This window comes from Leucopleurus acutus (assembly GCF_964270905.1).
Source record: "Leucopleurus acutus genome assembly, chromosome: 18".
Taxonomy (NCBI): Eukaryota; Metazoa; Chordata; class Mammalia; order Artiodactyla; family Delphinidae; genus Leucopleurus; species Leucopleurus acutus.
The window spans coordinates 17752275-17861842 of NC_139160.1; the positions used below are offsets into that span (position 1 = coordinate 17752275).

A 109568-nucleotide genomic window follows, 5' to 3' on the forward strand; every position below is an offset into this window, starting at 1 on the left:
TAGTTATCTGCAGATATAATTCCTGGAGCTATGGCAGCCATCTTGTGACCATGAGGGACAACTCTGAGGGTTAAAAATCTACCTGCTGTGGATGGCAAAGGGAAAAGGCAGAAAGCACCTGGGTTGGGTGGTTGATGACATTGTTGTGCCTCTGAATTAACCAAACCTGGAAATGATACCTCCAGCAATAATAAACCTTATTGTTTAAGCGATATTTAAATTACATATTCTGTTACCTGTTACTTTATTATACTTTATTAATATATTACTATATATATTATATTACTTTATTATACTTTATTATATTTATTTTTATTATATTTTATTTTTTATTTTCTATTTTATTTATTTTTATCTTATATTTTATTATATTTATTATATTTATATACTTTATTATATTTATTTATTATACTTTACTATATATATTATATTACTTTATTATACTTTATTAATATATTACTATATATTATATTACTTTATTAATATATATTTTATATATATTAAATTGAGGTGGCTGAGCCTTAGAAGTGGGAGAAAAAGGAGACCTGCTGGTAGCACAGCAGAAGAGGTGGTCAGAGAAAAGCCAGTTCTGTTGAGGATTTTGACTTCTATTGGATGTGCAGTGTAGAACTCTGTTCCACTCCTTTAGGGACGCATCAGTAAATTTCACATTGCTTGCGAATACTTTTGGTGCTAATGGATTGTATGAGGGACTTGAAGAAGGGTTGAAATCTACATCAAGAATGGTGCTTGATGAGGAATTCCCTGACAGTCCAGGGGTTAAGACTTGGCACTTTCATTGCTGGGGCCCTGGGTTTGAGGGAACTAGGATCCTGCAGGCCCAGCGGCACAGCCAAAAAAAAAAAAAAAAAATGTGCCTGATGAAAACAGAGACACACCTGGAAATAGCAATACTTCTAGGTTATGTAAGAATTAGAGATCCTATCTGTCAGACATCTAGAATGATGCCTAGAATTTAGGACATATGCAATAAGTTATAGGTGCTATTATTACCTTGTATTACCAGTAATTTTTTTTTTTGGTCTCACCTTGCGGCTTGTGGGATCTTAGTTCCCTGACCAGGGATTGAACCCAGGCCCTTGACAGTGAAAGCGGGAGTCCTAACCACTGGACCACCAGGGAATTCCCACCAGTATTATTATCTCAGCTCCTGATTTGCATCCAGAAAGGAGGAAGAAATTAGATGCTCATGGGTGGGGCTGTACTTGGGGGCAGACCCAGCAGTAGGCTTTGAGAAGAAGCTCTGTGACAAAGACTGTATGAAGACAAAAAGGAGCCAAGCATTGCTGGCAGGAGCCCTGGCAGGTGGGCAGGGAAGTCCAGCTGAGCTACTGTGACCCTACAGATGGGGCAAAAGGCTGGATCCAGAGGCTGGAGGGAGAGGGAAATGGGGAGTTATTGCTCAAAGGGTATAAAGTTTCAGTTATGCAAGACGAAGAAGTTTGGGAGACCTGTTCACAGCAAGGGCATATAACACTACCGTACTGTAAACTTAAAAATGGTTAAGATGATAAATTTCGTGTTTCTTACTACAGTTAAAAAAATAGGGAGGATCCCAGTTACTAGAACTAAGGCCTACAGTCAGAACAGGCTCAACAGAAGCCTGAGAATTGTTTGGACAGAGGCTTCCTGAATTTCCCTTGATTAGAAAATTACTGGAGATAGCCTCATCCACCAGACGGCAGACAGCAGAAGGAAGAAGAACTACAATTCTGCAGCCTGTGGAAGGAAAACCACATTCACAAAAAAAGAGACAAAATGAAAAGGCAGAGAACTTTGTACCAGATGAAGGAACAAGATAAAACCCCAGAAAAAACAACTAAATGAAGTGGAGATAGGCAACCTTCCAGAAAAAGGATTCAGAATAATGATAGTGAAGATGACCCAGGACCTCAGGAAAAGAATGGAGGTAAAGATCGAGAAGATGCAAGAAATGTTTAACAGAGACCTAGAAGAATAAAAGAACAAACAGAGATGAACAATACAATAACTGAAATGAAAAATACGCTAGAAGGAATCAATAGCAGAATAACTGAGGCAGAAGAATGGATAAGTGACCTGGAAGACAGAATGGTGGAATTCACTGCCATGGAACAGAATTTTAAAAAAATGGAAAGAAATGAAGACAGCCTAAGAGACCTCTGGGACAACATTAAACACACCAACATTCACATTATAGGGGTCCCAGAAGAAGAGAGAGAGAAAGACCCAGGAAAATATTTGAAGAGATTATAGTCAAAAACTTCCCTAACATGGGAAAGGAAATATCCACCCAAGTCCAGGAAGTGCAGAGAGTCCCAGGCAGGATAAACCCAAGGAGAAACACGCCAAGACAAATGGTAATCAAATTGACAAAAGTTAAAGACAAAGAAAAGTTATTGAAAGCAGCAAGGGAAAAAAGACAAATAACATACAAGGGAACTCCCATAAGGTTAACAGCTGACTTCTCAGCAGAAACTCTACAAGCCAGAAGGGAGTGGCATGATATATTTAAAGTGATGAAAGGGAAGAACCTACAACCAAGATTACTCTACCTGGAAAGGATCTCATTCAGATTTGACGGAGAAATCAAAAGCTTTACAGACAAGCAAAAACTAAGAGAATTCAGCACCACCAAACCAGCTCTACAACAAATGCTAAAGGAACTTCTCTAAGTGAGAAACACAAAAGAAGAAAAGGGCCTACAAAAACAAACCCATAACAATTAAGAAAATGGTAATAGGAACATGCATATCAATAATTACCTTAAACGTGAATGGATTAAATGCTCCAACCAAAAGACACAGGCTCGCTGAATGGATACAAAAACAAGACCCATCTCTATGCTATCTACAAGAGACCCACTTCAGACCTAGGGACACATACAGACTGAAAGTGAGGGAATGGAAAAAGATATTCCATGCAAATAGAAATCAAAAGAAAGCTGGAGTAGCAATACTCATATCAGATAAAATAGACTTTAAAATAAAGAATGTTACAAGAGACAAGGAAGGACACTACATAATGTTCAAGGGATCAATCCAAGAAGAAGATATAACAATTATAAATATATATGCACCCAACATAGGAGCACCTCAATACATAAGGCAACTGCTAACAATTGTAAAAGAGGAAATCGACAGTAACACAATAATAGTGGGGGACTTTAACACCTCACTTACACCAATGGACAGATCATCCAGACAGAAAATTAATAAGGCAACATAAGCTTTAAATGACAGCACAGACCAGATAGATTTAATTGATATTTATAGGACATTCCATCCAAAAACAGCAGATTACACTTTCCTCTCAAGTGCACATGGAACATTCTCCAGGATAGATCACATCTTGGGTCACAAATCAAGCCTCAGTAAATTTAAGAAAATTGAAAGCATATCAAGGATCTTTTCCGACCACAATGCTGTGAGATTAGATATCAATTACAGGGAAAAAAATGTAAAAAACACAAACACATGGAGGCTAAACAATACGTTACTAAACAACCAAGAGATCACTGAAGAAATCAAAGTGGAAATAAAAAAATACCTAGAGACAAATTACAATGAAAACACGATGATCCAAAAGCTATGGGATGCAGCAAAAGCAGTTCTAAGAGGGAGTTTATAGCAATACAAGCCTACCTCAAGAAACAAGAAAAATCTCAAACAATCTAAACTTACACCTAAAAGAACTAGAGAAAGAAGAACAAACAAAACCCAGAGTTAGTAGAAGGAAGAAGTCATAAAGATCAGAGCAGAAATAAATGAAACAGAAACAAAGAAAACAGTAGCAAAGATCAATAAAACTAAAAGCTAGTTCTTTGAGAAGATGAACAAAATTGATAAACCATTAGCCAGACTTATCAAGAAAGAGAGGGAGAGGACTCAAATTAATAAAATTAGAAATGAAAAAGGAGAACTTACAACGGACACCACAGAAATACAAAGCATCATTAGAGACTACTACAAGCAACTCTATGCCAATAAAATGGACAACCTGGAAGAAATGGACAAATTCTTAGAAAGGTATAACCTTCCAAGACTGAACCAGGAAGAAATAGAAAATATGAACAGACCAATCGCAAGTAATAAAATCGAAACTGTGATTAAAAATCTTCCAACAAACAAAAGTCCAGGACTAGATGGCTTCACAGGTGAATTCTATCAAACATTAAAGAAGAGCTAACACCTATCCTTCTCAAACTCTTCCAAAAAATTGCAGAGGAAGGAGCACTCCCAAACTCATTCTATGAGGCCACCATCACCCTGATACCAAAACCAGACAAAGATACTACAAAAATAGAAAATTACAGACCAGTATCACTGATGAATATAGATGCAAAAATTCTCAACAAAATACTATCAAACAGAATCCAGCAACACATTAAAAGGATCATACACCATGATCAAGTGGGATTTATCCCAGGGATGTAAGGATTCTTCAGTATATGCAAATCAATCAATGTGATGCACCATATAAACAAACTGAAGAATAAAAACCATATGATCATCTCAATAGATGCAGAAAAAGCTTTTGACAAAATTCAACACCGATTTAGGATAAAATCTCTCCAGAAAGTGGGCATAGAGGGAACCTACCTCAACACAGTAAAGGCCATATATGACAAACCCACAGCAAACATCATTCTCAATGGTGAAAAACTGAAAGCATTTCCTCTAAGATCAGGGACAAGACAAGGAGGTCCACTCTCGCCACTATTATTCAACATAGTATTGGAAGTCCTAGCCACGGCAATCAGAGAAGAAAAGAAAACAAAAGGAATACAAATAGGGAAAGAAGAAGTAAAACTGTCACTGTTTGCAGATGACATGATACTATACACAGAGAATCCTAAAGTTGTCACCAGAAAACTACTAGAGCTAATCAATGAATGTGGTAAAGTTTCAGGATACAAAATTAATGCACAGAAATCTCTTGCATTCCTATACACTAACAATGAAAGGTCAGAAAGAGAAATTAAGGAAACAAACCCATTCACCATTGCAACAAAAAGAATAAAATACCTAGCAATAAACCTACCTAAGGACGTAAAAGACCTGTATGCAGAAAACTATAAGACACTGATGAAAGAAATCAAAGATGACAAAAACAGATGGAGAGATATACAGTGTTTGTGGATTGGAAGAATCAATATTGTGAAAATTACTATACTACCCAAAGCAATCTACAGATTCAGTGCAATCCCTATCAAATTACCAGTGGCATTTTTTACAGAACTAGAACAAAAAAATCTTACAATTTGTGTGGAGACAGAAAAGACTCCGAATAGCCAAAGCAGTCCTGAGGGGAAAAAAAAGGAGCTGGAGGAATCAGACTCCCTGACTTCAGATTATGCTACAAAGCTACAGTAATCAAGATAGTATGGTACTGGCACAAAAGGAGAAATTTAGATCAATGGAACAGGATAGAAAGCCCAGAGATAAACCCACACACCTATGGTCAGTTAATCTATGACAAAGGAGGCAAGGATATACAATGGAGAAAACACAGTCTCTTCAATAAGTGGTGCTGGGAAAACTGGACAGCTACATGTAAAAGAATGAAATTAGAAGACTCCCTAACACCACACACAAAAATAAACTCAAGAAGGATTAGAGACCTAAATGTAAGACTGGACACTATAAAACTCTTAGAGGAAAACATAGGAAGAACACTCTTTGACATAAATCACAGCAAGATCTTTTTTGATCCACCTCCTAGAGTAATGGAAATAAAAACAAAAATAAACAAATGGGACCTAATGAAAATTAAAAGCTTTTGCACAGCAAAGGAAACTACAAACAAGACAAAAAGACAACCCTCAAATGGGAGAAAATATTTGCAGACGAATCAGTGGACAAAGGATTAATCTCCAAAATATATAAACAACTAATGCAGCTCAATATTAAAAAAACAAACAACCCAATCCAAAAATGGGTAGAAGACATAAATAGACATTTCTCCAAAGAAGACATACGCATGGCCAGGAAGCACATGAAAAGCTGCTCAACATCACTAATTATTAGAAATATGCAAATCAAAACTACAGTGAGGTATCACCTCACACTGGTTAAAATGGGCATCATCAGAAAATCTACAAATAACAAATGCTGGAGAGGGTGTGGAGAAAAGGGAACCCTCTTGCACTGTTGGTGGGAATGTCAATTGATACAGCCACTATGGAGAACAGTATGGAGGTTCCTTAAAAAACTAAAAATAGAATTACCATATGACCCAGCAATCCCACTATTGGGCATATACCCAGAGAAAACCATAATTCAGAAAGACATATGCACCCCAATGTTCATTGCAGCTCTATTTACAATAGCCACGTCATGGAAGCAACCTAAATGCCCATTGACAGATGAATGGATAAATATGTGGTACATACATACAGTGGAATATTACTCAGCCATAAAAAGGAACAAAATTGGGTCATTTGTAGAGATATGGATGGATCTAGAGACTGTCATAGAGTGTGAAGTAAGTCAGAAAGAGAAAAACAAATGTCATATATTAACACATATATGTGGAACCTAGAAAAATGGTATAGATGAACCAGTTTGCAGGGCAGAAATAGAGACACAGATGTAGAGAACAAACGTATGGACACCAAGGGGGGAAAGTGGCGGGGCAGGGGTGGTGGTGGTGTGATGAATTGGGAGATTGGGATTGACATATATACACTGATATGTATAAAATAGATAACTAATAAGAACCTGATGTATAAAAAATAAATAAAGTTCAAAAATTCAAAAAAAAATAAAGAAAATTACTGGTTCCAGAGCTCAAGTTGAGGCTTACCCTCAACCTGCCATGTAGAAGTCAAGTTGCTTCAAGAGTGGTATAATACTTTTAAGATTCCGTGCTTCCACTGTAGGGGATGTGGGTTCCATTGCTGGTCGAGGAGCTAAGTTCCCGCGTGCTGCGTGATGAGGCCAAAAAAATAAAAAAGAAAGAGTGGTATAATACTATGTGTGTGTGTGTGTGTGTGTGTGTGGGTATGTATACATATAAAATTTCCTCCTCTCTGTGCTTGTATGTGTGCAAGTATGTATCTCCTTACCTTACTTAACCTCTCAGAAGGGCCTTGGGTGTCAACCTAATTTATCCTGACGGCTATGAGGAGCCTTCAAAGCAAGGCACTTGCTTTGGTCAATGGGGTGTGAAAGGACATAGCACAGACACCATTTGAACTGAGGCTTTAAAGGCTATTGTGTATGTTTCCACCTATTTTCTTGCTCTTTGCTGTTCTGGCACAGGAATGGCATGTCTCAAATAAGAGCTACTCCTGCAGCTTTGGTTCCAGAATGTGAAAACACACGGAGCAGAAGCACAGCCTTCACCAATATGGCAGCAGACGTGATAGCAGAATAAGGAGGACTGGTTGTTGCGAGCCCCTGGGAGTCAGGGAGTCATTTGTTAGTTTGCTAAAGCTAATACATCTGGAGAATCAGCTATTGCCAACACACAGAAGCAGGAAAAATAATAAATCGTTTTCAGCCACTGCATTTTAGGATCCTTGTAAGGCAAAAATAGATAACTGGAGCATCCTGTAAAGAAGTGATGCCAGCTTAATCCCAGGCAGGGTAGAAAGAGAGAAGATAAATTTGAGAAATATTAAAAGGGTGTATTTGAACTCTTTCAATCACTAATGATAGAATTCAAGCAAAAAATGGAATCTATTGGCTAAAGGCATTGAAAATGATTGAGGACTCAAATGATGTCCTTGTTGTTTCTCTCCATCTCTTGACTCTACCTTCCCTTGCTTGGGTTGGTACCCTGGACTCAGAACAGTGGATTCCAGCAACCTTGAGTACAGCATTTCCAGGCTCATGTCTTTCAAGGTTCAAGTTCAGTTTTATACTGAGCTTCTTTTCTGGTCCTGCCCACAAAAGCTTGAGATCCACTCTGAATAGACTGGCTGAGGTCATAGCCCACCCCTGAGACAACCCCTACGGCAGGGGGGAGATGGCAGTGGCTGCAGAAGAGGATATGTATTGGTTATTGGGTCTTTCTTTTTTTTCTTCTTTTGGCCGCATTTAAAGGCTTGTGGGATCTTAGTTTCCCGACCAGGGATTGAACCCGGGCTCTCAGCAGTGAGAGCACAGATCCTAACCACTGGACCACCAGGGAATTCCCAGTTATGGGTCTTTCTGTTGAAACTCAACCAGGTTTTTTGAAAGGAAAATTTATTCAGTTATATAACTTTAAAAAAAATAGAAATTTTCATGAACTATTCCAACTTCAGGTGCAGTTTGATTTAGAGCCAAAACAATGTGACTAGGATTCACCTCTTGACTTTTAAAAATTACTGCCAGCTGAGATACTCTTCCTACTGAGGATTTTGAAAACCAAGGAGAATTGCGTTTGGTGAATAGACTACAATCAAGCGTTTGGGGTTTGGGGCTTCCCTGGTGGCACAGTGGTTAAGAATCTGCCTGCCAGTGCAGGGGACACAGGTTCGAGCCCTAGTCTGGGAAGATCCCACATGCTGTGGAATAACTAAGCCCAGTGCACCACAACTACCGAGCCTGTGCTCTAGAGCCCACAAGCCACAACTACTGAGCCCACGTGTCACAACTACTGAAGTCCGTGTGCTCTAGGGCCCGTGCTCTGCAACAAGAGAAGCCACGGCAATGAGAAGCCCACACGCTGCAATGAAGAGTAGCCCCTGCTCGCCGCAACTAGAGAAAGCCCATGTGCAGCAACAAAGACCCAACGCAGCCAAAAAAAAAAAAAATGTTTTGGGTTCTTCTTTTTAATTGGTTTCTGCAAACATCCATAGCTGTAAGATATCAGTTTTTTGTTTGTTTTTGCGGTACGTGGGCCTCTCACTGTTGTGGCCTCTCCCGTTGCGGAGCACAGGCTCCGGACGCGCAGGCTCAGCGGCCATGGCTTATGGGCCTAGCCGCTCTGCGGCATGTGGGATCTTCCCGGACGGGGACACGAACCCGTGTCCTCTGCGTCGGCAGGCGGACTCTCAACCACTGCGCCACCAGGGAAGCCCCAAGATATCAGTCTTGATGTATGATCATAGGTTTGTGAGTAGTAAGGAATTGTTCTTTGTTTAAGTTCATTATTGTTCCAGCTGCCCACAGAGGTAAGAGTGTGAAATGAATCCAGATCACCCAAGCTTAGATCCTGGCTGTCACACTGATTAACTGTGTGACCTAGGGCAAGTCATTTTAACTACTCTGTGCCTCAGTGAATCCATCTGTAAAATAGGAAATGGTATTATCTACCTACCTTGTAGGGTTGTTGTTAATAAGTGTGAATCACTTAGAACAGTGCTTAGAACATGTTAAGTAATTAATTATTCTCATTTCTACAGTAAACAAATGGCTACTAATGAAGACAGGTTTTCAGAATTATGGCTATTTCAAATGGCAGGGCGTGGCTTGGTTCGGGTTTTGCTTTGGCAGTTAGTGACTGGAACTGTATTTGCTCATACTGTGGGTCAGAAAACATTCTTATGGTATTTTTCTATGTATTTTCAATGTATTCATTTGTCCCAGCCATGTTCCCATCAGTCACTGTGCTATAATCTTCTAAGAGAGATGACTCCCTTTATTGGGCTTCTTTGATATGAAAGAAAACCTGAGCAAAGCTCAACTAAATTCTAAGGAGAAACAAACTAAAGTTTTCTTTAATTAGAATATTTTGCAATCCAGCTTTGAATAGTAAGGACAGAGTATTGTCCTCTATCTTTTTATGATCTCATTGCATAATCTTGCTTCTCCATTTTATTTTTCTTTGAGAAGCTTAGAAAAACCAAAATTTCCAAATGAGTGTGACGTTAGCAGTTCATATCATGATGAGTTGTAAGTTACCCATAGCTTCTCCTGGTTATTTTTGTTTGGGTTGTTTTGTGATTCATTGAACAATTGTCCTATGAGTCTGGAATCTGGCTGATCGCATTCCTAGCTGTAATGTGTCCCTCTGTGAGAAGGCAGGGATTAAGCTCTGTGGGCACATTATCCACAGCTCACTCTTTCAGTTTGGGATGCTGTTATACAAGGCTCCAGATTGATCTGGAAGTGGGGAGGGTGGGAGGGGCTGGAGAGATGCTTAGATAAGTTGAAGTACTTTCAAAAGTCCTGAAGCGGGGCTTCCCTGGTGGCCCAGTGGTTGAGAGTCCGCCTGCCGATGCAGGGAACACGGGTTCGTGCCCTGGTCTGGGAAGATCCCCCATGCCGCGGAGCGGCTGGGCACATGAGCCATGGCCGCTGAGCCTGCGCGTCCGGAGCCTGTGCTCCACAACGGGAGAGGCCACAACAGTGAGAGGCCCACGTATCACACACACACACACAAAGTCCTGGAGTGTGCAACTAGCATGGGTTTTATCTCCAAGCTAAAGGGTGGTGGGGAGGGGGGAGTGTGAATTTTGCCTCACTGCTCTGCAAGCCAGGCTTAGATCACCAACAGACATCCTGTTCAAATGCAGACATTTGCTGGACATGTTCCTGAATTAAATTTTAGGGATGGTTTGGGAATCAGAAATCTCCTGGGTCAATTTATGGGTTTAAACAGCTACCCACACCTTAGGTTTCTCCAGGGCAATTCAACTTGTTGTTTTCCTATAAAAGTTTGATGTCATAAATGAAGAAACAAACATACGTGTATCCGGGGACTTCCATGGCAGTCCAGTGGTTAAGACTCCACGCTTCCAGTGTAGGGGACACCGCAGGTTCCATTCCTGGTCTGGGAAGTAAGATCTGGCATGCCGTGTGGCACAGCCAAAACTTTAAAAAAAAACAGACAAATAAACAAAAGTATCCTATGATGTTTTTAATTTTTTAAATCTTTGTGAGTGGCCAGCAAGATTTATTGAGTACTCATGGTATGAAGAAAATATTGGTGTCGAATATTTGAGTCTCAAAAGCTTGAATTTTTGATCCCTAAGCATTAATAATAATAATAGCTTTATTAAGCAATTAAAATGTGCTGGGCATTAACTGACTACTTTACAGGTGTAGGTATTTCTAGCTGTACTTTATAATGTAAATAACTGAAGCTTTGAAAGTTTAAGAACTTCCTGTGGTCACAAATCTAGTAAAAGATGGGAATTAAACACAGGCCTGTCAGTTGCTAAATCTGTGTTCTTTCTAAGGCAGTGCTGTCTCATGGAACTTTCTGTGATAATGTTCTATATCTCTGTGGTCCAATATGGTAGACGCAGTATTGGTGGCTAATGAACACTTGAAATGAGACTTGTGTGACTGAGGAAATCAGTTTTAAATTTTATTTAATTTTAATTAAATTTAATAGCCGCATGTGGCTAATGGTTGCACAGCTGTAGGACATCACATTGCCTGGTCTATAAACACTCAGGCTACCGTGAGTTCATGCATAGTGGATCTGGATATCGAAGAGAGCAAATGTGAACAAGTAGTTGGAGAAAAAGATAACCTTTTATCCGAATCAAAGTCATTTAAATTACAGATTTTAAAGGAAGGTAGACCTCAAAAGGCTCACAAAATTTAGGTAGGGAGAACTTCTTTTGGCAAGCTTCTATTGTATATTTTACTTAGGGATTATTAATATATCGACGATGTTGATTATAAGGGACATAGCAACTTGAAAACAGGAAAAAAGTTGTGCCTAGAACTGTAGTCTTACTGCAAGATTCAGTTCTCTAGGCGTTTTCCAATCTAGGAAATCACGAATAACCCAAGTAGTAAGGACAGAGGAGTGTGTTTACAATCAAACTAATTAACCAAGCTTTTTTGATTTCTATTTTCAGGAGTCTCCTGCCTCCAGTTATCCTGTTTTCCGTGAATGGTTTAGAGCTGAATATTTACAAACTGGAGCCTTTACTGCTCAATATTAATAAACAGACTAGGTCTCCTACGAAGGGTGATATGCAAATGAAACATAGGTGCCTACTTAATAGAAGTCTACATGATAGCCCCTTTTTTGTCTGACCTCTGGATTTACGGTTTGTCTGGATAGGTTCCAGCTCTGCTGACTTGATTGTAAAATCTCTTTTCACTAGAGACTAACTTTTCACACTTCTTTAATTCTTTCCTTGGTAACCAGTCTACCTAGACTTTTTTTTTTTTTCTAACAATTGACTATAACTTCAGTGTCCTGTGGAAACCCTTTCATTTATACTCGATGAAGGCAGTGTCTCCATGTGTTGTGGGCCAGAACAAGGCACATGGCTCTCAGAGGCAAGGGTCCTGCAGGAGACGGGTAAGCTGGCCAGACCCTGCAGATGCCCCAGCTCCAGGCTGTGGAACTGCTCCTGTCCCCACCTCTCTGTGCATCTACACTCAGAAAAACAAATTACCAATATGGGCCCTGGAATCAAATTGCCTAGACCCTGTTTCCTCGTGACCATGAAAGAGTTACTTGACATTTTTTGATCTGACCATGGGGAAGGAGTCCATTCATTCACTTGTTAATTCATTTATTCATTCAGAAAATGCATGAGATCCAGTTATTCTCGGCTGGAGAACACAAATATGTACAAGCCATTTTAAGGGTTTCCAGGTGAGTGAGAGAGACAAGACACAACACAAGTTGCAGCAATATGGAACAGTAGGTAAGCTCTTCTGAGGATCAGAGAAAGATATGGGTCCTGGTTGGAAAGAGAAATAACTAGGATGAACATAGCAATTTCAAAGCACTTCTGCATGCATTTTAGAACTTCTTACGAAAACCGACGATTCAGAATCCTCATTTGTAGATGAGAAGATGATTCAGGGAAGGTAAAGTGACTTGCCTGGCTTGCTCTGGTAGGTAGTCTGCCCTACGGTCTGAGTTTTCAGATTCTGAAGTTCTCTCCACTGTACCATGCTGGGAAAGCTTCAGGGAGAAGTGACCTCTTAGGCTGAGTCTTTAAAGAGGGACCAAATTTGACAGGCAGAGATAGGCCAGGGCCTTCTAGGTAAGTGAAAAAGCAAAGATGTGAAAGCTTGAAAGATTAAGACATACTTGGGAAAGGGTGAGTAGAACATGTTAGCTGAAGCATAAGCTATGTGTACGGGAGTCAGAAGAGAGAAAAGTATACTGCAGTATGACTGCATCACACATGGTCTTAACCACTAGACTGAGGAGTTGAGCAATGATTTGACAGTCACAGAGGGAGTGGACTGTACTGAATACTGGGAGAAGAGGTAAAATCAGGAAGATCTGGCAAGTGAGTCAGACTGTTGTGGAGAGGATGGGGGAGGCAGGGGAACCTGTTAGGAGGTATTGGGGGAGGAAGAGCTGGATTCAAGAAGTATTGAATGGTGAACTGACATGGTGACTAGGTGAGGGAGTTGAAAAAGGCAGGGAGTAAAGATGGTTAGCTTTGAGTGGAGTCCCTGAAAGAATGTTTATGCCATGAGCAGAGTTGGTGGATTTGCAGAAGGAGTTGCCCTAGGGGGAGAATCTTGAGCTCCTTCTTGGATCTGTTGTGTTTGTGTTGCCTTCTGTGGATTGTCACCTGACTGTCCACTGGGAAGGTGGGTAGTGAGTCAGAGGAAGAAGAAAAGTTTGACTGACTACCCAGGCAGAGGGGCCTTCCTTCCTGTCTCTGCTCTGCTCCCCACCCCCCTGCTCTTTAATGTAAGTGCCTGATGAATACAATGTTTGGTAGATGGTGGACACTCAAAGTATGTTTGGAAAAGAAATCCATTTGAAAGAAGAGTTGTCAGAAGTTTTGGGACAAAGGCAAAGACTAGAGTGAGGGAAAAGAGGAGATGGTGGCTAACGGTGACAAGCCCCAAATTTGAGTCACTGGAGACAGTCATTTCCAAGAGATGAAGGACTTCGGAAGGCCTGGTGGGGTTTCAAGTGGTAGAAACCTGGTCTAGTTAAGAATGTGGAGGGACTCTGGGGTCAGGGTACTAAATGTGTGGATGTTGAAGTCACCAGGAATAATGGCAAAGAGTAAAATTGACTAAGTTAGACTTGGGCAAGAAGGGACCCTGCTCTGGACCCTGCCCTTTCTTTTTTTTTTTCCTGTGCTGCACAGCTTGTGGGATCTAGTTCCCCAACCAGGGATTGAACGCAGGCCCTTGGCAATGAAAGCTTGGAGTCCTAACCATTGGACCGCCAAGGAATTCACGACCCTGCCCTTTAGAGGACCTGACTCTGGCTCTCTTCTGCTGCACTCCTCCCCATGGGAAGTCCATGGAGCCAAGGGGTCATGCTCACTGGAACCTGTGCTCCTAGACCCAGCTCTGGGTACCAGGGCTCTGGGATTCCCTGTTCAAATGGCCAAGCCTGCTTCCAGGGCTTCTTCCCAGGCTTCTTTTCTGGGTCTGTTTTCCTGGGGGCACATGACGCCACAGTTTTGCACACTTTAGGCCTGAGCAATGGCCAAAGGGCATCTCTTGAGGAGGGTAGGGGGATGTGAATAGAGCTTTGGGGGTGAATGGGTCGGTGCCAGGACAGGGAAGAGAAGGGGAACAAGAAGTGGGCTGGGGGCTGGCTTCCATCCTTCTTTGCACGGTCACATTCTGAAGCAGAAGTCCAAGAAGTCAAGAAATTTAAATTCAAACCCAGACTTCCAGGTTGTAAAGGAAGCGCATTTGTCAATATCAAAGGTTAGAAGATATTTTGAGTTTGTAAGCTTGATTTATAACTTTTAAATTTTAGATATGTGACATGTAGAACTCTATTTGGAATCTTGCCCTCACACATTAGGAATCAGCAGGTTATAAGGATCTTCATGCTGTGAGCCTTGACACCCATAACACGTTTGGGGTGATAACTTGTTTTATTGTCTGTCTACTCTGATAGATATGAAGTTGTGTGGAAGCAGGATACCAGGCTGCCTTGTTTACAAATATATCCCAGTGTTAGTACGACTAGCCCATGGTAAGTGCTCACTAAATATGTCTAAAATTCTAAGATGGTAACTTACATGATTGGTGATAGCAAGTGGGTGAAGAGAAGAGGTACAAAAGGGTAAAATAATCTGAAAAGGGAAGTTCTTGTTAAATTGTAATGGAGATTGAGCAACAGTCTGGAAGTTTCTCTTCAGTCAGTCAGGAGGAGTGGCAAACATGCAACTTCTATCGCCTTAAGAACTAGAGTTGAAGTAATCTATTTATTCATTCTAACCTTTAGGTGTTTTTTCTCCCCATCAACTGAGTGTTTGGACCAGGATCACACAATGTGAGGGCCTGGAGTTCTTAAGTGACTGATTCCCTAAAGTCCAGTAAAAAATATAAATCAACATTTTTAAATGAAGAAAAAAGAACCCAGCTTTTTGGTTTCCCTTGAAAAATGGGACCTTTGTCAAGACCGGCCCACGGTCCAATATGGCAACAATGGTCTGAAGCCTTTAAATGAGCCTGTGTTTATCAACAAGCCACCACTCACAAAAGTGGCCCAGACATAGTCAGGCCAGCAAAGGCCTCTTAATTCATGACCCCTGGACCTCGGGCTCTCTAAGTCCCCTTTGCTTTGAAAGAATATCTTCTTCAATCTCTTCATGGTTATATTTCTCCCAACCTTTGAATGACCTCAGTGTCATTTGAACTGTACTATAAGATCACTTGTATCTGCCAGAGATTCTGAAACTAAATTATTTCACATACATTCAGAGAAGCCCACCTGCTCCAGAAAGCAACTATTAGCGTTATGGATCCAAATTTCCCGTGATCATTCCTACGATGACCCTAAAAGGAGATGCTAGACTGGAGAGTCTGCGGATCAGGGCTTGACTACTTCCTGAAGGCTGAGAAGATTATGTGTGGTGGCAGAACGGAGGTATTGAGGGTACATAAATGCAGGAACTGCCAGAGTGGAGGCTGCAGAACGGGGCTTGGGAGGATGATGAAGAAACAGACCCTAGAGCGCTAATCTGTTCAGGTATTTATTGATTATTCACGACGTGCCAGGCACTGTATTAACAGAGGGTTTCAGCAATAGACCTACCAATGTCCCTACTTTAACTGAGCTAATTCCGATGCAGTAAGCCAGGTAACACACATAAACACATATATCACATACATACATATGTACATGTCAGGTGGAAATAAATGCTAATTATAAAACCAAAGCAGAGCAAGGGAACAGCGAATGAGGGTGGCTGCTATTTCAGGAGACTACCCCCACCCCACCACCCCCACCCCCACCTCGACCCAAAGAAGCAAGGGAACAAAGCACGAACCATGGATTCGTTTCTAATTTTCTAGGCTACGGGGAGAGAGGTGCGCCTCCCAGGAAGCCCCGCCCCCTCCTTGTCAATGGGGCGCAAAGTACCAACTCCGGGGAAGCTCCTCCCACCCCACCCCGCCCAGAGGCGGCCTTGGGGGCGGAGTCTCGCGCCCAGGCGCTCAAAGCGCAGCGCGCAGAAAGCCGCGCGCTTAGGGTTCCCGACATTCTCCTGGTTCGGGAGAGTTATCCCCGCCGAAGAATGGCATGCTGGGAACTGTAGTTTCCTGCCGCAGCTCCGCGTCTCGGGGGCAGTAAAAGCGGGTAAGTCTGGCTCCATTGCTGGCACATGACTTGCAGCTCCGAGGGGTTGTGGGGAGTCCTTGCTGGGGGGGCGGGCGTTGGCGGGGGTCATCCCGAGAACCATCGGGCACATCCAGCCGGCTAGCATCCAGGCCGGAGGACGCCTGCGTCACGTGACTCAAGGCTCTGCAGGCGCCCGCGGTTCCTCAGCGCTGTTCCCGCCCCGCCCCTCCCGTCTGTCCGCCTGAGCCTCCCCCGGCGCTGCTGCCACCTCGCGCTCGGAGGCGTCACGGAACGTGCTCTCCTCTCCCCCTCCCCCTCCCTTCCCTCCGGCCCTCCCCCACCTCCCCCTCCCGCGCCGAGACTCGCCGCCGCAGCCGCCGGAGTAGCCGCCGCCGGAGCAGCGCGCAGCCATGGCCGAGAACCCCGGCTTAGAGAACCACCGCATCAAGAGCTTTAAGAATAAGGGCCGAGATGTAGAGGTGAGTGTGCTTCCGCGGCTGGGGCCCGCCCGGCTCGCCCGCCTGGCCGCGCCGGCCCCGAGGCGGCAGGGAGGGGCGGGGGGCCGGCGCCGGGCTGGTTCTTGCCGGCTCGCGGTGGGTCGGAGTTGGCCGCCGCCTCTCGTCATCGCGGCTAGGGGCTGGGCGGAGCGGGCGGCGGGACGCGGGCCGGGCTGCAGCCGCCCCCCGGAGCTGCCGGCGCAGAGACCTGGAAATACCGGGGTTTTCGGCCCCGTCACGCGGGCGCGGCCTGCTGTCGGCGAGGAAGAGGTGTGGAGCTGAGGCGGGGTCCGCGGGCCGGGGCCTCGCGGGCCGGGGATGCTGCCGCCCGGATCTGTCGACCGCCCCACCGAGGGGGCGGCCGCGGCTCACGCCCGCTCCCCATGCAGCCTTCCGCTCGGCGCAGCCCCCTCAGTGCCTCCCGCGCTGCCGCACATGGAGCCTCGACTCTGCCGGTCCCCGCGCCTACCTTCTGCGAGCCGGGCCCAGGCGGGCGGTGGCGGCCCGCAGAGGGGGGTGGGGACCAGCCGGGTAACTGACTTGTCGGAGGGTGGTGGATGGGGGAGGGTAGGATGCGCCAGGACCGTTTTCTAATATTCCGGTGCGGTTCTCTGGAGCAGTCGTGCTGAGCTTTTCCAGCTCATACTGTCCTTACTGCTGGCATTTGGAGAAAGCTGAAGGTGGACAATAGTTTACCATCTATTGTGTGGAGGCTTTGGAAGAGACGTTGTTCCGACCTCCGCGCACAGGACCTGTTTTCTGAGCCTTTTCTTGTAGTGGGGGTGTGCATAGGGTGATCATTTCTTTGACACGTTTTACTGAAATAAATTGGATACGTACGTTCATACGGCCTTGTATATATTTCTTGCTCCAAACTGGTAGAATTTCCAAATGATTGCAAAACATTGTAAACATTCATCGTGGTCACTCTGTTGCTACTCAGCATGTTGCCATTGTCTCATTAAGGTGACATTAGCAGGTACTATTTGCAAACTCGGCTTATCCAGGCAGCGCTAGAGGTCTCTGCAGCTACCAAAAGCAGTGTAGTTTAATGCACAAACTTCACTGGGACTCTCACCTCTGGATATGTTAGGGGGAAAGTGTTTCAAGTCCACAGCCTCCTTTTCTAATACTAGGTGACATGATTTGCAGTTTTGTCATTCTTGCTAAGGGGCCATTGTGACTAAGAAGTGTGCATTTTATCCTGTCCTAAAGAGAGAAGGTGGTGAGGGAAAATAATGCCAGTCAGCGTTCTGTTTTGTAGAAAAATAGAGAAAACACAGGCCATTTTTTGGAGCTATAAAATTACATACCAATTAGGAAATACTATGGAATTCCCATTTGATTGAGACAAAGTTCATCTATCTCTGTCCTGGTCATGGCTAAATTTCTTTTGTGAGAAATATTGATACTTACAAGCAAAAGTGAAACCTAGGAATAGCAACAAGAAATTTTGTAACTGCCTCTTGTTTTTGGTCCACTTGATGATAGGAGTTAAGTTTGAATTTTGCCCATCAGTATTTGTTCTTGAAGCTAACTCCTATTATAAAACAAAAGTTAATGTAGTTTGAAAAAATACGTGTATTGTTTGTACAGAAAAACTAATTAACAGTCTTTCCTCTCTTGGATACTGGTACAAGTTTTTGTCTTATTTTTTGCCCCTATTGTTTCCGGCAGCTCAGTGATACATAGTAAGGACTTCTGCACATAATAGGCACACAGTAAATATCTGCTGATAATCAGAATGTAACCAGTGACTTCTGGATGCATGCTTGCTAAGCCTTTCAGCCTGAAAATATTGGTGACATTACAATTCCCAGGATTCAGGAGGGTAACTAAGGCATGAAATAGCAGACATTCAAATGGTAGTTCCATGTGTCAGACACTATACTAAGAGCTTCATGATACCTCTTTTAATCCTGTGACAACTTTATGAGCTAGGTGTAGCATTATCCACACTTTACAGGAGGAAAGTACTTTAGATGAGGAAACTCAAGACTGTGTGTACAGCGTGCACAAGGTCATGGAGTGGGTATGAGCATTCATTCATTAATTGTCTATTGGGTATCTAACATTGTTCAGTCTGTATCTCAAGGAGTTTACCTTTACAGTTCTGTAGGAGTGTAGGAAAGTAAACTGATAATTACAATGCAATACATCAGTAAGTGTATTCTGAGAATGTGTGAGAAAATCCTGACTTGGAGCTGAGCAGTCAGGGGAGATGTTCTGGTTGATTCCTAGTGGATGAATGGGAGTGAGCTGATCCTGGATGAAAGAAAGTTGGCCTGGGAGAGGGAGAGAGCAAGGAAGGGGCATTCCAGACATCAGGGAGTGGTAATTGAAGAGTCCTGAGAATGTAGGACTCTTCAGTTACTGCTGTAGTAGGACTGCTGAGAGAGGGATGCTAGAAATGTGACTAAAGGATGAACTGGGGTCAAATCTGATCAAGTGACTTTATTGTAGAATTTGGTATAACTGAGACTAGACACCATATCTAGTTTAGTCTTACCCATTTTAGAAACTATATTACACTAGAAACTTATGTTGCAGCTTAGCTCTGTGACTAAATAGCAGTGATTATCAGGCTATTTCAAAAACAGTGAGATGTACTTTGATGAGGTAGCATTCCTACTTTTTCACACATAGGATAGATAAAAGATATAAATTATACAGCCAGCTGATACACAAATAAGATGCTAGGCGCAAGAATAAAATACATATTTTCTAAAAATAAAAGTGTGGGGTTATGCTAGGGAATTGTGAGTAGGGAGAGGGTTCAGGAAGAAAGTAGTTTCATAGTCATTCAGTTGGGAATAGCTTCATAGAAGAAAGGTTGGTGAATTTTATAGAAAGTATGGACTAAACTTGAACAGGGCACGTGAGAAATTAGTGAATAAAGATCCAGGTGAAAAAGAAGAGATTAGATTAAGGAGTGAAGAGATGAGACTTCCAGGTGGCTTGTGGTGGTCTGAGAATATTTTTGTGGCAAAGAGTTGCTTGGAAACTTCTTGATATAGAGATCTGAAGGAATTTTTTCTAGAGTAGAGTTAGGAGGTGTAGCATGATTACAGGAATGGAAAAAAGGTGACTGGCAGTAATATCTAGAATTAATTCTGGAGGAATGGTACTGTTATCCCATATGTAAGGAGGAATTTTCCCAAAAATTGAGATCGGGGATGGTCCTAACATGGAATGAGGATTTGAACCTTCTCCTCTTCCCTTGTTCTCTTCCTCTTCTGTGTGAAGCTCACAGGAGAGAAAAGGGATAACGCTTATCCTGAGGTTTATAGATGGAGGTAAGGGAGGGAGTAATTATCATGGACAGCAGTTCAAAGCTTGGGTAGGGTGAATGGATTTTGTAGCTACAACTAGGAAATACATAGTGCCATTTAGTAAATACTTAAAAATCAAACATGCAGGTAACTGCCATCCAGGTCAAGTTTTTCTTGCTCCTGTACACTTCAAAGATATGAAATTTTCATCAGTGACAACTAATAATTATTTGAAAATTCTTAACACTTACTGAATGTTTACAGTCAACCGGTACCAAGTACTTTATATGGATTATTTATCTAGTCTTCACAGTTCTATAAAGTATGTATGTATTATTATCCACATTTACTTGCAAGGGAACTTGAAGCCTGCGGTTCTGAACTTACTAGCCCCAAGTCCTAGGTGGTTTAAGTGGCAGAGCCGAGACTTAAAGTGCAGCAGCATGACACTAAAGCCAGAACTCGTGCTCACTGTGCTTTACTGTCTCTTCACTGAGTGGAGCCTAAGACTTGGCTTGTATGGATGCACATCTGAAGGTTAATTAATGGGGAAAATATTTAATAAATCTTGACTATATCAGGGAAATTCCTATTTTGATATTTTAAAACCTTGCAAATAAAAACTTTTGTCATCCTATTTATCATTTGATTTATTTACCTTCTACTTTTTCACTTTTGCAAAGTTTTCTTATTAGTAAGAAGCCAGTTCATTGGTTTCACTGAAAAATAAGAACCCATATCTTTGGCCTTAACACTTAAACTTTAGGCTTCAATTTCTAATACTAGGGATAAATAAATATCTTCTCATTTGTAAATTCATCTAGCACTACCAAACTTGCTTCTCTCTTTGGAACCTTTGTTGGTAAGAAATACTACCTAACTGTTCAAGCTTCAAACCTTATCCTTGACTTTGACTCCCTTCTTCCCTTCCTTCACTTTTCTGTGTTAGTCATCTGATGAGCCCTCATATTTTTACCTTTGTTACCAACCTTACCACCCTGCCCTAGTTTAGGCCCCTATCACTGTCTCCTATACAGGTGTGATAGTGCACCTGGTTTCCCTGTATCTTCCCTCCCCAGTGAACTTATGGATTGATCTTTCTGAAACCTTTTTGTGTTACTTCCCTGGCAAATCATCCCATTGCATTCAGGATGAAATTAAAGGTCCTTAGCATGCCTCACATAATTTCATAAAAAGGTTTGCCTTGGGCTTCCCTTATGGCGCAGTGGTTGAGAGTCCGCCTGCCGATGCAGGAGACACGGGTTCGTGCCCTGGTCCGGGAGGATCCCACATGTTGTGGAGCGGGTGGGCCCGTGCGTCATGGCCGCTGAGCCTGCATGTCCGGAGCCTGTGCTCCGCAACGGGAGAGGCCACAACAGTGAGAGGCCCGCGTACAGCTAAAAAAAAAAAAAGAAAAAAAAGGTCTGCCTTTTCTACCTCACCTACTGCTTTTCTTATATTTCCTATATATTTTGTATTGCTATCCATGATAAAGTACTTGAGATGGGGCTGTAACCAATACGTTTCCTTCCCATGCCTTTATATATGCTGTTCTCCTGAATGCCTTCTTTTGCTATCTGTTTGGTGGGGCTCACTCTGGCAAACTCTTTCTTCACTCATACTCCTTCATATATCTCTGGAACACCAAGATTGCAGTTCTGCCATACCATGTCATTATAGTTCAAAAAAACCTTCAGAGGCTTCCCTGGTGGTGCAGTGGTTGAGAGTCCGCCTGCCGATGCAGGGGACACGGGTTCGTGCCCCGGTCTGGGAAGATCCCACATGCCGCGGAGCGGCTGGGCCCGTGAGCCATGGCCGCTGAGCCTGTGCACCCGGAGCCTGTGCTCTGCAACGGGAGGGGCCCCAGCAGTGAGAGGCCCGCGTACCGCAAAAAAAAAAAAAAACACCTTCAGAAATTCTCCACAGGGCCTTTCCTGACGAATAACATACTACAATCAGTCCCTATTTTTTCCCTTCTCTCTGTTTTTTTCTAAGTGAGTTTTCCTTTACCTCTTTGGGATAGGTTGCTGTGATGTACAACACATTCTGTGTGTGTATTGCACTTGTTAAAGTATGTGGTCTGTCAAGAAGCCCACTCATGGTAGGGACCTTGGGTCATTTAGTGACCAGTATATAAAATTTAATAAATACTCTTTAAAAGAGACTAGATAATGTACTTGGGAGTGAAAGGTACAGTATTATTCTAAAATATTAATAATTTCTTTTGTTATTGACTTTATGGCATTGATACTGTTGCCTACAACCCTCCTTTGACAATCTCTTCTGCTATAATGTATTTATGTAACATAAACTCATTCTTGCTTGAATGATAAAGAGGAATGATGTTAGTTCATGCAGAATTCATGTTGGTTGATATTTGATTTTTACCAGCACATTAACTATTTAGCCCTCCCAAGTAGCAGCAGTTGAACACAAGTAGTTGAAGTACAGAAACAGTTGAAAATAGCAAGCCCAGGAGTATGCCTCTTGGCTCCAATTAACCATATGTTCTGTCTTAAAGGTGCTGATTGCTCCAACCGTCTTGATATATTTCCCTCTTTCTTCCTAATTTTGCAGAACATGAAGTTTTCAGGAATCTATACGTCATATAGCAGGTACACTTATAATTATCTTTTCTCAAATTCACTATCTGGACATACAATCTTTCCTGGTCCTTCTACCTCATTGATTACTCTTCTTTGGTTGGCTTTGCTGGTTCTTCTTTCTTCCCATTGATTATAGGCATGCCTTGGGATTCTGTCCACAACTCACTTCTCTACTGGCTTTTTCTTACCCACATTAGCAGTTCCCTTAGTTTGAACGGTCACTTCAGTGTGGGGAACATAAATCTGTTTTAATCATCTGCTGGAAATTAATCACATGAGCATCACATCAGCTTCTCAAGCTCAAAGTGTTTAAAGCCTTTGTTTTTTCTTTTTTCTGTTTATGGCATCATCACTCTCACTGTGACCTGAACTTGAAATTTGAGAGGTTTCTTGGACTCCTTCCTCATCTTCCACATTCAGTCAGATGCCAGTCATGTAGCTTGAATCTCTGTGCTGTCTCTGGATTTGGGCCCTGCCTCTCTATTCCACTGCCTCCAGCCTACTTTCAGCCTTATTACTTATCATCTAGCAGTTTAAAAGTTGCCTCCAAAGTGGTGTTCTTCCTCCAGTTCATGAGATGTTTTAGTGAGCCTGATACCTGGTTATTTTTCAAGGTTCTGTGTCCGTCCCCCACCCCCCATCCCCACACCTTTAAGCTCTAGCAACACTGAACTTCTTATATGCTTATACATAATCTGGAATCCGGCCCTCCCCTGCTTGCCAATTCTGTTTCTATTCTCAGGGTTATCCTGCTGACTGGAATATCCTTCCCTCCCTCCTGTTGCCTGGTTAATTCCTACCCCTCTTAAATACTCACCTCTGGATTTAGCTCTTCTGAGAAATCTTTCTGAATCTCCCCTCACCCCCCCAGGTTGTTAGGAAACTTTCTTCCCTCACTGTGGTTAGATAATATATTTTTATTATGTTTTATCTGTTTCTCCTATATGTACCTCCATTACCTAGTTCTTAGTACAGTGGCAGAGCAAAATAAGCACTAAAATATTTCTTAAATAAGTACCTTCATTGTAAGTACCACCAGCACAATAATTTTCCTAAAATATGCTTTTTAACTGAAACTTCTACTCTTTCAGTGCCTTTTTTTTTTTTTAACTGCTTCCCAAATCAAGTCCAGACTTTTTATTGTGATAGGTAAAATATTGGGAGATTAAGACACATTTATAGAGAAATAATTTTTAAAATTTTCTTATATGTCAGTCATGACAATTTACTCCTGAAGATTTACATACTTCTCTAAAAAATAAGAGTGCATTCTTAAATAAATACCACATCACCCTGACACAATTAATCATTTCCTAATAACAGCTAATGTAATCTACATTTAAATTTCCCCAGTTGTCCTTTAACTTTTTTTTTTTAACTTTTGGTTGTTAGAACCATAATTACACAAGATCTGATCACATTTGGTTATGTTTCTTAAATCTCCTTTAAGAGACTCCTCCCACCATGGTTTTTTTTTTAACATCTTTATTGGAGAATAATTGCTTTACATTGTTGTGTTAGTTTCTGCTGTATAACAGAGTGAATCAGCTGTATGTATACATATATCCCCATATCCCCTCCCTCTTGCGTCTCCCTCCCACCCTCTCTATCACACCCCTCTAGGTGGTCACAAAGCATCGAGCTGATCTCTGTGTGCTATGCAGCTGCTTCCCACTAGCTATCTATTTTACCTTTGGTGGTATTTATAAGTCCATGACACTCTCTCACTTTGTCCCAGCTTACCCTTGCCCCTCCCTGTGTCCTCAAGTCCATTTTCTACGTCGGTGTCTTTATTCCTGTCCTGCCCCTAGGTTCATGAGAACCTTTTTTTTTTTTTTTTTTTTTTTAGATTCCATATATATGTGTTAGCATACAGTATTTTTCTCTTTTCTGACTTTCTTCACTCTGTATGACAGACTCTAGGTCCATCCACCTCACTACAAGTAACTCAATTTCGTTTCTTTTTATGGCTGAGTAATATTCCATTGTATATATGTGCCACATCTTCTTTATCCATTCATCTGTCGATGGGCACCTAGGTTGCTTCCATGTCCTAGCTATTGTAAATAGTGCTGCAGTGAACATTGTGGTACATGACTCTTTTTGAATTATGGTTTTCTCAGGATACATGCCCAGTAGTGGGATTGCTGGGTCATATGGTAGTTGTTTTTAGTTTTTTAAGGAACCTCCCTACTGTTCTCTATAGTGGCTGTATCAGTTTACATTCCCACTAAAAGTGCAACAGGGTTCCCTTTTTTCCACACCCTCTTCAGCATTTATTGTTTGTAGATTTTTTTTTTGAATTTTATTTATTTTTTTATACAGCAGGTTCTTATTAGTTATCTATTTTATACATATTAGTGCATACATGACAATCCCAATCTCCCAGTTCATCCCACCACCACCGCCACCCCAATCCCTGCCACTTTCCCCTCTTGGTGTCCATATGTTTGTTCTCTACATCTGTGTCTCTATTTCTGCCCTGCAAACTGGTTCATCTGTACCATTTTCTAGGTTGTTTGTAGATTTTTTGATGATCGCCATTCTGACCGGTGTGGGGTGATTGTAGTTTTGATTTGCATTTCTCTAATGATAAGTGATGTTGAGCATCCTTTCATGTGTTTGTTGGCCATCTGTATATCTTCTTTGGAGAAATGTCTATTTAGATTTTCTGCCCATTTTTGTATTGGGTTTTTTGTTTTTTTGATATTGAGCTGCATGAGCTGCTTGTATGTTTTGCAGATTAATCCTTTGTCGGTTGCTTTGTTTGCAAATATTTTCTCCCATTCTGAGGGTTGTCTTTTCATCTTGTTTATGGTTTCCTTTGCTGTACAAAAGCTTTTAAGTTTCATTAGGTTCCATTTGTTTATTTTTGTTTTTATCTCCATTTCTCTAGGACCACCATGTTTTTTATTGTGGTAAAGTATACATAATATAAAATGTACCATTTTAACCTTTTAAGTGTACCATTCTGTGGCATTAAACACATGCACATCATTGTGTAACCATTCCCACTATCTCTCTCCAGAACTTTTTCATCTTCCCCAACTGAAACTCTGTCTCCATTAAACTAACTACATTTCCACTCTCCCCAGCCCCTGGCAACCTCTCTTCTTTCTGTCCTTATGAATTTGACTCTTCTAGGAAGAGTAAGTAGAATCATACAATGTTTCTCCTTTTGTGACTGACTTATTTCACTTAGCATAATATCTTCAAGGTTCATCCATGTTGCAGTGTGTGTCAAATTTTCCTTCCTTTTTATGACTGAATAATATTCCATTGTATGGATATACCACATTTGCTTATCCATTTGTCCACTGATGGATCCTTGGGTTGCTTCCACCTTTCTGCTGTTTTTCCCCACCATTTAAAAAATGCTGTTAATTTTGTGAAGAAGAAATCAGGTAAGTTTCATGTGTGTGTGTGTGTATATATATATATATATATATATATTTTTTTTTTTTTTTTTTTTTTTCTGTACGCGGGCCTCTCACTGTTGTGGCCTTTCCCTTTGTGGAGCAGAGGCTGCGGACACACAGGCTTAGCGGCCGTGGCTCACGGGCCCAGCTGCTCCACGGCATGTGGGATCTTCCTGGACCGGGGCACGAACCTGTGTCCCCTGCATTGGCAGGCGGACTCTCAACCACTGCGCCACCAGGGAAGCCCCAGTTTCCTTATATTAAGTCAAGCCACATGAAATTGCCATTTTTGAGGTTCAAAACAGCCAAATATCAGCAGTTTCATATGGTTCAACCTATCAGACTGTCCTAATTACTGGATATGTCTTTCTCTTTGTGGTGTTGCTTAACTTGTTCCTCCTATTTCTTACGACCCTCTGAATTTTCTGTAAACTGGAGGTTAGTTTGAAAGGCTTAATTATCTTTAGTTTAAGTATTTTTGATTTAAATAAACCTTCAATTGGTGATGCTGTGTGCTTCAGAATATATCCCAATATTGATGTTAGACTGATCAGGCGGTTCAGATGATAAAGAGTAGTTTAATGTCATGATGTCAGAGTTACCATATTTGGTGAAATGAATTTTAGTTGTTTGGGTGAAATATGATAAAGACTTGAATAACATTTGAAGTGAAAAAGTCACCTGACTTCTTGCTATCCAGTAAAGGAGTTAGAAAGTGTATCTAGAAAATCCTTAACTTCAAAGTCAGTGATATTCTCTTTCCATGACTGATAGCATTCCTGAGTTGACTTTGTTTTCTTAGCATAAGGTTTGGCTATATTCTCATTTCCAAGTCTCTATTCCTTTACCTTCAAAGTAGAGCAGTATTAAATATGTAAGGAGGATGTAGCTATACTTTGTCATTTTGCCATTAAGAAAAAATTTGCCACAGCTTAGGATATGAACATTAACAATTAAAACATGGTAAAATGAATCATGACTATATTAACTTGGAATTAATCATTCTGAACTGTTGAGTTTTCTGGGTTATAAGTTTATTTGTTTACATACCAAATTTTCTTTTATTTTGAAATGCCAGTGTTTCTAAAAATGTCCTATGCATGTCTCTGCCTTCTTAAGTAGAATATAATTTAGTTATTTTCTTGGTTCTTGAGAATCATCGTTATGCATATGGCTATTACTTTTTGCTCTTATGTAAGTGATGCCTTCGAGTTCTTAGGTTTGTCAGAATTTTGGCCTTAATTTCTGTGCTTATGGAGTTTTTGCTCTTCATAATTTTTTTTGCCTGTCATTCCCTTGCTCTTAGTCTGTCAGCTTTTTCTTTGATATTGTCAGCATGTTTACCTGTAGTAGCTCCTTTCTTTCCTTTTAGTTTGTTGCTTCATGTAGTTTTTATCCTAGTGACTTAGGTAACAGATTTATTAAACACTTATGTAGCATTTGCTATGTGCCAGGGAGGCATTGTTAATTCCGAAGACTGTAAATACGAATAATGCTGTCCTTGCTCTAGGGAAGTTCAGTTTGGTGGGAGAGACCGATATCTAAGCATATGCTTAATGTGCAGTATGATAGTTCTGTGATATAGGTACATAATTTGCAAAGTACTATGAGAGCATGTAGAAAGGGAGTGACTATATCTGGGGGAATTGAGTAAGGTTACGCAGAAGATCACCCTTGAGCTAGGTCTTGAAGGAGGAGTTTGCCAAGACAGAAAGAAAAATAACATGAATAACAGTGACTAAAGTCATGGAGTGTTGAAAGCATAGCATGTTCAAGCAACAGTTGATGTGGTGATCTTTTATCTGTTCCCCTTTCTTTTGGAAACAGCATTCTCATTTCGCCTTTGGAAGCTACTCTTCTTCCATTGGATACCTCTTGGTGGAATTTTTCATCTAAATGCTCCTGCTTTTTTTGGTTAATTAAAGTGCTTCACTTTTTCTGGATAGTACAAAATAGGCCCATCAGATGCTGTCCCCTGGCATTTAAATCTTGAGTGAGCTGATACTGGGACCTAAGTGATTCATCCTGGCAGAAGTACTGTGAAGAAATCTTCCATTAATTTCTGCCACCTAGATCTTTGGAGTTGCTTTCATCCTGATTTTTTCATAGATCTGATTCTTTAACTTTTCCTTTGGTTCTTTGAATTGTGCTGTATTTTTCCAGTAATTCTCCTGTCTCCCTGCTTCCCGTTGTATCTTAAATTAACTCAAATCTGTTTTTTATTGTTTGCAACATATCTCTAATTTAAGGTGAAGACTGTCCTGGTTTGGTTAGGACTGAGGGAATTCTCAGGACACAGGACTTTTCAGTGTTCAGACCAGGAAAGTCCTGGGCAAACCTTAACAGATTGGGTACTCTAACTGAAACAGTTCGGAGTAAGGATAAAAAGTTTTGGGAGCCAAACGTTGTTCAAATGGAAATATTCAGTATGCAGCTGAAAATAACGTGTGCAGAAATAGCTTGCTCCAGTTATTTTACTCAGAAGTTATCTGAATTCTGAACTAAGTGTGGGGGATAAAACAATGAAAATAATGATAATCAATGCTTATCGATATCAATAATCAATGACTGTTGAGCACTTACTATGTACAAGGTACTCTGCTTATAAGAATAATCTTAAATAATCCTTACAAAATTGTCATTATACAGATGAAGAAAATGAGTTAAGTAATTTGCTTAACAATTTATTGACTGGAGATGTATTAACACGTCTTTTGTTATCCTAACTTTATCAACTGGAGATGTACCAATACCTTTTTAGAGAGTGATACAATTAACATCACCATGCAAAGTTTTTAGAACTTAAAATTGATCAAGGGTTCATTATACAACTTAATGATTGTTGTTATTCACATTTTGCTCCGTTAGGTTTTTGTTCCAACCTTGTGTATATTATAAATGCAATTTTCAAAAATGATGCATCGTGAAATTTTGAGTGAAGAAGAATTTTTCAGGTGAATTTTATGCAGGTACTTTCTCTGATTGTCTGAGCAACATATATACTGGTGTCTCAGAAGATGATAGTTCTTCAGAATATAGTTCTGATTCAGACAATGTGAATATTAGATGAAAAAAAGACAAAAAAACCTTAGTGATTGATTCTGATATGGAAAGTGAAAATGAAACTCATGGTGCTGGAGAATGCTCCTTTGTTTCTACAGAAGAGTGGATTGAAGACGACATTTCACGAAAATTAGAAGACTTTAATAGGCGTGTCAGGTATAGCTTTTTTTTTTTTTTTTTTTTTTTTTGCGGTACGTGGACCTCTCACTGTTGTGGCCTCTCCCGTTGCGGAGCACAGGCTCCGGATGCGCAGGCTCAGTGACCATGGCTCACGGGCCCAGGCGCTCCGCGGCATGTGGGATCTTCCCGGACCGGGGCACGAACCTGTGTCCCCTGCATCGGCAGGCGGACTCTCAACCACTACACCACCTGGGAAGCCCCTAGGTGTAGCTATTGAATGTAATAACCCTCAAAGTGTTAGTGAAATAGCAGAATTAATTTTTGGTAATGACTTTGTTGAGTTGGTCACTTCCCAAACAAACGTGTATCACCAACAGAATGAAAAATCATATAAAAAGTATGATAAGGCTTTACAATGAACTGATGTAACCAATAGTGAAATGAAGAAGTTTCTTGGATTAATAATTTTGATGGGACAGATAAAGTCACACTGGAAAGAATATCCCGACTGATCCCTTACTTGAAACACCTATCTTTCCAAAGATTATGACAAGAAGAAGGTTCAGACAAATAATGACATTTCTTCACTTTAATGATAACTTGGAAACTCCACTTCTGCAGGCAGAATTTCAAAAGTTAAGCCTCTTCTGGATTATTTTCTACCAAAATTTCAATCAATTTATATACCCAAACAAGAGCTATCACTTGAGGAGGCAATGATAAAGTGGAGAGGATGACTCAGATTCAAAGCCTGTAATACGGGATAACTTACAAAATGTGGAATTTTGGTCAGGATGGTTAGCAAAAGTGAAACTGGATATATATGCAACCTTGAGATTTACACAATTGAAGGAAAGAAACTGCAAGAAACAGTATTATCAGTCCTACAATCTTATCTTGGTTTGTGGCACCATATTTACCAAGACAGTTATTACAATAGTATGTACACATCTGAAATATTGTTGAAAAATAAAATCAGTGTTTGTAGACTATAAAAGAGAATTGTGGTCTACAAAACCAGTTAAAGGAGAAATCTAAAAATCTACAGAGGGGAGAAATGACATTCTTACGGAAGGGAGAAGTGATTCTTCTTATATGGAAAGATGAGGCTAGTCCGCATGGTGACAACTATTCCTGAAGCCTCCGTAGCATCTACAGGAAAGGAAGACAGGAGGACTGGCCATCAGATAACTAAGCCCACTTCTGTATTAGGGTGTAATAAATGTATGAAAAGAGTTGATCAATCTGATCAACATCTGGCAAACTTCAATATCCTCCAGAAAACTCGAAAATGGTATAAGAAAGTGGGTTTCTATCTGAGCAATTGTGGTTTATTCAATGCGTTTAAAATTTATTGTAGCCTTAATGCACAGAATAAAGTGACTTACAAGCAATTTTTGTTAGCAATAGCTAGAGAATGGGTAACTGACTGTTCTGGTGAATGTAGTGGTAGTTCCGCACCTGGTCCTTCTTGTGGCATTTCCAAAAGAACCCCCCACTGGGACTTCCCCGATGGTGCAGTGGATGGGACTCCTGCTCCCAATGCAGGGGACCTGGGTTCGATCCCTGGTCAGGGAACTAGATCCCACATGCATGCTGCAACTAAGTTCGCATGCCACAACTAAGGAGCCCTGGAGCCACAACTAAGGAGCCCACGTGCTGCGACTAAGGAGCCAGCGCAACCAAATAAATACATAAGTAAATATTTAAAAATAAATAAAGAAATAAATACAAAAGAGCCCCCTACAAAGATCCACCTTGTCGACTATCAGGTAAAATAAAAGAACATATTTTAGAGGAAATAATATCCACAGGACTAAAAAAAAAAAATGCCGTCAGAAAGTGTAGAGTCTGTTCTTCCGGGGGAAAGTGCAGTGAAACACGGTATGTTGTAATAGATGTTCTGTTCCCCTGCACAGAGGTGCCTGCTATCACACTCTAACGAAGTATTAGGTGCCTGCCTATCACACTCTAACGAAGTATTAGAATGCTTTAGTAAGACATGGACAAAGTTGTTGCAAAAAGTTGTTTGCAAAGTTGCAAAAAAAGTTGTTGATATTTACTCAAACATGGGTGTTTCAGTATTCACTTACAGAACAAATCGCTGGCCGCAGGAGTTAGTTTCTGCAAAAATACCCTGGTCGGTAATTTGTTAAGAACGTATAGGCGAAACTGGCATTCAGTCCTAGATTTCCTACTTTAAAATCCTGTGCCCTGAATAACCATTCTCCTACTTTGCCTCAGGGTCCCTGCTCAAGGAAGACTAGTCTGGAAATGATGTAAAAGCAAACAAATAATTACTATAATGGAATTATGTAGAGGGTACAGTGGGCACATAGGGAAAGAGCGTGGGTGAGTCAGAAAAGGCTTCATGGAGATGATTGTGCCTAAGCTGAAGCTAGAAAAATGTGTAGTTATTTCTTTGGTAGTAAACCTTGGGTGGGCCTGGAAGTAAGAGACAGCATCATATGCTCTGGGGAACTAAATTCATTCAGTATTTCTTACAGGTGGAGTGATTAGAAAGTTGGAAAAGATAGGCTGGGGCCAGATTGTGAACAAGCTTTACTGTGGGGAAAATTTTAAATTGGGAAGTGGGTTTTGTGCATTGAGAACTATTGCTTTGGTTGTACTGTAGGAGATAGACTGGTGAGGGTGGGAAGAGAGCTTGGGAGGAACAGTTAGAAAACTCTCAGGGGTCTTAGAGATGGATGGTCTGACTAATAGCACTGGCATTGGGAGCCAAAGGCAGGAAGTTATCAGAACTATTTACTTGGTATGTTTTACCTTCTAGAACAGAGGTTAGCAAACTTCCTCTGTAAAGAGACATAATATTTTAGGCCTTGAGGGCTGTACAGTTTATGTTACAACTGTTCAACTCTGCTGTGAGCATGAAAGCAGCAAACACAATAGGGAAACAAAGCTTATTTAAAAAATCAGGTGGAGGGCTGGATTTGGCTCACAGGCCCTATTTTGCCTACCCCTGTTCTAGGATGATGTGACCAATGGTGAAGGTTTGGAAAATAGTTTAAACAGAGATTAGAGCGTTTAAGAGAATATAGATAAGGGCTCGTAGGGGTAAGAAGAAAAGAGGACTAGGAGGAAAGAACCCCAGGAACCACATCATTTTAGAGGACTAGTGAGTGCCACTGAAGAATGAGTCTGTAGGAAGCTTACAGCAAAGAGTCGCATCAGAACTTTAGGGGAGGAACTTCCCTGGTGGTGCTGTGGTTGGGAGTCCGCCTGCCAATGCAGGGGACACGGGTTCCATCCCTGGTCCGGGAAGATCCCACATGCTGCGGAGCAACTAAGCCCGGCACCACGACGACTGAGCCAGCGCGCCTAGAGCCTGTGCTCCGCAACAAGAGAAGCCATCACAGTGAGAAGCCTGCGCACCACAACGAAGAGTAGCCCCCCACTCGCGGCAACTAGAGAAAGCCCACGCGCAGCAATGAAGACCCAATGCAGCCAAAAAATAATAATAATAATTAAATTAAATTGAAAAAAGAACTTTAGGGGAGAAGAGTTTCCTGAAAAAGGGTTAACAGTTGCAGCATTAAATGCTGCAGAGGAGAGGTATGATGAGGACCTGAAATAAGCCGTTCATTGTGGTTGGGGGCTGGTGATTAAATGGAAAGCTCAGAGAGTGGTGGAGGCTGGGAGCTAGGTTATAATAGGGTGAGGAGTGAGTCAGAGTTGAGGTAGTAGATGGAACCAGTCAGTAGAAACTCAGTTTAAAAATTTGGTACTCATGGGAAGGAGAGACCACAGGTTAGCTTGAGGAGGAAGTATGCTTAAAAGAATTATTTTTGTTGTTTCTCGGTCGTTGAGAAGTATGGGATTGACTGCTGTTTGTGAAGAAACTGGAGCAAAACAGACTTAAGGACCTGGCTAGAAAAGGAATAAATGATTGAGCCTGGAATACTGGGGAGCTGTTACAGATGTGAAGTAAGAGATATATGTTGTGGTTAGGTTTTGAAGGGGCCTCAGTTGGAAAGGACTTGGAAGAAATAGAGATAGAAGTAAGGATGGGCTGCAGTAGGGTATGGAAACTGGAACAGATTATGCCTGATGGCTTCTGTTTTCTCTGACAAAGTTATCTCCAGAGAATAAAGAGTCTAAGAGAGGTAATACTTGAAGAAAAGGTGTTTGGGGGAATGCGAAATATCTAGGAATGAAGGCCAAGCTGAGATAAGTACAGTCATCCCTTGGTATTGGTTGGGAATTGGTTCTAGGAGCCCCCTTGGATACCAAAATCTGTGGATGCTCAAGTCCCTTTAAAAATGGTGTATGGGGCTTCCCTGGTGGCGCAGTGGTTGAGAGTCCGCCTGCCGATGCAGGGGACACGGGTTCGTGCCCCGGTCCGGGAAGATCCCACATGCCGCGGAACGGCTGGGCCCGTGAGCCATGGCCACTGAGCCTGCGTGTCCGGAGCCTGTGCTCCGCAACGGGAAAGGCCACAACAGTGAGAGGCCCACGTACCGCGCAAAAAAAAAAAAAAAAAAAAGTGTATGTAATACAGTGAATACAGTTGGCCCTTAGAATCCAAGCAGACTGACAGTACTATAGTGTTATTTTGGTAATGGCTTTGAACAGTTTTCAGTTCATTGCATCAAATTTAGCTATGAAAGCATCATGGATTATAGTTAGAATTGTTAAGCCAAATATAAAGTGTAGAAATCATACTCACTTGAATCATTAAAAGATTGAACTAGCAAGATGCAGAACTTTAGTCCAAACCCTTTTTCTCACAGATGGTGGAAACTGAAGGCGTAGAGAAATAATGAATATTGTCCACTCACCTAGTTGATAACCAGGTTTTCTGATTCTAGTACTTGGGTAACACAGCACACTTAAAAAGAAAAGCAATATTTTAGAAAACTTTGAAACATACAGTGGTAGAATAATACATGGAACTTCTGTATACCATTTTAAAATAGTTATAATTTTTGGCCAGTCTTGTTTCATTTCTTTTACTACCCACTATTACCCTTCCCTGGAATATTTGAAGCAAATTCCAGATATCCTGTTTTATATATCAATATTTTAACATGTATGTCTAAAAGGTAAGTCTGATTCTGACAACAATTCCAGTGTGTGGATTTTTTTCCCCATACCAAGCAGTTCTCCGACACCAGCTGGGTTTCCTACAGTTCAGCTAAATTCTGATGCCACCTACCTGGAAATAGCGTCAGATTCCATGGGTTAAGGGTTCAGTCCTACAAGACTGCTCCCCACCCCCACCCCTGCCTGCCTTTGATCAACTGGCCATAAACCTCCTTGTGTTGGGTTACTTTGGCTCACAGACCCCGGGGAAACATTTTGCTTACTAGATTATCAGTTTATTATGAAAAGATACAACTCAGAAACAGCCAAATGGAAGAGGTGCATAGGGCAAGGTATGGGGGAAAGGAGCAGACCTTTCATGTTCTCTCAGAGTGCACCAGTCTCCAGCATCTCAGCGTGTTCACCAACCTGGAAGCTGTCCAGACCCTCACCTTCTGAGTTTTTATGGAGGCATGATTGATTAAATCGTGGGCCATTGGTGGTGGAACTCAATCTCTAGCCTCTCTACCCTCCCCCGAGTTTGGGGGGTGGGGCTAAAAGTTCCAACCCTCTCATAACAGGTCTGGCATCCAGCTCCCAACCTTAGGTTACCTGAGGTGATCCCAAAGTTGCCTCATTAACATAACAAAAGACACCTTCACTGTGCTCTACACTTAGGAAATCCCAAGAGTTTTAGGAGCTCTGTACCAGGAACAGTGGACAAATACCAACTGTATATTTCATATTATAAATCACAATATTGAGGTCAGACATATGATATTATTATACTTAAACAAAAACCCAGACCAGTAATTGTCATGTCATTAAATACCCAGTTAAAAACACACTTTTGATATGAAATTTCAAAGTAAAAATACCCACTATTATACTGCACATTTATAGACCAAAAGGAACCTTCTCGGTCAGTTGTTTGGGGTTGGGATGTGACATAGGAAATTAATATTTTAAATAATTTTTTCCTCTCTCCAACTAAGAAGAGAAGTAAAAGAATAATCCTGTCTCTCTCAAAATAGTTGATGATAACAGGTAGTTAATTTGTAACTTCCAAAGATGGTATACAAATTATTATAGAATGAGGAGACTTTATGAAACGAAAGCCTTTTTGAAATGAAGATGACTCTAATAAATGCTATACTTTGTAAGAAAGATGTTAAAACACTTTGTATCTCTGAAACAGCTTGATGTATTCCAGTTTATTATACCTTGACTAAAAAAACACACAACAAAAAGTTTTCTTATTAAATGTAGAAGCGTTAAATTACAGAGAGACAAAGTGGGACACCAGTGAATTTGTGTTATAGACGCTTCCTTTGTTGAAATAGTGTATACTCTTTCTTTGCATTCCCTATCTTAGAATTGCGAAGGTAAATATCCAGTTTTCCAAACATCTTTGTGATGTTTTCAGAGGGTATTCAGGTAGACACTGTAGTCATTTTTCTTTATTTAAGATAACAGTAGAGAGACAGAGGTAGAAAGCTGAACAGAGAGAGTATGGAGGAAGGTAGCTGGACAGACATGGAAATAATTACATTGTGTAGTACATCTACATGTTCCTCTCAAAATTCAAATGTGCAAGAAAAAAGTAGGTAGCATAAAAAGGATGATCATGTTAACTAAGTATTGGCTATATATATAGACGATAGAGATGCATACATAGATGATAAACAACCTAGCAGCTAGATGTTACACGGTATTAATCTGTGTAGCAGAGTATCTTTGTAAATTTGAACTAATTTTGTTAATTTGAATCTAGTTCCATGAATATCATATATATGTATCTTGGTTTTGGAATAATGTATAATTAGGGACATTTATTGAGGCTTTTTTCCTTTTTAAACTTTGTAAAAATTTTTCATAACTTTAGCAACTGGTGTTTTAAACAAAAACATAGGCAGTAGATAGAATATTTGGGGAATGGTGCTGCATGACATTAATTTGTATACTAATTCATATTAGTTAATTATTCACTTCTTAGTTATACTTCTATTTATTCTACTTACTATTAAAAATTAAATATTTTAAAGGGGAAGAGAAGATGAAAATACAAATCATGATTCTAAATAAGAAAATTTTAACATTCAGATACATTCACAAATTTGGGGGAGAAAGGTTATAAACTGGTAATTCCCAGTTAAGGCCCTCATACTGTTTAATGATAAAATGAAGATTTATTCTTGTATGAGAATAAATTCTCGTTGCCTAAAATCCTTCGATAGGGGTGACAGTGATTTAAAATGCTTCCTTAATCCCCTTGGACAATTTAAAGTTACTGTTATGGACTGTGGCTGGTAGCAGCAGTGTTTTCAGTTTTGTGCTGAATTCTGGGAACATTGTTTTTGATTGGAATAAAGGAATTGATACTTGGATGTTAGAGTTCTATAATGGCTGGACATTTTCTTTTGTTTTCTAAGTTTTGTGAACGTGGGGCTAATGCAAACTAACATTTTTGTGTATCCTTTGAAACATTGGGAAAGTGGAATATTTGAGAGTGTTGAGCTAAATCAAATTTTGGAATAGAGAGGGAGAAAGTACATGGTCTGTACAATGATTATGGTAAAGTTCAAACAGCATTGTCGGTGAACATGACAACGCAACTTTAGATTTAACATGAGCTGTTCAAACTACCTTTTTTTTGTTATTGTGGAGTAGAGGGAAATAAAAATGAATGAAACAAGATCTCTGCCTTCAAGGGGTATTTAATCTAACAAATAAATACAGCTATAGGTAACTATAAGAGAGATTGTGATTGTTTAATAAAAGTAAAGGTGGTTTGGGAACATAGAGGAGGGACTGGCCTTAAAGATTTGACAGAGCTTTATAGTGGAGATTACATGAACTGGGAATGTTTCATGGTTTGAACAAGAATTGTAGGTTTGATATATGTATAGCAGAAACAATTTTTTTATTAAGCTCATTTCTTGATGACAGTGTATCGATGACCTTCCCTCTGGTTTGCTGCAGTGACCCAGAGCATTAGCACGAGGGTCTGTTAGATCAGTGTTTCTCATCTCATGTGTTGCCCTAGGGGTGGCCAGCCAGGGATCTGAGTGGTGGAGCCCTTGCGGTCTTGTCCCTTAATCTCAGTCTGCTGTACAAATATTTGTGTGTGTGTGTGTGTGTGTGTGTGTGTGTATGTGCATGCGCTATGATGTGAAAGAGGCTGGGAAGCGCTATTTCAGATTACTTCACACTTCTCTTGTGGTAATAAGTTCTTTAGTATATTGTTTAGCTTTTGTGAAAAACAGCTAGAATATTTTCATAATAAGAACACATTCTGGATAAATTGTATTAGGTACCAGTGCAGACAGAATCTTCTAGTAAACTAGACATTAGCTCCATGCAGTGATTAGGGGGCCCTACCAGGTTTTTTAATTCTCAGATTTGTATTTGTGAACATGATGGCATTAAGTGAGGATATGATGTTTGTGGTCATGACTACACTTTAAATATAATGTGACCAAAATATTCCTCTGTATGCTTTTCTTCTGGTAAACATAGTAGGTACTGGACCTATTTCTGAGAAAACTATACTCCTCTCAGCAGAACAGGTTCTTGGGAGGAAGGGAAGTTGGGCAAATTTGCTTACAGTAGGAACAGCCTTGAAAGGAAGTCCAAAGGCCCCTCCCAGCAAGAGGCAGAAAAGGGAGAAGCAGAAGACAAACTTAGTTTGTAAGTTCTGAGTTTATAACGCAGAAGAAACCAGGCATCTGGACACCCAGGCCTAGGTGTTACAGGAGTGCCCTAGTTGTGAATGCTGCCAACTGTTGAATTCAGGATATAGCTGTAGATTTGGGGGGCTAGTATGGCTTGAAATACCCTCCTCCCACCTCCCCCCCACCCCCGTTGTACTGAAGAGGAGAAATAGGAATCCCAGCTTTCTTCTTAGTGAAGGGAACTAAGATGGTGGTAGCAAAGGGATAGTTTTGGTGCTACAGACTTTCGGAATATGGTTACTTTTTGTTTGTTTGTTGTGGTTTTTGTTAGTGAAGTAGAAGATATCTGGTGTCTTGGTATTATAGGATCTGAAGAAGGACTCAGCACCTTCCTACACTTCTTTTTCAGTTCCTCTGCCTAGTAAACTTCAATAATGTCATTTTGGCTATATAACAGTACTGTAAATAAAATCACTTTATATAAAATAAATAAGCATAGCATTAAGTGTCATATAAACATTATTGTATGTTTTATTTATTTATAACACTGTTGTGGGTTAGTTATTGACGGCTTATAAATTTTTTGAATTACAGGGAATATTTATCAACTGCTACAGTGGTGATAAGAAACAGATCCAGTGCACAATATAGTATTACTAGGAGAAAAAAATTAGACTGTTATTGGTAATTATATGTTATAGAAAAGTAAATCTTTGAGGCAATTTAATTTAGGAAGGGTTTTAAATAATTTGAGTACTTCTCAGTAATGAACTGATTTTAAATTACAGGGGTAATACACATATTGATAATATAAATTCAAAGGAGAAAATGACACATGTCACCCACACCTGCCACCTCTCTTCCTGCAAGTAACAACTGCTTTTAATAAACTTTGCTTAGGTATATTTATCCATTTTAAGTGTTTAGCTTGATGAGTTTTGACAAATAATTACTCCCTTGTAAGCACCATCACAATCAAGATGCAGAATATTTCTCTCCCCCTCAAAAGTTCCCCCATGTCCCTTTTTTAAAAAAAATCAGTTAATTAATTTTTGGCTGTTTTGGGTCTTCATTGCTGCACGCCGGCTTTCTCTAGTTGCGTCGAGCAGGGGCCATCCTTCGTTCTGGTGCTCAGGCTTCTCATCGCGGTAGCTTGTTGCAGAGCATGGGCTGTAGGCGTGCGGGCTTCAGTAGTTGTGGCGCACGAGCTCAGTTGCCCTGCGGCATGTGGGATCTTCCCAGACCAGGGCTTGAACCCGTGTCTCCTGCATTGGCAGGTGGATTCCTAAACCACTGTGCCACCAGGGAAGCCCCCCCCGCCATGTCCCTTTGCAGTCAGTCCTCCTTTTCCCCCAGCTGCAGGCAAAAACTAGTGTGCTTTCTGACATTATAGACTAGTTTGCCTTTGCAACAGTTTCATATAATGTAATCACAATACATATTCCTTTGTGTCTGGCTTTTTTGTTTGTTTAATATAACATTAATATCATTTTGTAAATCAAACTTCTTCTCAAGTGTGACTTAATACTGAGATATTGGGCTGGCCAAAAAGTTCGTTCGTTTTTTCCTGTCCACTGTTACAGAAAAACCTGAACGAACTTTTTGGCCAACCCAACATATTTATATTCCAAAATGCTAAAGGATGGTTTTCCTTCATTTCACACAACACTCCCCAATTCTTCTCTTAACGTCTCTGCCAGATGATCATCAAGTTTCTCCCATCAATGAGGGTCTCACAACCACAAGAGGCACTCATTTTGACAGTTCCAAATGATTTATAGTCCCTTTATGGATAAAACTGATACACAGTCTATTTGACATAAAATTCCTTCCCCACAACTTCCTCCTGGCATTTCCAAATACTGTACTCTGGATTTTCACATCATGAATCGGTTTTAATATCTACAAGGCAATTCCAAAAGCACCTTTAAAAAATAAAAATAAATCAAGCGGTTAATTTAAAAAAAACAAAAAAACCCCAGAACTAACAAACAAAAAAATGTTGGTTTATTTACTTGGAGTTAATTCTTTTAAATTGCCGACCCATATTCCATTGTATGAATATATCACAATTTGTTTATCCATTCACTTGTTATTGGATATTTGGGTTCTTTCCAGTTTTGCACACTTATGAGTAAAACTGCTATGATATTTGTTTACAAGGCTGTGTGTGTGTGTTTCCTTTGGATAAAGACCTGGGAGTAAAATGGCTTGGTTATATGGTAAGTATGTCTTTAAATTTATAGGAAACTTTGAAACTCATTTCCAAAGTGGTTGTAGTATTTTACATTCATATCAGCAGTATGTGAGTTCCAGTTGCTCCACATCCTCACCAGTATTGGCAGTCCTTTAAATTGTTGTCATTTTAGTGAGTGTATAGTGGTGTCTTGTTATGGTTTTAATTTACATTTTTCTCCTGTGTTTCCTTCTGAAATTTGTTAGTTTCACCTGTTACATTTAGGTTTATAATTCATTTTGAATTAATATTTCATATACTCTTAGATAGGGGTTGATGTTTTTCCAGCATTCATTGAATAACTTTGGTACTTTTGTTGAAAATCAGTTGATCGTATAGGTATGGATCTATTTCTGAACTCCATTCAGTTTTATTGATCTGTGTGTCTATCCTTATGCCATTACCTCACTGTCTATTACTGGAACTTTATAGTAAGTCTTGAAATCAGCTGATGTAAATCTTCTAACTTTGTTCCTCCTTTCAGGATTGTTTTGGCTACATAACAGACATCTGTATATCATTCATGCAACAGCAGCAGAATACACAGTCTTCTCAAGTTCACATGGAATATTCTACAGGATAGATCATGTTACATTAGGCCATAAAAGAAGTCTCAATAAATTAAAAAAATATATTAAAATCATACTAAATATGTTCTCTGACCACAGTGGAATACAATTAGAAATCAATAACAAAGAAACTTGGAAAATTCACAAATAATGTGGAAATTGAATAACACATTCTGAATAACCAGTGGGTCAAATAAATTGCAAGGGAATTAGAAAACACTTTGAGATGAATGAAAATGAAAACACAACATATCAAAATTTACTGGATGAAGCTAAAACAGTATTCAGGAAAATTTATAGCTGTAAATACTTACATTAAAATAAAAAGTATAGGGACTTTTCTCGTGGCACAGTGGTTAAGAATCTGCCTGCCAATGCAGGGGACCACGGGTTTGATCCCTGGTTTGGGAAGATCCCATACATGCCGCGGAGCAACTAAACCCGTGTGCCACAACTACTGAGCCTGTGCGCCTAGAGCCTGTGCTCCACAACAAGCCACTGCAATGAGAAGCCCACACACAGCAGCGAAGAGTAGCCCCCACTCGCCGCAACTAGAGAAAGCCCGTGCACAGAGACGCAGACCCAACGCAGCCAAACATAAATAATAAATGAATAAATAAAAATAATAAATAAAAAGAAGTATAACTGAAATGAAATAGAAGAGAAAAACAATAGAGAAAATCAATGAAACCAAACGTTGTTTCTTTGAAAGTATCAACAAAATTCACAAACCTTTAGCTAGACTGATGAAAAAATTACCTTACAGAAATAAAACAGATACTAAGAATACTGTGAACAATTATAAGCCAGCAAACTACATAACCTAGATGAAATGGAAAAATATCTAGAAAGACACGTACTACCAAACTGACTCAAGGAAATAGAAAATCGGAATAGACTTTGTAGCAAGTAAAGAGATTCCATTCATAATCATAAAACTTCCCACAAAGAAAAGCCCAAGACCAGAAGGCTTCACTGGTGAATTCTACTAAATGTGGTATATCCATTCAATGGAATATTATTCAGCAGCAAAAACAAGTACTGACATATGCTACAACATGGATGAATCTCAAAATCATTATGCTAAGTAAAGAAGCCAAACCAACAGAAGGCCCACATATTATGATTCCATTTATATGAAATGGCCAGGCAGTCAGATTCATAGATACAGAAAGTAGATTTGTGATTGCCAAGGGATATAGAGTAGGTGTATGGGGAATGAATGATAAAGGGTATGTGGTTTTTTTTTGTGGTAGGAAAATGTTGATGGTTGCACAACTCTAAATATATTGAAACCCACTGAACTTACATTTCAAAGGTGAATTTTATGATATGTGAATTATATCTGAATAAAGCTATTACTAAAGAAAAAGGCAAATTATGCCTAATACTAGCACAAATTACCTTGCTTAATGAAGGCATTCAGAATGGAAAACTGCATGTAGTAATAAGAGTAACATGGCGTTCTGTCTTCCAGTAATGCTGCAGTACCTTAGAGTTATTGAGCAACTATAAAGTCTGGACAAAATATATATATATATATATATATTTATTTATTTATTTATTTTTGCAGTACACAGTTCTCTCACTGTTGTGGCCTCTCCCATTGCGGAGCACAGGCTCTGGATGCACAGGCTCAGCGGCCATGGCTCACGGGCCCAGCCGCTCCGCGGCGTGTGGGATCTTTCCGGACTGGGGTACGAACCCGTGTCCCCTGCATCGGCAGGCGGACTCTCAACCACTGTGCCACCAGGGAAGCCCCCTGGACAAAATATATTAAAATTTTCACTTAAAGGTACTGGAGAGTGATCAAAAGCAGGCAGAAACTGGAGGCAAGCCGATTCTTAAAACATAACCATCTGATGAAATTTGTGAGTTAGTGGGTTTTAGTAAGAGGGTCACTCTATAATCGTCCCACTTCTTGGTGCAGAATACTACAGCCTTAGTGGCTCAAAGTATAAGAGTACAGAGTTCCAGGCTGACAAAACAGCCAGAAATCCTGGAAGATCAGGAGCTATAAAGAGAGTGAGTCCTAAAATTTGATTGTAAGATCTGCCCAAATGCTTGGCAATCTGCTGTATTATGCATGCACATGTGGTGTGCACACGTGCACACACACACACACACATGCACAAATGCTGGGCCATTAAGTTTAAGTTGAGTAGTAGAACATTAATTCTATATAGATTGTTTAAAGTTAAAGATTCAAATTGTAATCCCTAGTGAGAAAACTAATAAAAAAATAAAAAGGCAAACCTAAAAGGCTAGTAGAGCAATCAAACAGAATACTAAAAAAAATTGATTAACCTAAAAGAAGGCAGGCAAGTGGGAATAGAGAAACAGACAAAAAATAGATGAGACAATAGAAAACAAAAATAGGACAACAAATGCCTAATTTCAGCCCCATCAGTAATTACATTAAATATAAATGAACTAAAGTACTCTAATTAAAAGGCAGAAATTGTCAGACTGGATTAAGAAGCAAGACCCAACTATATACTGCCCACAATAGCTGCATTTTATTTTTATTTATTTTTTGGCTGTGTTAAGTCTTCGTTGCTGTGTGTGGGCTTTCTCTAGTTGCAGTGAGCGAGGGCTACTATTTGTTGCTCATTGTGGTGGCTTCTCTTGTTGTGGAGCAGGGCTCTAGGCGCGCGGGCTTCAGTAGTTGTGGCTTGTGGGCTCTAGAGCACAGGCTCAGTAATTGTGGCTTGCGGGCTTAGTTGCTCCGTGGCGTGTGGGATCTTCCCGGACCAGGGCTCGACCTCATGTCCCCTGCATGGGCAGGTGGATTCTTAACCACTGTGCCACCAGGGAAGTCCCAATAGCTGCATTTTAAATATAAAGATACAAGTAGCTTGAAAGTAGAAAGATGAAAAATGATAATAGAGGTATGTACATTTTGGACCTTGATTTAGGTTATATATAAGGTAGATATGTTTGCTTTTAGTACTCACATTGATATTTGATGAGTTACTAAAGCATAAGTTTGAATGAATGGCTTATATATGTACACCTACTTTGTAGAGTAAATAACAAATCGTATTTCGTAGACATCATGAAGGACCATTTACTGCAAATACTTTCACTGTACTGTCCCAGGGAGATAGATCATGGTATCTTCATTTCTTAAATAAGGAATCTGGAGTTCAGAGAGGTTAAGTAATGTGCTCAAGATCACATAACTAGTGGCACAACCATTCAGGTACTCTTTCCATTGCATCACTCTTGTAGCTTTAATACCTTAAAAAGGTACATAGAAATATGGTTTTTTAATAGTTTGAGTCATATTCACTAAGGCTTATTTTTTTAAAAGCAGCTCTTTGAGGTATAATTAACATACAATAAACCGCACATATTTAAAGTACACGTTTGATAAGCTTTGACATGTATATTCTCATGAACCCATCACCACAGTTAAGATATTGAATATATTCGTGATGTGTAACAATTCTCCTTTCTCTATTTTGGGTAGCATTCTTGCATTAAATTATTTCCTGGTATTGCTCTAAAATATAAAACTCTTTGAAACATAAAGACCTATCGTCTAGTCCTATCTTTCCAGCCCTCTTGTGTTAATCAGGAGAACTTATGTTTTAAAGGAATCCCATTGCAAAGTTATCTGTAAAGTGAAAAATTTGCTCAGTTTTTTAAAATGCTAGCTGAGTACTGGCACAAAAACAGAAATATAGATCAGTGGAACAAGATAGAAAGTCCAGAGATAAACCCACGCATATATGGTCACCTTATACTTTGATAAAGGAGGCAAGAATATACAATGGAGAAAAGACAGCCTCTTCAATGAGTGGTGCACAGCTACATGTAAAAGAATGAAATTAGAACACTCCCTAACACCATACACAAAAATAAACTCAAAATGGAGTAAAGACCTAAATGTAAAGATAGACACTATAAAACTCTTAGAGGAAAACATAGAATACTCTATGACATAAATCACAGCAAGATCCTTTTTGACCCACCTCCTAGAGAAATGGAAATAAAAACAAAAATAAACAAATGGGACCTAATGAAAATTAAAAGCTTTTGCACAGCAAAGGAAGCCATAAACAAGACAGAAAGACAACACTCAGAATGGGAGAAAATATTTTCAAACAAAGCAACTGACAAAGGATTAATCTCCAAAATATACAAGCAGCTCATGCAGCTCAATATCAAAAAAACAAACAACCCAATCCGAAAATGGGCAGAAGACCTAAATAGACATTTCTCCAAAGAAGATATACAGACTGCCAACAAACACATGAAAGGATGCTCAACATCACTAATCATTAGAGAAATGCAAATCAAAACTACAATGAGGTATCACCTCACAGTGGTCAGAATGGCCGTCATCAAAAAATCTACAAACAGGGGCTTCCCTGGTGGTGCAGTGGTTGAGAGTCCGCCTGCTGATGCAGGGGACACGGGTTCGTACCCCAGTCCGGAAAGATCCCACATGCCGCGGAGCGGCTGGGCCCGTGAGCCATGGCCACTGAGCCTGCGTGTCCGGAGCCTGTGCTCTGCAACGGGAAAGGCCCCAACAGTGAGAGGCCCGCGTACCACAAAAAAACAAAACAAAACAAAAAACCCAAAAACTCTATTATAGGTCATGTGCAGATACCAAAAGTATAGTCTTAAGTCTCCTAAGAAATTCAGTAATAGAGATATCAGAGAGTGACTATAAAATAAATATTTAATTTAATTTAATTTATTTAAAAAAATAAATTTGTTTTATTTATTTTTGGCTGTGTTGGGTCTTTGTTGTGCACAGGCTTTCTCTAGTTGCGGCAAGCAGGGGCTACTCTTCGCTGCACGGGCTTCTTATTGTGGTGGCTTCTCTCGTTGTGGAGCGCGGGCTCTAGGCACGTGGGCTTCAGTAGTTGCGGCACACGGGCTCAGTAGTTGTGGCTCATGGACTCTAGAGCACAGGCTCAGTAGTTGTGGCGCACAGGCTTAGTTGCTCCGCGGATATGGGATCTTCCCGGACCAGGGATTGAACCTGTGTCCCCTGCATTGGCAGACAGATTCTCAACCACTGCGCCACCAGGGAAGCCCTAAAATAAATATTGTAAAATGATTGAACCATTGAAGGAGGAATCAGAAGCATTAGGGAAAAAACCAAGATACTACCAAAGTAGATTAGGAGTATTTGAAAAGGAATTTCAGCTAGAAATGAGAAATAAATCATTGACATTAAATACTCAGTGGACAGGAGAAGTGGTAGGATTAAAATTGGAAATGCTGATTACAACCTGTAGAAAAGGGAAATGAACATAGATGACTATACTTTGTGATACAAACTGTGCCAAGTTCTTTTGTAAGTATTCATTTTATCTAATTCTCAGAACCACTTTTTGAGTTTGTTTAATATCCCACTTTAAAAGAGTACTGTTGTCTACAGGTAGGGTAAAAACAGTAGGTGAAGCAAGATCAGTGAGGAAAATGATGAACTCAGTTTTGAATATGTTAAGGAACTTGTGGGATGTTTTGGGAAGTGATCCAGAAGACACTGCAGCTCAGGAGAGAGATCTGGGCTTAAAGTTTTAAGGTGCTTAAATTCCGAAAGTTGTTGGACTAGCAGAATATATCAAAATTTGTGTATTTACAAATACAGTGGTTTATTTAAAGGATGCTGGCTAAAGGGAACTACAGTTGAAGGGATGATTCAAACCTGACATCTGGAATTTACTGTCCATGTTGGCTGCCTTTTCATCTCAGAAATTAAGCCTCCTTACAGAGTTCCTCCCTGTCCTCATCACACATTTTATTCATTTCTCATGAGTAGCGGCTTAAAAAAAATTTAGTTTTAATATAAACTATCATAAACTGGTAGGGATAATTCCTTTAACTTCATTTTAAACTAATTTGATATTTTCTTGGGGGATTATCCTTGAATGAGGTCTTCACATATGATTAGTAGTACTGTTTTAACAGTTTATCAGTCAAAAGTAATGGTTCGTTAATCAAGACTGTGTGGTACTGGTGTAAGGAAAGGCGTATAAATCAATGGAATATAATTAAGAATCCAGCAATGAACTTACATTTACAGTAAATTGATTTTTCAACAAGGGTGCCAGAGCAGTTCACCAGGGGGAAAAAAATAGTCTTTTCAACAAAAGGTGTTGGGACAACTGAGCTGGACATCCTCATGTAAAGGAATGAAGTTAGGCCTCTACCTCACACTTAACTCAAATGGATCAAAGACCTAAATGTAAGATCTAACATATTAAAAACTGTAGAAGAAAAAAAGTAGGTGTAAATCTTTGTGACCTTGGACCAGGCATTAGTTTCTTAGGGACAACATCAAAAGCACAGGCAATCACATAAAAAATAGATAAACTGTACTTCATTAAAGTAAATATTTGTGCTTCAAGGGAGGTCATCAAGAAAGGGAAAGAGATCATCAAGAAAAGAAACCCACAGGGCTTCCCTGGTGGCGCGGTGGTTGAGAGTCCGCCTGCTGATGCAGGGGACACGGGTTTGTGCCCCGGTCCAGGAAGATCCCACATGCCGCGGAGCGGCTGGGCCTGTGAGCCATAGCCGCTGAGCCTGCGCGTCTGGAGCCTGTGCTCCGCAACAAGAGAGGCCACAGCGTGAGAGGCCCGCGTACCGCAAAGAAAAGAAAAGAAAAGAAAGGAAACCCACAGAACGCAGGAAAGTATTTGCAAATTATGTCTGATAAGGGACTTGTATCTAAAGTATATAAAGGACTCTTAAAACTCAATAGTAAAAGGCCAACCCAATTCAGAAATGGGCAATAGACTTGGATAGACATTTCTCCAAAAAAAATATACAGATGGCCAATAAGCTCATGAAAAGATGGTAAATATCATTGGTCACAATGAGATGCCGCTTCACGAAACCTACTAGGATGGCTAAAATAATAACAGATAATTACAGATGTTGGTGAGAATGTGGCAAAATGAAAACCCTCATCATTGTTGGTGGGATTGTAAAAATGGTGTAACCTCTTTGGAAAACAGTTTGGCAGCTTCAGAAGGTTAAACATTGAGTTACAATATGATGCAGCAATTCCATTCCCAGTTGTGTACCCCAAAGAAATAAAAACATTTCTCCACAAAACTTATTCATAATAGTAAAAAAGTAGAAATAATCCAAATGTCTGTCAGCTAACGAGTGGATAAATGTGGTATATCCTTACAGTGGAGTATTATTCAGCAACAAAAGGAATGTAGTACTGATAAAAGGTAACAACATGAATGAACCTTGAAAACGTTATGCTAAGTGGAGAAACCAGTTACAAAAAAAATATAATGTATGATTCTATTTATATGACTGTCCAGAAGAGGCAAATCTTTAGAGACAAAAAGTAGATAAATGTTGCATAGGACTGAGGTGGGAGTTGGGTAGAATGGGGAGGTGACTGCTAAAGGAAATGAGGTTTCTTTTTGTAGTGATGAAAATACTCTAGGGACTTGCCTGGTGGTCCAGTGGTTAAGACTCCCCGCTTCCATTGCAGGGGGCAGGTGTTCGATCCCTGGCCTGGGAACTAAGATCTCGCGTGCCGTGCAGAGTGGCCAAAAATTTTTTTTTAAAAAGAAAAGAAAAAGAAAAAATACTCAAATTGATTTTGGTGGTGGTTGCACACTCTGTGAGTATACTAAAAACCATTGAATTTGTCCACTTTAAATGGCGCAGTTGTGTGGTTTGTGAATTTGTATCTCAAAGCTGTTGTAACAACAGCAAGCAAAAGGAGCAATGGTTCCACTGTGATATATTGACTAATTGCAACCTAGACTCTACATAGGTAGGCAGAACACTATACTGTTTTAAACACCAGATAAAAATATTTCCCTATATTTAAAGATTAACTAAATGTTTCCTAATACATATGTTTATAACCTTACTGAAAAGTTACACATCATTACGTTTCAGAATTCATCAGTAAACAAACCCAGATGATTCAATTATTAGTATGTAGTTGATAAGTGAAGCCATGGAAATATAATATTCTAGACAGAGTTTGTAGAGTGAGTAGATGAATGGCCTACAGGGTTATAGACAGAACATAAGGGAAGAACATCATGCATGGATGAAGAAGGCGGCCAAAGAGGATGGTATTATGGAAGTCAAGGAGGTAAGAATGAATGGTTAACAGTGTTCTCCTGCATAGATGCCACATAAGGACTGTGTTTCATGAATAGAAGATTGCTGATGATGTTAGCAAAAGCAGTGTAAATGGAATTTTATGGGAGCTGGCTAAGTGAATGGAAGTGAAGAAGTGGAAAATAGTGTAGACTATTCTTTAAAGAATTTTGGTTAAGGAAGACAGTAGTCAGAAGAAAATGTAGGTTGAGGAAGAGGTTTTTTTTTTCTTTCTTTTTTAAAAAATATGAAAGAGACTTGAGTTGACTCATGATGTTGAGAAATAGAGGTTGAAAAATGGGAGAGGGGATATTTGATGAAGAAAGACCCTGTCGGGCTTCCCTGGTGGCGCAGTGGTTGAGAGTCCGCCTGCTGATGCAGGGGACACGGGTTCGTGCCCCAGTCCGGGAAGATCCCACATGCCGCGGAGCGCCTGGGCCCGTGAGCCATGGCCACTGAGCCTGCGCGTCCGGAGCCTGTACTCCGCAACGGGAGAGGCCACAACAGTGAGAGGCCCCGTGTACCGCAAAAAAAAAAAAAAGAAAGATAGACCCTGTCACTGTGTTAGAATGAAAGGAAAGAAGGATGTTTGAAGATGCAGTTTATTGGGGATGGGATTGAGGAGGAAATGTGGAGGTGCAGTGCATGAAATGAAGTTGAGGGAATTGCTACTATCTAATGGTTTCTTTTTTCTTAATAAATAGAAGACCTGACAAAAACAGAAATATTGATTAATAGAATAGGATGGAAAGCCCAGAGATAAACCCACACACCTTTGGTCAACTAGGAGGCAAGGATATACAATGGAGAAAAGACAGTCTGTTCAAGAAGTGGTGCTGGGAAAACTGGACAGCTACACGTAAAAGAATGAAATTAGAACAGTCCCTAACACCATACATTAAAATAAACTCAAAATGGATTAAAGACCTAAATGTAAGACCAGACACTATAAAAGTCTTAGAGGAAAACAGGAAGAGCGCACTTCCACATAAATCACAGCAAGATCTTTTTTGACCAACCTCCTAGAGTAATGGAAATAAATAAAATAATAAGTAAACAACTGGGACCTAATGAAACTTAAAGGCTTTTGCACAGCAAAGGAAACTATAAACAAAGCCAAAAGACAACTGTCAGAATGGGAGAAAATATTTGCAAACGAATCAATGGACAAAGGATTAATATCCGAAATATATAAACAGCTCATACAGCTCAATATTAAAAAAACAAACAATCCAATCAAAAAATAGGCAGAAGACCTAAATGGACATTTCTCCAAAGAGGACATACAGATGGCCAAGAGGCACATGAAAAGCTGCTCAACATCACTAATTATCAGAGACATGCAAATGAAAACTACAGTGAGGTATCACCTCACACCGGTCAGAATGGCCATCATCATAAAATTTACAAACAATAAATTCTGGAGAAGGTGTGGAGAAAAGGGAACCCTCTTACACTGTTGGTGGGAATGTAAACTGATACAGCCACTATGGAGAACAGTATGGAGCTTCCTTAACAAACTAATAGAACTACTGTGTATGACCCAGCAATCCCACCACTGGGCATGTACCCTGAGAAAACTATAGTTCAAAATGGCACATGTACCCCAGTGTTCATTTGCAGCACTATTTACAATAGCCAGGACATGGCAACAACCTAAATGTCCAACAACAGGTGAATGGATAAAGATGTGGTACATATATACAGTGGAATATCACTCAGCCATAAAAAGGAACGAAATTGGGGAATATCACTCAGCCATAAAAAGGAACAAAAATGGGTCATTTGTAGAGCTGTGGATAGACCTAGAGTCTGTTATACAGCGTGAAGTAAGTCAGAAAGAGAAAAACAAATATCGTATATTAACGCATATATATGTGGAATCTAGAAAAATGGTACAGATGAACCTATTTCTAGGGCAGGAATAGAGACGCAGACATAGAAAACAGACATGTGGATGCCAGGGGTGGTGGGGGAGGGAACGAATTGGGAGATTAGGATTGACATATATACACTGCCAAGTGTAAAATAGCTAGTTAGAACCTGCTGTATAGTATCGGGAGCTCAGCTTGGTGCTCTGTGATGACCTAGATGGGTGGGATTGGGGGGTGGGTGGGAGGGAGGGGGTATGTGTGTACATATAGCTGATTCACTTAATTGTACAGCAGAAACTAACACAACATTGTAAAGCAGTTATACTCCAATAAAAATAAACAAACAGAAGGCCTGGTTTTCTGCAGAGAGGAAGGAGGGTATGGAAAAGGGGGCTTGAGAGCAGTAGCTTTTTGTACAAAACCTACCTAGGGAAGGCTGGAAAGATTTCCAAACAGCAAGCATTGAGAGTTTAATTGAGATTGGAGACCTATAGTTGATAATACCCATATTGGAGGTTGAGGTTTGTTTTTGTTTTCTCTTGCAACATTTAGCAGCCCAGCTTTTGCAGTGAGACTTGAAGTGACCCAAGGTTAGCTTTTTGCCAGGGCAACAAGATTGAAATACAAGGGGCAAAGGTGTTGAAGTATGAGGACTATGTGAGAATGAAGCAAAAACAGGAAGGGGTTAATAAATGGGGAGAAAGTCAAGGAGCTAAGAGACTAAAGTAATCTTTGTGGATCTAGATCAGTCTGTCAAATGGCTAATTAATGGGAAATTGTTTAATGGCTTAATTGGATGTAGGGAGAGTTTTGCCACTAGGGTCAGAGATTCTTCAAATTAGAGAACATTGTACATAGTGTTTAAGGGAAAGTCTACCCATTTCATATTAAAATGTTGACCGTTCCAGAGTTTTTGAATGAAATGTAAAACATCCAAAATTTATCCTGATTGGCCTGGCAGATCTCTGGCTGGTTCTTGATGAAAGGATTGCTGGAAACTTAGAAAAAAAGAACCTGTACCTGTCCAGCCTGTTGAACTGGGCTGTTTGAAGTGTTGCTGAAGACACCAGGGATGTGGTCAGAACTTGGTTTGGAGAGGAAAACTAAGCCAGCTGCTAGTCGTTAGTGATTATAAGGGCACTGGTGACAGAAATGAGAATGGGCACAAGGTGATATGGTTAAATGGTATAAACCTTTTCCACAGCTGGGTAGAAGCAGTGGTCTTGAAGTGGTATGGAGATAGATGCAACATTGATGCTGACACATGAGGAATATGGAAGCATCATTAATGGTGATGAAGATAGCTAATATTCTTTGAGGGCTTTCTATGCCACGCACTGTTCCCATTATAAACATTTAACATGAATTTGACTCATTTGTTGCAATAATCCTATGAGGCACTGTTATTATTTCATAGAGAAAGAAGCTGAGGTAGAGAGACCAGTAACATTCCCAGAGTGTCATCAGCTTTGCGCGTGGGAGAGCCAGAATTTAACCCTAGACCGCTGACTCCAGAGCAAACGTTTCTAACCACTGTATTGTGCCATTGTAGGATAGTGCACTCATGTAATTTGTACAATATGTATTCAGTGTGTGTTGAATAATTTACATTAAACCTTAGAGGAAAATTGTTCAGTATAATTTTGGATACCTTCTAATTTAATGATAATTTTGTTGGATATTTTATGGAAGAAAATAAAACCTAGAGCAGTGATTAAGAGTGTGGTTCCTTGGGCCAGCAGCATCAACATCAGCATCGTCTGGGATCATTTTTATTTTATTTATTGATTGATTGATTTTTGGCTGCGTTGGGTCTTCATTGCTATGCGCAGGCTTTCTCTAGTTGAGGCGAGCGGGAGCTACTCTTTGTTGCGGTACGCGGGCTTCTCATTGTGGTGGCTTCTCTTGTTGCGAAACACGGGCTCTAGTCACGTGGGCTTCAGTAGTTGTGGCGCACGGGCTCAGTAGTTGTGGTGCACGAGCTTAGTTGCTCCACAGCATGTGGGATCTTCCCAGACCAGGGCTCGAGTCCGAATCCCCTGCATTGGCAGGTGGATTCTTAACCACTGCACCACCAGGGAAGTCCTCATCTGGGATCTTGTTTGAAACAAATTCTTAACCCTTACCCCAGACCTGTTGCTGAGAAATCTGGGAATGGAGCCCAGCAGTGTGTGTTTTAACAAAGCCAGTTTATTCTGATGCAGGCTAAAAATTTGAGAACTACTAACCCAGAGCAAAGTGTAGTATGAGAAGGTGAATGAGAGTTTGAATTAGACTAGAGTGATACTGAGATTGTCAGTGTTTTCTGGATCACATTCTTAGGACTGAAATCTGATGGGGAATTATTAGTATTAGTTTACACTCTGCATGACTCCAGTTTGGTGTGTTGATGCTACTGGTCACAAGTGAGATGGGAGGCAAAATGTCAATGGATCACAACTATTGACAACTCAAACGCATGGTTGTATATCAGTAGTGCTATTTTCTTTCCTTTAAACATTAAAAAAATTTTGTAACATTTGATATACAAAAATAGATAATGTAGATATAAGTTTTGAAGCAAAAATAAAAGAGATATCCATGAATCCAGTACTCAATTTAAGAACTAGAACAAAAGCTATGTCTCTGATTCCCATCCCTAGCTTCCTACCAGAAGTAATCCACGCCTAAGTAGTGACATTCTTGTTCAATTCTCCTGTCGCTGTACTGGCCATGGCAGGGCTGGGGGACTTGTACCCTGGGGGTTGGGCCTCTGTGTTGTAGTGAAATTGCATGTGTGACTCCAGAGCCAGAGCATGTGTGATTTAATTCCACATATAAAAGAAAAAAAAAAAAGTAAGCCACTGTCATAAATATGTGTAAATCATTACTTTGCTTTTCCAGATTTACCATATATGTCTGTATCCTGAAATAACATAGCATTTAATTTTGCTTGCTTGTTTTTTTATATGAAATATTCATACTGTATTTGTAACAGGAAAAGATAAAAAAATTTTTTTAACATTTCTGGATTCATTTGTGTAGCTGTAGTTCATTCATCCTCATTGCTGAGTAATTATTGTCTCACAATTCATTTGTTTTCTTTTTAATGAGCATTTGAGTTGTTTTCAAAATTTTTTGCCATTACAAACCAATGATGCCAGAAACCACTTATATATATCTCATGATGAGTATATGTAAGAATTTCTGTAGGATTTATATACCTTGGAGTAGAATTGTTGTGTACTTGGGTATTTTTCATCTTTACTATATTTTGCCAAATTTTCTCCCCAAAATGGTTGTACCAACTGACATCTCACCAGTTGCTCTACATCTTCATGAACACTCGGTGATGTTATACCTACTAATGTTTTGGCAATCTTGAGTGCAAAATGGTGTCTCACTGTGCTCTTAATTTGTATCTTCCTGAGTAATGAGGTTGACCACCTTTTCATGTTGGCATTATTGTTTTATCTTCTTTGAAATGCCTTTTCTTGTCTTTCTCCTGTCTTCCCAGTGATGTATGAGTACTTTGTATATTCTGGGTATTTATTAATTATTGTTCATGCTTCAAGTATTCTTCTGGTTTGGTTTCTTTTTTCACTTTCTGTGTGGCATCTTTCAAAGAACAGAAATTCTAAATTTTAATGAAATTATTCTTCTGGTTTTAGCATTTTTGTATTCTGCTTTTAAGAAATCTTTCTCCACTTAGGGATTGTAAAGATATTTTTCTTTAAAAACTCACTGTTGCTTTTATAAATTTTCAAACCATCTGGAGTTGACTTTTCTGTATGGTGGTATAGTAGGTATCTAGTTTCTTTTTTTCCCCCACATGGATAATTATTTGGCTCAGGACCATTTATTGAATGGCCTTTTTCCCAGTTGTCTGCAATGCCATCTCTATCATATCGAGTGTCCATGTATGTCTGGGTTTATTTGAGGGATATCTTCTATTGGTGAATTTATTTTCTACTCTAATCTGTATATACTTTATAATATATCTTTAAAAGTTAGTAATTTTTAAAATTACAGCTAAACATAATTAATAGTAGTAACTTAGTATTAAATATCCAGTGTTCAGATTTCCCCAGCTGTCTTTTATATATAACACACACGAACACGTGCTAATGTATGTATAAATCACATTATAGTTTGTTTGGATCAGTATCCAGATAAGGTCCATGTATTGTGATTGGTTGATATGTCTTTTAAATCTCTGTCAATCTATAGGTTCCTACTCCATTTCCCAAGCCACTCCCCCTTCCCCTTTTGCCTTGTTGCTTGTTGTTGTTAGAGAAATGGGGTTGTTTATCCTGAATTTTGCTGATTGCAACCTCTTGATGTTTAGTATGTCCTGTTCTTTTTATTTCCTGTAAATTGGTTGTTAAATTTAAAGGCTTTGTACCCTTCCTTCCTTCCTTCCTTCCTTCTTTCTTTCTTTCGTTCGTTCTTTCTTTCTTTCTTTCTTTCTTTCTTTCTTTCTTTCTTTCTTTCTTTTTCTTTCCTTCCTTCCTCCCTCCCTCCCTCCCTCCTTCCCTCCCTTCCTTCCTTCCTTCCTTTCTTCCTCGCTCCCTCCCTTCCCCAAGTCTGATTTGTATGTGGTATTATATACTATAAAAAAAAACAAACATTTTGAGATATAATTCACATACATTTTCATATCTGCTCAGTATGCTTATTTTTAGCATATTCATACTAAATATGAGTTGTGCAACTATCACCATATCCAATTTTAGAATATTTTCATTACCACAAAAAGGAATGTTACGTCCTTTAGGATTCATTCCCCATTCCCTCCTCCCCCCCGACTAATCTTCCTCCCTTCCTTCCTCCCTCCCTTCCTTTCCGTGCAGCTAGGCATGTGGAATCAGGGATCAATACCTGTGACCCCTGCAGTGGAAGCGTGGAGCCCTAACCATTGGACCACCAGGGAATTCCTTAATCTACTTTCTATCTCTATAGATTTGTCTATTCAGGACATTTATATAAATGGAATCATATAATATGTAGCCTTTTGTGACTGACTTCTTTCATTTAGCATAATGTTTTCAAGGTTCTTGCATGTTATTAGTATACGTTAGTACTTCATTCCTTTGTATTGCCGAATGAGTTTCCATTGTATGGATATACCACATTATATGTATGTATTCATCTGTTGATGGACATTTATTTCCACTTTTTGGCTATTGTGGATAGAGTTGCTATGAACATTCATGTACAAGTTTTTGTACAGGCATGTTTTCATGTCTCTTGGGTATATACTAGGAGTAGAGTTGCTAAATCATGTCATGACTCAATGTTTTTAACCTTTTGAGGAACACCCAGACTGTTTTTCAGTGGCTACACCATTTTGCAATCCCACCAGCAGTGTATGAGAGTTTCCAGTTTCTCCACATTCTCACCAGTACTTAGCTGTCTTCTTTATTTTATCCATTTTAATGTGTGTCTCGTGATTTTGATTTCTGTTTCTCTGATTGCTAATTATGTTGAACATCTTTTCATGTGCTTATTGACTATTTGTTTATCTTCTTTGGAGAACTGTCCATTCAGATCCTTTGTTCATTTTAAAATTGTATTGTCTTATTATTGAATGGTAAGGGTCCATTTATGTCGTCTAGATACAAGTCCCTTATCAGATGTATGATTTGCAAATCTTTTCTCATTCCATGGGTTGGCTTTTCACTTTCATGGGTAACATATAATTTTTATTAGGTGGTACATAATGTTGGGTTCTTTCTTTTTGTGATATTAGCAACCATTGATGAACATTGCCTAGATCCATTAATTTGTTAACTGTTGTAAAGTGGTGGTATTTAAATTCTACCACTCCTTCTTTGTAAGAATTCTGAGTTTGAAGTTAATGTTCCTTCAGCACATTGAAGACTATCATTTCACTGCCCTGGGGCTTCCATTGCTTTTCAGAAGTCAGCTTTGTCATAAATACCTTGAAACATGAATGAACCAGTTGGTGGCAAATTTAGTTTTTATTGTCCCAGAGCTATTGTTTTCTAACTGTATCACCACTTGACAGGCCAATTTTATATCCTTATATAGCTTTCTACCTCCTTCTCCCCAAGTAAAATTTTTACATTTGCTTCAATTAGTGTATTTAGAAAAACAGACTGGGTAGTCCAAGGAACAAGTATATAAATATCTGTATTGTAGAGAATTTTAAAAACAGGGTTATTTAGGTATAGTTTATATATAGTATAATTTGCTCATTGTTAGTATAAAGTTTGAATTTTAGTAAATTTTTCAGTTGTGCAGCCATCACCAAAATCCAGTTTTAGAATACTTCCATCACCCCAAAAAGTTCCTTCCTGTCCTTTTGTGAAATTATTTATTTATTTTTGTTATAGAGAGTCTTAACCTGGAGTTGATAGAGGCTTTCTGATGGCTCTAAAACCACATGAAATTATACGTAAACAATATGTTCTATAGGGCCTGTGTTTTTTGTTGGTTTTTTTTTGCGGTATGCGGGCCTCTCACTGTTGTGGCCTCTCCCGTTGTGGAGCACAGCCTCCGGACGCGCAGGCTCAGCGGCCATGGCTCACGGGCCCAGCCGCTCCGTGGCATGTGGGATCTTCCTGGACCGGGACACGAACCCACTTCCCCTGCATCGGCAGGCGGACTCTCAACCACTGCGCCACCAGGGAAACCCAGGGCCTGTGTTTTGAAAAGGGCAAAATTTTAATAAAGTGTCAATTATACAAATGCAGGCTTCTCTTGTCTTTAGGGTTGACTGGGGATATACAGATTACTGTGTTGAAAAGTTACATAGGATAGTATGACTATGCTACCAACTGGATGCACATTTAGGTTCATAAATTTTTTAAAATTTTTATGGATTGCTTTTTCTTAAAGTTTAATTTTGTCATACACATATATAATTCATTTTCGTACGGTTCTAAAGTCAAATGTAGCCTAGTTTCCTTGAGCTCTCTACCTTATTTCCTCCCTATTCCCATATATTTATGTGTAAAATAGTTCTATGCAATCTATTTTATGTATTTCTTTCAGTTTTTTTTTTTTTTTTAGAGAAAGCTTTGGGTCTTTTTTTTTTTCCTTAATTTATTTTTGGCTGCATTGGGTCTTTGTTGCCCCACGCGGGCTTTCTCTAGTTGTGGCAAGCGGGGGCTACTCTTCATTGCAGCACATGGCCTTCTCATTGCGGTGGCTTCTCTTGTTGTGGAGCATGCGCTCTAGGCGCATGGGCTCTAGGCGCGTGGGCTTCAGTACTTGTGGCACGTGGGCTCAGTAGTTGTGGCTCGTGGGCTCTAGAGCACAGGCTCAGTAGTTGTGGCACATGGGCTTAGTTGCTCTACCACATGTGGGATCTTCCCAGGCTAGGGCTTGAACCCGTGTCCCCTGCATTGGCAGGCAGATTCTAAACCTCTCCGCCACCAGGGGAAGCCCTTTCAGTGTGTTTTTTGATATTTTAGAAGGTTTATATTTTTGTTATGGTGGTTAGTTAGCTTTATTTAGTCCCTTCTCTTTTAGTTATTATCTACTGCTTCCCTTTTTTGTGCATTTTGGAAATTGGTAGTGACCTCTTCTTCCCCTCCTCCTCAGCATCTGATGTAAAATATACCCTTTTTTTAGAAAGGTTTTTTTAAAAAAAGGTTTGCTTGTTTATTTATTTATTTTTGTGGCTGTGCTGTGCAGCTTGTGGGACCAGGGATTGAACCGTGCCCTCGGCAGTGAAAGCACTGAGTCCTAAACCACTGGACCACCAGGGAGTTCCCTTTAAAAGTTTCTAAAAATTGACCTTTATTTTGAGATAATTGTAGAATCGCCTGCAATTGTAAAACACAATACAGAGAGACCCTTTACTCAGTTCCCCCAATGATAACGTCTTGCAGCTCTATGGTAAAATATTGATATTTACACAGTCAAGATATAAAACATTTCCATCACCACAGGGATCTCTCATGTTGCCATTTTGTAGCCATGCTCACTTCCTCCCATCCTGCCCCCTCCTCAGTCCCTGGCAACCACTAATCTCTTCTTCATTTCTATAATTTTGTTACTCCAAGAATGTTATATAAATGGAATCATATGATATATAACCTTTTGGCATTGGCTTGTTTTCTCTTAGCATAATTCCCTGGAGATTCATCCAAGCTGCCGCTTGTATCAATAGTTTATTCCTTTTTATTGTTGGATAGCATTCCGTGGTATGGATGTACCACAGTTTCTTTAAACTGCGAAGAATCTCTGGGTTCCAGGTTTGGGTTATTATGCATAAAGCTTCTATAAACACTTGTGTACAGGTTTCTTGTGAACCTAAGTTTTCATTTCTCTGGAAAATAGTTGCTAAGTCCAATGTATTTGCATGTTTAGTTTTTTAAGAAATGATTTTCCGGGGGCTTCCCTGATGGTGCAGTGGTTGGGAGTCCGCCTGCTGATGCAGGGGACACGGGTTTGTGCCCCAGTCTGGGAGGATCCGACATGCCGCGGAGCGGCTGGGCCCATGAGCCATGGCCGCTGAGCCTGCACGTCCAGAGCCTGTGCTCCGCAACGGGAGAGGCCACAGCTGTGAGAGACCCGCGTACCACAAAAAAAAAAAAAAAAAAAAAAAAAGGTTTTCCATGTATCGTTTTACATTCCCACCAGCAATGTAGGAGTTTCTCCACATCTTCCCCAGCATTTGTGTTGTCTCAGTTATTTAATTTAGCTGTTCTGATAGGTGTGTAGTAATAACTCATTTTGGTTTTAATTTGCATTTCCCTAATGGCTAATAACATTGAACATCTTTTCATATACTTATTTGCCATCTGTATATCCTCTGATGAAATGTCTCTTCATTTCTTTGGCCTGTTTTCTAATTTAATTGATTGTGTATTCTAATTTTGAGTAAGAGTTCTCTGTATATTCCAGATACCAGTCCTTTATCATATATATGTGGTTTGCAGATTTTTTTTTCTGTCTCTAGCTTGTGTTTTCATCCTCTCCACATGGAAGCTTTCTCAGAGCAAAATGTTAACATTTTGATGAGGTCCAGTTTACCAGTTATTCCTTTTGTGGATCATGCTTTTAGGGTCAAGTCTGAGAACTCTTTGCCTAGTTCTAGATCCTAAAGTTTCTTTCTTAATTTTCTTCTAAAAAATTAGTTTATAGTTTTACTTTTAAGCATGATTCATTTTGTTTTATTTTCTGTGTAAGGTATGAGTCTTAAGTTGAGGTTCATATATTTGTCTATCAATATCTACCTGAACAGCATCATTTGTTGAAGAGTCTAACTTTCCTCCATTGAATTGCTTTCATACCTTTGTCAAAAGTCAGCTGAGCATACTTGTGTAGGTCTGTTTTGTGTTCTCTGTTCTATTCCATTGATCAGTGTATGTATTTCTTCACCAGTATCACACAAGTGTTTATTACTATAGCTATATAATAGATCTTGAAGTTAGATAGACTGATCCTCCCACTTTTTTTTCCTCAAAATTATTTTAGCTATTCTAATTACTTTGGCTTTCTGTATAAACTTTAGTATTACTGGGATTTGAAAGCAATTATGCTAAGTCTATATATCATTGTGAGGAGAATTGACATCAAATTGAGCCTACCAATCCATGAACACAGTGTGTCTCTCCATTTTTTTTTTAGATTCTTGAATTCCTTCATCAGTGTTGTATCATTTTCAACATCTATATCTTGTACATGTATTGTTAGGTTCGTACCTAAGTATTTATTTTTTTGAGAGATTATTAATGATATTGTTTGTATTTTTAATTTTGATGCCCATGTGTTCATTGCTAGTATATTGCTGGAGGAATCAGACTCTTTGCCTTCAGACTATACTACAAAGCTAAAGTAATCAAAACGGTATGGTACTGGCACAAAAATAGAAATACAGATCAATGAACAGGATAAAAAGCCCAGAAATGAACCCACACACCTATGGTCAATTAATCTATGACAAAGGAGGCAAAAATATACAATGGAGTAAAGACAGTCTCTTCAATAACTGATGCTAGGACTTCCCTGGTGGTCCTGTGGGTAAGTCTCCACTCTCCCAATGCAGAGGCCCGGGTTTGATCCCTGGTCAGGGAACTAGATCCCTCATGCACGCCGCAACTAAGAGTCTGCATGCCGCAACTAAGAAGTCCGCATGCCACAACTAAAGATTCTGCACGCCACAACGAAGATGCTGTGTGCTGCAGCTAAGACTCAACACAGCCTAAATAAATAAATAAATTTTTAAAAAAATAAGTGGTGCTGGGAAAACTGGACAGCTACATATAAAAGAATGAAATTAGAATATTCTCTGTATTTTTAATTTTGATGCCCATGTGTTCATTGCTAGTATATAGACATACAAATAGATTTTTATATTTTTATCTTGTATCCTGTGACCTTGTTGGACTCACTTATCAGATCTACCATATGTGTGTGTGTATACATATCTGACATCCAGAGGCATCTGTCTTGTCTTTTCTCTTCTCTTTTCTTTCTTTTTTTTGAAATCCATTAGTCTTTCTAATATATCATGGTATTGGTTTTTCTGGGTTGATTTCCCAGGTACATTGTGTGCTTTTTCAGTATTTTATTTCAAGTCTTTTAGTTTCAGGATATTTTTCCCTTTAATTATTATCTTTATTGTCACTTTAATTCTAATAATTTTCACCTTCATTTCTTTTTTATTAAAATTTTAGTTCTTTGCACATTCTGTATCTCTTAAGCATTACCTGTTGTGTTATTGTTCTTGGTTAGGTTTCCTTTCTGAAATATTTTTTTCTTTTATTTCAAATTCTTTCCTGATTTCTAGTACCTCATTACTGAGTGTTTCTAATTCTGATTATAATGTTCTTTCACATCTTCTATCATTCTCTAGGATATAATTTTTACATGTTTTGTTGGTACAGCTTTTTGGTAGTCTTTTATTGCATCATTCTGCTCCTTGTGTCTTATGGCATAGAATTTGACCCCAATCCTTTTATATTGTACACTTTATAATAGGTTTTCCTGAACTCTTTGGAGTGAGTGGGGGGGGTCAGAATAGCTTTTCTAGCTTTACCACTCTAGACCCCCTTCTTCTGTTTTTTTTTTTAAGTGATTAAATAAAAAATATATATATATATTTATTTATTTATATATCTTCCTATTTTCTGAGATCTGGCTCTTGTTTCACTAACCCACTTTGATCTGGATCCTCTCTTTACTTTGCCCCAATTGAGCATGTCTTGATCACTTGGAATTCTTTTTTTGTTTGTTTGTTTATAAATTTATTTATTCATTTATTTAATTTTTGGCTGCATTGGGTCTTCGCTGCTGCATGCGGGTTATCTCTAGTTGCTGAGAGCGGGGGCTACTCTTTGTTGCGGTGAGCGGGCTTTTCTTTGCGGCGGCTTCTCTTGTTGCGGAGCACGGGCTCTAGGTGCGCAGGCTTCAGTAGTTGTGGCTCGTGGGTGCTACAGCGCAGGCTCAGTAGTTGTGGCGCACGGGCTTACTTGCTCCGCGGCATGTGGGATCTTCCAGGACCAGGGCTCGAACCCGTGTGCCCTGCATTGGCAGGCAGATTCTTAACCCTTGCGCCACCAGGGAAGCCCAGATCACTTGGAATTCTTTTCCTGGAAATTTATTTTCAGTTATAGGGCTTTTTCCAGGTAGGGGGACTTCAGCCCCTTGTTTTTGAGTCTACTCTCGTCATATTTTACAACGTTAGCATGTGCAGGAGATCCCTTCCATTTGCAGCTATTCTCAAATTGCCTTTCTAAACTCTAACGATTCATGATTTGGGGTTCTCCTCCCCTCAAGTCCTTCAGTTACCCAGTAACTTCTGCTCTTGTGTTTCCTTCTGCAGATATGCTGAGCCCATGTGAGTCCTATAGTTGGTGATTTAACCAGATCCTTCTTGTATTTGAGAATTCGTGGGGTTACCTTGTCACCCAATCTTGTAGATTTTATCCATGGGGTTTTGGTTTGGCTGTCTTGGTAACTTTTTTTCGGCCGTGTGGCATGTGGGATCTTATTTCCCCTACCAGGGGTTGAACCTGCACTCCCTGCATTGGAAGCACAGAGTCTTAACCGCTAGACCGCCAGGGAAGTCCCATCGAGAGGTTTTATTCAAGAGAATGGCAACACAGGTTTGCATTAAAAAAAAGAATGATCTGGCTGCATTGTGGAAAACTGATTCAGTGCGTAGAAGGAGACTAGTTAGGAGACTAGTAGTGATCCGGGTGACATGTGACATGATGGTGGCTTAGTCTAGGATAGTGGCAATAAAGCTAGAAGGTTTGAATCCTATTTTGGTGACTCCATTGGATGTCAGAGAATGAGAGAGTGAGTAGACATGGATGATCTCCCAGGATGGGGGTTCGTGCAACGGTTTGGATGATTGCACTGTTTCCTAATATTGGGAATATTCATGGAATCGTAGGGGGTGTTTTTTTGGGAGGGGAAGATGGGGGAGCAGGTGTCATATTTATAAGCAGCTGAGTTTGAGGCCTTAAAATTATCTGTCCTCTAATCCTAAACATACACACGTGCACACATATTTTAATTCTTCAGCGAGCCTTTTCCTGACCCTCTGATCATGTCTCCTTCTGGTATAGAACTTTATTATTTACTTTCCTATCTTAACATTTAACAGACTCGTGTTACTGCTTATTACTACCATCTTTTTCCCTAGAACAGCTGCTGGCAAACTTTTTCTTAAAAGGAGAGATAGTAAATATTGTAGGCTTTGTGGGCCAAGAGACAAAAATTAAATTAATGTAGACACAATATCATTTATAATGTAACCACTTAAAAATATACGAACTATTCCTGTGGGGTCCTGCAAAAATAGACAGCTTGCCAGAATTGGCCCATAGGCTGCAGTTTGCTCACCACTGTACTAGACTGTAATTGCTATACTTGCCTCCTAGTTGCAGGCATATTGCCCTGGAGCATTTTGGTTGAATTTAGTAAATTTTTATCAAATGAGTGAATATTATACTTACAGATTTGAAGCCCAGGCAAGAGAGCTGAATAAAGATAGATATTTGGGAGTGGTCTTCAAACAGTAATCGAAGACTTAAGAGTAGATGAGCTCACTTGGGAAGAATGTAAGGGAGGAGAGGCCCAAAGAAGAAGCCTTTTTCTGTAACTTAGAGAGGAGAATGAGTGATGACTAACTCAAAGGTACTTGTATCATAGATGGTAGTCAGTACCTGTTGTTAACTGACCTAAGCCATTTGGCCATTTACACTCATAGGTTCTTTTAGATGAATAGGAGGCCTTTATATAGATAGGTGAGGGGAATAGGTGGTTTTCCTTAGAAATTTTACTATCAGTGAGTTACGTTATTTTTCTTCTTTTTTCTTTTTTTTTTCTTTCCTTTTGGCCGCTCTGTGCGGCTTGTGGGATCTCAATTCCCCAACCAGGGATTGAATCCAGGCCCTTGGTAGTGAAAGTGCTGAGTCCTAACCACTGGACCGCCAGGGAATTCCCAGTGAGTTATATATAATAAAATAATAAAACAAGCCTTAGACAGAATTTGCTACCCATACAAACATGTATTAGCAAGCAGTCACAAAAAGTCATATAGCTTGTTTTATGGGTTTAGCTCTTTTAGACTCTACTACCTTGTAATAAAACTTCAACCCTCAGCAGATACCAAAAAGATCTGACTAGGATTAGCGGACAGAATCCTCGAAGATGGGGTGGGACACAGGATCAAAAGGAAGCTTAGACTCAGAAACTTCTCTGAAGACAGATTGCAGGGCTTGTCAGATTCTTAAACCGCAAACAGGTGAGAATCAAGACACTTGTACAGTGTTTCTAGTTAATCCGTATATCTTGAAGAATTCCAGTTCAGCAATATAAAATTATTTCCAACATCTTTTATGCTAATTAACAAACACATGTCTAAATTCAGATGTTGATATTCAAAACACTTACTAATTGGGAGCTAACCTCTGATTTGGGCACTTCACATGCTAACTAACCCCCTGTGAAGTGTGGATTCCTAATTTAGAGTACTTCAGAAGTTAACTCATCACTTCTATCCAAGCTGAAGTAGCACTTTAATGGAAATTACAGTGTAGCAGTAACTTGATCATATTTTGGAGGAGATAGGCTGCCTGGGTCTTTTTGTTGTGTACTATCTTATAACAATTTGTAAACAATTAAATGTAATAGTTATTGCAATGAAAATACTTTTTCTTCTCAGCTCTGGTAACAATTGGATTAGATGTTTATACAGGCAAATTTTGACAATTGGTGCAATTCTAATCTTCAAGTGAATAAAGACAGATTTCTTTACAGAGTGATCAAATAACACTTCATTACTATTGGTATTTGATTGCTCAATATTTATTACAGTTTGTATGATTAATTTATACATAAAGCATTCTCTGTATTGATAGTGTTGAAGCCTAAATGCAGAAACATATTAAATATAGAATTAGATTCAGGGCTCTTTCTTTGTACTATTGAACCCTATTAGTGATAATAGTTTTATCAGTGCATCATTCCATCACATTAAATAAATGTTACTAATTTGAATTTTGTTTGGCAGTTTTGTTTATATTTAATATATATCTATATTTAAGCACGAGTTTATATCTAGGTTAATATTTCAATATATTTAACAAAGTTTGTAATTTGGGTTCCATGGGATATTTTTTCCCTGCAAAGAGATTAATTTATCACTGCAGTTTAAGAAAACTTGACAGAGGTACCATAACAAAAGAATCATTAAATAAAATAATAACATACTGAATCTAGCAGTATATTAAAATAATAATATACCATAACATGTAGCCTTTATTCTGAAAATGTAACTATTTATCATATTTGCATGTGTAATAAAGTAATCCATTACATCACTATGTCAAGGGGAGAAGGGATATCTAGTCATTTCACTAATTCCTGTTAAGACATTCCTGATAGAGCCTCTTAGTAAATTGTAGAAGGATACTTCTTTATCTTTTGATACAAAATATCTATCCCAAATTTATTTTCATTTTTATGTGATTTTAAGGCCATGACAATGAGGCATTTACTTTTTTTAAACATGAATCGTTTGCAATAGAATACATTAGTTGCAAGCATCAAATATCAGCTCTGGCTGACCTAAGAGCAAAACCGTAATTTATTAGAAGAATATGAGGTGGGGGTTCCGGGCAGACCCTGCCGACTCAGAGAAAGAAGAAGCCTCTAGAGACGGTGCACCTGCAGATGGAGCAAGGTGGTGCCTGCCCACAGGGCCCTGGGGCTCCATCCCCAGGAGAGGCCGGGAGCCGCTCGTTAAAGTCGGGGGACCCCTACAGGCTTTCTTACCTGAGGACCAGGGACGATGAGGACGACCCAGCAGGGCTGCTGTGAGAAGGGCCTGCCATGATGCTTTAGAAGTGCTCAAAAGGTGTCCTGGACCGCTGTGCCCCCGAGGACCCTGCTTCCTCACCAGTGTGGACTCTGAGGTTCCCAAACTGCTGGCCTGGAGCAAGACTCCTTGAAAGGATTGCCAGTACTCAGCGTCTCTGTTACCTTTGCTGGGTGCTTTTTAGAAACTACGGCGGCCTTCCCACCAGGGTTCCACCCAAGCACTTGTCAGGGTTTCTGGTGGCTTCCTTGTGGCTTGTCCGCCGTCGGCACCTGGCCTCTGGGACACGCCTTCTTTGGGTCTCCTGTGCTCCACCCCCAGCCCGGCTGCCTCTTCCACCTCCTCTGGCTCTGTCCTGGGGCCCTGCCCCTGTGCACTCACCACTTGGGGTCCCATTGTTTGAATTACTCTCTGGGTGTTCTCTGGGCCCACTACTCTTCAACTTTTCTATTTCCATAATAAAAAGATGAAAAAAGTAGAAAAGTAAAATAAAAGAATATGAGGTGGTTCAAAGAATGAGTTACGGACACCAGGTAACTAGGAACACAGCAAGTTCAGGATATAGGCATGGTTCACTACCTTGTCCAAATGCTTCCTTTGGAAATTAATGTGCTTTTTTTTTTTCTTTCCATTTTGCTCTAGGTTTAGAGTTATAGGGGAGAGTTCTGCTGGCTGAGTTTAAGCTCATGCCCTGTTTTTGCTAGGAGAAAGTGAGATGCTTTAATAGATGGTTCCATCAAGACTGTACACAATGGAGAGTATATAATTCCCCATAGAAACCTGGGTGCAGTTAGGAAACGGGGATGGATCCTAGGCAGCCAAGCTCTACCTCCCACTCCCCACAAAACTAACCAACAGACATCCAGTAAAATAGACAGGAGTTTTGGCTTTTTAACCTCCTGTAGTTCATCATTTAAAGTCTAAAACTGATTAATCCTTAAAAATAGAATCTTAAACAAATTTAAATCTTAAATGCCAGAGACCTTAATTTATGTACTAGCAGTATCAATATTTAGATACTTATGAAATTTTTGTTTTTCTTTTTAGACAATGCGAAGACACAGAAATGAAGTGACAGTTGAACTGCGAAAGGTAAGAGTGATTTGTGTTTAATAAAAAATAATTAGACTTTTTCTGATGTTAAAATTTTTTATAACTTGAATAATGAAAATATTATGGCAAATTAGTAGGCATCCCTAAAACTACACAGCATAAAAATATATCATTAAATAATTTATAATGGTATACATTTATAGAAACTTCCATTTATTGAGTTACCAGGCACTGTGTGAAGTACTTTACCACTGTCATTGAAATTCTCACAACATCTGATGAAGTTACTATTGTTTTTTCTTAATAACCTCTTTCTATGTGGGCTATGTGCTATACAGAATTCCTCCACCTTCCTCATGTAAAAGTTAAATGTGCTTGTTAAAGACACTTTAGAAAAATAAAGTAGAATAATCTTATATCTTACCAATTGAATGCAACTACTGTTAAAATTTCTTTTCTTCCATTATTTTTGAATTACCTTCATTAGATTGTATTTTCATGCAAGCAGATTTTATTTTAAGCAAATTTTAATTACCAGTTAACAAAGTACACATAATAAATTCTGTCTATATACATGTACATTTAAAAAAATAGATTTGAAACGTATTTCTAAATCTTTGTGTTTGTCTTAGATTAGATTTTCTTGATCTAATTCACTCCTAAAACTCATATATTAAATTATCATCTTGAAACTTTTCAGTTTTAGAGGGAAAGAAGGTCTTGATTCTGAGAGTACACACTCTCTCAGTGAGTCACTAGAATCAAATGGACCTGTGCATTTATTTACTCAATAAGTATTATCATACCCACTTTGTGTTATTAATTTTTACTCAACATCGATGTTATGCTCCTTGGTATAGTATATAGTTCCTGAGATCCATTCTCCTGTACCCGCTCTGCTCCATTTTTTATTAAATTCGAAAAATACTTGCTAATCCCATGTTCTTTCAACTCCTTAACTTCATGGATACTTACAGATTAACATCAGTGCAAGTTTTTTCAGCTCCTTGGGTCATTTGGACCAGAGAAGTGAACTAAACCTTAGCTTAATAAAGTAAGGTGAGCTCCTTGCCAGTCGTAGCACTTTGGACTTAGCTTCTTTTTCTTTTCTTTTTAACTTTTTATTAACATATAACACACCTACAGAAAAGTCAACACAACTTAAGTGTACAGCTTGATGAATTTTCACAAAGTGAACACATTTGTGTAACCAGCTCCTAGATCAAGAAAGAAACACTACCTGTATCCCAAGGCCCCTTCACAGTTTCTGCTTTCCCCCAAAGGCAACCATTATCCTGATTTCTAATATTATAGATTATTTTACATATTTTGCATATTTTGAACTTTATATAAATAGAATGGTGTGTATCCTTTTGTATCTGGTTTTTCATTCATCATGTAAAGATCATTCTCTGTAATAGAGCTGATAGGAATAAAATTGGAATTAAGTAATTATTCATTTGTTGTTATCTCTTCACATTACACCAGCTCTCCCCAGATGTGAACCTTCACTTTCCCTTAACTTTTCATGCTTGGAATACAATTCTGAAACTTTTGTATTGGTCTTAGTATTACTCAGAATCCTCTCCTGTTTTAAGCTTTTTCGCCCTTCTGATATGCTTATAAATCTAAGCTATTCACTTATATTTATATTTGGTGATTTGTTCCTTTTATACTTGTGCTGCCCTCTGTATTTAATTTATAGAATTAAAATTTCTTGCTTATCAGAGTACATCTCTCTTTTTTTTTTTTTTTGCGGTACGTGGGCCTCTCACCGTTGTGGCCTCTCCCGCTGCGGAGCACAGGCTCCGGACGCGCAGACTCAGTGGCCATGGCTCACGGGCCCAGCCGCTCCGCGGCATGTGGGATCTTCCCGGACCGGGGCACGAACCCGTGTCCCCTTCATCGGCAGGTGGACTCTCAACCACTGCGCCACCAGGGAAGCCCCCAGAGTACATCTTTCTAAATATTCACCTTGGTTTCTTTAGAGACCGCTTTCTTATCTCCTCTTTTTTTTCCTTCTGGATAACATTATTTCCTTTCCAATTACTATGATTAATTCCTGAAAAATCCTTGTGGGAGGATCAAAATAAAATTAACTGAAGAAATCTCAAGCAGTTCCTTATTTCACATTTCAGAATTCCCTAAGTAAGCAGCAGAAAGTGACCCTTTCCTAAAACAAAGCCTATACTTCAAAGCTTAATTGATTTTGATATAATTCTCCAGAGGTGTGTAGAGCCCTTCAAAAGAAGATTCCTCCACTCTTTATGGTCAGAGTGTCTGCCTCTGATTTCAGCCTTGCTGTCTCTATTGCTCCATTGAGGAGACAGTCACAGCATTGTTATTACTGACATTGAGATTCTTGAAAATACAAGAAAGAGAGCTAGTTCCCAGTTTCTTAGATGAGCTCTACACACTTCTGTTAGATGGTAAGCTTCTAAAGTGAAGGTAGTAACCATACTCCCTGACCCAGCCCCGACCCCCAACCCCAGTACTCCCAGGTCTCTCTCCTAGCCCATCCCAAAATGCCCAGTCAAATTCTGGACATGTAGTTGGTACTCATTACATGCTCATGTTCAAGAATTTAATTGAATTATGATATCTTAAATTTTTACTTAAATTTAAATCATTTATTGAAGCTTTAAGAAAAACACTTTAGATATAGAACAGTGCTCAGAAGCACTGATCTGTGACAAGTCAGGGAGCTTGTGTCAAAATGTTAAACAAGACACTGCTTCCTTTACCACCAAAGTCTTTCTGCCTAAATAAATGAATAATGGAACTAAATGGTGTGTTTATTTTCACAGTTGATTACTAACACAAGTTCCTTATCTTGTTGTAACAAACCTACAACAAATAATTTGTTCGAGGACATTTAGCCAGTGACCATACTTCGAATAACACTGATACTGATCTATAAAAATTGAGGGTAAAATCTAGTTATTAATATGTAGTGCTTTACTGGCCTCAGACTCTTTTTGTTTGAACTCTTTTCTTTTGTCTCCTTGATCTCTTGCTTTCTTATTTAATTAGGCCCTTATGCATCAACATTTACACAGAAGTCTGTATTTCTGTTTTATATCATTTTGAAAACAGAATTACATAGGAATTAAATAATTTGCATAAAGTCACACAGCTGAAAAATGGCGGAGCTGAGCTTTTAACCGTTATGCTATAATGCCTCTCAGTGTAAATGTTTAAGTGAATAATGCCTTATAAATTGAAAATTGATCCAAAGCCTGTCACTGGCATTTATAACTTTGGCACATTGTATTAAACTTGATATAATCTTCTCTTGGTGATTGATCAGTCAGATATGCCATAGTGCTTTACTGTCATTAGATCTGGGATTGGGGCAGGTTGAGTTCTTACATAAAGAAAAACACCACCAAAATGCCCATTGGACTGATCAGATCCAGTACTTGTTTTAGCTGTCTGACTTAAGTAAAATATCTCTTTTTAAAAATAGCCTAAAAACAAAAAAAGCCTAAATTCCCCATATTAACAAGCTAAAGAGGAAGCGTCATATGGTCATATCAATTGATGCTGAAAAAGCACTTGACACCCCATTCCTGATAAAACTCAACAAATTAGACATAGAAGGGGATTACCTGGACTTGATAAACAGCATCTACAAAAAACCTCATAGCTAACATCATACTTAATGGTGAAAGACTAAATGCTTTCCCCCTAAGATCTGGGAACAAGACATGGATGTCCATTCTCACCACTCTTATTTATTGTAGTGCTGGAAGTTCTAGCCAGTGCTGGAAGTCAAGAAAAAGAAATAAAAGACGTAATTTGGAACAGAAGAAATAAAACTCTCCCTATTTCTAGATGACATGATTATCTATGTAAAAAATGCTGAAGAAGCTCGGTGCTTTGTGACCGCCTGGAGGGGTGGGATAGGGAGGGTGGGAGGGAAGGAGACGCAAGAGGGAAGAGATATGGGAACATATGTATATGTATAACTGATTCACTTTGTTATAGAGCAGAAACTAACACACCATTGTAAAGCAATTATACCCCAATAAAGATGTTAAAAAAAATGCTGAAGAATCTAGAAAAAAGTTTCTAGAACTAATAAGTGAGTTTGGCAAGGTCACAGAAAACAAGATCACACATAAAAGTTAATCACTTATATATGCTAACAATGAGCTTACAGAAACCAAAATTAAAAGCACAGCGCCATTTATAAGCACTCCAAAGAACATAAAATACCTTGATATACATTAAGAAAACATGTATAGGATCTGTATGCTGAATATTATAAAATGCTGAGGAAAGAAATCAAATAAGACTTAAGTAAATGGAGAGGCATATACTGTGGTCATTGACTTAGTAAAGATGCCTGTTCTCAAGTTTATCTGTTTTCAAACTCTCTCCAGGGTTTTTTTGTAGACGTAGACAAGCTTATCCTAAAACGTACATGGAAAGGCACAAGCTCTAGAAGAGCTAAAATAATCCTGATAAAGAGTAAAATAGGAGCAGTTGCTCTACGCAATATTAAGGCTGCTAGAATAGGTACAGTGATGAACACTGTGTGGTACTGGCAGAAGGATAGACATCAGTGGAACAGAGATAGAACCCAGAGATCAGCCCATACAAAAACACCCAACTAATTTAATGGATGAAGGATAGCGTTTTAAACAAATGGTACAGTACTAGAACAATTGGACATCCATAGGCAAAAAGAAAAGAAAAAGAACCTCAACCTAAATCTCATACCTTATACAAAAACACAAAATGGATCCTAGATGTAAAAGTAAAGCATAAGGCTTTTAGAAACAAAAAATTGGAGGAAAATCATCAGGATCTAGAACCAGGCAAAGAGTTCTTATACTTCACCACAAAATCATAACCCATAAAAGGAAAATCGGATGTTAACAAATTTAAAAATTTTGCTCTGTGAAAGCCCATGTGAATAGGATGAAAATACAAGCTAGAGACTGGAAGAAAACCACATATCCATTACAGGACTGGTATCTAGCATATGTAATGAACTCTTAAAGCTCAGTAGTAAAAAAAAAAAAAAAACCAAACAATCCAATTAGAAAATGGGTAAAAGATATGAAGAGACATTTCATTAAAGGAGATATACATGCTGCTGCTGCTGATTAATGCATCATTAGCCATCAGGGAAATACGGACTAAGACAAACTAAAAGCATGTATCAGAGTGGCCAAAATAAAGAAACAGTGGTAATACCAGATGCTGGTGGGGATACAGAGAAGCTGGATCAGTCATACATTGCTGGTGGGAATGTAAAATGGTACAGACACTCTGGAAAACACGCAAACTACTGATAGAAGCAGCAGCTTGCATAAATTTCCAGAGAATTATGCTGGGCAAAAAAAGCCCATCACAAAAAGATTATATACTGTACGATTACATTCATAGAATATTTTTCAAATGATAAAATTTTGGAAATGGAGGACATATTAGTGGTTACTGGGGGTTGGTAGGGGCTGGGAGGTGAGAGGGCATTTTCTGGTTTTGGAACTGTTCAGTATCTTGACTATAATGGTGGATACAAGAACATATACAGGTGATAAAATTGTATAGAACTAAATACACATAAACACACATACAGTGAATGCAAGTAAGACAGAAAATCTGAATAAAATCAGTGGATTGTATCAATGTCGGTGTCCTGGTTGTGACATTTTACTATAGTTTTGCAAAGTGTTACTATTGGGGAAACCTGGGCAAAGTGTACGAGGGATTTCTGCATTATTTCTTACAACTGCATGCAGATTTACAATTATCTCAATAGAAGTTTTAATTAAAAAACCCTGAATTAGTAAATTAGAATCCATTTGAAAAGAAGAAAAGCAGCCATTTGTTAAGATCAGTTAAGTGATTCTTCAGGAACAATAATTTGTGTTAGGTTGTCAGATTTTTACCTGATTGATGAACAAGTAATGTTTTTTTCCCTCCAATTTTCAGTTGAGGTATAACACATTGAGTAGAGTGCCCAAAATGTAAAGATAATATATAAACTCCTGGGTGAATATTCATGTAACCACCCAGCAGTAGTATCACTTCATAAATGTTTATATTGAGGGGAAAATCTGTCTTGTGAGCATTTTTTTTCTACCTCTTTAGAAGCATTTAGATGCAACCAGAGTTGGACTACATCTTAAAAAAAGCAAGCAGTAAAATATATTTAAGAAACAGTCTCTGTAGCCACCACAGTCTCAGCTCTGCAGTCTCTGGGTTCAAATCTTAACTGATATTTCCCAGGTATATAATTTAGTTTAGCCAGCTTCTCTGTGTCCCCATTTATTCATCTGTAAAATAAAGATTTAAGTTTTACAGGACTAGCACTAGATAAAGATTTAAAACAATGAGGGTATTGCTGGATAAAAACAAATTTAATTACTTATTTAAGTTTGAAGTGTGGCTGGTAAATAATTATCTGTCCTTCATCACATATGTAAGAAGTGACTGCTGACTTGTTCCACATATTTAGGTATGGGATTGCAAGCCACTTTTTCAAGATGGAATGAAAAAGAAGAACTTTATATAGAGATTAATAACAGAATTTGTTAAGTCAAAAAATATTAGGTCAAGTCATAAGAAATTGCCTGTAATTAAGCTTTTTGATCTACGAAGTGGCAATTCCATGTGGTTCAACCAAATGTCAGAAAACAGAAGATCTAAAAAGTATTAAATACATACATGGGATAATAGATTAATAATGGATTTCTAAAGAAACTTTAAAATGGATGTAATGTGTGTGTATGTGTTTGGAGATAAGGTAGGTGTTGAAACTAAGCCAGTTTCCATATCCTCTGAGCTCCCCTCCCACTTGACAAAAGAAAAAGATACCTTTTATAGGTGCTGAATTTATAGTACAATCTCTAAGAGGGTAAAAATCTCTAGGTGACAAGCAGAAGGACAGTTTAAGTTCCTGGTTTTGGTGACGCCTCCTTTAATGGTTAATCACATCACCAGAAACCTGCCCAGAGACTGATTATCTTAACTTGGGTTGTACATATTTTTTTGCTGAGAGTGAAGTATGATTTTCGTGCCCTAGGGTGCCCCAAATGGACTATGTTAGGATGTTTTCAGTTCAAATATGAAGGTTGTTACTTAATTTTTGATAAAAGAAACAACTTACTAAGAAGGTATAATAATACTAAACTTGTGTATGCCCAAATATATGTAAGTCAAAATCGACAAAATTACAAGGAGAAATTTGTCAAAGACATAATCATTGTGGGAGAACTTTTGTCAACAATAAACACACTAGTTAACAGGAGGTAGAAAGGTATAAATAGCTTAATATGTGAATATTATCTAATAAACACATATAAACCCCATGCATATTTGAAAATTGATTTTGTGATAGTATAAAGCCATAGTTGCTACCCTGTGCAGTGAGGTACCATGGGGCTCCATAGTGAATCAAAGGAATACCTTGGGATATTCTAAATTTTTGTGAGAAACACAGTGACACTTAACATTTCAGATACCACAGAATCATTAGATCTTGAAATAGCTCACAATTTAAACATTAGATTGCACTGTTTTTTTCAATCACATATTTTGTCTGAGTGAAATAAAATTATTTTCTTTCAACTTCTGTGTTTTTCCCCCAAAATTACTATTAAGTTGTTTGGACCTAACCACCTGATAAAGGAAACTGTGGGGTACTTCCTTTGGCTTACACTTAGGCCTATAGACTGAGAAACTTCGGGAAACTCTGGTATAAAGTAAATGTCAGCTAATTTCAGTGTTGTTCAGACTTCGTTCTCTGATCACAAAACAATTAAATGAGAAATCAGTGAATGAGATAGTTACAAAAACCTCATAATTGTGGGAAAAAAGTAAGCACTTCTAAATACCTTGGGCATCAAGAAATCCTAATGGAAATTAGTTAATACCAAGATATGAACAATAGGAAGATGCTACATGTCAGAACCTGTGCAATACAGTTGAAGTGTTAACTTTACAAGAGAAGTTTATAGCAAGTAGAGAATAAAAAAATAGGAATTTAAGGGACTTCCCTGGTGGTGCAGTGGTTAAGAATCTGCCTGCCAGTGCAGGGGATACAGGTTCGAGCCCTGGTCTGGGAAGATCCCACATGCCACGGAGCAACTAAGCCCGTGCGCCACAGCTATTGAGCCTGTGTGCTACAGCTGCTGAAGCCCGTGCGCCTAGAGCCTGTGCTCCGCAACAAGAGAAGCCACTGCAATGAGAAGCCCACCCACTGCAATGAAGAGTAGCCTCCGCTTGACACAACTAGAGAAAGCCTGCACACAGCAACAAAGACCCAACGCAGCCAAAAATAAATAAATAATTTTTTTAAAAAAGTACACCCATCACTCAGCACCCAGCTTCCTTGATTCTTAGTATTTTCCGATATTTGCCTTATTCTCACTTTATCTCTGATCTGTGTGTGTGTGTGTGTGTGTGTGTGTGTGTGTGTGTGTGTGTGTATGTGTATATATATGTATATATATATATATAGTGGTGTGGTGCCCCCTTACACCCTTAATACATCATTAATACATCAGTTCATACACCTTTCAACATAACCACAGTGTGTTTGTCAAGTTCACGTAGATAAATTTCTACTATCCAGTCCTTAGGCCCCCACTGATAGTTTGCTAGTTTTTCCCAATAATGTCCTTTATAAAAAGATCCAGTCCAGGATTAGACATTGCAGTTACTTGTCATGTTTCTTAAGTCTCGTTCGATCCAGTTCTTTAGTCTTTATCTTTTTTTTTTTGCGGTACGTGGGCCTCTCACTGTTGTGGCCGCTCCCGTTGCGGAGCGCAGGCTCAACGGCCATGGCTCACAGGCCCAGCCGCTCCGCGGCATGTGGGATCTTCCCGGACTGGGGCATGAACCCGTGTCCCCTGCATCAGCACGCGGACTCTCAACCACTGTGCCACCAGGGAAGCCCTAGTCTTTATCTTTTATGACTGTGTATTTGAAGAGTACAGACTGGCTTTTTAATAGAATGGCAGATTTGGGTTTGTTCGACTTTTCTCAGGTGGTGGTTATTACTACTACTACCACAACTATTATTGTTATTATTTTGGTCAGGAGTACCACCAAGATGATATTGTTTTCTTGGTATATCAGACCAGAAGGCATACCATGTTGATTTTTCCTTTACTCTTTTTTTTTTAATGTATTTGAAAATTTTTTTCTTTTTAATTTTTATTGGAGTGTAGTTGATTTACAATGTTGTGTTAGTTTCAGGGGTACAGCAAAGTGAATCAGCTATACATATACATACACGTATATCCACTCTTTTAGATTCTTTCCCATATAGGCCATTACAGGGTATTGAGTAGAGTTCCCTGTGTTATACAGATTCTTCCTTTACTCTTTTTTTTTGTCACCTTTAAAAAATATATTTATTTATTTATTTATTGTTTGGCTGCATTGGGTCTTTGTTGTGGTGCGCGGGCTTCTCGTTGCAGTGGCTTCTCTTGTTGTGGAACACGGGCTCTAGGTGCATGGGCTTCAGTAGTTGTAGAACACGGGCTTAGCAGTTGTAGCTCACAGGCTCTAGAGTGCAGGCTCAGTAGTTGTGGCACATGGGCTTAGTTGCTCCGCGGCATGTGGGATCTTCCCGGACCAGGGCTTGAACCCGTGTCCCCTGCATTGGTAGGCGGATTCTTAACTACTGCGCCACCAGGGAAGACCTCTTCCTTTTCTCTTGATGATAACCTTTGCCACTTGGTCAAGATGCTGTCTGCCAAGTTTTTCCTCTATAAATTAATAAGTATTTTGTGGGGAGCCACTTGGGACTATAAAATGTGAATTCATGGATTTTCATATTTGTGAGTTGCCTTAATTTTTAAATAATGTAGAATTAATTATTTGAGTAGTTACTAAATAAGTATGCTGTGATATAATTTGAAGTTGGTAATCTCTTAAGGATTAACATATACATAAGCATCTGTTTAAACATGCTTACTTGTACATAGCACACAAGTAGATGTCATGCAGATAAGCCAGTAAGCTTCAGATGTCTATTTCTAGTTTTAATTTTCCTATTTGATCTGAATTTTAACCTCAATATCTCATCAGTAGCTTTCTATTGTAATCAAACACTTCTGTAAATATTGTTTTGAAGACTAGAAGGTCTTGAAATTTTAAATTGAAAAGAATCTTAGATATCATTTAGTCTTTTATCTAATTTATTTTGACTTAATCCTATAGACAAACTAAAATCTTAGAGGAAATTTTGGTTTAATCTATATATTATGTAAAATGGCACAGGTTGCCATTACAAACAGTTGAAATCCCATAAAATGTAGAAGTATCATGCTGTTGCAAAAGCCAGATAGGGGACTTCCCTGGCGGTCCAATGGTTAACACTGCGCTTCCACAGCAGGGGGCACAGGTTCAATCCCTGACTGGGGAACTAAGATCCCACATGCTGTGCTGTGCAGCCAGAAAAAAAAAGAAAAAGGTTAAGATGATTAAAAAAAACAGAAAAGCCAGATAACAAGAGTTAAAATCTGAGATTATAGCAAATAGATAGCATTTATGCTAATGAATTCCCATTCCCCCCACTCCCAACAAACATACAAACCTTAACATTTGAGAAGTAAACTCTTTTTCATTAAGCTGACTTCTGAATAAATTGCTTCAGGCAACCATTAGCAGGAAGTTGAAGAAAGCTTGCATACTTAGTTGAAATATATTTGCTAGACTTTTATGATAATAATTTAAATTTAAAAATTTAAATCTTCATTACAGATTAGGAGGCACAGTATTGGTCAAAAGAGTTGGTGCTTAATAAATTTGGTGTCTGTGTATGAATGCTGGCCTTTAAAGCAGTTAATTTTGTTATCAAATCCAGAATGTGGCCTGTCATGGGTTTGCAGTATACACATTTAATTCATATTATCCTTATGTAGAGATTTTGTGTTTGTTTCATAGTTGCCTGATAAAGTTGAAATAATTTTAGTGGATTTTTCATTAACAGCAGCCTTCATGACTTCTTAGCTATTTATTGGTTGTCTTTCAGAACAAAAGAGATGAACACTTACTGAAAAAAAGAAATGTTCCACAAGAAGAAAGTTTAGAAGATTCAGATGTTGATGCTGATTTTAAAGCAGTAAGTTACTTTGTTCTTATAAGGTGTTTTAAAAATAATTTTTATAATAACCAGAGAACTTCATTCTCAATCTAAGACCAGTTTTACAATGATAATTAAGGTATATTAACTCTTATCTTTAGTAAGTAGATTATTCAATAAATGTAATTTTGCTATTAAACTCTTTGCTGAACTATCTTTTTTTCTTTTTAAGCAAAATGTAACACTAGAAGCTATATTGCAGGTATGTTATTAATTTAATATTTTCATTTTGAAGTATTTTGAAATTGATTTTTTTTTAATTTCTGAAATTTACATTTGGTGTTGTAGAATGCCACAAGTGATAACCCAGTGGTCCAGTTGAGTGCTGTCCAGGCTGCAAGGTAAGTACTGATTTGTCCAGAGAGAGAATTAGGTGTCATGCCTAGGGTGTCTTAGCTCATAGTCTAGAAGTAGTACATTGTTATTTCTGTTCATAGTTTGAAAATTATAGCAGTTAATTTCTTATATTTCTTTTTCTAGAAAACTATTATCCAGTGACAGAAATCCACCAATTGATGACCTAATAAAATCTGGAATTTTACCAATTCTAGTGAAATGTCTAGAAAGGGATGATAAGTAAGTATGGATTTAACTCCCTGTTCACTTTTTTCAGCTAACTGAAAATTTGTGATTATTATTTAACCAGTGGTTCCATTTGGTTTTGCATTTATCATATTTGTCATTTGTCATGTATTTTAATGTAATTTTCTTATTCTGTGATCATACTCAGAAGACCTAAAGTTCTTCTCCTTTTAGTTTATGAAGTGTGTGTATATTTTCTAGGAAAATTTTAGCGTCTGTTTATTGTGTATTCTAACTTATCTCAAATATTTAGTCTTTATTTGTTAGTTGGTTTTTTTTAAGTAATATTTTAAAACAACCCAAATAGTGTTTGAGTCACTCTTTCCTTATGAGTCTATATATAGATTAACCTCATGACTTGAGTCAACATGAATGGCTTCCAGAACTGAGTAGCTCTTTCTTACCCTGGGAATATTCCAGCTGATCTGCTGATACTCTGAGAAGTCTTTAACAGAACTCCAACCATGAGTAGTTGTCTATCATCATGGTTTTTATTTGTGGTAAATTAAAAATAAGAGGGCAGATTATAATTTTCCAGAATAGAAAGGGAAAAACACCACTTGGTATCTTTTGAGGTACTGGTCCCATTTCTGTTAGTGTTTAGAGAGATCTCGGCGTGCTATATCTTAAACTTCATCAGTTTGAGGTAAGTGGGGAGAATGTAAGTTTCAACTCCAAAATACATTAAAACAAAGGCTAATTTTGCATTTAAGGGATGTTTAGACTTGAGATATTTTGTTAAGTGTTGTCTGTGAGATTTTCAGGTGACTAGATAAAATGGTGATATATAAATGTTTCTACTAAGGGTTTGCATTATTTAAAAATACTTCCTTCTGCTTTGATTATGTGCCACAACCATCCCTCCAAAAGCCCTTAACACTTTTTTAATACTGTTATATATATTTTCTATAACAAGATTTATTTAAGTAAAAATAAGTTTTATTTCAATTGTTAAACAAAAATTCTATTTACCTCTACTTTTAAGGCCCTCTTTTTGTTCTTGATTTGCTTTTCTTTCTTCTTCTTCTCCTCCTTCTCCTTCCTCTCCTTTTTTTTTACTTTTTGGTCTTTGGCATGGGCTCATTTGTGTGGGTGTATCTGTGAAATACAGAATATATACAGAAGAATATGCTAAAATGTATGCAGACCTGTGTAACTACCACCCAAAGTAAAAATAGAAAACTACCACTAGTCGGTGGTCTCGATCTGACTTGATGAATTTGTCATGGGAAATTGTGTCATAATCTAAAAGCCCCATAGACTTTGGAGCCAAACAGACCTTGGTTTAAATCCAGAGTTTGTTGCTGACCAAAACCCAAGTAGCATTTGAGCCTCAGATACCTCATCAATAAAATTTAGGTGGTTGTGAGGAATGAAAATAATATAAACAAAACACTATACAATATCAAGCATATAATACGTTTTCATTTATTATTTACTTATTGCACTCATTATTTATTTTTTCTCTGTCTTCTCTTTTTTTCAAATGACATCTGAGAAGACTTTCTCTAGCTTTGTAATTGTATTTTTTACATCTTTATGTTTTCTCATTTAAGGCCCTCATTGTCAGTATTTTGCCAAACCACCTAGCGTAGTTTAATAACCCTTTCTTCTTCTAGTCTGAGACAACATAAACTGTCTCATCATCTTTGATCTTATCATCCCTTTATTTCTCCTCAGCCTCGATACCGTCTTATTTCTTGCCTTTTGCCAAAGTTCGTCATGTAGTTCTTGTCTGCTCCTTCATTTTCTCATCTGTTCCATCTTTTTAACCTCACCACTTTCTGTATCGCTGACATTTATTCTCCTTAAAACCTTTTCCTTCTCGGATCTCTCTACCCTTTTGATATTAACAACCTCACTCTCTTTCTTTGATATTTACAGAGTTTCTCCTAAGTCCCTAACCTTTGGCTCCCCTCGGTTTTTGCTCACTACCACCCCCTCCTACCTTGGTATTCTATTTAAAAGAATGTGTGTTTTTCAGCTATCTATCCTAACTTAATGTAGATAATTTCTTACCAGATTTTTCCTACATTGGCCTTGAACCTTTTTTATCTGTTCTGCATGGACTCCAACAGTGTTTTTTTTACTTCACTTTTCAGTAACACTCTATACTTAGTATGTCTGTAGAATAAATTTCAAGTTCTGAAGCCTGAGATTTGAGTCCTACTCCCCATACCACACACACAAACTTAGGTAACCTACCCTTCCAGTTTCATCCCATGTTATATTTTTTCATACCTTCTTGGCTTTAGCTCTCTTGATCCCTTCATAGTCATCTGTACACATCATGATCATCCCACCCATGATACTTTTATTTGTATTTCCAGCTGTCATTGCCTTTCTTTCTTTATCCCTCTTTGAAAATCTAGTTCAGTTTTCCCTTTCTTTGTGAGGTCTTCCATCACCATTCCAAATTATAATGATCTAATCCTTTCAGCAAAATTATGTAGCCTTGTAATATCTCTGGTATGTAAAGCAGATGGTGTAGTGGAATAAGAGCTTTAAGACCTGTCTAGAGGTTGTGGCAGTGATTCAACTGAGATGATGAGGGCTTCAGCTAACATAGTGATATTAGGGATGGTGCTATAAATATAAGAAATATTTAAGAGGTAAAATTGACATGACCCTATTGATTAGATGTCTGTGGGAGAGGAAGGAGTCAAGGAAAATAATGACTGACTAAAAGTTGCAACTATCGGACTTCCCTGGTGGTGCAGTGGTTAAGAGTCCGCCTGCCAATGCAGGGGACACGGGTTCGAGCCCTGGAAGATCCCACATGCTGCGGAGCAACTAAGCCCATGCACCACAACTACTGAGCCTGCACTCTAGAGCCCGCGAGCCACAACTACTGAGCCTGAGTGCCACAACAGCTGAAGCCCGAGCACCTAGAGCCTGTGCTCCATAACAAGAGAAGCCACAGCAATGAGAAGCCTGCGCACCACAGCAAAGAGCAGCCCCCGCTCACTGCAACTAGAGAGAGCCCATGCACTGCACAACAACGAAGACCCAACGCAGCCAAAAATAAATAAATTAAAAAAAAAATGTTGCAACTACCAATGGACGTAAAGAAGTAAGTTTATATTGACTGACTTTGAGAGCAAATGAGACATTCAGGTGGAGATAGCCAACAGGCAGTTGGACATAATAAGACAAAATTCAAGGACAAGGTAAAGGATAACCATATAATCTGCAGGTCATAAATGTAAATAGTAGTTATGTGTCTAAAGATTTTTTATTGTTTTTTACAGTCCTTCATTACAGTTTGAAGCTGCGTGGGCATTAACCAATATAGCATCAGGAACTTCTGCACAGACTCAAGCTGTTGTACAGTCTAGTAAGTAAATTAGTTATTTTAATTCCTTACTTGCTGGACCCTTTTTTTTTTTTTAAAGGGAAGGAAGTGGTGTTTTATTGTAAAGACAGTTTTATTTAAAAATTGTGAATATTATAAGTTACTTATGATAGTTGATATCTTTACTATGGCTGTCATTAATCTATCAATGAATAATTTTAATTGTGGTTACTAAAAAGTGAATAAGAGTTTTATCTTTTTGGGTCAAGACCATCTCCTAATAATAGGGTTTAAATTTTCTATTCCTAATGTCTCCAAGGTGCTGAGTAACTTATGTCTTTTAGCTTGTAACATATTTTTTAAATTTTGCTTACCTCAAGATGGACTAACTGTTATTAGCATGTTGACCCAAACTGTCAAAAGCTCTTTGAAAAAAACTGGATGTCACCAGGTAGTCTTAAAGTGTGGCACACTTAACTGACTTCAGGTGGTACTTAAGGTGATTCTAAGTAGTAAATGATACAGCAATAAGTTACATTGAATCAAGTAGTGAGAATACTATTTTCTTTCACTTTTGTTTTAGATATTTCAGTAATGTCAAAGAGAAGATTTCTAGGTAGATGTTAGATGTAACAAAAAGGGAACAGCAGATTTTAGACTAGGGCTTTCAATAGAGACTAGTAGGTATAATTAAATAACAGTGTTTTGTTTTCATTTTTAATTTTTTGGTTATCTTCTATGTGTGGTGATTGATACTGGTATTCTATTTACAGAAGTGATGAATAAACTTAGTTAAAATACAAATGTGAGTCAGTTCAAACCCTCATACATTGCTGGTGAGAATGTAAAATAGTGCAGCCTCTTTGGAAAACAGTTTATTAAAAGGTTAATCATAGAGTTACCATATGGCCCAGCAGTTCCCCTACTACATGGAACCAAGAGATATGAAACAGTATGCACAGAAAGACTTGTACAGAAATGTTTGCAGCAGCATTACTCATATTATTCATAATAGCCCCCAAATGGAAATAACCCCAGTATCCATTAGCTGATGAGTAGATAAACAGAATGTGGTATACCATTGAATACTATTCAGCAATAAGAAAAAATGAAGTACTTATATATGCTATAAGATGGACAAACCTCAAAAACATTATTCTAAATGAAAGAATCCAAACAAAAAAACTACATATTATACAAGTTCATTTATGTGACATGTCCAGAAAAGGAAAGTCTGTAGAGAGAGAAAACAGTAAATGGTTGCTTAGGGCTTGGGGAGAGGGTAGTAGGACTTCTCTGGGTATGGGATTTGGGGGTGATAGAAATGTTGTAAAATTAGATTGTGGTGATGACAACACAACTCTGTATAAATACTAAAACCATTGAATTGTACACTTAAACAGATAAATTATATTGCATATAAATTATATCTCAATAAAGCTATTAAAAGTGTGAGTCAGTTTTAATTTAAATGTTAAATAAATAATACAGGTAGTACAGAGATACAGCTAAAAATCCTAGAGGTAGTGCACAATTGACTGAAATTTAAGAAAAAGTGATCTAGCTTATGCTTAGTTTCTACAGGTAATGAATATGATACCAGTGTTTTGGAATTTGAGTTAACACATAAGTTATGTAAAGAGTAAGGATTATAATGATAAATTATCTTGAAATATAGGGTAGGCCTGATACGGGGATAATCATTTCTTTAGTTAATCCCATGTCAGCAATTGGATCATATTGACTAAAGTATTATATTCTAAGGTTACATGTTCAGGGTAGAAATTTTTTTAATGAATTATAGGAAAAATTTTATGCTGTTGTTTTCTTTTAATTAATAATATAATAGCAACTTCTAGACACTGTCAATAGGTCTGTTACTTGAATACTACTAGGGGAAAACACTAAAATTTATTATATTTAGGGTAAAGGTATTTGCCACATTTATTCATTCAGTGAATTATCACTGGGCAACTATAGTGTGCCACACTCTGTATACAGGCTGAAATCTATGACTCTTCAACATTTTGCAGTGTAAATATTAGTTTTTCTTTATTATAGATGCCGTACCTCTTTTTCTAAGACTTCTCCATTCACCACATCAGAATGTTTGTGAACAAGCAGTATGGGCTTTGGGAAACATTATAGGTAAGTTGAATCTAGGTTTGAAAAGGCTCCAATTAAGTATCTTAATTAACTTTTCTCCTACATTGGCATAGCCATTACACACTATGTTTCCTCTAATTTTAATGTGGGTTGACTACCTTCTTGTTTCATAAATACTAACTTAAGATTGTACCTCTTTGAAATGGATATGCAATTTGCTATGAGGATTGGTAGGTTAAATTTGTGTTCCCCAATCAAAATCTGGAGAGATAGCAACACTTGATGCCCTTGACTAATGGTGAGGAAACATAGAACATCAGTGTCCCAACATAAGCCATTGCATACATTTCAGACTTTCTCATCCTGAATGTAATTTTTTTTTTTAAATACAATTTTCATTTCTGTAGGTGATGGTCCTCAATGTAGAGATTATGTCATATCACTGGGAGTTGTCAAACCTCTTCTGTCCTTCATCAATCCCTCCATTCCCATCACCTTCCTTCGGAACGTCACATGGGTCATTGTCAATCTCTGCAGGAATAAGGATCCCCCACCGCCTATGGAGACAGTTCAGGAGGTAAATGAAGAAATGCAAAGGCCAGATGGTATATTTTCCCTATGTTTATGCCTTAGATTTTCATGCACAGGGAATGAAATAATGTATATACTGATTTCATTGCAGGTATGAGATATTTAAGTAACGTATCATACTTAATTTTGACTCCTGTGAAATAAAAGTTGAGACTCTATGGCAGCTGAGTGAATGTCAGTCCTCCCTAATTCAAGCAGAAAAATACAAAAGAAGAAAAAATCTCAGTTTTATTACTACATTGCATTGTTGGTTAACACTAAAAAAATAAGGGATTGCTACAGATAAAACTGGTCTACTTATATGCAAATGTTCTTGAGTGAATTTGCATTAAGTCCAATTGAAATTTCCCTTGATTCCTGACAAAATAATACTCTTAATATGTGGCATGCTTTGTGTTAAATCTGCTAATTAAAGCAAAGTAAAATCTTTGCTATTTACATATAATTTGTAAATGGATCTGAGTATTTTAAGTTTTAAAAAATCCTATGTAACCTTTAATCACTTGACTGTGCAGAGAAATGTTGACTGTGAATCTTTAATCTTCATAATTGATATCCTTCACAATCTTCTGCCACCTCTTGCCCTTATGGAAGGGGTACTTAGTGATTCTCCCTGCTACTGCCCCCTCCCTCCCAGGTTTAAAAGAAGATCTGTAATGCCTGAATTCAACAAACTTTATACTTTATACTGGTCATAATTTTCTTGACTAAATCTGAGGTTGAAAACTTTAATTTGACTCAAGTAGCTAAATAAAATCTTATTTTTACTTTAAGCAGGTAAGTGAGACAATGACAGCAGTTTTAAGAATAGCTTTTTAATTTTTTTAAATAATGCACTAGTTTTTCTTTTTAATATTTTATTTATTTATGGCTGTGTCAGGTCTTAGTTGTGGCATGCGGGCTCTTCGTTGCAGCACGTGGGCTCTGTAGTTGTGGCACACGGGCTCAGTAGTTGCAGCGTGCGGGCTTAGTTGCCCTGTGGCATGTGGGATCTTAGTTCCTTGACCAAGGATCGAACCCACGTCCCCTGCATTGGAAGGTGGATTCTTAAAATAGCTATACTACATACTTGCATCTCCATTCTTTCCAGTTGACATATGTCATGAAGAAGGTTATTGAAAACAAATGTTTTTCCTTTAAGGTACATTAATCTCTGCCAGACTTAATTGAATATTTCAATTAGACATCTGAAATATTTTTTTGGTTTTTCAGATTGAATTTATCATATTTTTATTTTCCTAATAGAGATTCAAACAAACTTAATGTTGTTTTTCTTGCCCTGCAAATAGTATTTACTGCTTTTTTTAATCACAGTTATTCATTTTTACAAAGATGTCTTCATCAAGTCTAGTATTATTTATTGTTTGTCTTCTTTCCTCAGATTTTGCCAGCATTATGTGTCCTCATATACCATACGGACATAAACGTAAGTAAAGCAGAAGCTTAGATTTGGGATTTTGCTCTGGATGGGACTGAAAGCGTTTTTATTATTATTTTTTAAAGGGTTATTTATTCTTACGCTTTTAATAGGTGTCAGCATATATCTTATTAACTTGTCAAGCTTTCACAATGTATGTGGTTTTCAGAAACAGGATTAAAGTTAAATTAAGTTTGTATCTTATATCATTCAGATAGCAAAAATGCTAACTTTAGAGAAATGATCACATATGTAGTTAATTTAGTTATTTGTATCATAATAGTGTTTTAAAGTATTAATATTTATAAAGTGGTGAAAGCTTTATAAAGCTTCTTCCTATTTTTTTAAAATCTCATTTGATTCTTAAAATAGGTAGGCTAGATGCTGTTGTCCCCATTTTACAGAGTAAGAAACTGGGCCTCAGGGAAACATTAAGTGACTTATCCAAAGTTGCAGAGCTTGTAAGGGTCACAGTCGGTATTTAAAACTGAGATCTTCTGATGACAGATCGTGTTTACTTTCTATGAAACCACACGAACGCCCATGCTACAACCTTTTGAGATACAGTATTGAAGGATATCAAGTATACTTTTATTTTTATTTTTTTAACATCTTTATTGGAGTATAATTGCTTTACAGTGGTGTGTTAATTTCTGCTTTATAACAAAGTGAATCAGCTATACATATGTCCCCATATCTCCTCCCTCTTGCGTCTCCCTCCCACCCTCCCTATCCCACCCCTCTAGGTGGTCACAAAGCACCAAGCTGATCTCCCTGTGCTATGTGGCTGCTTCCCACTCGCTGTCTGTTTTACATTTGGTATTGTATATATGTCTATGCCACTCTCTCACTTCGTAAAAATATGGAATACTTCACGAATTTGCATGTCACCCTTGTGCAGGGGCCATGCTAATCTTCTCTGTATCGTTCCAATTTTAGTATATGTGCTGCTGAAGCGAGCACTCAAGTATAGTTTTAAATGCAAAGGCATCTTTACATGATTTGTCCATTACATGAGATTTAGTTAAGTAATTACTATATATATGCCGGCAAATTTTTTATCAGGCAGTCTGAAAATTCTCCTGAATGTAGCAAGGCTAAAAGTTAAATTCTTCCACAGAGTAAAACAATGGATAGGGCTTCCCTGGTGGCGCAGTGGTTGAGGGTCCGCCTGCCAATGCAGGGGACACGAGTTCGTGCCCCGGTCCGGGAAGATTCCACATGCCGCGGAGCGGCTGGGCCCGTGAGCCATGACCGCTGAGCCTGTGCGTCCGGAGCCTGTGCTCCGCAACGGGAGAGGCCACAACAGTGTGAGGCCCGCGTACCGCAAAAAAAAAAAAAAAAAAGATAAATTTCAGTGAATTTAGAACTGATTCTAGCGTTGATCTAGCATTAATTTGGCTTCTGATGTTCCAACTAAGATCTCTTTCTGATTTGTTGTATGTTTGTTTTTATAATCCTATCTTTGTTTATACACACACACACATAATATGTATGTATGTGGGTGTCAGAATTATGTGTGATTTATCATTGGGATGAAGAAAATGCATCTTTGCTAACATTTCTCAAGAGGCAATGTATAGTTCCTGTATAAATATTGAACTACACGTTTTGCTAGTTAATTTTAGGACTTTAAGTTCTTAGGAGGGTATCTTTTAAAGGCAACTAAAGTAACTTTTTATTTGTGAAGTGTTAGCCTGAACTGTCATAAAAATTAAGTGAAAACTGTTTAGTTATATACTGTCCTGTTTTCAAAATGGATGTAAAAGTGACTTAGCAACAGACATAAGATAATAAATATCTTAAAAGAAAGGGGGAGGAGGTGAAATTCTTTTTATAAATGTATTTGTTGTTATTGAATGCTAAATTTAGTCATAAGCTTTCTGAAAGCCAAAATTAAAAGGCAAATAAGCAAAATATCTGATATTTCCATCAAGACATTTCCCCTAGGACATTATGGAATTGATTATAGGCAAATAAAAGCTTCCATCCTATTGGTCTTGTTTATTTGAAAGCTAGAGGTATTAAAGTGATGAAGTACTGTAGTTATAAGTATATTTATTGAGTTTAACAAACACAGGTTGTTCCACTTAAGCCAGAATTGCACAGAGAATTATAGGCACAGAGATGAAGAAGACATAGAGGCCCTGCTCTCTAAGACCTCAACATTAGTAGCAGGTAAAAAGAGTGAATGAACTTTTGTCAGTTACTTGCTATACTAAATCTGTTTCTATAATCTCCTTTTATCTTACCAGCACCCTTATGAGATAAGTTTTGTTCTCTTATTTTACAAGTAAGGAGACTGAAACTTAGTCAAGTAAAATAACCTAACTAAGGTTATACAGTGAATAAAAGCCATGGCTGAGAATTGAAACCAAGTCCAAAGCCTATGCTCTTTCATACCATGATCACATAAGCACACAATATGTGTGCAAACAAACAAGAAAAGAAAAGTAAAACAGAGGAATGACCAAAATGCTAGAATTATGAAAGCACATATTCTCTCTGGCAACCAGAAAGCTTCACTGAGGAAGTCACATTTGAAATAAGCATTATAAGGAGATGGTGGTGGAAGTGGTGATAGAAGTGAAGAAGATGATTATGTTAATAGTTGGCATTTATTAAGGGTTTTAAAGTGTGCCAGGCACTGTTTTAAGTACTTTTCATATGTTTACTCATTTATTCCTTATAAAAAATCCTATGCGATTGGTTACTATAATTATCTCCATCTTACAAACAAGGTAAAAAGAAAACAGATAGTTAAGTAATTTGTCTAAAGTCATACAACTAGGATAAGAAGGATTTTGTCAAGTTGAAAAGGTCATTTCAGGTACATGAGGAGCAATAATAAGGAATCAAGAGAACACATGGAGGGTGTGGAGAATACAGGTGGTTAATAAACCAACACGTTTGCTGGGGAGTTAAGTTTCAGGGTTTTGAATGCTGTTTTAAGGAATTTGGGCTTATCTTGTAATCAGTGTAGAGTCATTGAAGATTTTCAAATAGAGGAGTGATATGCTCATGTCCGTTATAGTCAGATAACTTGGAAGAGGCAAGGAGGGTCTGGAATGGGGAAAGTTTGAGTGTAGCCTGGCCTATTTTACTATCATAATACGTTTAAGGAAGTTGATGAAGGTATGAGCCCGAAGCTGATGGTTAGGAGAGAGAAAGTGAGTTAGAACTTCAAGAGGAAAGGATCAAAGAGAAGGAGAAGTAAAAATTACTTTGGTTTCTAATTTGGCAATCTAAATGGATAATAATGCCATGAACCATCAGGAGTCAAGCAAACGGATGAGACTGGTAGAGGGAGACGATGGGTTTATTGTAGGACAGACACATTCATTCTGATTTATTTATTGTTCCTCTGTAGTAATGTTTCCAGGAAGGAAAAGGCCATACATCTTTGAGATTTATCAGTACTTAAGAAATTCATGAAAATATGGACATGGAGTAAGATTCAGAAAAAGGGCTAAAAATTGAATTCTGAGGAATTCTCTGCATTTGAGCAGTGGTAACAAGGGAAAAGGAACCAGCCAAGGAGTTTTTTAAAGTAGAGAGACGGAAATATAAATTGTGAAGCAAAGAGTGGGGAAAAAAATAAGGCAGAGATTTAGCAGGTTCTAGATCATACAGAGTCTTGTGTACCACCTTAGGATTCATGTATCCTCTTTATGTAGCTGAGAGGGAGCTACATTATGGATTGATAATTTATACCAATTATGAGTGGAGTGTAGATTTTAGAGGAAAGTGGAGTTGAGAAGACAGATCGGTGTTGATTTTGTGGTGTGAATGAGAGAAAATGAGGACCAGAACCAGAGCTTAGACATTAGCAATAAAAAGACAAGGGAGGACTGTAGAAATGTTTAGATGATAAATTTGCTGGTTTTGATATGGGTGGTGAGAGAAGAGAGGAGTCAGGGATAGTACCCAAATTTCTAACTTGGGTCTTAGGGTAGGACACAACAGAAAAGAAGAATAGCAGCAAGGAGAGGTATAAAACAGCAGGACATGGGCTTCCCTGGTGGCGCAGTGGTTGAAAGTCCGCCTGTCGATGCAGGGGACATGGGTTCGTGGCCTGGTTCGGGAAGATCCCACATGCCACGGAGCGGCTGGGCCCGTGAGCCATGGCCGCTGAGCCTGTGCGTCCGGAGCGTGTGCTCCGCAACGGAAGAGGCCACGGCAGTGAGAGGCCCGTGTACCGCAAAAAAAAAAAAAACAGGACAGACTTCATTTATGAGACAGTCACTAGTGAGACTGCTGGAGAAGCTGCGTTAGGGTGTGGAGAGAATTAGGTGGTTTATGGACATTCGTATGCCTTTGTGACATTAGAAGAATCACTAAATATTGACCCCCGAGGACTAGAGAAGAAATCTGGACTGATTCAGGTCAGTCTGTGTTCATTTGCTTTCTAGTTATTGTGCTTCTTAGAAAAGTTAAGGTGCAATTGCAGTGATTCTGTAGCATTTGGTTTTCCTGTCCTTTTTGAAGTTGTTCATCCATGGCTTGACATGCACAGATAATTTTGAGTATTATCTAACTTTTGATACAAATCTACTGCTGTTACAAATGAAGTTAATCAGTTGTAGCAGATTGGTTATGTGCTGAGACTTGATGGTTAGTGACACTTGATGATATGTCAGGGGTCCCCGAGACCACCTTCAGGTTCAGTGATTGGCTAGAAGGAATCACTGAGAAGCTTTTACACTCATGCTTGTAATTTATAGCCAAAGGGTACTGATTTGTCTAGGGAAAACTCAGTCTTTTCCTTCCTGTATAGGGAAAAACCCAGTTCTTCCCTACGGTGCATATCTCTCCTATGTGTCTCCTTCACTACTTGTACAGAACACTTCACTGCTCATACTTCTTGTCACCAAATGTGTTGAGCAGGGCTGGGCGGGAGGGTTCCCCACAACAACAAGCAAGTCTCTGTGACCCACTAGGTGTCCTACAATTTAATTCAGTTCCAACACTACCCAGAAATAGTGTCAGATCCCACAGGTTAAGGACTCAGTCCCATGTGATGGCCACCTCTTCCCCCAGCCCACAGGCACACTTCAGATGCCAGTCACAAAGTCACAAGCCCTGTGCTTCTGACCACCCAGCTATAGATTAGAGGTTTCAAAGACCCCCTCCTTGGGTTCTATTAATTTGCTAGAGCAGCTCAAAGAACTCAGGGAAACAGTTACATTTACTAGTTCGTTAAAGGATATGATAAAAGATACAGATGAACAGCCAGATGAAGAGATACATAGGGCGGGATCTGGGAGGGTCCTATCCCCGTGAAGTTGGGGTATGTCAGCCTCCTGGTGTGGGTGTGTTCGCCAGCCAGGAAGCTTTTCAAACCCCCTACTGTTGGGATTTTATGGAGGTTTCCAAAGGTAGGCATGATCAGTTGTTAACTCTGCTTCTAGCCCCTCTCCACTCTCTGGAGAGTGAGGAGCAGGGCTGAAATTTCCAGGCTTCTAATCATGGCTCGGTCTTTCTGGTGACCAGCCTTCGTCCAGGAGCCCACCAGGAGGCCGTCCAGAGTTACCTCATTAGAGCAAGAGATGCTCCTAGTGCTCATATTGCTTAGGACATTACAGGGGTGTCAAGAATGGGGTCAAAGACCAGATATTGGAACAAGAGATGCTCTTAATGTTCTTATCACTTAGGAATTTATAAGGTTTTAGAGCCCTGTGCTAGAAACTGGGGGCAGAGACTAGTATATTTCTTACCATTTCACAAGATTAAAATCAACAAAGGGTAAAGGTACATAGGGCAGAGTTTAGGAGGACCCAGGTGCAAGTTTCCAGTTGTCCTTTCCCAGTAGATTGGTAAGAACAATGCTTTATTCTCCCATCAACCATGTGTGGCGACACATATCAAGTATTACCAACCAGGAAGGTCCTGAACTTTGATGTGTCCAGGGTTTTTACTGGGGAGTCAGTCACATAGGCTGACTGACCTTAACTACTCAGTCTCTGTCCCCTCCCAGGAGTCAGACTGAAACAGTGTGGCCCAGGGTCTCAGGAATGCAATGTTATTAAGGAGGATAATCACAGGGCTCAGAGGTTATCTTGAAGGAGCTGATCAAGGACCAGTCCTTTCTTTGGAATGTATAGGATTTGAGCACCCTGAGCTTACTCAGTTACCCTTTACTGCATATAAGGATAAGTATACAGTTTTAACTTGGTTCAGCTCTAGTAGTCTCTAAAGCATGTGTGATGTTAACATTCCATAGACATTCTACAGACACCTACTAGGAAATGGTGTACATGTTAATAGCAGTTTTCGGTAAGGGTGCCTGCCTAACAGGACATTATTTGTTAGCATATTTACTGGAGGTGGTAAAAATTGGAAAAGCTCTTTGAGCTGAGTATATTATTCTTTGGAGACTTCGGATTGCTAGAGATTTTCCTTTGGTTCATAAGATACCAGTTTTCAAGAAGTTTGTTCAATACATTGACCCTTTGAGTTGCCTATCTTTTCCATGTATATATGTGTCTCATACTGTGTGTCTAGAGATCAGCTTTCTAGCAGTCTTCAAGTACATGAAATATTGCTGAAGTAAAAAATTTTAAATGTTTCTAGCCCAGAAAAACAGACATAGTGAAAAATAAAGTAGCTCAGGATTGCCAAAGACTTCATTGGCACATGATTAATCTGACTATTAGCTGGAAGGAAAAGAGTACACTCATTGACTATTAGTGACTGTAAAAGCCAGGCATTTTACCATAGAAATCCAGAAAAAGGGAAAAACCAAGAAAAAAGAATATTGGAGGAGGTGTAAAATAGCAGAAGCAGCTCAGATGGGAAAAGGCAGCAAAAGGTAAAATTACAAATGTCAGAGACGTTGAGCAGCTGTTAGCCTGATTATGGAGATGAGGAAAGCAAACTGATGAAAATAGAAAAAACTAGAATAGCCTGATAATCTTGTGCTGTGAATTTCAAAGTTTTAAAGCATTTTTAAAACGAGATTTTCGGTGAAGGCCCAATATATTATAAAACAAAATTAAAGAGAGACTAGAAGAGTCTTTACAGCTTCAGGGGGCCTGAGACCTAGCTATAGCTTACTTTCCCCCACCAGCCTTTGAGGTGGTGTCATGAAGATCTAACCAAAAACCATTAATTGATCTGAGCTTAGAAATCTTAAATATTTCATTTTTCTAGGCTACTGTATATTAGAAAAGAATGGTTTTCTGCTAATAGTAGGGAGCCATAATGGTAAAAAGTTACCTTTCATTTAGCTGCTTCCTAAAACATCACAGGCCAAGGCAACCAAGTATTGTTCTGCACAGTATTCCATTTTGTGGCTATGGTTTATTCAAACACACTATTTTGGGTAGGCATTTAGACCATTTCTTGAATTTTGCAAATATGAATCATGTAGCGGGCAGTAATCCTGTGTGTTTTCATATTACTGGAGATAATATTTCAGGGTAAATTCCTAGAAGCAGATTGCTAGGTCAAAGAGTGAATGCATTATAATTTTTGTTATACACTGCCAAATTCCCTGCCTTAGGGGCTGTGCCATTTGCATTCCCAGCAGCAACATACAAAAGTGACTTTCTTCATGGCCTTGTCCATGTGTTGTCATTTAAAAATTTTTGCCACTCTATGAGAAACTGTATCTCTTTTTTTTTTGGCGGTACGTGGGCCTCTCTCACTGTTGTGGCCTCTCCCGTTGCGGAGCACAGGCTCTGGATGCACAGGCTCAGCGGCCATGGCTCATGGGCCCAGCCGCTCCGCGGCATGTGGGATCTTCCCGGACCAGGGCACGAACCCGTGTCCCCTGCATCGGCAGGCGGACTCTCAACCACTGCGCCACCAGGGAAGCCCTGTATCTCATTTTTAGTATGTGTTTCACTTGTTGTGAGTGAAGTTGACTTTGATTTCATATGTTGAAGAACCATTTTTACATCTTTGCAAATAGCCTGTTCATCTTTATTGCTCATTTTCCATCAGATTTTTGATCTCTTTTCCTTGGCTTTTAAGAGCTCTTTGTGTATTAAGGACATTAACTCTTTATTTGTGATATATATATATATATATATATATAGTCAAATATTTTCCTAATTTGTCCTTTGGCTTTGATATATTTTGCCATGCAGTTTTCTCCTTTTTATGTAATCAGATTTATCAGTCATTCCTTTTGTTGAATCTAGATTTTTTTCCTGAGTTATAGATGGTTTGTTTTTGTTTTTGTTTTTTTGCGGTACGCGGGCCTCTCACTGCTGTGGCCTCTTCCGCTGCGGAGCACAGGCTCCGGACGCGCAGGCCCAGCGGCCATGGCTCACGGGCCCAGCTGCTCTGTGGCATGTGGGATCCTCCTGGACCGGGGCATGAACCCGCGTCCCCTGCATTGGCAGGCAAACTCTCAACCACTGCGCCACCAGGGAAGCCCTATAGATGTTTTATTATGTTAAGGAAATATCCGTAAAATCCCATTTTGAGTGTTGACATCAAGAATGCGTGTTGGAATTTTTCAGTGTCTATGGAGATGATTGTATGATTTTCTCCGTAAGTCTATTAATATGACATACATTGATATTCCTAAAATTGAAACATCCTTGCATTCCTTGAGAAATCTCACTTGATTATCATATATTATTTTCTTAATGTAGTATGGGATCCTTTTCACTAATACTTTATGCAGAATTTTTACATCTCTATTCACATAAGAGATACTGGTCTACAGTTTTTTTATGCTATCTTTATTCGGTATTAATATTGTATTTTTATTGCATTTTAAAAGTTTAGGTATTAACATTATGCTTCATTCGTTTTCTATGCTCTGGAACAATTTATATAGCCTGGGGTCTGATCTTTGAAGATTTGGTAGTTTCCCTCTTGAAACCTTTTGGGTCTTGATACTTGTGTGATTAGTTCCCTGATAATTTTCTCTATTTTTGCTATTGAAATTGGCTTGTTTAAGCTCTCAATTTCTAGTGAGGTTAGTTTTTTGTAAACTACTGTCCTAGGAAATTATTCATTTCATCTATGTTTTCAATTTTGCTTGCATTTAAGTATGCAAAGTAATCTCTTTATGATTTTTTTGTTTTAATTTACTGTTTCAAGAGTTATTTTCTTCATTATTTCTTATTTTGTACATTTGTGCTCCTCCTACCACTTCTCTAATTAAGTTAACTAGGACTTTTTTTCAATTTTTTCAAAGAACTAGGATTCTGATTTTTAATTAGATCTGTGGTTTTTCTGTTCTTTACTTCATTACTTTCTACTTTTGTACTTACTGTTTCTTTTTGCTTTCTTTTGGTTTGCTCTGTTCTTTTTTTTTAATTTATTTATTTTTGGCTGCATTGGGTCTTCATTGCTGCGCATGGGCTTTCTCTAGTTGCAGTGAGGGGGGCTACTCTTCCTTGTGGTGCGTGGGCTTCTCATTGCAGTGAATTCTCTTATTGTGGAGCACGGTCTCTAGGCACACGGGCCTCAGTAGTTGTGGCTTGCAGGCTCAGTAGCTGTGGCTCGGGGGCTCTAGGGCTCAGGCTCAGTAGTTGTGGCGCACGGGCTTAGTTGTTCTGCGGCATGTGGGATCTTTCCGGCCCAGGACTTGAACCCGTGTCCCCTGCACTGTGCCACCAGGGAAGTCCCTGCTCTGTTCTTTCTCTAGCTTTTTATTTGGGATCTATTTTCATTCTTTTAAGTTCTGTTGTATACATTTTTAAGGCTATGAACTTGCCTTTGAACACTGCTTTAGGTAAATCCCATAGATTCTGATATGTGGTGTTTTCATTATAATTTTCTAGAAATTTTTTTTCTGTTTTGTTGTTTTTTTTTTTAATCCAAGAGTTGTTTAATATAAGGCTCTTAAATTTCCATGTGGTATTTTGGTATTTATTAATATCTAATTTTATTGCCTTGTAATAGTTTTATAATATTTCTGCTTTATGTAATTGATGTTTTCTTTGGACCTAATAATATTTTTGTGCTCCATTTGCAAGTTTATTATCTGTTATCAGGTTTAAATTTCGATGTATATTTATAAAATCTGTATCCTCACTTTTTATCTACTTGACTTCTCATACTGACAACAGTGTATGAAAAATCTTTTTTCAGTATATTTTTATTTTTTTCTTGCATCTTTTTATTTTCTCCTTTGTAGTGGTATTTACAGGGTTACTTGGTGAATAGATGTTTTTAACAGTTACATATTCATTATAAATTGTTGGATATAGCTTTACAAAGTAGCCTTCTTTATTCTTTGTAATACTTTGTAGAATGAATTCTACTGGTCTGCTAACAGGATTGTAGTCTCTGCTTTGTTATCATTTACTTGGTGTACCTTTGCTTGTCCCTTTACTTTTAGCCTTTTTAAATGACTGTTTTAGGTGTGTCTCTTGTATACAACATAGAATTGGGTTTTGTTTTAGGAGCCAATTTGAAAATCTTTTTATTGTTACAGGTGAGTTAAGCCTGTTTGATATGTTTGGTTTCAATTCTGTCCTGTTATTTTGTGTTATAATTTCTGTGTGTTTTATTTTCTACTTAGTGTTCTTTCTTCTCTCTTAAAAATTTCTTTTGGTATTTAGGAATGTTTGTTTTTGTTCTAATGTTACCTTTATACTTATACCTTTTATAATGCCTTTTGTTTTTTTACTGTCTGGTTTGATAGGTTTAAATGGTATTTTTTGACTCCTGTCTTTACCCATACAGCAAGTGATGAGCTTATTTCTATTTTCTCTTTTCTCTCACCTCATTCTCCCATTTTTGAATCTAGGTTTGTGTCTTTTGCCCAATTTGGGAAGTTTTCCATCATTATTTCTTCAGATATTTTTTTCAGCTTCACCTCTCTTTCTGGGACTCTACTGACATAAATGTTATTATATCTTTTGTTATCATCCTACAAGTCCCTAAAGCTCTGTTAATTCTTTGCAGTCTTTTTTTTTCTCACCCAATTGGATGATTTGTATTGATCTGTCTTTGAGTTAGTTGATTTTGTTTTTTCTTTCCCTTCTACTATTGAGTCCTTCCAGTGAGTTTTAAATTTTGGTTACTAAGTTTATTAGTTTTAAAATCCATTTGGTTCTTCTTTATTTTTCCTATTTCTTTGCTGAGACTTACTATATTTCATTTGTTTCAAATGTGTTCATAATTGTGTGCTGAAGTATTTTAATGACAGTTACTTTAAAATCCTGTCAAGATAACTCCAATATCTGCGTCATCTCAGTGTTGGCATCTGTTGACTTTCTTCTCGTTTCTCAGTTGAGGTGATCCTGGTTCTTGATGTGATGAGTTATTTTCAGCTGTAGCCTGCATTTTGAGTGTTATGTTATGAGACTCTGATTTCTGTTTAAATCTTGCTACCTGTTACTGCCAGACTTGGTAGTAGACAAGCTTCACTCACACACACAGCATCTGTAGACACCTTCCAGCAAGGAGGCTTTCCTTGTGGGGGTAGGATGGTACATGGATGGAGTTCTCAGGCATACCTTCTGTCCTCCCATTTGTCAAGTGCAATATTTCAATTTTTCTGGAACATATAACATTTAAATTATTCTTCCACTCTTATCCTCACATTTGTGTTAGTTTTTGATCTACAGTGAAATATTTCTTCGGTTATCTCTTAGTTGAATGAAGCTCATCCTCTGGTAAAGGTGTCAGCAGATTTTTCTGTAGAAGACAGATAGTAAATCTTGTAGGCTTTTTGAGCCACATGGTCTCTGCCCCACTAAAGTGGAGTCGTTTTACTAGGATATGTTACCTTTAAGCTCTTCACTCTGCTCTTCTCTGAAGTCTCACATAGCCTTAGGGCAGGAGGTCCAGACAAAAGGTACAATTTAGTTTTTTCTCTTCTTACAGGTAATTTGAAATTTGTAGCATTCTCAGACTCCTAGTAATGTTGAAGGTGCAGGCTATGTGTGGTTTTATTTGCTCTTGTTAATCCATATACTTTTTTGAAGGTTACATGGAGAGATTTGAATTCAGGTGGCTGCTGTTATTTTAGAGCAACAAATGTCTTTAATTTGAATATTCTAATAGGAAACATCTCTGGATTTCACATGAGATCAGGCCTGTACTTATATTCCTCTGTGAAGACACCAAGGAAAACTACATATAAGCTCTTTGACTTTGAATGAGTCAACAAACCTGAGCCTGTTTTTTGTTTTTTTATTATTTGCAAAATTAGATGGGTGTAAGGCAAGGTTGATACTGTATGCTCTTCAATTGGGACATTTTTCAAGAGATTTACAAATAATTAATTTTTTCCCCCAAGTTAAAATGCCAAGTCATTTCTTTTATGTTTACTTTAATAGTCTGAAAAATTACGTTGCTAAACATGTTTAAAAACTACTAATATGGATAAATGATCTCTTTGGGCTCTTCTAAACTTGAAGCAGCATGATATATTGGTCTCATTCTATGAAAGTGTTTCCTTGTGATTATTGGGTATTTAGTTTGTGGGGGCAGGAAGAATTACTTTTCTGCCTATTTTTAAATTTATCTACCTAATAGATAGATATGGAAGTTGGGGTAGAAGTTGTCCCAGACTTCTTTGTCTCACTTTTGTGAAGAGTGGCCTGAGGTAGCCATTGAGAGAGTTTTATCTACTACGTAGTAGATGTATCAGCTTAGCAGATATTTTTGCTACCAAGCTAAAACAAAATTCAGTTACTTTTTGTGTCACCATTCCATAAGTGTGTTATGTATCTCAAACATTCAAACAAATACATTAAATGATAATTCTTTTTTATTTCCTGAAGATTCTTGTGGATACTGTTTGGGCACTGTCATACCTGACAGATGGAGGTAATGAGCAGATACAGATGGTTATTGATTCAGGGGTTGTGCCATTTCTTGTGCCCCTTCTGAGCCACCAGGAAGTGAAAGTTCAAGTAAGTACTTAAACATTTTTTCTTACTTGTGTAAAGTTTGTATTTGCTATAACCAGTTAACTTGTACAACCAGGCTTCAGTTCTGTCTATATGCACATTTCTTCAATATTTCTTGTGCTATTTTACTGAATCTGCTTTTGTTGATTTCTAAATCTTCATCTCATCCGGATTCTTTGCTGAGTTGCAGACTCATGTAGCCAAATGTCCTTGCGTCCTTAGACACATCCTCTAAGAACTCCATTGTCATTTCAACCAGACAGAAATGAACATACCATCTTCTCCCACAAACCTGTTCCTCTTTCTATATCCCCTTTCAGTGGACAGCATAGTCCAAGCTAGAAACCTTGATATTCCTCCTCTTGTTTCCCCTCCATTACAAAACCCTGTCAAACCTTATTATATAGCTTTCAAATCTGTTTTCTCCTTGTATCTAGAGCCACTGATTTAATTCAAGATTTATTTTCTTTCCTCTGGATAATTGCAAAAGCTTCCAAACTGCATTTTCTCCTCTCCCTCTCGTTTCTCCTCACTCTAATTAGGGGTACATGGCTGATAGATCTTTTCATCCCACTTCTGCCAAAGTGACTTTCTAGATAGAAATGTGTGCCCGTTAGAGGCCTTTATTAAAATCTGTGGTACCAATTTACTAATAGGTAAAAATAGCTGTTAAAGAAGGACCTTTACAATTTTTATTTTAATATTTTTTCCAACTATTTTCCACACAATTTTTCTATATAGTTCCAGTTTTCATAAAACTATTGTTTAAAGTTCAAAACTACTTTCCAGTTCAGTGAAATGATTTGTGTAAGAATGCAGTAAATTTTAATCATTCACCCTTTGCATTTTTACATTTTCTCAGGATTATAAAAAGCATAGTATCAGTTTCATCATAAACAAATTTATAGAAAACATTTTATCCCTACCCCAGACAGCAGCACTCAGAGCGGTTGGCAACATAGTGACAGGTACCGACGAGCAGACCCAGGTTGTTCTCAACTGCGATGTCCTGTCACACTTCCCAAATCTCTTATCACACCCAAAAGAGAAGATAAATAAGGTAAGGCGTATAACAGCCTTGTAAGTGCATTTCTTTCTTTTTGTATATCTCAATTTTGACTGCCTTCTTGTTTCTGTTTCTATTCCTGTTTGCTTGTGATTCTCTTCAAAACCACTCTAGTTAAAGATGAGAATTATTTCAAATCACCTCTGCAGTTATTTTGTTTCAGTTGTTAATTGCTTGCTATTAAGTGTGGTCATGATCATCACAGAATAAAATTATTTGTATATTAACCAATGTTTTTATTTCAATAGATTGAGCAGCAGCAAATTAGTAGCCACTAGGTGAGAGTACATATGAAATTTTCCATTGGGTGGCCGGTATTTTTTTTTTTTTTTTTTTTTTTGCTGGTGTGTTTTATAAACAAATAGATCATAGTTTAATCTCCCTATGAAATGAGATTGAACGAAAAACTGCAGTGCCTAAATTAAAGGATCATTAAAATTGGTTTTTTTTTAAAAAAGATTTTAAGCTTAAGATACAATCTTACTGATAAATATGTGCTTAAGTACTTCAGTCTTCATGTCTGGCTTATTTCATATTGCATGTTTTCAAGGTTCATCCATGTTGGAGCATGTATCAAAACTTCATTCCTTTTTATGGCTGAATAAATATTCCATTGTGCCTATATACCATATTTTGTTTATTCGTCCATTTGTTGATGGATACTTGGATTGTTTCTACCTTTTGGCTACTATGAATAGTAATGCTGCTAGGAACATTGGTTTGAGTCCCTGCTTTTAGTTCCTTTGGGTATATATCTATGAGTAGAATTGTCAAGTCATAGGGTAATTGCATGTTCAAGTTTTTGAGGAACCACCACGCTCTTTTCCATAGGAGCTGCACCATTTTACATTCCTACAAACAATGTTACAAGGGATCCAGTTCCTTTTTTTAATTATTATTATAGCCACCCAGTACTGTGAAGTGGGGTCTCATGATTTTGATTTGCATTTAATTTAATACAGTTTTATCTGCCTGAAATGCCACTATCCCTCAAACTAACAAAACTGATTTCTTCTTTGTCATAATTATATTTATATAGTTGCATGACTATAATTTGACAGTTGGATTCTTTTTTAATATTTATTTATTCATTCATTCATTCATTCATTCATTCATTTTGTCTGCTCCGGGTCCCAGTTGTGGTATGTGGAATCTGAGTTTCCTGACCAGGGATTGAACCCAGGCCACGGCAGTGAAAGCACTGAATCCTAATCACTAGACCACCAGGGTACTCTCCTACAATCTTTTCATTATAGAGGAGGAAGAAGATACACATTTGACACTAAACTTATAATAAACCTATTTGTTCGTGACATAAATCATTTAAGGTTACAATAAAATTTGTTATATAGACCATCCTAGACTAGTTAGAAGCTTAAGTTGTAAATATATCTTGCAAGTAAAATTTTTTTTAATTATTTATTTTCTTTATATTTTTGGCTGCACTGGGTCTTAGTTGTGGCACGTGAGATCTTTGTTGAGGCATGCGGGATCTTCCGTTGGGGTGCTCTGGCTTCTCTCTAGTTGTGGCGTGCGGGTTTTCTCTGTCTAGTTGTGGCACGCGGACTCCAGAGCATGTGGGCTCTATAGTTTTGTGGCACGCGTGCTCTCTCGTTGAGGCGCGCAAGCTCAGTAGTTGTGGCGTGTGGGCTTAGTTACTGCCCCATGGCATTTGGGATCTTCCCAGACCAGGGATCGGACCCACGTCCCCTGCATTGGAAGGCAGATTCTTTACCACTGGACCACCAGGGAAGTCCCTGCAAGTAAATATTTTTACAATAAAATAATTCACCTTTCTTAGAAGTAGTTTTAACACAAAGTATTAAGAAAGTCCGTCTTCTATTTATTTCTATCATCTGTCTTTTAGAGGGAGCTCATGCACAAAAAATACAAGGTCCACGAGTAAAGTCTTTTGTCTGTTTTTTTCACCGCCGTATCACCATTGTCTAAAATAGTGCCTCTGGTATAGTCCTAGGTATCTATATTATTGAAGGTTATGCTAGGTTAATGGGTCCAGATATTATGGATAGAAGTTTCCTTATATGTTTAAAAATGGGAGATTCTATATAACCTAATCACTCTTAGATGCGTTTCCCTTAATGCAGCTGAGGTGACTTGTTACTGTATATATAAACTACATTAAAATAAAAATATAAACACATTAAAGATACAATTTTTCAAATAAAGTTGCCCTTTATTTTGTTCAATTATAGGAAGCAGTGTGGTTCCTTTCCAACATTACAGCAGGCAACCAGCAACAAGTTCAAGCTGTAATAGATGCTGGATTAATCCCTATGATTATTCATCAACTTGCCAAGGTCAGTCATTGTTATGAGTTCATCGTGTCTGTTAACATATTATAACCAAGACTGACCAAAAAATTCATTTTAACATTTCTTTTTTAACCTTCAGGGGGATTTTGGAACACAAAAAGAAGCTGCTTGGGCAATTAGCAACTTAACGATAAGTGGCAGAAAAGATCAAGTGAGTTTGGAAAAAAACTGTTAATAGTTGTTAATACTGGAAAGCATACTACTCTCTTAGGTTTAGGAGTTGTTGATTGTTTATTAGCCCCGTACTGTGTTCTTTTGGGGGAAAAGATAATTATATAAATAAGAGTATCTCTTCTCTTCTGTTGTCTAGGTTGAGTACCTTGTACAGCAGAATGTAATACCACCATTCTGTAATTTACTGTCAGTAAAAGATTCTCAAGTTGTTCAGGTGGTTCTAGATGGTCTGAAAAACATTCTGATAATGGCTGGTGATGAAGCAAGCACAATAGCTGAAATAATAGAAGAATGCGGAGGTAAGAGGGTTGATTAAAGAAAAATAGTTGAGCACTGGAACTCTGAAACATTAGTTCCTTTACAGACAGCTAATTAGAAAGAAAACTTAGGATATATTGCTATTAATATTAACATCATCCGAGGATGTTGCTATTCTTTGTTTGCTGTATTAGTAGTCCAAGAAGATTTTCCAGAAAACAACCGGTTGTGAAAGTCACGCCATAACATTCTTAGAGATTGACAATGCTTTTCAGGAAACACAAATACTCCTCCTGAAGTCACATTGCATAAGAGCAAATTAAAAGCTCTGAAAACCACTATAATAGAGAAACTTACAGGCTTTGTTTAATTCAGCATTTCTCAAACTCCTTGACAGTAAAACACTTGTTTTCATGTTATACCTATTATCATGTGATTCTGTGGACCTCACTTTGTGAAATACTGTTCCATATATTGGAATAGGTTATGGAAAAGGTCAGTGATTTCACAGTCATCTAGATATTTTGTTTCAGTCTTATGATTGCTAGAACTCCATGCTAGGGTTATTACTACAGAAATTACTTTGAAATTTTAATAAGAAAGAACTGTGATTTGAAATACTATATCATTATTTTCTCTGGTAATGACATATGAAGCATATATTTTAAAATTCTGTTTTTAAAGGTGCCTGTTCAATGTGTACTAAATTGCTCAAACCTTAAATTAACTTATCTTAATATCATGTTTTATTTTATACATTTTGTTGACTAATTTGTTCGATTATACTAACGAGTTTATTTTTTTAAGAGAAAACAAATGTAATAGCATCATAGAATGTTCAGACTGGAAGTATTTTCTTAATAACAAGAAGAAAATATTCTGGAGATGTTAAGGAGTTTTGTCCATGGTCAGGGAAGTAGTTAGTGATAGGACCATAATTAAAAGCCAGATTTTCTTACTGTACTACTGTTAATTCACTGTTTATTTTGTTTTAAGATGTTTTACTTTTTAAATAATTTGAAACGAACATTGTAGTCTGGTTCAGAACAACTTAACGCAGAGAGTTTGAGCTTGTTACTCCAGCTTTTTATCAAGATAGTTGCTTCTGTCTATGAGATAAATACTTATAATTAGGATACATATTTACTGAGCATTTTATGATTTTATAAGGTACTCTACATCCATTATCTTTGACACCTATTTTCCCATTTTTCTGGTTTGAATATTACTATATAAAAACTGAAACTATTTCAAAATAACTTAGCTAAAAAGGCATTTCAAGGAAGAATATTTATTACTAAGGATTTAATAGACTTATGTACATGATACATGGAGTAAATATATTGGGAATATAAATAAAGGCATTCTATAGTTACTTTTCTGAAAAAATATTTCCCAGATTCACTGTAGCTATAGGACGTAAGCACCCTGTTCATTTTTTTTTTTTTTTTTAAGAAATTATTTCAGGGACTTCCCTGGTGGTCCAGTGGTTAAGACACTGTGCTTCCACTGCAGGGGTCATGGGTTCGATCCCTGGTTGGGGAAGTTCCACATGCCCCATGATGCAGCCAAAAAAAAAAAAAAAAGAAATTTACTTCAAAATTTAAAGCTTTATCTTATATTTATATCAATCATTAAGTAACATTTGGAAAACAAAGAGAAGGATAAAAATTACTGTATGCAACAGTATGTTTATATTAAAGGAGTCCTGGGGCAGGGTGGTGGCAGAGATCTTGATTCTAGTTCTGTCACTAACTTGCCATGTAACCTGAAATAAATCCCTTTACATCTCTGTGCCGCAGCTTCCTCATCTGTCAAATGGGGTATTTAGGTGTTTTAAGCTGCCTGCCTCAGGGACCAGGATACCTCTAGGGCTTCTAGAGAGGAAGAAATTAGTGGGATGCTGGCCCTCTAACCAGAGCAGCTCAGGGTTTTATCTGTATTTTAGATGAACTGTCATCTTTGGAGGGTGGTGGGAGGGTGTTCTGAGTTCTTTAGGATTTTCCATGATTACAATGAGCACAGTTTTTATTAGTATGTACCTAATTATTTTGACTATTTTATTTTTATCAGGTTTGGAGAAAATTGAAGTTTTACAGCAGCATGAAAATGAAGACATATATAAATTAGCATTTGAAATCATAGATCAGTATTTCTCTGGTGATGATGTAAGTATGTATTAAAGTATGATATGTCTACGTGTACATTAAAATCTATACATAAAGTAAGTTTTCTAAGAGTTTTCCATGACTAAATTTATACTGTATTTCTGTCACCTTGTTGCTTTTGTGGTTTGTTAAATGGGAAGAAATGGTAATTATAGAAATGATGTATGTTCAGATAGGTAGAGTAAATCTACAGATACAGGAACTAAAGCATGGGGCAATTTTTAAATGTGTGTTCAATTTTTAATTGTTAGATTTCTTAATAACATTGTTGATTTACTTAAAATATTTTTTAGGTGACAAAAACATTCATATGGAATTCTCTCCTAAGAAGTAAATCAATTCCGCTTACACTGTAATGTGTAGTATCTTAACATAATAAAGATTTTTTTTCTTGTTTATTATAGATTGATGAAGATCCTAGCCTCATTCCTGAAGCAACACAAGGAGGTACTTACAACTTTGACCCAACAGCCAACCTTCAAACAAAAGAATTCAATTTTTAAGTTCAATTGAGTGCAGCATCTTTCCCACATTCAATATGAAGCACCACCAGATGGCTACCAAATGACAAGAACAACAAGTACAAAAGGCTCCAAAACATACATGCCTCTTTGTTTTGATGCTTCTAAAGCAAGCCATGTCTCAGTCACTTTGCAGTTGCCAAAAGTCACTATCCACATGGACTGTAAATGCATATGCATGATTTCCTAAACTGTTTTAGAATTCTCCTTAACAATCTCAACTACCCTATTTTTCCCTGTTCCCTGGTGCCACACGCTGACAACCGCAGTCTCCAGTTTAGAATATTCTGTAGTGGTGGCATGTCAGCTGCCCACTTGATATTCCTTTGGAAAATGGTGCGCTATGGATCAAGACACTTTGGTATGACACATACACATGTTGGAAGACTTTAAAGAGGTGCAGTCTGATCTGAGCCTCCATCATTGTCCTCCACAAACATATTTTCATACTCTTTATGTGGAAGAATAGATTTTAAAGTACAAGCCAAATGATTTTCATTGGTGGAACTGACACAAACAAAAAGTAACTTAAAAAAAAAAGAAACTTGGTTATTGATTAAACAGATAAGTTTTAAAAAACTGTACTTCATCTACCAGTAATTGATGTGTTTATTATCTGCCTCAGAAGCCAGGGTTGGAGGAAGAACTTTAGCTATGGATGGTAATGCTTTCGCCATTATACCTAATTTTTGAGAACAGCAAGCCCTATTTGACCACTCACTTCAGCCTGTGTGTTCCTGCTGTTTTGAAGTAATCAAATGCTGTGCATGGTATTTTACCTGAGCTGCAACCTGTTACGGACTTGAACTTCTGTTTAAGTTGAAAGCAAGAGTCCGTGACTATAAAGAAAAAAATAAATAAAAACAAAAACACAAAATTCTAAAGTACCCATTGGTGATATTAAAAAAGAAAATCTTGCTTTCAGCTTTCAGGAGTTAATATTTTTCGTTTTAAATTGATAATTGGGTATGGTTGATTTATATTGGGTTTAAACTGTGGAGCTTTCATGTTTACTGTAATTTAGTCTTAAAATATTTTTTCTTAGTAACCAGTGCTTTTGATAATGTGGTTGGCAACAAAACAACAACTATTTAGAAGTATCATAAAACTTCATTCGTTGATTATTGGAAAGTTCATTCAGATCCTACTCTAAAAGCATATTCACATATAAAAAGATTCAGACAAGGATCTGCATAGAGGAATAATCTGCAGTTATTTAACATAAACCTGATTTGCAGTGATCTTTAAGTAATTCTGCAAAATCTGGTATTACTGTGTAAAGTCATTGCTTTTGGTAAATTGTCTGACCCAGCTATTCATGAAAGAATTTGAAATTTTTTAAACTGAATAATTTGTGCTGTCACAGGAATGGTTTTATTGCTATTGTTTACTGGGTATAATTTCCCAATGAATTGATGTGAAGGGATAGAAAATCTAAACTAATTTAGTTATCCGATGGGGGGGGTGTGTATTTACTGTGATGAAGATGAGACAGATGCCATCAGAGCTTTGTGAATCAGCGGGGGTGTTTTCACTGATAAACAACACATAGCAGGTGTGCATTCATTACAAATATATGTATCTGCCAAGGTGGAGCCACTTTAAAGAGTGAGTTTTGTCTTGTATCTAAAGTGGATACAAGAGTATGTTTAAACTGCAAGATTTTTACTTGCTAGAGAATCTGTTTTAATATAGTGGTTTGGCCTCTGATTATTTATAGGTTTTATAAATTTTAGAATCAATTTCTCTTTAAGGTGGCTCAGATTTTTCAACTCTTGTGCACATAAAATTGAGTTGAAGTTCATTGTGCCTTTTTTTCTTTATCCAAATTTTGAGTTAAAGCTTCATATGGTAACTGCATCCTGTTCAGTAGTCTAAATTTTTGAAACTGTGTGGTGTTCACTAAAAGTAGGAATAACAAAGTCAAAGCTAATTAAGGTCACAAACTTCGGTGAAACCCTTGAAGTCCAAATCTTCTCAATATTGTGAATTGTACCCCTTCCAGTTTACTTTCTTCTGGACTCTCCATACTTACTGACAGTTACCTTTTAAATTTTGCACACATTAAGATTAAATTGGGCCTCTACTGTGCCGATTCCTATTTCCTCTTGTGTTTTAAGTGCAAACTAACATAAGTGAACATTAGCATCAAGTAGTGCAGACTTACGTATGCATTGGCTTGATCCAATTTGTTGTGACCTTATCAGTTTGGAAATGGAAATGCAAAATTTCGTAGGTAAAGGAAACTAAGTATATTGCTGCACTTTTAAGTTTTCAGAACAGTGTTGAAAAATTGCATTGTTTTTATTTTTTTTTAACTCGGTTAAAAAAGACTAAAACATTCTTTCAAAAGAGGCATCTAAATGTGTTCCTAATTTTGTATATGGGCTTAGGTTTTGTAACCAATAAAAAAGCTGCTATCAAATATGGTAAAACATTGAAGAACTTATCTTTGAAAGTATCTTAATTTCCTTCTGCCTTCATTCATCACATGGTGTTCTCTCTATGTATCTCAGGTTTAAATACCACAACTCATAGAAAGACCATTTGAGATGATAGTGTAATTATGACTTTCATAAAACAAAAATTCAAGCTTTACTTAAGGCCTGTCTAATCCTTGAAAACAAGAACTTTGGAAGATAGTTATTGAAGTAAGGTTGAGGCTCTAAATGAAATCTTGGATTAATTGAAAGAACAAAGAGCAGCCAAACTTTTTAGTATACAGGTATTTTTACTTTCATATAATGACACTTCAAAGTATTTTTGAAAGAACTCAGTATATAAGTAAATAAGTTACAATACTCCTATTTAATCTTGCCATAATTTACTTCAGAAGCGTTGTCCTTCTGAGGAGATTAATTAATTATTGCAAGTAAAAATTTGTGAATGTCAGTTGTCTTACAGTGATGGTTATGAATTTTCTTAACCCTAGTTGAACTGGGGGTTTTAATTAAATCTGTTTGGAGAAAGGGAGTATAATTTCTGTACATTAAGCTGTAAGTCTTAAGGCATATAGGCCAAGGAGTTCTCTCTTTTACCCACCAGTCATTTGTCTAAAGTGTAAAAGGAACTCTTCATATAAATGTTGTACTTAGTTAAATAACTGAAAAACAGTGGTAGAATGCTTCTCAAAAGCACAGTATATAGATGAGGTTCTATCTGTACATACCTATATACAGTTGACCCTGGAACAACATGGGTTTGAACTGCATGGGTCCACATATGTGTGGATTTTTTTCAGTAGTAAATACTGTAGTCCTACACGATCGGCAGTTGGTTGAATCCTCGGATGTGGAACCACTTACACAAAGGAACTGCTGTATGGAGAAACTGCGTATATGGAGCGCTGACTGTAACTTACAGGCGGGATTTTCGAATAGAGGGTCAGCACCTCTAACCCCTGCGTTGTTCAAAGGTCAACTATATAGGTGGGCTCAGTACTCTATAAAGAGAAAGTGTTTAGGAAAAGGGATGTGGGAATGCAGCCTGTTCACATCCTTAGCCTCTTCATTTGCCCATGAAATTCCTCAACTAACTTTAACGTAAGTCGGGGTTTTTCAAACCCTTCAATATTGACATTTTAGGGAATTCCCTGGAAGTCCAGTGGTTAGGACTCCGCATTTTCACTGCTGTGGGCCCAGGTTTGACCCCTGGTCAGTGAACTGAGATACCGCAGTTGCGCAGTGCAGCCAAAAAAAAAAATTGACATTTTAGGCTGGATAATTCTTTGTTGTGGGAGGCTGTCCTGTGTATTGTAGGGTGTTTAGTGGCATCCTTAGGCTCTGCCCACTAGCTGTGGGTAGTACGTCTCCACTCTCCAAGGCAGGACAACCAAAAATGTCTCAAGACACTGCCAGATGTTTCCTGGGGGCCAGAACTGCCC

At 38.3% G+C, this 109568-nt stretch overlaps 1 protein-coding gene across 1 annotated transcript; it reads left to right on the plus strand.

The window, feature by feature from the left end:
* The first annotated feature begins 16787 nt into the window (after positions 1-16787).
* KPNA3 (karyopherin subunit alpha 3) lies at positions 16788-108167 on the plus strand. Its single transcript, XM_082859642.1, has 17 exons — positions 16788-16889; positions 67226-67270; positions 78234-78323; positions 78517-78546; positions 78633-78685; positions 78825-78920; positions 82178-82263; positions 84283-84369; positions 84735-84904; positions 86300-86344; positions 99037-99168; positions 100097-100225; positions 102445-102549; positions 102644-102715; positions 102875-103037; positions 105070-105164; positions 105569-108167. The coding sequence occupies exons 1-17, from the start codon at positions 16821-16823 to the stop codon at positions 105665-105667; spliced, it is 1566 nt and encodes a 521-aa protein (XP_082715768.1). The 5' UTR covers positions 16788-16820; the 3' UTR covers positions 105668-108167.
* The last annotated feature ends 1401 nt before the right edge of the window (positions 108168-109568 follow it).

Bases quoted from the DNA above. Each gene is read 5' to 3' on its own strand.
- KPNA3 (XM_082859642.1), top strand. From the start codon at position 16,821: ATGGCCGAGAACCCCGGCTTAGAGAACCACCGCATCAAGAGCTTTAAG. The intron at 100,226-102,444 runs GTAAGGCGTATA...GTTCAATTATAG, and splicing joins CAAAAGAGAAGATAAATAAG to GAAGCAGTGTGGTTCCTTTC. The intron at 102,716-102,874 runs GTGAGTTTGGAA...TCTGTTGTCTAG, and splicing joins TAAGTGGCAGAAAAGATCAA to GTTGAGTACCTTGTACAGCA.